The following is a 114,874-nucleotide window of genomic DNA, read 5'->3' on the forward strand; positions in this document are numbered from 1 at the left end:
ATCCCCTTGCTATAAATAGGTTCATAATCTCTACATATAGGCAAAAACGTATGGCCACTTACCTAGCCACGTTCCGGGTTTCTGGAAGCTGAAATGCACATTCAGGAATGTATATATGTACACGGGCTCACTTATTATAAAATTTCAATAGAGGACTTCTGGTGCACAATAAATCCAAGAACAACATCACAAAACACATCACTGAAGTATACTAAAATAAGATTATTTACTGAAAAATGATACATTGGACATAATCTGTATATAGAACAAAGCAATTAATGGTAAACTTAATAAGGCACCTTTTAAATCAGATTTTGTACAAAATACATTTAGTGTGTTACATATCAAAGATGAATCTATATTTTTGGTGTTTTACAATTGCATATTAAAAATGCCTCCATTTAACCAGTCAATGCCTTATGTACAGTTTCCCTAAGCTATAATATTTTCATTTTATACAATATATACTACATATTAGCTTTTAAGTGGGAAGAACAAAGGTCACTAAAGAGCTTAAATAATCCCACTGAAAGAATACAGAGCACAACCTAAAATTACAGTATTATGTCTAATTCTTTGCAAAAGCCATATTCATAAGCTTTCCTTATGGGATGGTCATTCCTGCAGATTCACACACTTCACCAGAGGAACAAGATCTGCTTGCCTAGTCTCCACCCCCTCACAGCCAGGAGGAGAGCAAACCGTCACTGCTTAATATCTGACTCAATTTGTGTTGTTACCACAAGGGCTACATAACCTTTCTTTCAACATGAATTAAACTTCTGTTGAAATTATCTTAGACATCTGGAGACATTTCAAAACAACGCATATCTGGAAAAGACAAGGTTTTCACTTAGAAAACCTGCCTTGGAAGAGACAATATCCAACAACTTGTATTGGGCCAAATCAGAGATGCATGGTTCTTGAAAAATTACTGTCTTTTTATTCTAAATAAGGAAAAACATCTAAAAAGAAAAAAGGATGGAATAACATTAGAACGAATGGCTGAAACCCAGCACATTCCAGGACAAGAGCTTTACAGGCTGAGAAACGCTTATGGACACGGGAAGGATAACATAACATGCTAAAATACCTTTTGTTACAATATTTCCAGAGAAATCAGTTCTCAGTGCCGCAGAAGCCTCAGACAGTCAAGCTGGGACAAATCTTTACCTGCTCAGTACCCCTGCAACACCTGACCATACAAACCACTCGTGATATCTTCCTGGATCATTTGATATGTATTTAGGTAGTTGGGTTTGGGCTTTTATAATATTATGATTTATAAGGATTGCTGATGTTAGCCATATTTTTAAACTCTAGATTCAAAGTGGGACCAAATGAGTTTGCAGATTTTTACAAGTTATTAATTACTAAAGTTATTAATTACTAACTACATAGTACTTTTTTAACCAGTTGTTTATACTTTTTGTTTTAAATTACACTTATGTGGAGTGCATTATGTGTGTGTGGGGGGGGTGCATGCGGGGGATGCATGCCAAAGAGTGTGTGGATGTCAGAAGACAATTATGGAATAGCTGGTTCTCTCCTTTCGCATGTGACCCAGAGACTACACTGCAGGTGGCAGCTTGGCAGAAGTGCCTTTACCCAAGGAGCCTTCTCACTGACCCCAAGGGCTGATATAGTCTTCAAATATTTCACTGAATTTCCCATATTTTTAAATGCTTTATTTATTATGTATACAGAGTTCTACCTGCATGTATGCTTGCATAGCAGAAGAGGGCACCAGATCTCATTACAGATGGTTGTGAGCCACTATGTGGTTGCTGGGAACTGAACTCAGGATCTCTGGAAGAGCAGCCAGTGCTCTTAACCTCAGAGCCATCTCTCCAGGCTTAAATTTCAAATTTAAGAGTAAGAGGAAGGAGAGGAAAAGAATAAGTTTAATGCAACTTTAGACATTAGGGTTCTACGTACGGCCTATAGCAGCATTTGGCCTTTAAAGAATGTTACTGTTTCTAACGAGTACTGAGAGGCAGTTTGGGAAGGCAGTGACTCCAGTACTCACTATCAGCCTTAGGATTAATTCCTGGTAGCCCCCTGTCCTCAGACCAAGCTAATCAGAAAAGAATCATTATACAGCGGCCTCCACACACCATTTAAGCATGTCTAAGAATGAAGTTTGCCATTCGTTAGGTATATCATCAAGATGTTAATGATTTTTTAAAATATTTATTTATTTATTATGTATACAATATTCTGAAGGCCAGAAGAGGGCGCCAGACCTCTTTACAGATGGTTGTGAGACACCATGTGGTTGCTGGGAATTGAACTCAGGACCTTTGGAAGAGGAGGCAATGCTCTTAACCACTGAGCCATCTCTCCAGCCCAATGTTAATGATTTTTAAGACTTAGTTTATTCAGGCAAAAATATATCCAGGTTAACTTGGCTTAAGTAGTTCAAATTTCCTATGTGTTTTCAGGATTTGGTTACACTAAATGAAACGCATTAAATAGTCAAAGCGAGTCTCAAATTTGTGGAATTTGTGTATTATATTTAGTTATAAATGAATAGATGGACAGCCTCCCATTTAAATTAAAATGGTTGACTATGTTATAATGCAATCATCTTTAATTTATGTTTCAAAGAGACAATGTCACTTGATCCTCTCCTGGCTTGTTTGCGCCGAATAAACATTTAAATAATATAATATCGGCATGTAAGATTTAACCAGAACTGTTCTTTGAGAGAACAAGCCCTCTATTTAAAAAAAAAAAAAAAAAGAAAGCATCATTTTATTTCAGCGGTTCAGTGTATATATGGGTAGTGACCAGATACTGGACACTTCTGCTTGATTCTTTTGTCTTCATAAGTTAGGGATCAGAAACTGTAAAAAGCAAATTTCTAAAGATTTAGATATATAAAATACATTTACCAGTTACTGACAAATTTATATTAGCTGACATCCTTCATAAAAGAATGAGGCAATATCTTAGTGAACTTTTTTGACTAAAGTTTTTAAATGCATGAATTCTGAAATTCACACATGGTTCTACTTTAAAACATTTCCCCATTATGGATAAGATCCATGTGAGCTGTTTGGAACAGAGTTCAGTATGCAAGGAAAATATGGCTAGAAAGACGATTATGTAGGTTTTGAAAATAAAAGCACATTACACACGGTAAACAACTTCCCTTTTTAAGAGATACTGAGAGCAAAGACTTCAGAATTTGACCACAGGCATGCACACTGTTATCAGAATCTGCAAGGCCTTCTCCAGCAAGAGGTGCTTTCTTCCAAAGAATGGTTTAAAGAGGTGAGTTTCAACTCTGGACAGGTGGTGTTTTATATATATATATATATATATATATAAAAATAATAATAATAATAATTACCAAAAAAGAAAACAAAATGGTGATAGAAGAGAAATAGTCCAAATTTATGGACACTTTAAACTCATTTGGCCTTTACAACTGTTATGTTGAAAACAAAGTTGGTGGAGAGGTTATACAGATACAAGGCAGATGACTTCCATGAGATTGGCGAATGTTGATCAGATATTGCATGTTTAACCTGCTAGCCACAATACCCTCCTGCACAATCATACATTCTTTTCTTCTAAGCCCCATGGCAGCAGAGGAATTCTGGTGTACATATCAAGGCATAGTGCACCATCATAAACCAGGTAGTATCCCAAAGAGACCATAATCTGTAGGCTGTTTACAAAGATAGAACGCAAATAGATGTTTTCTCTGAGAGAAGGCAAATATGTCTTTCTCCATCTCTGCTGAGTTCATTAATTTTCTCAAGGCTTTCACAGAAAGCATCACTTTATGGACAGAAGAATGAGTGCCCAGAGTTAGACCAGAGGCTTCTTATCAGGCTTGGAGTCTTGATGTAGTTCATAAAACCTGTAAAACAGTTGTCCTGTCCATGTATAAAGACTGACATGTTTGGAAGTTCAAATCTTGTATTCCGCAGAGTTCTGAAAGTTTATTGTTAGCAGCCTGTGAAGATGTGGCAAAGAGTCTGAAAATCAAGCCAACATCCTATTCCATGCTAACCCACCCATTCCTTGGGTGAAGTTCTTACAGTCTAGATTCTCCCTTACAACTGTATAACTGTCAAATCTTTACATCCTGGGATTCAACCATTTTTGCAAGTGTCTTCTTGATTCTCAAAGCTGTGAGTCTGGAGGCTGGATTATGGGCCCAGCATTCTGACATCAGCTTCAAAACTGCTCGAAGACACTAAAGAAAAAGGCAAAGAGACCGTGGTAAGCATGGGGTAACAGCATTCACTCACTCACCACTTTACAGGGGACTTGGTTCCAACTTACTTCATCACTGTTCCAGCGGTTAGACACGATTGGCCGCAATCGTTTGACACACACAACCTCACGCATATCTTCATAGGATGGGTCACTGGGCACCATGTTGTAATATGGTAATTGGTATTCCTCCACTATTCCTGTGGGGAGTGAGAAGACAGAGTGAGCAGAAACACAGAGGAGGAGTACATAGCAGCTCCCTCAACTACAGAACAAAGAATGAATTCGTACATAAAGAATTATAACCTGGATGGTTCTCTTTTTAAAAGTAAATACGTTTCTATTATTTATGACCCATCATTTTCCCTACCTCTAACAGGGCGAGTCTGTCAACAATGGTATATAGTGTTTCTTTTGGGGGTAGGGCACTTAAGATCTGAGACAAGAGGACTGTGACAAGCCAGTCTGTGCTACAAGCAATGAAACTCTCAAACAACAAACAAACACTAAAGAAAGAAGTAAGATTTTCTTGAAATTTTTGGTGTCAATATCTGTTTACTTGTTTGTCACTCCTAGGAATGTTTCTATTCCTCTCTACTGAAGAGAAAGACTAATCACAACGTGCACACAAGCTCACAAGACAGCCCACTATGGCTCTCATTAAAAAAGGATACAAGGTCAGTCCTTGCCTCTTGTCTGGGAACCTAACAATGAGTCATTCACCACTGAGGCTGTCACCTCCCAGGTGCTAGGAGTAGTTCACCTAACTACATGGAGGCCTCTGATGATAGCCAACAGATGTGAGCAATGACACCACTTTCCACAGTCACAGCTGGCTGGGGAGGGGCTGAGCTGTTGGAGCCTCTCTCGGCACTTCTCCCCTCGGATGACTTTAAGGTATTTTTTCACGGCAATGTATGTGAGGAATCAAGACTAATGAGAGTCTTAGAGTAAATCTAGTGAAACCACAGATTCTGAGAGTGGTCCTGGAAAAACCCCAACATAGGTGACGTATAGACTAGGTAATTATTTTTTTAAATGCGAGCTAAACAAACATAATCAAAAACATGGTTCAAACTCTTACCTCCTGTAATACAACGACGAGCCATTTCCCAAATGATTAAGCCAAAGCTATAGATGTCAGCCATGATGTAGGGCTGGAAATGGTTCTTATTCAGGCTTTCATCCAGCACTTCAGGAGCCATGTAGCGCTTGGTGCCCACCCTGGTGTTCAAGGGTATGTCAACTTCGTTTGTATCACTAGGACAGGAGGACAATGGCCATGTTGAGAGTCAATGATAGTTCATATCTGTACTTTTTTTTCTTTTTGTTTTTTTGAGACAGGGCTTCTCTCTCTATCTCTGGCTGCCCTAGAACTCACAGAGATCTGCTTGCCTCTGCCTCCCTGAGTGCTGGGATTAAAGGCATGCGCCATAATCACCCGGCTCATATCTGTACAGTTTTATAAACATTTTTCTTTCTAAATGTATAAATTCCTATATTCTTTACCATAAATTCTTGGAGCCACATTACAAAATTTAGCACCTTTATAGACTATATATTGCATATTACATAACACCCCCAGTACAGTCTGGAGAGGCTATTCTGGGCCTTAGTACCATGTCTGCCACAAATCACTAACTCTGACTTCTTTACAGTAAGCTGTATTAACACAAGCACTTTTATTTATTTATTTTTTCTCTTCCTCTTTCTCACAAGGATCATTCATGAGTTCGGCCAAGGATCTGTCTCCAAGGAAATTCTACACTTCTCAAAAAGTAACAGCGCTGGTTGAGGAGGTGCTACAGTTCATACAGTGCTTGTCTGTCTAGTATACATGAGACCCTGGTACCACACCATATAAACAGAGCATGGCCTATTATCCTAATATTAAGCACCAATGAGGCAAGGGCAGAATGATCTCAGAAATTCAAGGTCATCCTTGGCTAAATAGCTGGTTCCAGTCCAGCTTGAGCTACATGTGACCCTGTCTTAAGAAAAAGAAAAAGGAGCCGGGCAGTGGTGGCGCACAGCTTTAATCTCAGCACTTGGCAGGCAAAGGCAGACAGATCTCAGTGAGTTCGAGGCCAGTCTGGCCTATAAAGACAGCCAGGACTGTTACACAGAGAAACTCTGTCTCAAAAAACAAAACAAAACAAATACACTATTTCACATAAGGGCAAATAATTCTATCTGAGAAGTATGAAAATAGAAGAGGAATCATTTATTGTTACCATTCTTAGACAATGAGCTTAGCATTGTTTCTCCTCCTTTTTTTGAGACAGAGTTCCTGTGTAGCCCTGGCTGTCCTGGAACTCACTCTCTGGACCAGGCTGGTCTCAAACTCAGAGAGATCCACCTGCTTCTGCCTCCTGCATGCTAGGATTAAACATGTGCGCTACCACTGTCAGGCTGTAAGCTTAGCATTTAAAATACAGAATTATGTTATTTTTCAAGGATCCAATCTACTTAATTATAAGAAAAGTGGTATCCATAAAAAGTCAACCCAGTAAAAAAATGATTTATTAGTTTCCTGGGTTTTGGTTTTTTTTTTTATATGTATTTGTGATCTTTTTTTTTTTTTTTTAAGTTTCCTGGGTTTTGAACTGAATTTTAGACTTAAAGACCTAACTTGTGTCCCTAAAACAAACTTCTAGAACTGTTTTCCAGTAGAGTGGGATACAAAGTGCTATATTTTTTTATAAAACATCTGTGGTGGTTAATCTTTATTGTCATCTTGACTACATTTGTAAGCAACTGAGAAACTAAGAAAGACCTGGAGGTGGGTCTCTGAGCCTGCTTCCAGAGTTGTTTAATGGATGAAGGACAGAGCATCCAGAATGAGGTGGTACCAGTTCACAGGTTAAAATGGAAAAAGGACAAAGCAAGGGACCTCCCCCAATTAGTGCTCAACTCTCTGCTTTTTGATTATAGGTGCAATGTGAGCAGCAACCTCACATTCCCACCATGATGCTTTCCCTTTTATAATGAACACATGAACAAAAGAACCTTTTCTTTCCTTAAAAGCTGTTTCTGTTGGGCTGGCACCATAGCTCAGCCATTAAAGGCTAAAGACAAAAGTGGCTTTTGTCACTTTTTGTCCTAGCAACACAAAACATAAGGACAGGCTCAGTGAGTAAGAGCACTTGTGGCACAAACAAGAGGTCCTGAGTTCAAACCCCTAGCCCCAAGCTGGGTATGTCCATGTTCCCGCCAGTAATCCCACTACTATGGAGGGTGGAGAAGGAATGTTCATTGAGGCTTCCAGTCACCAGCCTAACTTCAGGTTTAATGAGAAACCCTTTCTCAAGGGAATAACAAAATGGTTAAGAAGGGCTATTGGAGATCCTCCTCTGGCTTCTGCATGCGCAGCAGTACATACCACACAAAGAAGGAGGGGTAGGGCTGTCACTGTGATAAACTTGACAGTGTGACTGATATGCCTTTAGTACTGGCCTATGGGAGGAATGTGGAGGAGTTTAGATGTGCATGCTAGAGGCCTGGGAACGATGAGCAGAGTATACCAGGATGTTCTGATAGGAAATAATGCAGAAAGTGGAGGCATGGTTCATGATGCTTTAGGGAACAAGAACTCTACGGAGACCGAGGCTAGAGGCTAGTTATGTTCCATCTTGGCAAGAATAGGGTTGAAATCTTCCTATGTCCTGAAAACTCACGTGAGGATGAATTAAAAGTAATGAATTAAGAACTAAACAGATAACTCAGCTGTTAAAAGCACTTCATGTTTTTCCAGAGGACCTGGGTTTAATTTCCAACATCCACATAGTGGCTCACTACCACCTGTAGCCAACCTTCAGGGATCTGATGCCCTCTTCTGGTCTCTGCAGGAATTGCATGCATGTGATACACAGATATCCATGCATGAAAAATATCTATACAATTAAAAATAAAAAATAAAGACAGTGTGGTGGCACACACTTTAAATCCCAGCATTTGGGAGGCAGAGGCAGGCAGATCTGAATTCAAGGTCAGCCTGGTCTACAGAGTCAATTCCAGGACACAGGAAAACCCTGATTTGAAAAAAAAATATCCACCCCCTTCACAACAATGGACTAAGACTTTTTTTTTTTTAAAGATCTATTTTAATGTGTTCAGGTGTGTGTGTGCTATGTGAGTGCAGGCATCTGCAGATGGCAGTGGATCTCCTGGAGCTGGAGTTTCATGTAACTGTGGGCCTCTCATGAGGGTGCTGGAAACAGCAGTAAATGTTCTTAACTAATGAGCCGTCTCTGACCCCAAGGACTGTGATGTTTGGTGGAGGAAACCTGAAGACAACTTGCAGGAATCAGTTCTTTTCTTCATCATTTGGTGGCAAGTGCCTTTATCCCACTCGGCCATCTCACTGGACCTTACTCACTTATTTTTTAAAGGAGTATAAAACCATTTTACACAATAAAGTTAACAATAAGAATAAGCTAGTAGTAAGAAATTAGATAACATTACAATAGCTCAAAAGTATTTTCCTGGCTTCTGCTAAATCAATACAAATACAAAAAAAGTAGAATCTATATAAAAAGAAAGTTTTGGGGAAGGAGCAAATAGGTCAACAATTTACACTATAATAAAGTTTGCTCACTCATTTATGGCAGGTAAGTCTTAAACTGCCTAACCATATGATTACATTTCCATGAACTGTCTTCACTATTCCACAGTCATAACTTTCTAGTTCACTGATCTGAACTCTGTGTAAAGGATCCTACTTAAGTCAATTAAAACCAGTCTAGTTTCCTGGACTCAGGAAGCTATTGACAGTGATAAAATTTTGTCTTTCAGAGATTGTACAAATAAGTCATTGCATATATGGTACTATATATTTATAAATGTAATACACAGACAGACAGACACACATTTGTGAATTTCCCAATCCAAACTTGCAATTAACTAATAACTACAAAATCATCTATTTAATTAGAAAAGTATGAAAAGCCGGGCGATGGTGGCGCACGCCTTTAATCCCAGCACTCGGGAGGCAGAGGCAGGCGGATCTCTGTGAGTTCGAGACCAGCCTGGTCTACAGAGCTAGTTCCAGGACAGGCTCCAAAGCCACAGAGAAACCCTGTCTCGAAAAACCAAAAAAAAAAAAAAAAAAAAAAGAAAAGAAAAGTATGGTTTTAGGAAAATTTTTTATTTAACCCTGCTTCAAAATGATTCTATAGACAAGATTTTCCCAGTTTGAGCTGCCAAGGCACAGACAGGCTAAGTTCAGCTGTGGCAGAAAAGGTCCAAGCAGACTAAGTGATAAAAAAGCAGAAGAATTCACTGGCATCACCGTGTGGTTCATCAGGAACACCTAATGTAAGTTAAATGGCCAGGGAAGCCTTATCAAGGTTCTTCAAAAAAACATTGCAGCAGTGCTGAATTCCCCAAAATAAGAGAGATCTAGGGAGTTGGAGATGCTAGGACTAGGAATGTCCATTGAAGAAAAGCTCCAAGTATGGAGTAGAGCCAGCCTAAGAGAGAGGCTACATTTATTGCAGGCAGTAAAACAGGATGAATGGAGCTATCCAAGTTCACTGGAGCCCAGATGATGCCATCACAAACACCAGGTACATTTGGTATGAGAGCCTGCTGAACAACAAAAAACCACTTATTGAACTCCTAAGTCATCTCTTCAGTCCCTCAAGTAGTACTTTTCTTTTGTGGTCGTAAATGTGAAACAACCATTCCATTCTTAAACTACATCATAATACACGATAACTGCCTCAAAAGGTACTTGATGTTTTTTGGAGGAGGGAGGAGCTTGAGAAAGGGTTTTCTGTGTAATTTTGGCTGTCCTGGAACTTTCTCTGTAGCCTGATTCTGCCTCCAAGTACTGGGATTAAAGACATGTGCCATACCATCTAGCTCCTGAAATTTTTATAATGCCAACTGTTTCTGGAAAATTGATAATCAAGAGAAACTATCTCCCCACATTTACAGGAGTATAAATTGGCACACGATATTGTTCTGAAGCAGTACTATATGATATGGCACAAGTTAACATGTGAAAACTCCTTCAATAGTCTCCCATCTCTAGAAATCCATTAGGAAAAAAATACTTATGGATGAGGGTACCCCTTCCTGGGAATGCAATCTTGTGCAACCACTTTGGAAATCGGTGTTTCGGTTTCTCAGGAAATTCGGGATCAACCTACCCCTGGACCCAGCAATACCACTCCTGGGAATATACCCAAGAGATGCCGTATCATATGACAAGAGCATTTGTTCAACTATGTTCATAGCAGTATTAATTTGTAATAGCCAGAACCTGGAAACAACCTAGATGCCCTTCAATGGAAGAATGGATGAAGAAAGTATGGAATATCTACACATTAGAGTACTACGCTGCGGTAAAAAACAATGACTTCTCAAATTTTGCATGCAAATGGATGGAAATAGAAAACACTATCCTGAGTGAGGTAACCCAGACCCAAAAAGATGAATATGGGATGTACTCACTCATAATTGGTTTCTAGCCATAAACAAGGGTCACGGAGTCTACAATTGGTGATCCCAAAGAAGCTAAGTAAGAAGGTGAACCAAAGGAAAAACATATAGTTGTCCTCTTGGCTATGGGAAGTAGACAAAATGGCCGGGGAGAAAATTGAGATCTTGGGGGTGGGGTGGGGTGGGGGTAAGGGGAGATGGGGAGAGAAAAGGGAGAAGGGGAGAAGGGGAGAATGGGGGGAACTTGGGGAAAAAGGAGGATTGGGATAAAGGAAGGTTAGATAGGGGAGCACGGAAGCACAATTCTTAGTTAAGGGAGCCATCTTAGAGTTGGCAAGAGACTTGAACCTAGAGTGGCTCCCAGATGCCCAAGCCGAGGTCCCCAGTTAGTTCCTTGGGCAGCTGAGGATAGGGAACCTGAAATGACCCTATCCTATAGCAATACTGACGAATATCTTGCATATCATCATAGAACCTTCATCTGGTGATGGATGGAGATAGAGACAGAGACCCACACTGGAGCACTGGACTGAGCTCCCAAGGTCCCAATGAGGAGCAGAAGGAGGGAGAACATGAGCAAAGAAGTCGGGACCACGAGGGGTGCACCCACCCACTGAGACAGTGGAGCTGATCTATTGGGAGCTCACCAAGGCAAGCTGGACTGTGACTGAAAAAGCATGGGACAAAACCGGACTCTCTGAGCATGGCGAACAATGAGGACTGATGAGAAGCCAAGGACAATGGCACGGGGTTTTGAACCTACGTAATGTGCTGGCTTTGTGGGAGCCTAGCCAGTTTGGATGTTCACCTTCCTAGGAATGGACGGAGAGGGGAGGACCTAGGACTTACCACAGGGCAGGGAACCCTGACTGCTCTTTGGACTGGAGAGGGAGGGGGAGAGGAGTGGGGGGAGGGGGAGAAGGGTGGGAGGAGGGGGAGAAGAGGGAGGGAAATGGGAGGCTGGGAGGAGGTGGAAACTTTTTTTTTTCTCCTTTTCTCAAAAAAAAAAAGAAAAGAAAAAAATACTTATGTAAGTGCTCAAAAGTAGAGTAATATCTATAAATGATTAAAATTCAATAATATTTAGGATAACCTTCCTTTCTTTTTTTGACAGAGTATCTCTGTGTATCCCTGGCTGTCCTAGAACTCACAATTCAGAGATCTGCCCACATTTCCCTCCCGAGTGTTGGGATTAAAGGTGTGCCCACCTTCCCATCCTGGTTTCATAACCCCCCCCCTTTTTTGGAGGGAGGTGTTTCAAGACAGTGTTTCTCTGTGTAACAGCCCAGGCTGTCCTGGAACTTACTTTGTAGACCAGGCTGATTCCGAGATTTGCCTGCCTCTGCCTCCTGAGTGCTGGCGTGCAACTACCACCACACGGTGTCATGATAACCTTGTTTTAATACAGATGAACTGAAGCAAACTTAATGCCCTTTGTTAATTACTTGGGTCACAAGCTACTTATATGTAACATGGACAACTATTTGAAAAAAGAGCAATTACAAGTAAACTGAAATAAAAGCATAAAAAATAGAAAATCAACAATTACATAGAGGCTAAAGATGTGATTTAGTAACAGAGTGTATGTTTAGTATATGTAGGATCCTGGGTTCAATCCCCAATAATCCCCCAGAAAAGTATAGTGAAATATAGCTTTGTTAAAAAACAAAACAAAACAAAAAACAAAGTAACCCTGTGCATAAATACCAGTTAGATATTGAATTAATTTCCAAACATCAAACAAAAAAATCATTTACCTATTGAATTTAACAGCCAGACCCAGGTCAGCAATGCAGCAACTTCCATTTTTCTTAATAAGGATGTTTTTGCTCTTCAGGTCTCGATGAGCAATTGCAGGCTTTCCTTGGGTACCGTAAATTTCTGTGTGGAGGTGGCAGAGACCACAGGCAGCAGAGTAAGCTAACTTGAGTAGGGCTCTGGTGTCTAGTGTGGCACATTTCAGGAAGTCATAGAGAGATCCATTTTCGTGGTAATCAGTAATCAAATACAGCTGAGTCCAGGAGCCAGTGCCTTTAATGTCTGCAGCTATAAAACCTGTTTAGTTAATGAGGGTAAAGGGTTAGCTGTCAGCAGAGGTGCTAGGCAGTTACAGATGCACATTCAGGATACTGGAAACGAACTACTTATTTTGTACAGATAGTACTTTCCTAATTTGACCCGCAAAATGTTTTGAATGTGTAACAAACAAACAAAAAACCCATTTCCTATGTCACTACATTTTTACAAATTTACAGTATTTTTTGCCGGGCGGTGGTGGCGCACACATTTAATCCCAGCACTCAGGAGGCAAAGGCAGGTGCATCTCTGAGTTCGAGACTAGCCTGGTCTACAGAGCGAGTTCCAAAACAGGTTCCACAGGGAAACCCTGCCTCGAAAACCCAAAAAAACAAATTTAGAGTATTCTTAAATTTATGTATGTATTATGTGTGTTCGTGGAGGACAAAGTCAGGGGTGTCATATTCTCTAGAGCTGAAGTGATGGGCAACTGTAAGCTTCCTAATGTGGGTGCAGGGAATCGAACTGAGGTCCTTTGCAAGAACAGTATGTGCTCTTAGCCACCGAGCCATCTCTCCAGTCCATATTTACAGTATTTTTAAAGACAGGGTTTTGCTATGCAGTCCAGGCTATATCTAAACTTGTGATCAAACTCAGTCTCTTGAGTGTTGAGATTATATGCCTGTGCCAGGACATACAGCTAGCTAATTATGATAATCCTAACATTAATCAAAACAGTGATAATAATGACTAAGAAAAAGAAGTCATGTATTACACAATAACTTAAATGATGTTCTTGTGAGATGGCTCTTTACCTGGGAGTGGCAGCACACACTTGTAATTCCAGTATTCAGGAGACAGAGGGAGAAGGACTGCACAAACTGAGTAAGACTGCAAAGACAACAAAAACAAAACCCCACCCCTGAACACCCAAAATAAAAGTTTCTATTTCAAGTTGAAAAACAGATACTTTAAGTTACATGGGAAACAGAATCTTTATAGGTGGAATTATATTTACATGAAGCCATGCAAGATATAGATGGCCCAAATTAGCTAATGAGTGTCCTGTATGATGGAAATGTGGTCACAGCACACATAGAAGATCGCATGAAATACAGAAAGGAAGGTTGTCTGTTGTGGAATATTAGTTGAAAATGTGTTACATATGTTTATGCTGTGGAACATTTGTTTAATGATACAAAGATGTGTAACATTCTTTCATGTTGCATAAGTAAATAAATAAATAAATAAATAAATAAATAAATAGCTGGTTAGGAATAAGCAAAGCTAAAGCTAAGGTTGGGCATTCATAAGAATAAGCTTCCATGTATTTATTTAGGAGCTGGGTGGTGGGACCCCAATGAGCCAAAGAGTGAAAAACAACCAAATAGTCAAAGAACACTAACGACTGGCAGTCAGGAAGAAACCCCAGATAGGCAAGGCCCTGCCATCAGCTTGATTTTTAAAATTCTGGATCCTAAAATTAAAGGGGATAATCTAATCAGCTGTTTTCTTTCTCTGTGTGTGTACACATGTGCATACATGTATACATGTGAGTATAGTGCCTTTAGGTCAGGGAACTGCCTTACATGTTGTTTCCTATTGGCCCAGAACTTAGACCCAAGCGCTGGGTCAGAGTGCTCCGGGGATCCACCTGTCTCCTCTACCTCCATCCTTCACCATCACTGATTACGAGCTTGGACTATAACACACTTAGCTCTTTAAGTGGCTTCTGAACTCAGGTTTCTGCTTATTAGGCAACCCCTTCTTCACAAGTGGGCTATCGCCTCACACTGCTTCTGGTGTTTTCTTTTTTGATTTTTTTTTTCTCTTCTTTTTTGAGGGGTAATTTTAGAGACAGGGTTTCTCGGTATAGTACTGGCTGTCCTGAAACTCTGTAAACCAGGCTAGCCTTGAACTCAAGAAATCTATCTGCCATTTAAACATGGGATTAAATGTTTGGGCCAACACACCTGGCCATACTTCTAATGTTTTAAGCCACTCAGTTTGTGATAACAGTTTACACGACTAATAGGAAAGGAACATAAATGTCAGCGCTTGGCAATGGGCAAAGCACTTTACAAAATAAGAGACAGTAAAATGGCAGCTGAAAAGAAAACACAGGAAAACAAGATCTGTTTATACACTTTACTGATCAGAGACCTACATTACTTCACTACTATATAAAATGAGGTAGTGAGAGGAACATATACTGGGCACAGAAAATACAGTGAAGCCACACACTGGGTTCTTGTGCTGACAAAAGCTAAAGGCAGATGCAGTTAAAGTTACCCTAGAAAAAGCATTCACTGATGCTCTCTACGAAAGACTTGCTTCCATTATTATGTACATTCAACAAACCAGTTTTAATTATCCTTTAGAAACTCAATGCTGTTTAGAGTAATGAAAAGCTTTTTTGGCATTCAAGATAGTGTTCTGATTCACTAAGAATTCTACTGGGTTTCTTTTAGTTATACAAACATTTGAATCCACATGCACATGGCAGATTCTCCCCTGTACCGAAACACCCCCGCCACAATGAGAAACTTACTAAAGCGAAGGAAACTCACCAAGTATATTTTCATGACGCATTAACACCGTCTGGTAGATTTCCGTTTCTCTAAACCAGCTAGCTTCTTCAGTGGTAAAAAACACTTTGACTGCCACTTTCTCGCCACGCCATTTACCCATCCACACTTCTCCATATCGGCCTTTACCAACCTGCCGAACCATCTGAATCTGTTTGGCAATAGTTCGCTGAACCTACACAGGAAAGAAAAAGGACAGTATTTTGAGCTCTTTATGCAAAGAATCTATTAAGACTGACCAATCTATTAACAATCTATTAAGCTGTGATATGTCATGCCATTAAAAAAAACTGGCATATCCAAATAACTCCAATGTAAACACACTAACCTCAATGTTTAAACTATAGTATTTAAAGGCAGCAATGAACAATGTATTCTGAAATCACACACAGTCCCCCCTGAGAAATCTCCTTCCCCACAGACTTTGGTTTTGGTTATGTGACTTCTTTTAGGCAACAGAATAGCAAGTATGTGACCAGCAGACTTCACAGAGGCTTGTGTATCACAGCTTGCCCTTTCCTTTCTGCTCCTGGGAACCCTGCCTCCCAAAGAGAGAACCATGTCAACTGTCAATCCTAGGCACAAGCTATACAGCTTATCAGTATCTGGGCAAGTCTCGAAATCAAACTTCCCAACAAATTCAGTCATGAGAAATAAATATTTTTGGTTTCCAGTCACTGAGTTCAGGGTGATCTACTATACAAAATCTAAAAATTAAACCCCTCACCTCAATCTCTAAGATCCTAGATGATCTGACCCAGCTCCAGCTTTCACTATTTACCTACACTTCCCTTATTCCAACTTTTCTTTTTTTAATTCAATTTTTTTTTCCAGTATAGAGTATTTTGCTCATTCTTTCCCCTCTTCAAATACCTCCCAGAGGCTAGAGGTGGGGCTATGTGTCTAATTCCCCTTCTCAACACTGGGATTTTGTCTTATTTGGAGCTGTGCATGTTACCACAGTTTCTGAGTTCATATGTGTATTGGTCCTGTGGTGTCTGGAAGACACTGTTTCCTTGGAGTCATGCACCATCTCTGGCTCTTACAATCTTTGAATGTGAGGGTGATCTGGCTATGACATCTATCACGCTGTTGACTGCTAGGGTTGATTCAGCTGGCCTGAACAGCCAGTCAGATATCCTCTTCCTCTTTCAACACTCCATGTGGATCCCACTCAAAACTTCCCAAAGATAGAGAAATTAATTGTTTTCAGTGAAGGGTATAGAAGTAGCTTTGCTCCCCCACTGGAACCTCCAAACAAATAAATTCTCAAGCTCCATTCTAACTTTTTATAATTCACTCATTTATTCCTTTCACAGGCTCTTGCTGAAGGTCCAATTTTCTGTATAGTGCTGTTTGTCTCTCTGTCTCTCTCATACTCATTTATTGGCTGTATCGATCAGAATTACAATTTTGTTTTTTTATATACCTTTGCTTGAATCCTATTCCTGACTCATAGTAATTGGGAATAATATGTGAAGTACATATGTACTTTATTTTTTCATTTTCAGATTACTAGTAATTTTAAATGAATAAGAACGTGCTCTTCTGGATGGAAGTGTGTCTGAGGCGGGATCTATGCAAAGCTGAACTAGTTTATATCGTAAATCACTTAGCATAGAATCTTTCTGAAATACTTTAAGGTCAGAATTATTCAAGTATAATTTATATATAAAATAAAATGTACATTTTAAAAATTGAGCGGCAGCTAGGTGGTAGCGGCACACGCCTTTAATCCCAGCACTTGGGATGCAGAGGCAGGTGAATCCCTGTGAGTTCGAGGCCAGCCTGGTCTATAGTAAGAGCTAGTTTCAGGACACCTAGGACTGTTACACAGGAAAACCCTGTCTCGAAAAACCACCAAAAACAAACAAAAAAAAGGGGGGGGGGGAATGAGCAGCAAATTCTGATAAATGCCTAGTCATCTAATTACCAAAACCTCATTTAAGACTTAAGAATATTTCCATTGCTTAAAACAATTCCTCTTTTCATAATTAATTCCTTCCTGCTTACTGGCATTGCTTACCTGTTTTGTTCCTGCCTTTAGTGAGTCATATAAGTAGACACATTATGTAGTTTTCTGTAGCTGGCTTTTTTTTTTTTCCTAAACACAAAATACCTTTGAAATCCATCTCTGTTGTTAGTGATTTGTTTCTCAACACTGATGAATGTGTCATAGTTTGTTTATCCATTTGCCAATTTGGTAAGCTTTTAGGTTATTTCTAATTTAATTATTTATTAAACTATATTTACTATGAACAGTCACCTTCAGGTCTTTTGTGTAAACAAATTTTTTGTATCTATAGGGCTAAAAGCAGAAGAACTGTTTTATTGTATACACACCCAGCACTCGGGAGACAGATGCAAGTGGATCTCTGAGTTTGAGGCTAACCTCATCTACAGATTTGAGTTCCATTCCAGGACTACATGAAAAACTGTCTCAAAAAAACAAAAATAAATATAAAAAGTAAAGTATATGCTTGTTAGTAAACTCCCATGATGTGGGAGTAATTTCTTATTAATAAAGAAACTGCCTAGACCCATTTGATAGGCCAACCCTTAGGTAGGCGGAGTAAACAGAAGGGAATGCTGGGAGAAAGAAGCTGAGTCAGGGAGTCGCCATGATTCTCCCACTCCAGACAGATGCAGGTTAAGATCATTCCTGGTAAGCCAGCTCGTGGGCTACACAGATTAATAGAAATGGGTTAGATCAATATGTAAAAGCTAGCCAATAAGAAACTGAAACTAATGGGTCAGGCAGTGTTTAAAAGAATACAGTTTCCGTGTAATTATTTTGGGTAAAGCTAGCCGGGTGGCGGGACACAGCCTGCCGCTCCGTACTTCAACACTCCCAACTATTTTCAAATGCCTTATTATTTTGCATTTAATCCGCTATCTGTGAAAATTCAAGTTAATCTCTAGCACAGCAGAGCCCTGATGAATGTGACCTGCACACCCTTCACGATGCAGGTGTGCTTGGTTTTTTTTGTTTTTTTTTTTTTTTTTTTTTTTCAAGACAGGGTTTCTCTGTGGCTTTGGAACCTGTCCTGGAACTAGCTCTGTAGACCAGGCTGGTCTCGAACTCACAGAGATCCGCCTGCCTCTGCCTCCCGAGTGCTGGGATTAAAGGCGTGCGCCACCACCGCCCGGCGCAGGTGTGCTTGTTTATCTGCCGTTTTCTTAACCTTAGGGAAGCATCTATTCAAATCTTTTGTCCATCTAAAAAATTTGGCTGTCTTATTATGGAGCTTTTACATTTCTTTGAATGTCCGTGTACTTATCAAATGTATTTTATTAGCACCTCACTCGTCTTTTAACTTTCATCCTTTTTTGTTGTTCCTGGCTTTGGTTTTTGGAAGAGGGTTTCCCTGCGCAGCCCTGGCAGTCCTTGAATTCACAGTGATTTTTAAAAAAATTCTTTTGGAGGTTTTTCTAGTTTAACTTTTACATTTAGATCTATCCTCCATTTCAACTTAATTTTGTACACCAACTGAGGTACTGGAACACATTCATTTTGCAACAAATGGATACCTGAGGTTTTATTCCCTGCAACATCTATTTAATAGACAACCAGTTCAACACTGAATTACTTCAGTACTTTAAACAAATAATGGCCTCATGTAACCTTTTATAATGAAATCTTTTTAAAAAAAAATCATTGAGCACCCCTGCTGGTTGTGCCAGAAGCCAGCCAGCACTTAGGAGACAGAGGCAGGTGGATCTTTGTGAGTTCAAAGTCAGTCTGGTCGGCAGCGTGAGTTCCAGGACAGACAGGACTACACAGAGAAACCCTATCTCAAAAAGCGCCCCCCACCAAAACCAAAACAACAAAAACAAAAAATCCCAACAAACAAATAATCAATCAATCAATCAATCAGGGTATGAAGGCACACACCTTCAATTCCAGCACTCCTAGGCATAGGCATGCAGATCTCTATGAATCCAAGGTGATCCAGGTCTTCATAGATAATCCCCCAAAACAACAAATAACAATAAAATCAACTGATTGGACTGGAGGGATGGCTCAGTGGTTAAGAGCACTGGCTGCTCTTCTCAAGTGTCCAGGTTCGATTCCCAGCACTTAAGAGTGACCCACAATAATCTTTAACTCTAGTTTCAGGGGATCGAACACCTTCTTCTGGCCTCTTTGAGTACACAGGTACACAAACAGATATGCAGGCAAAAAATCCCATGTACATAAATTCTTGTACAAGTGCATCCCTTTGTAGGCTGTGCTCTGTCCATTGAGTACACGGCACTAATTAGTGCAGCTTTCTAAGTAAGCTGAGAAGTCATGTAAGTTAGTCCTGCACTCTTTTCTAACAACTCAGCTCATCGAGTTCTTTGTATTTTTATAAATCTGTCTGTCCATTTCTGTAAAAATTTGCTCTGATTTCTGTTTGGATTGAAATGAACAACATGGGGCTGGAGAGATGGCTCAGAAGTTAAGAGCACTGGCTGCTCTTCCGACGGTACTGAGTTCAATCCCAGAAACGACATGGTGGCTCCGCACCATCTATAATGAGATCTGGTGCTCTCTTCTGGTGTGCAGGCATACATGTGGGCAGAACACTGTATTCATAATAAATAAATCTAAAAAAAATACACACACACACACATACACACACGAATATAGCCTCTGGGAGATGGTGGTACATGCCTTTAAAAAAAAAAAAGGAAGGAAGGAAACAAAGTTTCCATGTGAGGCAACCTGACATCCTAGTAGTGCTGCCTTCAATTCATAAACAGGTTATACAGGGGCTGGAGACATGGCTCAGAGGTTAAGAGCACTGGCTGCTCTTCCAGAGGACTCGGTGTTCAATTCCCAGCAAACACATGGTGGCATACAACCATTCATAATGAGATTTGATGCCCTCTTCTGGCCTGCAGGCATATATGCAGGCAGAACACTATATATAATAAATAAATTAATTAAAATAAAAACAAACAGGTTATACAACTCCATCTATTTAAGTCTTAAGAATATTTAAGAATATTTAATTTCAATGATACCCCGACTGGAATAAATGCTTCATCCTATCCCAAAGCATGGGTTGTAATGACTTCTACTTGGGAAGCTCTTACAATGTCTTTTTAAAAGTAGAAAACTTGCCAGGTAGTGATGGTGCACGCCTTTAATTCTACTTGGGAAGCAGAGACAGGTGGATTTCTGTGAGTTTGAGGCCAGCCTGGTTTACAGAGCGAATTCTAGGACAGAGTCTAAAGCTACACAGAGAAACCCTGTTTTGAAAAACCAAAAAAGAAACAATCTACTTCAAAGAATTTTAAGAATATCAATTAATTCAATACTTCAATAACTAATAACTTCTAGTATATAAAATTTGTGATGTACATATTTGCCTAAGATTATTTCAAACATGTTTCATGCTTTTTGATATTACTTCAAATGATACTACTTCTTAACTTTCAATTTCTAGACATGTTGCCATGATATATAAAATCAGTAAAACTGCAATCATGACTTTGAATTCTGCAAACTGACAAGTGTAGGTTGCAGTAAGTTTATTTGTACCAGTCTTGGGTTTTTCCCCATCATCATACTATCTGCATACAGCTATCTTTACTCTCACCTTTGTAATTCTACCACAGACTACTTTAGACATATTTTTAAATTGTCATTAAGTATTTCTTTCAACTAATGCTATTAAACAGTTAAAAAAAACCTACCCAAAAATGTAGTGTTGTGATTAGGAGGGTTGCAGAATGCTGTTCTCCATCCCTGAAGCTGATTATCTGCATCCATCCATCCATCCGTTTGTCCGTCAGTCCGTCCACCTGCCTGCCCACCCATTCATCAGAATTATCTGTAACCTTTTTTAGACCTAAACGTTATACTCCCCTCAGCCAATTAGCCTAAACTTAACTCTCATTTCTTTTAGTTGGTCACTAACTAAGATGTCCACTTACCCATGATGTCACATCTGTATCCATACACCATTTACATCTGTAAAATGCTTTTAGCTTACCAATAAAGGTAGTCCAGATCCACTACCAGAGCTTTGTGACTGGTCAATCAGGTCTTTCAAGGATTCTCCTACTGGAATAAATGCTTCATCCTGTTCCAGATCACGGTTGTAACGGCCTCTGCTTGAGATGCTCTTACAGTAATGTCTTTAAAAAAAAAAAAAGTTGGAAACAATCTACATTAAAATTGGAACACTCTGATACTCTGAGCCTTGAGACCTGCCATCATTCCTTCAGGCAGAATCATAGCCTAATAAATCTTTATCACAGGAAAAAAATTCTGTTATAATTTACTAGAAATGGGAGTTAGAGGTAGAATGCTGTGTGTCATGCTAACATGAAGAGATAGTCACAGTCTATTAGCACGAGAACACACACACAACAGAGTGTGAAGGCATACATCTCTAACCCTTCACTTGGGAGGCAGAAGGAATGGGAGTTTAAGGCAGCTTGGGCTACAGAGCCGAGCTTGGACTATGAAGTGAGGTCTTGTTTAAAAAATATCAACACATATACCTCCCCACACCCAAAAGGCCAAATGTGGTAGCACTAGGAAGAGTTAGGCAAGAGGATCCTGAATTCAAAGGCAACCTAAGCTACATGGTGAAACTCTATCCCCAAAACCAAAGATAAACAAAACCCCCAAATGACTGCCTTCCGCCAGCATGTAACATGGTATCATAGCTGTAAAAAAATATTTAAATTATAAATTTTAACAGTGTCTTTAAAAAATATGAAAGGATATTCAGCACAGAAAGTTACTAATTGTTTATATCTACAAACACACATACTCTTAAAACTATAACTGTATCTTTGTGCTAAAACTGTATGTGCCCTTAAACTAAGACTGGACTGATATGGGCAGGTTGAGCTCAATGAGTTCAATGCCAGCCAGGTCTACATAGCAAGCTCTAGGACAGTAAAAGCTATAATCTGCACTTTTCCAGCTGCACTGACATTTTCCTTTGGTGCTACTGTTAAGATCATGGGCTGTTCTTTCAGAGGACCTGAGTTCAAATCCCAGTAGTCACTTGGTAGCTAAAACCCCTTTTGGCCTCCGAGGACACTAAACACATGTGGGGTACTGATATACATGAAAGCAGAACACTCACACACATAAAACGAAAGTAAAAAAATTTTTTAAAAATTTTCTTTTTATAACCAGTTTTGAGCAATGTACTTTGTATTTCTCTTCATATTTTTGGTATCTTTATGAGCTTACTAAAATTTTTAGATTAATAATTTTCTGGTTTTCATTTAAATTTGAAAAATCCCAGCCAGGCAGTGGTGCTGCACACCTTTAATTCCAGCACTCAGGAGGAAGAGTGAGGCAAATCTATAAGAGTTCGAGGCCAGCCTGGTCTACAAATAAGAGTTCTAGGACAGTCAGGTTTACAGAGCAAGTTTCAGGACAGGCTCCAAAACAAAACAAAACAAAACAAAAACACACATACACACACGGAAGAGAGAGGAAAATCCCTGGTCATTATTTTTTAAACATTTTCTTCCTGTCCCGTCCCCTCCACCGAGGATTCTGATTATAACTGTAGTTGACCATGTCTCATACAAAATTCTTTCAGAGCTGAGGAAACAATGTGCAGAGTACTTGCCGTGCAAGTGTAAAGACACAAGTTCAAATCCTCAGAACACATACAAAGTTGGGTGATGCCATATCTGTATGTAATTCCAGGTCCACACATGGAGATGGGAAGCAGAGACAGAGGGATTCCAGGAATCTCATGGGCCAGCTAGCCTGTAGCTGCACAGCTGTGTGCAGCACTGTACAGGAGGCACGAAGTTTCCACGAGCATGTTGCAGCACATGCACATACACAAATTCTTTCAAACAGCTTCTACTCTCATGCTCCCATATCCACTTAGCTCTTAAGTGAAATCTAATTTGCCATTTTCTTACCCATTCACAATGATATTCAAGGTATTTGAATCTAATTCCCTCAAGTTTCATTTGGATCTTTTAAAAAAGTCCTCCCATGTTTCTACTTAAATTACTGTAACGCCACTTGATCTGCAAAGTGTGTTCCAGGACAGCCAGGGCTGTTACACTGTCTTGTCTTAAAAAAACAAAACAAAACTCAAAAACAATAACTACATGAAAAAAGTCAAATACTGTTTTTTGTTTGTTTGTGTAATCCAGGCTGGTGCTGAACCTGTGAGTTGAGGATAACCTTTAACTCCTAATCCTTCTGCTTCTATCACTTGAGTGTGGGAATAACAGATGTATTCTTTTTGGGGGGTGGGGTGGGGTCTGGGACAGGGTCTCTCTCTGTAACAGCTCTGAGTGTCCTATAACTCACAGAGATCCGCCTGCCTCTGTCTTCCAAGTGCTGGGATTAAAGGCCTGCACCACCACCGCCCAGCAATGGATGTATTCTTACAAATATTATTGTGTTATTTTTCCCAGAACTAAACTGAAAACAGCATGAATCTTCAGGGTTTTGTTTTGTTTTTGTTTTTAAAGACAGGCCCTCCGTATGTAGACCAGTTGGCCTCAAACTCAGAAGTCCATCTACTTCTGCCTCCTGAGTGCTGGAACTAAAGACTGTGTCCCACCATGTCCAGTTCGGTCTTGTTTTAAAGGTGGGACCAGAGCCACATTTACTCCAGAACTAATTAATTATTCTCTGTGCCTGAAGCAAGGCCTATGATTTTAAACAAGACCAATGGTTTCCTAGTCTCAAAAATGGTGGTTAACAGAGACCATTCCCAGCTTTCTGTGACACCATTTCCTCCAGCCATTTTGGATGTTCTTCCCAGCCTTGGGTAGTATTTTGTATGAATATGCTGAATACTGATTGGGGTTATCTGCAGAACTCAAGTCTTTCTGTGAAGCTTTCTGTTGTGGAATATTTGTTTAACCATGCAAAGATGTGTTGCTGTTTTATCTTGCCTGTCTAATGATGTGCGAGTCCTTCTGTATATGTGTTGCTTTTATAGGTTAATAAATAAGAAAATTGCTTTGGTCTGTGATAGGGCAGAGTAGAGCTGGGGGGGGGGGGACTAAACTGAATGCTGGGAGAAAGAAGGTGGAGTCAAGAGAAGCCATGTAGCTACCAGGTGCAGACACTTCCGCTGGAGTCCGCCAAAACTTTGCCAGTAGGCCATGACCTCATGGTGATGCACAGATTAATGGAGATGGGTTAGTTTAGGACATAAGAAATACGCTTAAGTGATTGGCCAAGTAGTGATTTAAATAATATATTTCTGTGTGAATATTTCAGGAGTCTGGGCAGCCAGGAAATAAATGAACAGCCTCCAACAACAGTGTAAGGCACCTGATCAGTCTAATAAAAAGCTGACCAGCCAATAGTGAGTAAGGAGGTATAGGTGAACTTCCAGGCAGGGAGAATTAAATGGGAGGAAGAATTTAGGTTCCAGAAATGAAAAAGAAAAGACCCCAGGGATCAGAAAGACAGACACAAAGGAAGCAGGAGAGTAGGACACACATAATGAAAAAAAAAGTAAAAAGCCACAAGGCAAAACATACATGAGTAGAAGCACAATAAATTAAAAGAACTAGTAGTAAGTCTAAGCTGAGGCTGAGCATTCATAATTAATACTAAGTCTGTGTCTTTATCTGGGAGCTGGTTGGTGGTCTAAAGAAAATTCCAACTACAGTTTTCTACTTCTCTGGTAACCTGCCTCATGAATATAGCTGATGGCATCGCCCCAGACGCTCACCTATATTTTCTCATCAGAGAATACCTACATTCTCTGTGTCATAAAGTCAAATACTCTTCAGGTAGAAACACAGGCAATCTTAATGCTTAATCCTTTGTTTCCTGTTTGTAGGGATCAGTGTTCACTCTGAGAGATCTGCAGGGCTCACTAGTATGCATTGAATCTGCCTGGGCCATTTCATTTCACTCTAATTAGTATCTTTAGGTCTTTTCTCCCAGGTTGCACAAATTTCCCTAAGCATCTTGTCTGGATTATAAGATTTTTAATCTTTAATCTGACAAGTCAAAGTCATTAAATTGGTATTCATATGTTCACCATATCTCTTATTTTCATTATCATGTCCCCCACGCGCGCATAGTCTTATTTCATTTCATCTACCCACATGGTAGATAAAAAATACCTCACATTTTATAATTTTCATCGTATATTTATTTCATACTTTTTTTTTTTTTGCTCCCACCACCACCAGGGTTTCTGTGTATAACAGACCCGGCTATACTGGAACTCACTTTGTAGACCAGGCTGGTCTGCAACTCAGGGATCCAACTGCCTCTGCCTCCCACATGCTGGGATTAAAGCTGAGTGTCACCATTACCGAGCTAGGAATATTCTTATTATTTTCTTTTTTAAAAGAGTCATACAGCTGAGAATGGAGGTGTACAGTTTTAATTCTGACGCTTGAGAGGCAGAGGATCTCCATGAGTTCTAAACCAACTTGGTCTACATAGCAAATTCAAAGCTAACCAGGGTAACATCATGAGACTGTCTTAAAACACAAAAAAACCTTCAGAAAACCATGCATAATTCTTTTTAAAACTGTATCTATTTTTATCTATTTCTTCACTGAATTATGCCTTTTAGTTTATATAAAAGCTCTTTTTATATGTGTAAAACAATCACCTGCAGTAAGTATTAGCTGTCAGTATTTTTCATTTGTTCCATTTTTTTTTTCTAAAAACCTCCACTTTTATGGAGCTGACACTACTTTTTATACTGTGTTTACTTCATTAGTTGCTTCTAAGCTCAGGTAGACTCAGAAAGGTTTTCCAAACTATGCATATGAAGATATAGCTCTAATTTAATCTGGTTCAAATTTATAGTGTAGGGAAAAAACCTAATTATATTTTTTTCTATATATCAACCCAGTACAAATCTAGTTACTAAATTTATCTTTTCTTTTTCTTTCTTTCTTTTTCTTTAAAAAAAACAAAAAACAAAAACTTATACCTCAGTGCTTCAGATAGAACCCAAGCCCTCCTGTATGTTAGGTATGTACTTTACCACTGAGTCACACCCCAGGCCCCTTTCTCCAGGTTCTTAAAATTGACAACTTCATCATATTGTTAAATTCCTTATATACAAATTTATTTATGGGATTACTAACCTGTTTCACAGATAATCCCCCAAATTTTTAAATGAGACAGGTTACATTATCTAGAAATCTGCTTTTAAAATTCAGACATAACAAAGCTCACTATTGTAACAAGAATGCCTGAGTATTCCTGAACATAAGTGGATGAAGTAACATCCAAAAAAAAATTAGTTGGAGTTAAATTCATCTTTCCTTCTAAGGAAGTTGTAACAGTTGAAAAGCTGTTATCAGAGAATACAAATTAATGATATCTGAATTGCACACAACAGTGTTTTTTAACTTGTTAGTTTAAACACAAAAAAGATTGCTAATATAGAATAATTAACCATTTTATGTTTTACATAAAAATAAGTATCTTCTTACTTGTAACAAAAGCAGCTGGAGAAGATGATCATTGCGACTATACAGACAGCCATGGAAATGAGCACAACCAGCCATCGAATGCTGCCATCAAAAAATGGACCTGAGGATGGAAGTCAACAATGAAGCAAGTATAGCATGTTTCTGCTGCATCTTACAAAAAAGGAGAGAATCACTGAGAGGACTGAGTTCTAAGTAGCTTAGTTATTGTTAAAGACAAAGAAAAGAAGTTACAGAGAATCATGCCTGAACTCTTCTGGGATGACCTACCTATAACCACAGGAGGCAGTGTAGGTTGCAAATATTGGTTGCATAAATTGGTCCGACAACATTCTATTGTCCTGCGTAGCTGGGCTTTTGGTGAATCCTTTAAGAAAAGTAATAGTAAAATTAAAGCACTTGACATATTAAATTGAACATAGACATCTTTAGTATTGGTAAATATAATTTATAATTCAGTCAGAGAAAAACTCACCAACCCTAAGTTAAAAAATATTAGCTTGGCTGGGCAGTGATGGTGCATGCCTTTAATCCCAGCACTCAGGAGGCAGAGACAGGCAGATATCTGAGTTCGAGGCCAGTCTGGTCTACAGAGTGAGTTCCAGGAAAGACTCCAAAAGCTACAAAAAAACCCTGTCTCAACCCCCCATCCCCCAAAATTAGCTGGGAATGACGGCTCACAGAACTTGAGGAAACTCAGAGGGTGGAAGGCAGGAGGCAGGCAGATCTCTGTGAGTTCTAGGACAGTTAGGGCTGTTATACAGAGAAACCCCGTCTCCAAAAACAACAAAAATATTACTGAAAATTTAATTTTTTTTGTGAAAGTAAGATTGTGAGATAATTTTCCTTAAGATTATATGGGTTGATAAAGACACTAGATTATAAATTATAGAGGAACAAAATAATTTTAATGATTTTTAATGTTAAATGTTGGTACGTTTAAATTATCATTCAGCTAGCTGCTTTTAGCTTTAAAAAGTAATTATCTGCTAGAAAACTGGTGTAGGATGTTCTTCTATGTGTTGCTTTCATTGGTTGAATAAAGAAACTGTCTTGGCCTTTTTATAGGGCAGAGCTTAGGTGGAGTAGACTGAACTGAATGCTGGGAAGGGCAGTGTGGCAGACACCATGGTTCTCCTGCCTAAGATGGACGCTGGTTAGAGTTTTGCTGGTAAGACACAGTCAAGTGGAGTGGCGATACACATTAATGGAGATGGGTTAAACTAATATGTGAGAGTTAGCCAATAAGAGGCTAGAGATAATGGGCCATGCAGTATTTAAATGAATACAGTTTCTGTGTGATTATTTCAGGTGTAAACTAGCTGGGAGGCCAGGACCAAAAGCAGGCCCGCTCCCTCCTGTTACAGAAAACACAGTATTTTATTAGAATCATAAACCTGTTGGAAAAATACAATCACAGTAGTATTAAGATTTGGATGAGATTAAGATCAGACTACGAAGTAGAGGTATTCTAATCAAGTTGGAGTGGGGGTACCTGTTAAAGGAGGTGATTATGGCTCACAAGTCAGAAAGAAAGTATACTGTAAAACTTAAGAAAGCAAGCACAAAGACTTTAGTCATGGAAGCAGATATTAGGGATTACATATTGATATTTAAGTGATACCTGGGTGTAATACCATTCTGAGCCAAAATATGAATTGATTACTAACATGTTTCACAGATAATCCCCCAAATCTTTAAACTAGACAGGTTACATTATCTAGGAATCTGCCTTTCAAATTCAGACATAAAAAGTTCACTATTCTAAAACAAGAAAACTATGAGTATTCCTGAATATAAAAGAATGAAGTACAATCCAAAAAATTTAATTGGAGTTAAGTTCATCTTTCCTGTTCATGATTATGAAAGTAGCAAGAATGTAAGCAGAAATATCAGCTGGCCAAAAAGGAAATGCCTCAGCATAATCAGGTGTTATTTAAAAAGGTGACCAAGGCTAGGTAGTAGCGGCACATGCCTTTAATCCCAGCACTCGGGAGGCAGAGGCAGAGGCAGATGGATCTCATTGAGTTCGAGGCCAACCTGGGCTACAAAAGCAAGTTCCAGGACAGTCTCCAAAGCTACACAGAGAGACCATGCCTCTACCTCCTCCCTCCCCCCCAAAAATGAGGTGACCAAGGGTCTATGGCTGGAAATCCCATCTGGGAAGACAGTCAGTAACATTTAGAAATTTCCAAATGAATAAATTCTACATTTTAACTGACTTTTTAAAGACAGTTTTTCATTTGAAATTATCCTTAAAGAGAAAAGAGGTATGATAGGGTTTATACTGCAAACACTGAAATAATCCCATGTCTAGAGAAAATGAGCATAAAGAAAGGAATGTACAACTGAAGATGAATAAATTAAGTGCCAAGCAGTCAGTCCCAGAAGGCTGTAAGGACAGCTAGCAGAAGGCAAACTGAAAGGAAGCAAAGAAAGGTCATCCTCAGCAATCATGGGTAAGAGGTCTCTAAGCCAGGGATTATTGCCCAGTAGTAGCACAGGACGGAAGCAGGAGCCCAATCTTCAATTCCTCCTTTGCCTCCGTCTTCCCACCAAGGGTGACTACAAGAATAAGAGCAGAGTGCACCAGGCAAGGGTGACTAATGCTCCAAAGCCACACTGACGGCCATGTGGTTCACACCTTCTAACCAGGGAGAAGGAGGAAGATGAAGATACTTCTAAGTATGACACTGCAGAGACAGGCAGAACTTGAAAGATTGGGGAAGAGAGAAGGCAGCATGGTATAATGAGAGACAGAGACAGAGACAGACAGACAAGAGACAGCTGCCTGACTGGAACCCACAATGTAGAACAGGCTGGCTTCAAACTCAGAGATCTTGTCTCCTAAGTCCTGGAATCAATGGCATGTGCCACCAAACTCTGCTTAAATAATTTTTTTTAAAATAATATACTATTTTAGAATGACAGCTAACAGCTTTTACCACAAATTTAAGCACAGCCAAGAAGGTATTAATATATTCTAAATCAGACCTATTACATTACTCTTTGGTCTATTAAGTAGAAAATAAACATAGCAACTTGATACTGATTATCTTCTTCATTTTCTTTCCTGAGACAGGGTCTCACTATGTAACCCTGAAAGGCCTCAGACTCAGAGATCTGCCTGTATCTGCCAAATTGCTGGAATTAAAGGTGGGTATCATTATCATACTTTTATTTTAAAAGATTTATTTCTTTATTATGCATATAGTGTTCTGTCTCCATGTATGCCCACACATGCCAGAAGAGGGTGCCAGATCTCATTACAGATGGTTGTGAGCTGTAACATGTGGACCTGCTTGTTGGGGATTCTGTCCTGCCCAGTTCCCACAGCAGGTAAGCCCCAAAGAAAATCACACAGAGGTCTCCATATGTTATAAACTGATTGGCCCATTAGCTCAGGCTTTGTATTAGCTTTTATAACTTATATTAGCCCATTATTCTTATCTATGTTAGCCGCATGGCTCAGTACCTTTTTCGGCAGGCAGGTCACATCCTGCTTCTGGGCTATCTGGACAGGACTGGGAAGGAATGGGCTTCCTTCCTCCTTCTCAGAATTCTCCTGTTCTCTTTTACCCACCTCTACTTCCTGTCTGGTTGTCCCGCCTTTATTTCCTGCCTGGCTACTGACCAATCAGTATTTAAAACATAATTGACAGAATAGATAATTGTCCCACACCACTTCCCCCTCTTTTTTTCCCACAGAAACTGTATTAATTAAAACATTGCTTGGCCGTTATCTCTAGCCTCCTATTGGCTAACCGTCACATTTTGATTTAACCCATTTCTATTAATCTGTGTTCACCATGAGGTCATGGCTTACAGGGAAAGATTTAGCATGTCTGACCTGGCGTCTCCATGGAGGCTCTCTCACTCTGACTCTGCTTTCTTCCTCCCAGAATTCAGTTCTGTCTCCCTGCTTACCTAAGTTCTGCCCTATCACCAGGCCCAAAGCAGTTTCTTTTTTAGTCAATAAAAGGAAGAAAGCAAAGTCAGAGTTTCTGTGTGATTATTTCAGGTGTAAGCTAGCCAGGCGGCTGGAACAAGGGGCCCCGCTCCCTGTAAGTGAGTCACCATGTGGGTGCTGGGAATTGAACTCAGGATCTCTGGAAGAGCAGCCTGTGCTCTTAACCACTGAGCCATCTCTCCAGCCCCTAATTATCATACTTTTAAACATAAAAATGAACAAATGCTTCCTTTTTTTGGTTGTTCTTTGTTGTTGTTCTTTTTCAAGACAGGGTTTCTCTGTGTAACAGCCCTGGCTACCCTAAAATTCACTCTGTTATAGATCTAGCTACAACTCTCAGAGATCCACCTGCCTCTGCCTCCTGAGTGCTGGGATTAAAGGCGTGCGCCACCACCACCTGGCTCAAATCTGAACAAATACAAATACAAGAAAAGCAACAAAACTATTCCATCCCCATCCACTTGTATCAAAGAATCAACATTACTAGGAAGAGTGGAGGAGGTGTGGCATGGAAGCAGAGTGAGTCAAAGACATAAGGGTTTAGTAGGCAAAAGTTCAATGCCTTGCAAATACAGCACAATTGCCAAAGCACATGTGGCTGCATTCAGAAAAAGAAAAAGGAGGGTTAGTGAATAACAGAACTAACTAAATAAGGGGCGGCTTATACTATGAGCTATTTTTTTAAAAGATGAGAAGATGTGTGGAGGAAGTAGTATGGAAACAATTCTGCCTGCATGCTAAAAGGTTGTGATTTTGAGAGGTCAGGTCTTTTTGTGCAACCAGAGATGGGGGATGAAACTCAGTCACTTGCCCAATGACTTCAAGTATAAACCTATCACTGAACTTTTCTATGAACCCAACCAGTTCTGAACAGAATTAATTTGTAGACAAAGCTGACATTATATTCTGTTCTATACAGAGCTGTTTTTGAGAAACACTGGCAGGATCTCTTAAAAAAGTTCACATATACAATTAGAAAAATCTGAAGGAATCCTCTCTGCTACTGCTCTTTCAAACAGCTGCATAGAAACCTTGTATTTATTCTCTTCTACTTCTGTAATCAAACCATGACCAAAAAACTCACAGAACACTGAGTTCATTTTGGTTAGCGGCTCTAGAGAGTTAAAGAGTATATGATGGTAGAGGAAAGGCATGGCAGCAGAAGCAGAAACTAAGCGCCCACATCTCAAATGGCAAGAAGAAAGCAGAGAGAACTAGCAGAATGTGAACTTTTATACTCTTGTTTTTTAAGACAGGGTTCTTCTGTGTAATCCAAGATGTCCTAGAAATTACTCTGTAGACCAGGTTGGCCTCAAACTCACAGATGAGGTTTTATACTTTTAAAGCCTGACTTCAGTGACACACTTCATCCAACAAAGTCACATACCCTATGTTCTCCCGAACAGTACAGACAACTGGGAATCAAGTATTCAAATGCCTGAGACTATGGAAGACATCTTATTCAAATCACCACATATTACAACGAGAATTCAATATTGTTGTCTTGGGGGGAAAAGGTTACTATTCATTATCTTAAAATCTTCTCAGTAAACCTTACACTCCAGAAATAAATGTGACTATCATTTTTTGCATTAAAACTTTCTTAAAGTAAAGCAATCCAGCACTTCAATTAGTAAAATCCTATTATTTAACAAGCCAGGCTTTCTTCAGCAAATCTGTTTTGTGAGCATGCAGTAGTATGACGAGCAGTCCACTCCTGCTAGAGGACTCCATGCTGTTCACCAAGTTGTACCCTTCTTTATTTCATGGTGACAATTAGATCTCACCTTGCACTGAAAATCAGAGCCTTCATACTTCATACACCCAGAAGCTAATGTGGTTTCTCCCTGATCATCTTCTTCTATAATGGCAAAGCAATGCCCATTAGTTCTACAATAGAGAAAAAAAAAAATACAATTCCATATTAGAAAGAACAGGGCATGGTTGATACACATCCAGAATACATTCAGGCTAAAGCAGGTGGATCTTGCATTTCAGGTCACCCTGAGCTAAATAGAGAGACTTTAATAAAGAATGCCAGAGAGACAGCTAAGTAGTTAAGGGCACTGTCACCAAGCCTGAAGACTTAGTTTGATCTCCAGCATCCACATGGTGGAGGAAATAACTAATTCTGGCAAGCTAGCATGTGCACATGTGTGTAATACACATACATACCAAATAAATATAAAAAATTTTAAAAGACTCACAAAAGAACTGAACATATGTGAATTGAATATGTCCTTCAGTACCTTGTTTTTTTTGCATTTAAACTGCATGTTATATGATTTATTAGCAAAATCAATTTAGAAATAAGCTAAATCAAGGGTAGTGTGCTTCAACTAAGGCTTAAAGGGGCAATGAGAACTCTATGTCAAGTAGGAAGGGAGTTCTACTAAGTAAATGCTCTGTGTGTATGCTGTTATAAACTGCTCTGCTAGTCACATATACATGGTGACAGATGAAAACAAACTCGTCTATGCAACATTCGGCAGCCCCCAGTAACACAGTGACACGTCTTAGGAAAAACAGACGACTAAGATTCTAAAAGGTACGTTGTAGTGAATGTGGCAGGAAAACAAACGGTCTCAATAACTTCATTTTAAAAAATTTTTTATATATATTTTAGTTTCATGACGTTCTACCAGTTTAATGTCAGTGTCCTTGAGTTTTTTCCTTAGCAAATGTAGAAAGGAAAATAATATAATTTCACAGACCAAGTTTAGGCATTGTCTAGTTTATACAAAGAGCACAGAATGTTAGTGAACTACAAAACTTGGCCTTCATTATTACTGCTACAACAAAAAGACAATTGACTGATGAAACTGAATTGCACTTTATTTTTTGTTTTCTCGCAGGGGAGGAGGTATGATTCAGAAACTCAATTCTTCAATGGGCCCCAAGATATAGACTATGGGCCAGAGGATGACTGACCAGGTAGAAGTGCCTGCTGTCTAAGACTGACAATCTGAGATCTTTTCTTGGAACCCACATAAAAAAAGAGAGAAGAGACTACTGCAAAGTGTTCTCTGATCTCTTTACGTACATCTACACATATTATGAATATATAATATATGTGTGTGTGTTTAAAAAATATGAACTCAGCCGGGCGGTGGTGGCGCACGCCTTTAATCCTAGCACTCGGGAGGCAGAGGCAGGCGGATCTCTGTGAGTTCGAGGCCAGCCCGGACTACAAGAGCTAGTTCCAGGACAGGAACCAAAAAGCTACAGAGAAACCCTGTCTCAAAAATTAAAAAAAAAAAAAAAAAAAAAAAAAGAACTCAAGTTACATGACCATCCATAAGTGGGTTGAATGGTTAACATTGAATGGTTGACATAAAACTAAGTAGGAAATGAAAAGTCATATAAAACAGATGTGGACTAAAAGTCCACAGAGAAATAACAAAACTGTCACAACACTGTTCCTGTACACCTATGCATTACTGCAACCGGCTAAGGAGACACTGGGTAAACTATTTTTTTTTTGGTAATCTACAAAACAGAAAACGTTTTGTTTTCTAGGATTAAAGGCGTGCACCACCACCGCCCGGCTGAGTTCATATTTTTTAAACACACACACATATATTATGTATTCATAATATGTGTAGATGTACGTAAAGAGATCAGAGAACAATTTGCAGTAGTCTCTTCTCTCTTTTTTTTTTTTATGTGGGTTCCAAGAAAAGATCTCAGATTGTCAGTCTTAGACAGCAGGCACTTCTACCTGCTCAGTCATTAAGTTCATGATTAAAATGGTCACGAAAGAAAAGAAAAATAAGGCAGACATGGTGCTACATGCCTTTAATATCAGCACAAGGTAGTAAGTAGATGCAGGTGGATCTCTGTGAGTTTAAGGCTAGCCTGGTCTACATAGTGAGTTCCAGGATAGCCAGATCTATGTAAAGAGACCCTGTTTCAAAAATCAAAACATATAAATTAGCTGTATCATGATACAACTAATGATCATCAATTGTTTAATGATGGATAACAATATTTCTATATTTAAATCAGGAATTTTCTTTTCTTTTCTTTTTTTTGGGGGGCGTTTTTCGAGACAGGGTTTCTCTGTGGCTTTGGAGCCTGTCCTGGAACTAGCTCTTGTAGACCAGGCTGGCCTCGAACTCACAGAGATCCGCCTGCCTCTGCCTCCCGAGGGCTGGGATTAAAGGCGTGCGCCGCCACCGCCCAGCAGGAATTTTCTTTTTCTTTATAAAGTTACCATATACAAATGGGGGGAAAAACTTGTTCGAGTATACTTTTCATCTAACTCTTAAGGACGGAACCAAATACTTACATGCACGTGTTATTAATGGCATCATCTGGGCAGTGTCCTGAGCAATAGCACTTTAAGAAAGGCAAGGTATCCTCTGGTGCTAACGTCACTCCATTGTCTGGCTTCTTCTGGTCCAAATCTGATTTCACACCAGTACCATGGAGCATACTGTCTAGATTCTGCCCTGTATTAAAAAATGAAATTTGTAAATAATCATTCTTGAAAAGTTGTTGAATTAGAGTCTTCAATAAAAAAGCTTCTGAGTTTTCTTATCATAACTGCAGTTAATACATCTTAAAGTAAGTTTGATAATACCAACTTATAAACTATTATATATACAGAACTACCAGATGCAGCAGGATGTAAGGAGACTGCCCAGTTACAAGTCGTATACCAATGAAAGACATACAAATAGAGCAGAGGAAACCCCACTGCAAAGGTACTTAGCTAAGAGCTAAGCACTGGTAAACACTTTTGAGAATTTTAATTCCAGGACAGGTCCCTACTATAAGGGCCCTTTAGTGTTTTAATTTTTCTTTAAATAAGCTAAACTATTTGAAACAGCCAACTGGCAATTTGATTAACAACTGTAGGCCTCTCCCTGGTTTCCTAACTAGCAGTGCTGTCACTATGACAGAGCAGCTGTTTTGAACACTCCAGGGATTCCTCTGAGGAAACTCCATAGCAGCTGCAGGTACCACTGGAAGGAACCACTGCTACTGCTGAAGTCACAACCCAGCTTCAGGAGCCCTCACTCCTCACAAGTGCTCCAGGCTCCTTTATCATGTAGGTATTCATAAAGGACTTAAAAAAAAAAAAAGCTTCCTAAGTTTTGAACCAGAATCAAAATTAAGAGTTAAGAGGTTGCTAAGAGTTCCACAGTGGCCAGAGACAGACCCCAGAGAGTCTGAAGGACTGCAGACACACTGAGGCAGGCTATAGAGGCAGACGCCAGAGACTCTCAAGTACTACAGACACACTGAGTTGGTGAGAAAGCATGAAAAGCTAAGTTAGGGATCCTAGGTAGCTGAAGAGTTCCTGAAAGTATCCAAGGATTAAGAGCCAGGGGATCAGATGTCTTAGGCTAGAGGTCTACAATACTAGCTGCTGAGGACTAGTTTTCAAGGCCAGAGTACGTTCTGATCTGAGTATCAAGAGCATTCAGAGTCTGGAATTCTCAAAGTCTGGAATCTGAAGTCTCCTCTGAAAACATGACCCATAAGCCTATGGAACTAAGGAGTACAGAGTTGCCAACACTCAGGAATCCGCCCCTGTCATATTTGTGACATTCATGCAATGGGACCTCCAGCCTTCTGTGACAGCTTCAATTTACTAGGTAGAAAACGGAGAGAGATTTCAGGAAAAGCTGAGAAAATTTCCAATGATTTCAGAAGGGGGGGGGGTTGCACAACTCCTCTAATTTTTTGGTTCAAATTTATAACTATATTTCAAAAATTCTTTTTGAATGTTTCTCTGAAAATGGAGCTACTAAGCACCTTTCAGAGAACTCGAACTGCCTAATTAAGGTAACTGTGAAAACATGAAACAAATCCTGTTTTCTTTCTTTCATCCCAGGGTAACTGGTTTGAATCCAGACCATGCTATAGAAAGTAAAAGTTGCCAAAAGCTTATATAATAAAATAGGGATCTTGCATTACAGAGTTTCTGGCATCAAATGACAGGTAACAACATACACAGCTCTGAATTTTTCAGGTGAAATCACCTGGCCCTTCCAAGAGAAAGAATGGTAGTCGGGCGGTGGTGGCGCACGCCTTTAATCCCAGCACTTGGGAGGCAGAGGCAGGCGGATCTCTGTGAGTTCGAGACCAGCCTGGTCTACAAGAGCTAGTTCCAGGACAGGCTCCAAAACCACAGAGAAACCCTGTCTCGAAAAACCAAAAAAAGAAAAAAGAAAAAGAAAAGAAAAGAAAAAAAGAAAAAATGGTAGAGCCAAAAGGATTAGATAAGCAAGAATTTCACTATAAAAATGAAGTGGTTCAGTACTAAACTCAATTTTAAACTTAACAATACTGATAAACTACAGAAATGAGGAAAATAGCACATACACACTGACAGCAAGAAAGCAGAGTGTAAGAGTTATAAATTCCATAATTTGGATTATTATTATTATTGCTTGTTTCTTTGCTTTCTGAGACAGGGTTTCTCTGTTTAGTCATGGCTGTCCTAGAAGTCACTCTAGATTAGGCTGGCCTCCAAGTCAGAGATCTGCCTGCCTCTGCCTCTGCCTCCCCAGTATTGGAATCAAAGTTGTTCACCATGACCATCTGACCATAACTTGAATTGCAATGACCTTAAGTTTCTCATACTTAATATTCAGGAAAGAAATTTACTTCTGAATAAGTATTTGTTAATAGAAACAAATACTGAAAAGGAATATCTGTAGGCCCATATTTCTATATGGTATGGCAGCTAGGCTCTAAAGCCATTGACGACACCTGAGATGGTCACGTAACCTTTCAGACAGGTTGTTGCTAACCTAACAAAAAGTCAAAATGTTGTTTTGCTCCTTTCTTTGTAATTTGGAGGATGCCTGATAGAGATGCTAATTCAAGCCTATGTGCCAGCTAGCATATACAGCAGACAGGTAGTTGTGGATGTGACTAAAAGCCATTCACCTGGTTACCTAGGAGACAAAATGCTATTTGGAGAATAAAGCAGGAGGAATTCTCTAGCATGTAAACTCAGGACTTCATGAGGGACCACTGAGAATCTCCCTCCCGATAAAGCCATGTGAGTTGTGTCTTTATTCTCGCACCTCCACGCAGGTCCAGGGAGAGATAGTTTATATTGGGGTCTGCTCAAGAGACTTAATGGCGCTGAACGTGGGGCTGATCTATGAACCTCCCAAAAAACAAAAAAGAAATGACCAGACGTGAGGAACCCATGAGAGAAAATCTGATCACAGCTGGATATGTGAGTACTGAGCGCTCAAAAATAGAGATCAGAATTTAAAGAAACGTAGAGAAGCAGGACAAAATTTAAATCGGGAGTAAAAATTTGTAAATCAGTATATATGGGATAAGGAAAAAGTATTCAGTTATATATGTAGGCAAAGGGAGTTAGAGTGGAGCAGAAACAAAGGCAGAGATATTTAAAATCTGTAAGCGTGATAGATACAACTTTTATTGCTTGCTAAATGGGTAGGAAAAGTAAAGAAAAAACGGCTTTTGGCCCAAGAATCGCCTTGGTTACTGCTGAGATTGAGGTGCCATGTGCTGGCAAGCAGGAGACAGAGTAAGTTTAGAGAACAAATTTAACCTCCCACAGTCAGTACCCCAAAGTCAGTTTATAAAACAGTGGAGACCGACAAATATCCTTCAAAGGTAAGATTTGTATACATATGTGTTCCTCAGCCCCTCACCATGACGTCCTTTCAGATGGAAGTACTGTTAACACTGTGGCAAAGCTTCTGATGATCATCCAAACGGCTAAAAAATGGAAAAAGCCTCATTTATTTTAACAACATCAACTGTAAAAGATGGAGAAGAATGGTAGGGTATGAGAAGGGAGAAATCCGCCATGCTACAAATGAGAGACATTCTGGTCTCTTGTGAGTTTTCCTAATTAGGTAGGTGAATAATGTTTATAAACTACATAAGTTCTCCAGTATTCACTTATTTAAGAAGGCAGTAGGGCTGGGAGGTGGTGGCATACACCTTTAATCCCAGCACTTGGAACACAGAAGCAGAGGCAGGTAGATCTCTGTGAGTTCGAGGCCAGCCTGGTCTACGAGAGCTAGTTCTTCAAGACAGGCTCCAAAGCTACAGAGAAACCCTGTCTCAAGAAACAAAACGAGAGAGAGAGAGAAAGAGAGAGAGAAGGCAATAGACTCAAGGTTTTAAAATCCTGATATAGTAACAATAACAAAACAAAACAAAAGGATCAATTTAACCATAGAGGACAAAAGTGTGTGGTGGAATCCAAACTTGGGTGATACACACCTGTAATTACAATCCTTGGGAGACTGAGACAGGAGTTTGAGGACAGCCTATGCTATAGTATAACAAACCCCTTGCCTCTTACACAACATCAATGACAACAAATATAGCAAAGAAGATGTTGCCCATAGCGATGTGGGGGCAAACACTTATAATCACAGCATTCATATAGCAGAAATTATCTGCAAAATTTTTTTCAAACGACACATAAAAAAGTTTTGATCTTTAGCACACATTAATTCTTTGTGTGGTTGGTTTTGTTTTTTGTTTTGTTTTTTAGATAGTCAGTCTTACGTGCAGCGCTGGTTGTTCTAGATCACACTATATAGACCAGGTTGGCACTGAACATAAGAGATCTGCCTGCCTCTGCCTACGAGTCCAGGGATTAAAGGTGTGTGCTACCACTCCTGACTAGAAGTGTAAATCATGCGAGAATATTCCACTCAATATAAGCTTACTATGGAACAACTTGAGCTCAAGGAACTAAACATCAACAAAGTAAATATTCCAACTAAAAAATGTGATATACAGATTTAAACAGAATTCTCAATAGTGGAATCTCAAATGGCCAAAAAACACTTAAAGAAACATTCAACATCCCTAGCCATCAAAGAAATACAAATCAAAATGACTTCAAGATTCCATCTTATACCTTTCAGAATGGTGAAGATCAAAGACAAGTGATAGTTCATGCTGAAAAAGATGCGGAGCAAGGGAATGCTTCTCCACTGCTGATGCGAGTGCAAACTAATACAACCACATTGGAAATCAATATGGTAGTTTCTCAGAAAATTGGGAATCCATCTACTTCAAGACCCAGCTATACCACTTCTGGGCATAGTATACCCAAAGGGCGCTCTACCCTACCACAAGGATACTTGTTCAACTATGTTCATAGCAGCTTTAATCTTAATAGCCAGAACCTGGAAACAACCTAGATGTTCCTCAACTGAAGAATGGATAAACAAAATACGGTACATTTACACAATGGAATATTACTCAGCTGTTAATAACAATGACATCATTAAATTTGCTGGCAAATGATGAAACTAGAAAAAAATCGTTCTGAGTGAGGTAACCCAGACCCAAAAGACAAACATGGCATGTGACCACTTACAAATGGATATTAACTATTAAGTAAAGGATTATCGCACTACAATCCATACACCCAGAGGGACTAAGTAACAAGGCGGGTTGGGGGGGGGGGGCGTTGTACATGGGAAGAGGAAATAGATTTTTCTGGGTAGACTGGAGTTGGTGGGGATGGGAACAGGAGAGAATGGGTAGCAGGGGCTAAGGGAGAGTACTGGGAGAGATGACTAGAACTGGGATCATTTCATGCATGAGGTAAAAACATAGTGCAGTGTAAACTCCTAGGCATCTACGAGGATGACCCTAGTAATGGAGGATATGGAGCCTGACCCAGCCATCTTCTGTAACCAGGCAAGGCTTCCAATGGAGAGAGTGGGACACCAAATCAGTCACAAATGCTTTGACCTACTATTTGCCCCTCCTGCAAAATGTGCTGGGGTAAGGGTGTCACATCTTGGGTGGGAGTAACCAACCAATGACTGATCCAACTTGAGATTCATGTCATAACAGATAGCCCAGACCTGCCACTGCCTGGAGAGTCAGGCCACGTAAACTGAGTAATTCAGAGACCTAGGATAGAACTGAATACAACTGACAAAAAAAAAAAAGTCAATTAAATGATTCCTAATGATACTCTGCTATACTTGTAGACCAGAACCTAGCATAATCGTCATTAGAGAGGCTTCATCCAGCAACTTATGGGAACAGATGCAGAGACCCACAGCCAAAATTAGGCAAGCTCAGGGAATCCTGCAAAAGACAGGGAGGGAAGGATTGTATAAGCCAGAGGGGTAAAGGATACCACAAGAAAACAGCCCACAGAATCAACTAAGCAGGGCTCATAGGGGCTCAAAGAGACCGAACTGGCAATCAGAGGGCTTGTATGTGTCTGACCTAGGTTCTCTGCATATGTTACGGCTGTGTAGTTTGATATTCTTGTAGGACTCCCAACAGACGGAGTGGGGGCTGTTTCAGACTCTTCCCTGCTTTTGGAAATGCTTTTCTGTTACTGAGTTGCCTCATTCAGTCTTAATGAAGGGATGTGCCTAGTCTTGTTGTAAGTTGTTATACTATGTTGGATTGATAGCCAAGGCGGCCTGCTCTTTTATGAAGGGAAAGGAGGAGGAGTAGATCTTGGGGAACAGGGAGGTGGCAAGGAGAATGAACTAGGAGGAAAGGAGAGAGAGGAAACAGTAGTCAGGGTGTAATATATGAGAAAATTAAAAAAGAGAGAGGTGTGTACCATACTAACTATCTATATATGACCCGAACAGCATAAAGCATTTTGTTTAGCAAAATGGAAATTATTAATCTATCTTCACAATCATGACAACTCTGGTTCATAGTGATCAGCAAAACCTAACAGAAAGGCATTATATTACGTATTCTCGTATTTCACAGATAAAGTGGCTTGAGATGAGGGGGCTCTGGGTTCTGAGCAAAGCAACAATAAGGCAAATACAAAGAAGGTAGAGATTTCATTTCATGCTCATGCAGTAACACAAAAATTTTAAAAAGCTTAATACTATAATCCAAATTTCCTCATGTGGGTAAAAAATAATCCTTATCATTCAGTACTATATAGAAAATTACAACTTATAAAAATGAAGATGGCAGGACAGGGACTGGGAAGATGGAAAGCAAATCTAGCCAATTAGAAAGCTCTAGGTTTAGTTGGACACCCTTTCTCAGATGACAATAGGTGGGGAAGACACCCAGTGCCAACACTGATCAACACAAGTAGGTACACACAATGTGCACAAACACTAACACACATATATACAAAAATTTAATTCTAAAACAGAAAAAAGATAGAGGTGAGATCTACCTCAAAACCTTCTATAAAGCAATGTTAACTTTTCAGTTAAATTACTGTCCTAAATAAACTACTTGTGGGGGGGGGGTTGTATGCAAATACAGTTCACATAATAGTAGTAGACATCACTATTAACCTCTATTTAATCTATGAACACACGGTACATAACAGAGGCCACAAATAAACTGCTTAGACTCTACGGAGAAATTTTAGAACTCAGCATAGACAAACAAGTGCATTTATTTTCCAAAGTCTTCTCATGAAAATAAAACAAATTTTGAATTATTATTTGTGCTTATTCTTTGTTGTGTTTTCAGAGAGACAGGAATTTTAAAGCTCAGTCTCAAGAACTACTGTTTTGTGCTTTAGGCACTAAACTGCAGACTATTTATACTTAATCTCATCTGATCCTCACTAGACAAACCTCATGCCTGTGTTACATATAAGAACAAAGGTTCAGAGAGGCTAAGGTTGTTAAAAAGGTGTCTATACAAAGTTCACACTTTCTTTTGGCGTGTTTTTTCTTTGCTTCTTCACTTAAGAGTTGTGTTGGTATGGATGACCTGTTTAAAAAGGAACAGGAACTAAAAGCAGATCAAGGCATTTAAGTGCTTTATATATACAGAAATGACTTATTAAATAAACATCAATTTACCTTGAACATGAGAAATGATGGAAAGACAGGCTCCCAATAATCTGATGTAAGTATAAAGCTGAGTCATTGTTCAATGTCCACGTATCCTGTACACTGCCACTTTGATTTACTGGTCCTACTATTTCACTAATTTAAATGCCTTTACTGAATGAGATTTCCTTACAGAAGAACAAATCGCTAGACGATGACTTTCACAAGCTGTTTTCTTCAGATTCCTGGAAAATAAACGAACAAACAAGGCAATGAATATAATGAAATTTTGCAGTTTTCGAGGGTGGCGAGGAAAACCAGCCTAACCAAGCTTTTAAATGCAGAAATATATTTTTAAAACTTTTGGTGTATACTGGGGGATCAACTCTAGTGCCTTACAATGAGCTACAGTCTCAGATCTGTTGAAAGACATTTTTAAAGATTAAAGCTCTACTTTTAAGGCACTGTAATTACAATGCTTAAATAATTTAGTACAAAGTTGTAATCTCTCCTAATCTCAAATCAGCCACAATGAACATACTAAATCTCAACCAACTAGTACAGTGTTGGATACACGTTAAGGTCCCTCTACTTGGGAAGCTGACAGGTCTAGGAGTTCTAAGACAAGCTGAATAACAGAAAGACAACTCCAACTCTAAAGAAAAGAAAAAGAGGGGGAAAAAAGAAGAAAAAATCCTCATTAATAGCTTTCTCTGGTTGCTCAAATGTAATAAAATTATTCAATTACTAAATTGACTGTTTCAGCTGGGTATGGTATGGTGGTATATGCCTCTAACTCTAGCACTTGAGGGGAGGGACAGCACAGAGACAGAAAGGTTATCAGTTCTAGGCAGTCTGGGCTATTCACTCGACCATCACTACCATCCACAAAGAAAGTTCCTTAGTACACTAAGAAGAAAACAGAAGACTGTGGCGGCAGCACATGCTTTTCTTGTTTGTTTTTTTTGAGACAGGGTTTCTCTGTATAGATTTGGAGCCTGTCCTGAAACTCCCTCTGTAGACCAGGCTGGCCTTGAACTCACTGAGAGACACCTGCCTCTGCCTCCTGAATGCTGGGTTTAGAGGTGTGTACCACCCCCGCTCCCGGCTTGATTTTGTTTTTGTTTTTCTTTTTTCAAGACAGGGCTCCTTTGTGTACCTTTGGATCCTGTCCTGGCACTCGTTCTGTAGACCAGGTTGGCCTCAAACTCACAGAGGTTTGCCTGCCTCTGCCTCCCAAGTGCTGGGATTAAAGGTGTGTGCCACCACTACCAGGCTGCTTGTTTTTTGAGACAGGGTCTTGCTATGTAACTTAGACTGGTCTACAACTCTGGAACTCAGTGGTTTTCTTGTCTCAGCCCTTCAAACACTAGGGTCATAGCCATATACCACCATGCCTTACTGGCTTAAAAAATCTCCACATACAACTGCTTACCGCTTGTTCTTTCCTTGGACAGGATCTTATCTACCTGAGGCTGACAATTAATTAACAAGTTCCCATAACTGCTTCACAAGAAAAGTATAACTGAAGTGGGATGAAGAGATTAAAGATCACACACAGTGATAGAGTTATAATTCAGACTCCATTATTAATTGCTACTCTATACACTATATTAATTATACTATATAAAATGAAATATACATATATGTTGTAAAGTATTTAGGATTACAGTGGCACAGAGCAGGTACTCAATAAAGTTTCTTCTTCTCAAACATGTCTATGATATGGTCTGGTATATATACGAGGAAAGTACTGACTGTGAGAAATTCTTATAGTTTAAGAACTTGTGGTAACTATAAAATCAATACATTATTTGTACTAAGAACACTGCTAAACTATGAACATAATTTTATTAGGTATTAGTAGAAACAGAAGATAACTACAGGAATGTAAAAGACATAAAAATTACTCCATTTACATACAAATGGGATCAAGGGTCACATAATATAAGAGGAACCAGCAGAAAGGGAGAGAAAACTAATTCATTAGATCCCCTCAAATTCTCAAGTCTTATGTAAACAGTGTTCTTGCCATTTGATATTATTCCCCAATTATTCATTAAGAGCTTCTTTTATGCATCAGCCTACATATCAAACACCAAGAATATAGTCATAACGGAAAAAAAAAACACCTCTTATGGAGTTCACAGACACTAAATGAGACAGCTAAAATACTCTGACAAGGGTCAATCACAGCACGGGGGCAAAGTTGTTTATGGGAGGCTTGCATCTTGGGGAAGAAAATAAAAGATGGAAATACTTTTGACATAGAGTAAGGCAATAAAAAATGAAATGTAAGCATATTTTCACTAAGTACAAGATAGGAAAAATGTGAAATCCTGGAGGGTCCAGATCTATTCTAGATGGAAAGGCCCTTGTAAGCAATACTGAGGATTAACACTTAAGCTTCTATGTGAAAATCAAGCTAAAAGTCTATGCAAAAATTTCTGAGAATCAGACAAATAGGGAGCAATGCTTCTGAACTGTGAAGAATATGACAGTGTAATACAACAAAAAAAGTTAAAAGACAAAAAGGACAAGGATTCTATGAAAGATTTACATTTTCTTTTCTCTTTTTCCTTTTTCGGTTTTAGAGACAGGGTTTCTCTGTAGCTTTGGAGCCTGTCCTGGAACTAGCTCTTGTAGACCAGGCTGGCCTCAAACTCACAGAGACTCACCTGCCTCTGCCTCCCGAGTGCTGGGATTAAAGGCGTGCATCACCACTGCCTGGCCAAGATTTAGGTTTTCAATGTAAGAGATGAGTATCAGTTATCTGGTTTTTACATAATGAACTAGAAAAGGCAAGAGCAGAAGCAAAGCAGGGGTGAGAAGACATGAAAATCTAGGAGAATGATATTTTGTGCAATTTAGGATAGCGGTTAAAATCAGGGTGACAGTAGTTCAGTGAGTAGATACAATTAAAAAACAAGACTATATAGTACTCGATAATGGCTGGATGCAGGGGTCAAGGAGCATGAGTCAAAGATGACCCCCACACTGCTGATCTCAGCAATTACTAAAATGTGAATAAGCAGATTTTTAGTCAAAGTGAAGAAAAAAGGGCTCAAGGGTTCAGATTTAGACATCTGAGATTACTCAAAAGGAATGTGTCCTGGGCATCTGGCTCTCAAGCTTAAAGGAAACATCTGGGGCTAAAGATACAATCTTCCATTATGTCAACAGCACAGAGATATTAAAAGCTAAGACTCTTTGGATGAAAGAGTCCCAGAGCACTGTCTAGTTAGAAATTGCACTAATGGCCAGGCACAGTGGTGCATACCTATAATTTCAACACGGAAGGCCAGGACAGAGTCAGAGATCAGCATTGGCTACACTATTAAAACCCTTATCTAAGCTCCCTCCCCATAAGTCAAAGATCACTGTTAAGATTGGACATATGTCCACAAATGCTTTGATACATTCTCTCGAGAGTGAAGTCTAATTCCCCTCCTTAGAGTATGGACTAGACTCAGTGACTCATTTCTAATAAGTAAGGTGTAAACATGAGTGACTTGCTAGGTCAGCTTCTGCCTTCATGTCCTCTAACTGAAGCCAGCAGCCCTGTCCTAAGCATATTCGAGCAGTCCGACAAGGCTTATGTGGCAAGAAACAGGTGTGCCAATAACCACTTGAGTAAGCCTTTAGAACTGTGTTATTTGGACATTTTGCTCACAATTTTATTAAACCATAATTGAGAAACACTCTGATTGTAGTGGGTTCTTTTCATTTGCTTGATCAATTATTGAGACAGGTCTTGAACTGAATCCAGGGTAGCCTAAAAATCTGTGATGATTCTCCTGCCTCAGTCTCTCACATGCTGTGAATTACTGTCAGGTGCCACCATATCCTGAAGCTGATGCCTTTGGTAGATTCTTTTTTTGTTTGTTTGTTTGTTTTTGGTTTGGGTTTTGAGACAGGGTTTCTCTGTGGTTTTGGAGCCTGTCCTGGAACTAGCTCTTGTAGACCAGGCTGGTCTAGAACTCACAGAGATCTGCCTGCCTCTGCCTCCCAAGTGCTGGGATTAACTTTGGTAGATTCTTGATAATGTATGTGATAATAAATGTCAGCTGTTACAATCTGGAGATCAACAGATAAACTAAGACCATTCTGAGAAATATACTGAAATATAAAAACCTAATCACCATGAAAAAAGTCTGAAAAAGTAGTCAGGTAAGAGAAAAGACAGAACGCCCAGAAACTTATAACATTGTGGACAATATGCTTCTTCAAAGAAAAAGCCAAAGAAAGCATACTCTGTTTTAAAATTATTTTCATAAGACTCACTTTGGAGGGGTAGAAAGCAGACACATTTTGGGGGGGGAGATGGGAGTTGAGACAGGGTTTCTCCATGTAACAGCCCTAACTGTCCTGGAACTAGCTCTGTAGACCTTTGGGGATGTTAGTTCATCTATTAAGGGCTTGTGTTCCTTCATTACTAACCTAGAGGAGTTGTACCTTGTACCCCAGTATTATATATTCAGTAAATAGGTGTTACTGATATAATCATTAGTAGCAATAAAAATGTGAATTTTCCCTTGTCTTACAGTAATTGTTTCTACAACCATAATACAACAGCAAAACTGTCAACCGATTTTATTTGGGGGGGGGGCGTTTTTCAAGACAGAGCTTCTCTGTGTAATAGCCCTGGCTATCCTGGAACTCACTGTAAGACCAGGATGGTCTCAAACTCAAAGATCCACTCTGCCTCCCAAGTACTGGGATTACTTGTGCGCTCTGCCATGTCCAGTATAACCTGACTTTATAACCATACTGAGATATCATTTCATTCTAACAGTTAAAAATAAAGTATATGTGTTTTAAATTGCTAAGAAGTTCACCAGAATCTTAATTTTTTAAATTATTGTGTGGTATTTGAGTGGAGAATTTAGAAGACAACCTTTGGGAAATTAATAATGTCCTTCCACTGAATCTGGGGATGAACTTGGGTTTGTCAGGTTGGAGAAGCAAGGGTTTTTATCAGCTGAATCATCTCACTTGTCTTCATTAGAATCTTTACCATAAATTAAAAATATCTGTTTTGGAAATGTCACTAACAGAGGCTAAGGAGATGATCCAGAGTTTTGATTCCCTGTAGGCACATAAAAATCACTTGCAGAGCTGGGCGGTGGTGGTGCAAATCTTTAATCCCAGCACTCGGAAGGCAGAGGCAGGCCGATCTCTGAGTTCGAGGCCAGTTTGGTCTACAAGAGATAGTTCCAGGACAGGCTCCAAAGCTCCAGAGAAACCCAGTTTCGAAAAACAAAAACAAACAAACAAATCTAAACAAACAAAACCACTTGCAGTTCTATGCATCTAGAAAACCCAGTGCTGGGGAGGTAGAGAGAAGAATATCATGGGGAACATGCTGAATGCCCTAGCTGGGAGCTCCTCCAGGTTCAGTGAAAGAGCAGGTCTCAAATCAGTGAGTGAGAGAGAACAAACACACATGCAGACATTTAAAATGCCGCATTATCAAAATTATAAAATGATGCATGGATTAAAAAGCTATCAAATTGACATTAACAATTGTACCTACATTAATACCGTTTCCTCGGGAAAGTAACATGAGCAAAATTAGGAGTTTTTTTTAAAGAAAGATTTATTATTATTATCATCATTATTATTATTGGTTCTTCAAGACAGGGTTTCTTTGTGGGTAGTCCTGGTTGTCCTGGAACTCACTCTGTAGACCAAGCTGGCACTAAACTCACCGAGATGATCTGCCTCTGCCTCTCTGACTGCTGGAATTAAAGACACATGTGCCACCACCACCTGGCTAAAGAAAGATTTATTTATTATATGTGCTATGATTGTTTTGCCTGGATGTATGTCTGTGCCCTGGGGTTGGGGTTGCAGATTATTGTTAATTGCTGTATGGGCTTTGGAAATTGAACCCAAGTCCTCTGGAGGAAGAACAAGTACTTCCAACTGCAGCAGCAACCCTCCAGCCCCAAGAATTTCTCAAGTTAAAAAAAAAGTAAAATTTCACACACAAGAATGTTGAACTAACAGTTTAATCAGAATTGAAGAACAAATAGAAAAAAAAATAGGGAAAGTCAGAAGTCAGCTGAAAAAACAAGCCTGAAGTCATTCTTTCCTTTTCCTGTCAAGCTTCCCCTATAGCCTTCATTTTTTCTAAATACTAGAAAGGTGTGGGAATTTCCAGCAAGCTGGCCAGCTTCCAGTTCCATAAGTCGGCAAGGAAACCCTTTCCAGGGGTCCCCCCTCAGGCAGCTCCAGGCGCCTGGTCTGACAAGCCTTCTGAGAAGAACTATTCTGGTTGCAGACTTTCTGGCTCCACAGCCATTGTTGGCATGGCAGCTCTGCTCCTTATCCAGAGCCTGGATTAGCATAAGAATATCGCCTTTTCCCTTAACAAGCAATTCATCCATTTTCTTCCCCCAATTTCTAACCTCTTTCCCAGCAAGCTTAACCCCAATATACACATGTGCAACTGCAGCAACGCTGGCCAGGGCTATTCTAGTCAGGATTATTTTTGTAACAGTGAAAACACAATCTCATCCAAATCTGAAGAGAACATTTGCTTCAAGAGCTCTGGGAGTGTATCTGTGACAACAAAAGCCTGCTTTTTAGCATCTAAGAGGAAGAAAATCTTTCAGTTTGAATAAGAATAGGAAATAACAGTCTCTGAAGCGGCTGGTAGCTTCTCTGGGACCAGAAGACAAATGAGATTCTTGGAAACACTGAATGCTCAGTCAGTCTTGTCTGAAGCCTCAACTACTCAGTCAGGAGTCAGTAGATTGTCGGTTGTGGTGGTGCACACCAGTAGGATTTGCTGTGGAGGAGGCAGGCAGATCTCTGAGTTCAGGGCCAGCCTGGTCCAGAGAGTGAGTTCCAGGACAGTCAGGGCTACACAGAGAAACCCAGTCTTGAAAAAACAAGGATGGACGGAAGGAAGGGGGAGGGGGAGAAGAAAGAAAAAGAAGGGATGGGAGAAGGGGGGGGAAAGAACGAGGAGGAAGAGCCCACAAAAGTCCAGTAATTCCAGTGAAGTTTTTGAGGTCACTGTAAATTTTCTTTGACAATCAAAAACAATCCCTCTGTGATGAGGATTAAGAAAGGCACAAAATCAAATAAAAAAAATTAAGAAGAAAGGAGGGAGGAGAAAGGGAGGGAGGGAGGGAGGGAGGGAGGGAGGGAGGGAGACAGACAGACTTGAGTACTCTAAATTAGTTTAACACGAGTGGTTAAAAGAGCTTGCTGTTCCTTCCAGAAGACTCAAGTTCAAGTTCTAACACACAATGTGGTCTACAACTATCTCTACCTCCACCTCCAGGGGACCTAACACTCTCTTATGGTATTCACAGCACATGTGCATATATGGAAAGTGAGTGTGCATGCATGTATGGATGGATATACATGTACACACAGAGACATAACACAAAGTTATGCCATTTACAGGAAAATGAGTGTAGCTGGAGATGATTTAAAGAATAAGCCAGTCTCAAAGACAATTGTTTTTCTCAGAGTTCTTATATTTTATATAGATACACAAAATCATGTATGTATTTATGATATGTGTGGTGCTTTGAATGAAAATGCCCCTCATAAGCCCATAGTGAGTGACACTGTAAGGAGGTGTGGCCTTGTTGGAGGAAGTGTGTCACTGTGGGGAGATTCTGAAGTCTCAGATGTTCAAGTCATGCCCAGTGTGGCATCCACTTGCTGCTGCCTGCCAAACCAGATGTAAAACCCAGCTTCTTTTCCAGCACTGTGTCTGCCTGCATACTGCCATGCTTCCCACAATGATGATAATGGACTAAATTTTCAAAACTGTAAGCCAGTTCAAGTTAATGTTTTCCTTTGTAAGAGTTGCCATGGCCATGGTGTCTCTTCACAGCAATAGAAACCCTAACTAACACAATGCGAAAGCAGAAGCAAAACAATCTAGTATAAGAAACGGAACTAACTGGAGTGAGGGAGCATGGTCAGTGTATAATAAATGAAAATGTTCTTACATTTAAGATGACACAAACAGTATACAAAGTGATTTAGTATTTTATCAGCAGCTATGTAATTTATTTTTCCTGATATTTGCCCTCTCGTATTTACTAGGTCTGTGGTCGTCTACATCTTAGCTAACAGGGCTTGAGTTATTCCACTTAAAGCCTCAGCCATTCATATGTGCTCCACTACATCATCATATCATCAACCATTTCCACCTTCAGATTATACCCTGACCCCCACCCCCACCCAAACACACTTCTCACGACCTCTTTTATTCTCTAATTTCCTCTATTTGGACTATTCAGACAATCACCTAGACAAATACACCACAAGTACCTTTTCACAACACAGGTAGAACAATCCTAATTCTGATCATGATTAACCATACCTCTGTTTAAAGCCCTCCAATGGTAGTCTAAAAATGTTCAGCAGACTCCAGTTCCACTATTCTATCTGCATTGACCTATGGCTCTTCATTAAACAAACTACAACAAAGGACTGACACAAGGACAGGGCTGCCACCTACATCATTTCCCCAGGATATCTGAAAATACGTACGGCCATATGGCCTCTGAGCTAATTCAAAATCCTCGTCTTACTCAGTAACCCTACCCAACCCTATCTAAACTTCAACAGCGGTGTCAATGAAGGCCTTATTATTCTCCTCTCTCCTCCAGCCAGGTTTTTCTCATTAGCACATGGCATACTTTGATATTTCATCTTCCCTATTTTATTTTATTTGAGAAATGATGACACCCTATAGTCCAAGTTGATGTAAAAACTCACTTAAGAATGCCAGGTGTGGTAGCACTCAACTTTAATCCCAGCACTCAGGAGGCAGAAACCAGGAGATCTGTGAGTTTGAGGCCAGCTGGTCTACAGAGCAAGTTCCAGAACAGCCATGGCTACACAGAGAAACTCTTGTCTTGAAAAAATACCAAAACCAAAACAAAACTCACTTAAGAAGGCCAGGCTGGTTTCAAACTCATAGAGATCCTTCTGCCTCATTCTCCCAAGTGCTAAGGTACAGTGATAAACCACTGTACCCAGTTTCATTTACTGTTTTCGTTTAATTTTTCTAGACAGGGTCTTACTATGTATTTTAGACGGTCCTTCAACTTGTGATCCTCCTGCCTCAACTCCTATTTTGCTATGAAACACGTGTGTGTGTAGGCCATCAGGCCTGAGTCTTTGTTCTTTGTGTTGTTGACTGCTGCAGAGGGTAGACATGTTTGCTGTAGTCACACCACACGTGTGACAGACACCTAAAACCTTGTTTGGCACACAGTCGATAACAAGTAAGTATTTACTAAGTTAAGAAATAACTGATTAGGGCAGACAAAACTTAAATGCTATGCCAATCTCTTTATTTTATATACAAACCAGACTTTTCTCCAAAGAAGGCATGAAAAACAATAACTGGGCGGTGGTGGCGCACGCCTTTAATCCCGGCACTAGGGAGGCAGAGGCAGGCGGATCTCCATGAGTTTGAGGCCAACCTGGTTTTCAAAGTTAAGTTCCAGGATAGTCTCAAAAAGTGACTGAGAAACCCTGTCTCAAAAAACAAAAACAAAGACAAAACAAACAACAACAACAAAAAGATAAAAAAATCTGCTCACTTCCAGCTCTGATCTAGTGGGAATTAATTTCTACTGTTTTCACGGCTATCTACTCAGTTTTCAGATAAAAATAAAAGATCTTAAGTAATCTTAAGTACATGTAAATATAACTTTCCCAAACTAACAATACTGCTTATAGCAAGTATTGCCTGGATTTTATATTAACAGTGCCACAGTCATCTACCAAGTTAATAACTGTGAATACATAAACACATAAATACCACACACACACACACTCCTTTGGTACAAACCATGTTACTGACTGACCAGCCTGCATCCACTTTAGGCTTAAAAATCATCTTATAGTAAAAACAAATTAGGTTCATCGGTTAATGTTAAACCTGTTTCTCAAGGATTAGGCTATGCTCTACCTGTAACCTTACCTACAAATGGTTCTGTATTGCATGCTTTAGGGAACAGCAACCATGCCTTTATTTCAAAAGGCTGTTATAACTATTTTGCAGTTTTATGTCTTTGTTTCAGGAGGTCATTATTACTAACTTGTTATGCATATGTTCTGTTTCTTTAGCCCCACCCATTTTGCCCACCAAATCCCCTATTTGGAAACCCCCACCCCTGAGCTTGTCTTTCTCATATCCCATGCTGACCTCTTGAATCCTTCCTTAAAGGAGGCAGCCTGTGTTTACAAATAAAAAAGTTGCTTTAATTAATTTGATCATGATGATTTAAGCCCATGGTCTTTCTTCTCAAATCTTTGGAGTTAACATAATATAATGGGAGGAATGCCGAGGAACTATCTAAACTTAACAATCTTCCAGTAAAAAGATACAGCAACAGGTTCAAAGATGGTGTGTATATAAAAACTGTATGTTCACTTTTAACTGGCTACATAATTGAGGCTGGCCTTGAACTCCTAAACCTCCCAACTGCTGGCATGACAAGTATGTACTGCTGTACCCTGCTAAACTCCTAAAAAAAAAAAAACAATGAAAGAGCCAGGTGTTGATGGTCACACTTAGAGGCCGGCAAATCACTGGAACAGATAGTGAGTAGCACTGTGAGTAACCGAAAGCTCTAAATTAGGCCGAGGGATGATCAATGTGTACACTTATAACTTCAAAATCCTAGAAATAACAGAAGTTATAGTTTTGTGTGTTTTTTTTTTTTTTTTTTTTTTTGAGACAGGGTTTCTCTGTGGTTTTGGAGCCTGTCCTGGAACTAGCTGTGTAGACCAGGCTGGTCTCGAACTCACAGAGATCCGCCTGCCTCTGCCTCCCGAGTGCTGGGATTAAAGGCGTGCGCCACCACTGCCTGGCCACAAGTTATAGTTTGAACATGAGATGTGCACCACTGGTTCATGTATCACAGGCACATGTGGGTACTGCTGTTGGGAGGCTCTGGAAGCAGAAGGGTGGGGTGAAAATTATATTTAACCCCCAGACCCTGCCTCACTCTGCTTTCTATCCACCATGAAGAGCCTCCCACTACCACTACCACAAGGTTTTGCCTCACCATGACCAAGGACTATGTATGTGTATATACATATACACACACATACATACACATTGAATGAAAAGACAGGAATGGTTATCAAAAGAAGTCAGCATGCTAAATTTTATTAAACATAACAAAAAAGTAGAGTTCATCTATAAAACCAAATGCTAATTCTTTGAAGACATATGAAACACACAAAACACACATATATGTTACACCTTGTAAAAATAAAGTCACAAGTAAATAATATTAAGAATGAATAATAATAATTAGCAACATTCAATAATATTAAAAATAATATTAAAGTCAACATTTAAGAAGTCTAACTGCTGAGAATGTAGCTCAGTAGAGTAATTGCTTAGCATGTCCAAGGCCCTGTACTCAATGCCTAGCACTGCTCCCTGTACCCAAAGAAAGCCCTTTTAAAAGGAGCTCTATTGGGTCAGTGACACTGGGTGGTAAACAAAGGCACTTGACAAGCATGAGGACCTGAGTCCATACCTGGAACGAACATGGTATAAGAAGATAAACTGATTGGCCCAAGATGTCCTCTGACCTCCATACACAATATAGCAAGTATCAACCCTCCACCACACAATTAAATAAATCAGTTTAATGAAAGAATTATTCTTTATATTTCACTTAATCCTAATGCTTTGTAAGCAGGTACTCTCATTATGCATACCTTTTTGAAAATAAATTTGAAAATCAAGAAGTAGACTGCAGTGATGGCTTAGTGATTAAGAGTGCTTGCTTCTCTTCCAAAGGACCTAAGGTCAGTTCCCAGCACACACACCAAGTGACTCACAATCAGTTCCTGAGTATCTAACACCAACTTCTGCCCTCTGTGGGCACTCACACACAGGTTTAAACATACTTCCATAAAGACATACATACAAATAAAAATATCACAAATAAAATCTTTTTTTTTCCTTTTAAGGAAAAAAGAAAAAGAAAAATCAAGAATATTGCCTGGGGCTGGAGAGATGGCTCAGTGGTTAAGAGAATTGTCTGCTCTTCCAAAGGTCGTGAGTTCAATTCCCAGCCACCACATGGTGGCTCAACCATCTGTAATGAGGTCTGGTGCCCTCTTCTGACCTTCAGGCATACACACAGACAGAACATAGAATACATAATAAATAAATACATATTTTTTAAAAAAGAATATTGCCTGGTTTCTTTATCTCTCTTTATTCCTCACCTCTTTAGCTTTGGTAACAGAGACTGAATCCACGGCCATTCACATGCTAGAAAATGTTTTTCCACCTAGCTACCCCCATTATTTTTAGTTGTTCAGGCTTGCCATAATAATCACTATCCTCCAGCTTCAGACCTAAAGTGGTCAAGATTACAGGTGTGTGCCTCCATGCCTAGCCACTGCATGATTTCATAGAAAGATATCAGAAAGCTATTAAGTCAAGATGGCAGACAATACATAAAAAGACCAATAAATTAACTATGAAATATAGGTCACTAAGATGGAAGGTAGAAAGAAGAACAGTTGAATTGAGGATAGTGAAAGACTTTGGTATATGTTTAAAATTTTGTGTCGACTCATGTAATCTCTTCAAAATAAAAGAAATGGTTTTTGTGTCACCTATATCAAAAATTACCTTACCAGCAGTTGCAACTATAAAGTGCTGCACAAAGAAGTCATTAAATAAAGTTAGGAGCTGAAATGTCACTGGAAACTGCGTGTGGTTGAGGATCCCCTGCAGGTACAGGAGTGAAGGCCTCAGTCACAGGATGGCACAACTGTGAGATGGTGACTCTCCTAGGAAGCCAGTCACTGAAGAGGACACTGGAATCCCTTTGGTATCTCAGGATTAGGAGGGCAGCAGTCTACTCTGTCACATGGTCCAAGGCAACAGGGTACCTTGATATTGAACTAGAATCCAGAACAAAGCCAAAATAAATCTTTCCTTTTTGTAAATTGTACTGATATTTTGTTTGTGATCTAACAAAGAAAGCTTGTCTGAAGATCAGTGTACAGAGCTAAGGCACTAGTTAGCCACAGAAGCCAGGCAGTGATAGGACACACCTTTAATCCCAGCACTCTGTGAGTTCAAGGCCAGCTTGGGCTACACTAGATTGACAGAGCCTTGAGGTGTTAGCTCACATCTTTAATTCCAGTACAGAGGGGTCACATGTCCCTAATCCAAGCAGTAAGGAGGTAGAGACAGGAAAAGATGTAGCTGGGCGGAGAGAGGAATATAAAGCAGGAGGGGACAAGAGCTCAACGGCACTCTGAGTCTCAGGATGCAGTCTGAAGATTCACGATAGCCCCTTCAGTCTGAAGATTCGGTAGAGGTAAAAGGTCTCTTTCTCTAGTGACTAGCTACACTGTTTCTCTGATCTCTCAGCTCTCACCCCCTAATATCTGACTCCGAGTTTTTATTATTAAAATTCGTGCTACAGTAAGTTAATTACCTCAGATATCTCAGGCACTGAGGGAAACGAACTAATGCAAATGTCAGTGGATCTCAGGGCATTCTTGAAGGAGCGAACATTTCTTTCTTTCTTTTAAAGATTTATTTATTTATTATGTATACAACATTCCTTCCATGTATGCTTGCCAGAAGAGGGCACCAGATCTCATTATAGATGACTGTGAGCCACCGTGTGGTTGCTGGGAATTGAACTCAGGAAGAGCAGTCAGTGCTCTTAACCTCTGAGCCATCTCTCCAGCCCCGCGAACATTTATTTCTAAGATGAAAATACATTAAAATTATTAATTCATAAGAAAGGCGATTCAAGAAAGTGAGCAGCTAACACAAAGTTCTGGTGTGACGCTCAATGAAGCTGCAGCAGTGACACAGAAAGATTATTTTCAATAATAAAGAAAGCATTTTCTATGACTTGATTTTATTTTCCTTACCTCAGGGATATGGTTAGATAAAACCGTAGTTCCAATTTTCTCCAAACAGCTTTGACCTATGCTTCCATCTCATGAATTCCAAGACAGTATCAAACCGAGGCATATTTTCATAAATCTGCTTTAAAAAAAAAAAAACCTTATTTAAGAAAAAACTTGCTAAAATAAATGTGTGAAATCAGCACAAAGTATTTCATAGGTAAAGTTATTTACCTTCAAAGTAAAGTCAACGGTTACTGACCAAAGAACATGTAGTTCAATGGAAAATAAAGAAATTAGTTTAAAATGTCCACATTTAACTTAAAGTTTTAATGAACAGTATTAAAATAAAAAAAAAAACTCCAAGAACTGGTGAAAACAACACTGAGATGTACAATTTTTCTTCCAGTTTCACTTTCTCCTCTCTTACTGCATTTTTATTTATACACTATGGAGGGAACCTCACCCCCACACACACACCCTTTCAGCACCACCATGCAAGTGGAGGGTGGTGACTGGAGGGCAACCTGCAGCCACTGGTCCTCTCCTTCTACCACATGGTTCCTGGGCACTGAACTCAGGTTACCAGGTTTGGCAGCAAACTCCTCTACCTGCTGAGCTAACCTTTTTTTTTTTTTTGCTCCCCTCCCCCCTTCAATCCTCCCCAAGGTCCCCAGGCTCCCAATTTACTCAGAAGATCTCGTCTTTTTCTACTTTCTACTTCTCATGTAGCTAATATCTATATAAATCTCTCTTAGTGTCCTCATTGTTGTCTAAGTTCTCTGGGATTGTGGTTTGTAGACTGGCTTTCTTTGCTTTATGCTTAAAAACCACCTATGAGTGAGTATATGTGATAATTTTCTTTCTGTGTCTGGGTTACCTCACTCAAAATAATGTTTTCTAGCTCCATCCATTTTCCTGCAAAATTCAAGCTGTCATTATTTTTTTCTGCTGTGTAGTACTCCATTGTGTAAATATACCACATTTTCCTTATTCCTGCTGAGCTATCTTGCTGGTCCTCTTACTACAAAATCTCTGAATTTTTGAGGCAGGGTCTCACTATGCAGTTCTGGCTGACTTGGTGCTCCTAATGTAGGCTAGGCTAGTCTTGAATTCAGAGCTCGTGTGTCTCTGCTTTCCCAGCACTGAGATTAAAGGTGTGCGTTACCATTCCAAGGTGCAAAACCTTAACAACCAGTTTCAATTTCACTCCAACTCCTATTTATAACACTAGGATTTGTAAGGGTATTGTATCTGATTGTACTGGTCTGAGAGGCAGATTTCAACCACACTAATACAGTCCTCTTAAGGACCCTATTGCTTCAAGGGACATATATAAAAATGAAAGGTGGGGGAAAAATGAAAGTTGAAGACTAACATTTTTTAACCTATTTTAAAATATGCATATTTATTTAGAGCTTGTTTTCCTGTTTGTTGGGACAGGTTTTACTGTGGACTCTAGAGGACTGGCCTGAAACTCATGGGTCTGAAATTTTAAAAACAATTCCACTGAGGGTTCTGTTTTATTTTTTTAAACTAAAACTTCAAATAGGAAACTACTATTTCAGTAGGAAATTTTCAAAAGCAGTATGAATGGAACCTATGTCCCATTCAAGATCTTCGGAACATTTAGTATAATAGCATGCTGAAGTTTAATAGTCTTGGCAATGACAAGTAAACTCACACCAACTGGGACAACTCAAAATGGTCTAGTCTATCAGTCTTCCTTACAGACTCCACTCAGCAGACAGGCTGCCACAGCTAAATCTTTCGTTGTCCAAGAAATGAGCATGACCCTGCCAGCAACTGGCAACACTGTCTGCACTTAGGAGCTTTTCCGGGTCTCCTCATGTGTTTTCCACAATATAACCAGGGCCTAGAATATTTCAGACCTACTCTTAGACTGTCACTAAGAGGAATGAGGGAGGGTAGACATCTATTTGAAGGACTGGTGTTTTCATTTTTCCAATCCAAAAATCTTTATAATCTTAGAAGAATTTCCCCTAAATTAATAAGAAAAAAACACAAATAAATACATTATGCTTTCACTTTATAAAGGCATATTTTACCTCAAAGTCATTTGGGGGAAATTATATGTCCACCCTGAAAATGTGTATAGAAAGGAGATAACCACTTTGTTAAACTAATTTCCATAAAAGCAAAAATAGCCCATTGATGTAATTCTACCAAATATTTGCAATGCATCGAATGATGAGTAACAAGCAAAAAACACTATTTATTACAACACAAATTATTATAACATTGTTTCCACAGCTAATTTGTGCTTTAGTCTAAATCCAATTTTTAAAAGGAGAAACACCCACAATATTCAAATACACCATAATTCCAAAATCCAGATTATCTAATCTCGTGTTGTACTTTTTTTGTTTGTTTGTTTTGTTTCTCGAGACAGGGTTTCTCTGTAGCTTTGGTGCCTGTACTGGAACTACTCTTGCAGACCAGGCTGGCCTTGAACTCACAGAGATCCACCTACCTCTGCCTCCCAAATGCTGGGATTAAAGACATGCACCACCACTGCCCAGTCCTGTTGTACTCTTATATGAGAGTAATAGTAAAATAAATTTTAGAAAGAATTTTTTAAAAGTTAATCTTAGGGGCCGGAGAGATGCTCATCATTAAGAGCACATACTGCTCTTCCAGAGGACCTGGGTTCAAGTTCCTAGTACCCTATGGTAACTCCAGTTCCAGAGGTTTTGACCCCGTTTCTAACCTCCTCAGGTACCAAGAATTCATGTGGTGCCCAGTCATACAAGCAGGCAAAACACTCACATAAAATAAATAAATCTCAAATAACAAACAAACAACCCTCATCTTTCTGGGCGGTGGTGGTGCACACCTGTAATCCCAGCACTCAGGAGGCAAAAGCAGGCAGATCTGTGAGTTCGAGGCATGGTCTACAGAGCAAGTTCCAGGACAGGCTCCAAAGCTACACAGAGAAACCCTGCCTCTAAAATAAAATTTAAAAAAAAAAAAGTAATTAAAAAAAAACTAATCTTAAGCCCTGCTGAGGAAAATTAAGTATGATTTTATTTCTGTAACTCAGAAGTGGAACCACAAATCTATAATACATACATACACAGGTACAGAATTTACATAGGCAGAGTGGTCAAATCTCTTCATTTACTAGGACACTTAGCACAGCCTGTTAGCACTATGAATGTGTGTTCAAGGGATCCTATAAAAACCAAACACTGGGGTTAGTAAGATGTCTCAATAAGTAAAGGTGCCTGTTGTCAAGCCTAGTAAGTAACCTGAGTTCAACCCTGGGGCCCCATATAATGGAAGGTGAGAACTGACTCCTGCAAATTTTCCTCTGACCTCAACATTCATATCACAGCACATGTGCATGCACACAAACAAAAAAATACAAAATGAACTGAAATGTAACAACAACAAAAAAGACAAACATCAAATAAGTGTCATTTTTTTTCCACCAAAGATTTTGTCCTAAAATTTTCCAGCATGTTAAGATAGAAAAGTTCAAAAGTAATTTTCAGTTTCCTTAGATCAATTTATGCTGTACTGTGTAAAATCAGCCCTAATACAAGAATTATTAAGTAATACTTAAGACACTTAGGGTCAACAACTGTACTATCCATAACGGTGTTTGTTATTGATGGGTTCTGAATGGTTAATGGATTTCCTGTGGCTTATTTTTGTGGATTGGGAATTGAATCCAGGGCCTGGCACGTGTTTGGCAAACACTCTTATTTACTAATACACACACAAGCACTAGTGACAGTTAAAATACCTTTGTAACTTTAGATTTAAACACTTAAAGGGGAAGAACAAGATATAGATTTGGAAAATATATTTACAAAGTACACATGTAACAAATGACTCATCAAGAACGTAAGAAGCCACTGGGCAGTGGGAGCGCACACCTTTAATCCCAGCACTCAGAAGGCAGAGGCAGGAGGATCTCTGTGAGTTCGAGGCCAGCCTGGTCTACAAAAGCTAGTTCCAGGACAGGCACCAAATATATAGCTCAATAATAGGGATAGGAGTATAGTTGAGTAATAGAGTGCTTGAGAGAACCAATATGGCTCTAGGTTCAATATCCAGCAATGTTGGGGGACGGTGTTCAAATTCAACAATACAAAGAAAAAATTTCAACAAAAAAAGTGTTTTGTTTTTTTTTAAGGGTGACAAGCATCTCATTTAAGAGATCATATGAACAGCAAATTAACACATAGAAGACCACTAGTTGATGTGGGAGTCCCCTCTGTGTGTTGTTATTACCATTAACGAATAAAGAAACTGCCTTGGCCTGTTGATAGGGCAGAACTTAGGTGGGCGGGAAAAACTGGACTGAATGCTGGGAGAAGAAAGGTGAAGATGAGACACCATGGATCTGCTACAAGAGAGAGACGGGCTGAAACTTTGCTGGTAGGCCACGACCTCATGGTGACATACAGATTAATGGAGGTGGGTTAAATTAATATGTAAGAGTCAGCCAAAAAGAAGTTAGAGCATAAGCCAAGCAGTGATTTAATTAATACAGTTTCTGTGTAGTTACTTTGGTTCTCGGCAACCGGGAGGAACGAATGGCACCCCTCACCAACAGATTGGCGCCCCCATGGCTAACTAAATCCACCTGAGGGCTTGAAAAGGAATTCTAGACCAAAAAAGGGGGAAAAAAACATAGTATAAGACAGTTTCTTGCTGTTTGCTGGAAGGTTTCCACAGCTCCTTTAAGAGAGATTTTCCTGATTCAGCTGTAGCAGGAAAAAAAGCTGAGTTGTTTTGAAACGCAGGCGTTCCGGGCTATGCTGCCAGTGCGACCTCTGGCTCTTTCAGGAGACAGATCATTAGAGTGGAGTTTGTGAGCAGACTGCTGTAGCTTGCTTAATGGTGGCATGGACCAGCTGTGTGCCTAGAGATGGGATACTGCACAAGTCTCTCAGAGGCAGCCTAGCAGCTCTGCCAAGCTGAGTGAGCAGGAAGTACCGTATATACCATAATAATGGTGCGGCTTAAGTTTTAGATGGGCAGGCAAGCAGAAACTGCTGTATTTCCTCTAATAAAGGCAAAACTAAGTTTTAAGAAGTGCTTAGCATTTTAAAAAGCACTCCTAGACAGTAAAGAATTACAGATATGCAATAAAGACAAATCCAGATGAGTCATGGTGTTGGATAAATGTATGGAGGCTTGGAAGAGAGAAGAAAGAGTATATAGAGTCATAAAGTTAATGCTTTAAAAAGGGGGGGGGGGGTAAAGTCTTTAAAAAGACAGAGTACAGATAGTCAAAGATCAAAAGGAGTGAAGAAAATAAGCCACATAAAGATGGAAATTTCACAAAGAGTCTGGATTATGTATATTGTTATGTTTTCTTTGAATTTTTTGACTGCGAAATAGATAAGAGAGACATTTCATTGTATGGGCTGCTAAGCTAAACCAGCATGTACATTATAAAGGTATCTTGACTTCAGATTTTGGGTCTAATGATAAGTTGCTTTGGAAAAGAGGTTCTTCTTTTGTTTCCACAGAGGATGAGAACCTGAAGATTGCTTCCAGACTGGTGTGGTTTGATAGACCACGCCTCCCTGAAAGGTTGCCATAAACACCTTCAAAAAATTATTTCACCCAACTGTTGATTGAGATGAACCTAGCACATAGGATACACCATGAAAAACCTGATTAACAGTGTCCCCAAACAGCAGGAAGAAGTTTGGATAAAACTATGCCCATATTCCCAAATATTGTCTACAAATGTTTGTTTACATTTTGGTATGGATCTTAGTCTATTGGTACAAATTTAGGTCAATTTTGTTATATGTATATTCCTGCTCTTAATTAAGGTATTGAGTTTGTATAGTTCATTTAAAAATGTAATGCATAATTAAGGAATATAGGTTAATAGATAATCATCTATAATAGTTAAGCTTGTAGTCATGTTAATTAGGTTTTCTAGATATATATTCTAGATAAATATTCTTCAAATCTTTCAGAGACCTTCAGAATATGGCATTTAAAATGTTTTAATAACTTAGGACTTTTCATGACAATGAGACACATCTACCCCTGGCAGCACAAGTTACTTCAAGAGGAAGATAGGCATCAAAGAGGCTCTTGATTGCGTTTGCTAGCCATTTGGGCAAGAATTTGTTCTTGCCTGAACTGTTTGACTGGATATGCAGGATCCCCAGAGAAATAACTGTTGAACTTGCCTCAAGGTGAGATGATCCTTCAGGGTTCCTGCTTCATGAAAGAGTCTGTGAGACATTCTGCAGGATACAGAAGAAAGTGACTGAACTGTCTTTGAAATTTTCTGCTTCATGGAAAAATCTGCTAAATACTATGGGCCTGTAGGCTGAAGATGGATGCCCCAACAGTACAGAAGAACTTTGGGTGACTGTCCAGGTAGCGAGATGTCTCTGTCAATTCTAGAGTTTTGGAAGTTGCTTACAATGTACTTCCTGTTTACTTAGGTAATATTATATCCTTCTGGAGTCTTTGATGGAGTTGAAGAATTTATAGTTATAGTTTTCCTTAGTTATGATAAAAGATAGAGATATAAATATTGTAACTGTAATTCTTGCTTGGTAACTGTTTTGTTATATATAATTTTACTATGTTGAAGTTAAAACCTTCCTTTTTATTTAAACAGAAAAGGGGAGGTGATGTGTGTGGTTATTACCATTAATGAATAAAGAAACTGCTTTGGCCTACTGATAGGTCAGAACTTAGGTAAGCGGAGAAAACTGGACTGAATGCTGGGAGAAGAAAGGTAGAGAAGAGATGCCGCTGGAGACAGACGTGCTGAAACTGCTGGTAAGCCACGACCTCGTGGTGATTCATAGATTAATGGAGATGGATTAAATTAACATGTAAGAGTTAGCCAATTTAGCAGGACCCAATATCTGATCAAGTCCCTCCTCTCCTCCCAAGTGATGCGTTATTACCTTAATCTGGCCTGATTTAGAACAACTCCTGTTATGTAGATTTAACAAAAATATCTGCTTAGCCCATGGATTTCTTCATCACTTTCCACTCACAACCCCCCACTCCCTGCCCTCTGGCTCTAGATACCCACTAGCCCATGTTGTATCTGGAGTCAAACTCAGTTCTCACTATGGTAAAAACAAGATTCTGATGCAGTGATGTTAAAGCAATGGTCCTCAATTGCCTTTTTGGGAGGACTAGAGACATGATTCTACAGTTAAGAGTGCTTGTTGCTATTTTTCCAGAGGATCAGAGTTTAGATCACAACATCTGTCTACATCAGGTGGATCATAACCATCTTTAACTCCAGTTCCAGCATATCCCACACCTTCTTCTGCCCTCCATGGGCACCTACACACACATGCCAGATACTCACATGGACATATTGTTTGGGTGGAAGCCACACCCCAGCCCCAGGCATCCATATATTCAAAGAGTCTGGAATATTCTGGAAGTTTAATTCTAAGCCCCCTTCCCTGGTTGTTTCCTCAATCCAGACTCCACCCCTGAGAAAGCCCACCAAAGGATGACGGCTCCCACGGGTTATTTAAACTGCCTCCCAGAGAACAAACATGTGGTTTTTTTTTTTTTTATTTTTGAGACATGGTCTCATTATGTAGCTCTTATCTTGGAACTCACTATATAGACTAAGCTGGCCTCAAATTTAGACATCCTGTCTGCCTCTGTCTCCTGAGTGTTACAATCAAAGGTGCATGCCACCCAAGTCCAGCAGAAAAATCTACAAAAACACAGAAAAAAGGTCTTCCTTCCTTCACTATATTGTAAGTCACAGGCAAACTCTGTGGCAGTGCACTTTGCCTAGCACATTCAAGACCAGGATTCAATACCTACCACATCAAAAAACAAAAATAAAAACAAGCAAATAAAAAACATGAAATAAGTGTACTAGTGCCTAGTCCAAATAAGTTACCTCTCATAACTAACTACATAAAACTCTAAACCTTGGTAGAATGCTTAACAGGCTTGAGGCCCTGGGTTTAATCCTCAACACAGAAAGGAGTGGAAGGGAAGAGGAGGACAGGGGAGGAGATTAAGCAAAAATAACTAGGAATTCAGAACTACATAGTCACACAGTCAAGGATACATTAAGACTCACACTATTGCTTAAAAGAAAAAAGGGGTGGGGGCAAACTACAAAATCTTGAAATCCAAATGCTCAGATCAGCTGAGAAACAAATTATTGTGCTTTGATAAACCAAGGTCTGTCATAATCATGAAATCATACTCAGTCACTAAAAGGGATGAAAGGTTGATTGACATAACTTGAGTGGATTATCTCACGTGATTAGGTTGAATCACTTGATAGAAAGCCTATTTTAAACAGTTATATATAATATCATTTTAAAAATATTTTTAAATAGGATTTGATGGAATCATAGAAATTGAAAACAGATTGGTGACTGCTTGCAACATCTTTGTATGGTGTTTGGTGCCAATAATTACATGAACATACCATTGGTGTTGGGGGTGTACAGACATGTATTTATGTGCAGGGGCCAGTAACTGACTTTGCATAGCTTCCTTTATGGCTCTCCACCTTACTTTCTGAAATAGGGTCTCTCACTGATGACCAGTTTGCTAGACTAACTGGCCAACAATCCCCAAGAATCTTCATCTCCACCTAGCAGCACTGAGGTTACATCAATATGATGCTTTATACAATGTGGTAGAAATCCATACTGAAGTCCTTATGCTTATGCAACAAGCGTTTTATTCACCTTTACCCACTCAGCCATCTCCTCAGCCCTATACTCACGCTGAAATGGAAAAGAACTATTCTTTCTTTCCTTCTTTGTTTTGCAAGACAAGAGTTTCTCTGTGCAGCTCTGGCTGTTCTGAAACTCGATCTGTAGACCAGGTTGATCTCAAACTCAGAGATCCACCTGCCTCTGCCTCCTGAGTGCTGGGATTAAAGACGTGCATCACCAACTCAGAGCAAAAAGAACTAGTCTTACAAAAAAGTGCAAGTCAACTTCAGCTTTGATACTATGCTGTAGTCAGCAAGAATTAGAAGAAAGATAAATGACAACATGGGACTTCTCCTTACTGAAAAGTTTCTGCAGCCCAGAAGCCTCTCTGCCATTGCAGCAATCCAAATTAGATCAAATCAAACTGAATTAGAAAAAGCCCAGATTTAGCCAGGCAGTGGTGGTGCATGCCTTTAATCCCAGCACTCGGGAGGCAGAGGCAGGCGGATCTCTGTGAATTCGAGGCCAGCCTGGTCTACAAGAGCTAGTTTCCAGGACTGACTCAAAAGCTACAGAGAAACCTTGTCTTGAAAAACCAAAAAAGAAAAAAGAAAAAGAAAAGGCCCAGATTTAATGGATAAAACACTCCTGGATGACTTTTCAGCCTCCCAGAGAGAAGACATGAAAGAGAGACCAGAAAACCACATGTCTGTTTTCTGGGAGGCAGTTTAAATACCCTGTGTCTTGAACATCTCTGGGGGAAGGGTCATCATTTGGTGGGCTTTCTGAGATGTGGCAGGGTTTGGAGAGAGATGTGGGAGGGTGGAACTTCTACCAGAACATTTCATACTCTTTGAGTATATGGTTGCCAGGGGGTGAGGTAAAGCTTCCACCAGAATACTTACTATAATTATTTCAAAATTATCATTTAAAAATTTTCTAAAATGTTTTCATCTCTGCTCTTCACTACTAGATTTTGAATAGCAAAAGAACTGCTATTTAATATACACTATTTTGTCAGGCAAGGAGGCACATGTCTGTAGTATTAGCACTTCAATGACAAATGCAGACAGATTGACAAATTTAAGACTGAATGAAAGAAATAAAAAGGAAAGGAAAGGAAAGGAAAGGAAAGGAAAGGAAAGGAAAGGAAAGGAAAGGAAAGGACATAACTGCTCCTAGGTGTGGTGGTGGAGAAAGTTTCCTGGGGATATGGGGGAGAGTGTATACAGACAAGAACATCTGGGACAGTTCAGAGTGGACACGATCCTGACTGAACTGGGTCAGTGGGAGAGGGGAAAAAGGAGAATGAGGTACAGCAGCCAAGTGGGCAAAGGTACAAAAGAGAGGGTAACCAGAATGACTGATTACATAGGGAAAGGCAGCGTTGTACCACAGGACTAAAGAAAGCACTAATTCCAAGGCAACTCTTGATTCTTCACTCTTAGGGAAGCTTTAAGTCTTGCCCTTCTTCCTGCCCCTCCTCTAGCTACTCCTAATGAATAGTACTGCTCTAGTACTTGCTGCAGCAAAGCCAATCCCACATAAGCACTTCTGTTTCTTTTCAACTTCTTCTTCCCAATAATGACACAGTAACAAATTCTAAAGCCTTAACTTTTCTATATATTAACATAATATTTATTATTAGTCAACAAGCCAAAGCACCATCAAACAAGCTCCTCTAAATAAGATCCTACTGAAGAAAGTAAAATTTCTACTATCAAGAATTGCTAGAAAGTGGAAAAACAAAACAAACAAACAAAGGCAGGTGGTGGTGGCACACGCCTTTAATCCCAGCACTTGGGAGTCAGAGAAGGGCTGATCTCAGTGAATTCGAAGCTAGTCTAGTCTGGTCTACGGAGCGAGTTCAGAACAGTCAGGACTGTTACACAGAGAAACTCTGTTTCTCAAAAAAAAAAAAAAGAATTGCTAGAAAGTAATTCTAGAATTGTGTTTACTGGTCCCAAAACATTCTCTGTTGCCACTTTCTGATCATATAAAGAAACTTGCAACTAAAATTATAATTAAATTTGTAAAAAAAATTAATACTGAGAATACCAACAGAGTTCTGCTACAATAAAATAAAATCAACAGGACTGAGTAACACACAGTCTGAGCTAGTTCTAAAGGCCCCATTTCTTCCTTGCTTCTGTATTTGTTTCAGCTTACATCTTTATTTTTTCTCCCTTTTGCTAACAACTTCTCTTTTTATTTATACCATTCATGGTGGCTAGAAAACTACTTATTTTTATAGAACACTAATAACTGATAGATTAAAGACTGCATATGTTACTTGAGAGTTATGCTATAAGAACAGAATTTTCTATTATTATAAAGCAATTTGTAACCTTTCACAGTATGATGGTGGTAATAACAAAAATAAAGACCACTTCAAGAAAGAAGACATATCAAAATGAGTCAGTCCAAGAAAAAAACAAAGACAGGTGAAGCTAAAAACCAAACACAGCTTAAATGCCTGTTCAACACTACAAAGTAGATGGCTAAAACCCAAAACCTCACAGACCAGAACTCATCTCAGTTTTCCATCCTTCACAGGCCCATTCCTCTTGAATTCTAGTGCATTGGGGTCCATTCCCCAATAGAAGCTGTACCATTCCTCAGTAGAGTTAACAGTAAATACAATCAGCAACACCAAAGTCTAGCTCTATAACCTTCAAACACAATTATATTCACAGCAGTATTTCTTAGTAGCAAACCTAGAAAAAACTCTATGTATACCAACAATAAAATAGTTACTAGTATATTCATAAAAACGGAACCATCACGTAGTAGTGAAAATAAAGGCACATTACACCAACATGAAAACCTCAAAACTGTAATTGTAACTTCAAAAAAAAAAAAGCCTTCCATTTTAAGAAGCTAACAAAAACTCTGGGAAAATACATACTTATTAGCTATAAGATAATTACATATACAGAGATTTACTAAACAGTGCTATTATGACAGAAGTTATTAAAATTAAATTGACAGATCTACAAGGAAATCCCCAAAAGCTTTCTTTAACCAGCAAATTTCAAATTTTAGAGACTTTTTTTTTTTTAAAAGAAAAATATTGCGGGCATGAGTGTGGTGCCTGCATGTTCATGCTTGTGTATCTGCAGAGGTCAGAAGAGGGCACTGGATCCACCGGATCTGCAGTTATGTATGGTTGTGAACAATCGTGTGGGTGCTGGAAATCAAGCCTGGGTCATCTGGAAGAGCAGATCCGTATCTCCAACACCAAATTGTTACTTATAAATTGGGTGAAAAACTAAATTGCTCTTAAAAGACCATAGATTATGCCTATGCTTCTGCCGTATAGCTATTTCTTCTTAATTAGAATACTGACCCTGCAGGGAGAAGGGAAATCCATAAGACTCGGGAAGCTTATAAAACTTACAAAGCCCCTCCCCAAGAGTTTCATAACAGGCAGTAAGAAATTGTTGGCAGAGAATTCCAGTGATACAGCTTTTCTGATGAGTCTTGGCCATATTCTTGTGAGCAAGCCCTTAATCTCACAAGTTCACCATACTAGATTTCTTTGACAAGACGCATGTACTCTCTGGAAGGAAAAGACATTCTGTTCACCTTTCCAAGGGAAAAAAAACATAATCACAAACTATGTGTAGTAACAATTTAGAGGCAAGTACACTGGAGAGGGGGGATTGTTTATTCTATATATAACTTACAAAGATTTGACATTGGGGAATCAGATGCAACTATACCAACCCATTAAAACCCTCCCTCCCTTTGTTCTCTCCTTTGGGTTTTTTCAAATAGGTCCTCACCCTGACCCAGAACTTAAGTTCTTCAGTTGCGAAGGTTAAATTTAAAGTCATTATCCCCTGACCCATACTCTAGAGTGCCAGGACTGCAGATGCATGCCACTAAGCTAAGAGCAGCTATTTCTAAATGTCCTATTTAGAGAACAGAAAAACACTTTAAAACTTCCTTCTCATAGACTTATTTTCTAACGATGTATAACTGGGACTAATTTTTATGATTGCCAAAACAATGTAATTAAAGTATAATGAATGAGTAACTTTACACAGACAATTTCTTAAAAGAATTATACTTCATAAAAATGTTATCACCTTAAGAATATACTATTTATAATAAACTTTAATCCAACTAATCTGCCATATATTTGACTTATTTACTAAAAACTTAATTACTTTCATTTAAAGCCCAAACCCTTTAAGATCTATAAATGAATAAAAACCAGTTAATGACATTCTTTTTTTTATTTTTTTGGTTTTTCGAGACAGGGTTTCTCTGTGGCTTTGGAGCCTGTCCTGGAACTCGCTCTGTAGACCAGGCTTGTCTAGAACTCACAGAGATCCACCTGCCTCTGCCTCCCGAGTGCTGGGATTAAAGGCGTGTGCCACCATCGCCCATCTAGTTAATGACATTCTTAAAACTGCAGAAAACAAAACTATTTTCTGCTAACTGTACCTCTCTATAAAACCATCCCTTGTATAGGAATATGCAAACTAATAATTTCTAACAAGAGGAAAAGCCAGTCTACAGGCTTGTCTCAGAAGGTGAGGTAGAAGAGAGCGCTGCTACATGTCAACAGGAGTAAACACTTGGGAAAGAAAGTGTTAGACAGGAAGCCTACATTTAAATTCTCATCTCTACGTAATGAGAGGCGGGCAGTTAATTACTACTATACTGCCCCAGCTTTCAAACAGTGAGTCACATGCCTACGGGAGGGGCTTGTATACAGGATGAGCAGCAACTAGAGCAATCAAGATTTCATAAGGAAGCAACAACAGGTCTGGGAGTTTCAGACAGATAATTATAACCAACTATACCAACATAATGCACATAATCCAACTGCCTGCCAGGGAACTACTGACCTTTTTTGCAAAAAACACCATGTTCTCTGGGGCCAAGTTTATAAGGATTGCTATGGCTGAATTTCATAAAAATCATCAACCAGAAAAGGAGACATTAAGAGAAAAAAATATGCCAGCTGTTAATACTGAAGGTACTATGTAGAATTTTAAAATATTTTAGACAATTTCCTGCCAGCAAGCAACATCAAATGAACACGTGTCATCAAGCCATAAGAGAAAGTGAAGTGTGTTCAAGTGAACACCAAGAAGACAAGGCTAGTTCCATCCAGGGTTCAGATTCTAGACTAGTGGAGAACAACAACCATCAATGTGTAGCTAACACAGATTAAACACACACACACACAAACACACACACACACACACACCAGCAGGGCTAGAAAGATGGCTCCTTGTACTCCAGGACCAGAATATTGTTCTCAGCACCCACATCAGCTGCTCACAACTGCCTGTAAATCTAACCACTGGGAATAAGACATCCTCTTCTGGCCTCTACACTCAAGAGACTCATGCCCACAAGACATCACTATCCAAAGCAAAAAGAACCCTTCACACTGAGCATTAAAGACCTCATCCACTGACTATCTAGATACATAACCACCAAACATCCAAGGTTCCAGGATATCTTAGGTACACAATTGAAAGGAAAGATGAAAGTCAGAATAGGATCAGATCTTAAAATACTAGCAGGCAAAAAAGCAAACGCTTTCTAAGTGTAATCAACTACTAGCATCCTCAGAACACACCAAAAGACAATGACAGAAACACCATGCAGCAATTAATAACAGTGCCCACTAGTACCAAACACTTTCTGGTTAGCTTAAGAACAAAAGCATGGCAGCCCAGCACTGGTGGCACAAACCTTTAATCCCAGAACCTGGGAAGCAGGGGCAGGAGTACCTCTGTGAGTTCAAGGCCAGCCTGACCTATAGATAGTTCCAAGACAGCCAAGGCTACAAAGAGAAATCCTGTCTCAAACAAACAGAATAAAACTATAGCAACAGTAACAGATTATATATTGAATTTCATTTTACAGAACACTGTGTCAGTTGTGTGTTAAATTCTACACAGTTATCGTCTTGTTCAATTCTTTAAATAATCTATTAAAGAAGCAGCGCTAATGATTCCATACTACAGACAAAAGAGTATTTAAGTAACCTGTCAAGTTTCAAATCCTAGATTCAATTACTCCCTATGTATGTGAGTTGGGACAAATTACTAGTCTCATTTCATTATTTCTCGTTGCTTCTTTTACTATTATTCAGAATGTTATGACTATATAGATAAACTGCAATACACATTGTAGGGTATTTTTTTAATTTATTTATTATGTATACAATATTCTGTCTGTGTATATGCCTGCAGGCCAGAAGAGGGCACCAGACCCCTTTACAGATGGTTGTGAGCCACCATGTGGTTGCTGGGAATTGAACTCAGGACCTTTGGAAGAGCAGGCAATACTCTTAACCTCTGAGCCATCTCTCCAGCCCCTAGGGTATTTTTTTGAAATTAAAATTGTTAAGTTTGAGACAGCATCTCACTATGTAGCCCTGACTGGCCTAGAACTCAGCTATGTTGCTCAGAATAGTCTCAGCTATCTGCCTGCCTTGCCTCCTAAGTACTGGAACTAAAAGTATGCCAAATGCCCAACTATTTTTAATACTGTGAGTGCATGTGTGTATGTGTGTGCACGCACCCACACAGGCATGTGGTGGTCAGGAGTCCTTTCTCACAAAGATCCCAGAGACTCAACTCAGGTCGCCAGGCTTGACAGCAAGTGACTTTACCTTCTGAGTCACCTTGCTGGCACCATAATGGCTTTTTAAGTATAGGTTTTTATTGGTTAAAATTACTGTGATACATATTGCAAACTTCCCTCTAGAGAGGTTATGAGCACTTAGAGCCGTAACAGGTCACTATCTTCATTCTATTTTCCAAGAAATGTTTACACTTTGCCTACCTTTTGCAGTGCATTCCTTGTTAAAAATGAACAATATGATGAACATGTCCCATTATTATAAAAGCTAGCATTTATTAACTGCCAATAATTTATTTTTGTATATTTTGTATATTTACCTCATTTAACAGATAAAGTAACAGTGCATGTAAGGTAAGGCCATTATCTTCGTTTTCGAAATGGGGAAATAAAAGCCCAGAGTAGTTAACTTGTCCCAGATCACACAGATAGGGAGTTAATTGAAACCAAGGTTTCAAATTGGATAGTTTCAACACTGTCAATTTGTATTGCATGACTCCTACATTTAGACTACAGAAGAACAAGTACTGTGGGAAGTATTTGTCCTTTGTTAAAATGGGGGGAGAGGGGAAAGTAAAATAAGCGTGTAGAACTTTAAAGAATTAGAACAAATAAGTAAAGAATATAGTCCCATGCTGAAGTAGTGCCATACCTGAGTGTAAGTTATACTGCAGATCTACAGTGACAGCAAAACAAAACAAAACAAAAGCATAATGTGGGAATGTGGTACCGGAACAGCAGCCAAGATGAAGACATATGCAGCGAATACGGGCTCCAGATAAAGGCCCATAAGGCTACTCCTCCAATTTTTGGCAAAGGTGTAAAAGATATAATTGAAAAGAGGCAAACTCTTCAACAAATGATTCTAGAGAAAATGGCATATCCTTCTGCAGAAGAATGAAATAAGTTCTTTATTCTATGCAAATCAACTCCAAATTAATCATTGGAAGAACTGAACATGTAACTCTGGAACTATCAGAACAGAACAAAGAAAAAAAGAATTCAAAATACAAAGAGTAAGAAGGGGCTTTTTGAACAAGATGCCAGTTTCTCAGGATAAAATGCCAAAAATTAACAATAGGGTTTTTTTTTTTTTAATGATTCATTTGTTGGGCTGAAAACATGAGTCATCAGTTAGAAGCACGGGTTGTTCTTCCAAATGACCAAAGATGAACAACGCAGCTCATAATCATCTGTAAAGCTAATGTCACACGATCTGTCTACCTTTGCTGGCCTATCTGGGTATTGCATGCCCAGGGTGTGCAGACATACTAGCAGGCTAAACACCCATACATATAAAATAAAATTACAGTGTTTAAATATTTATTATTATCAATTTGTAATTATAAATTTAAAGCACATTTTTATTCTGTTTAACTATGTTTAATTCATCTTATCTTGAAATCCATCCTGTAAACACATTGAAGACTGTTATCATGCCATACATCAATTTTTGTTATCATAATTAGGAAACTATCCAATAAGTTACTTTAATCTGAATTTAACTCACCCTGTTTTTAACAACCATTCTTGCTTTAATTGATGTTTGAAATATGTATTTATTTTCATCCTTTGCTTCCATACATATATCCATAATGTGATTTTTTTTCACAGATCTTAATAGAAATATGTCTTTGGTACTTAAATTATTCATATTAAATATACGGTTCAAAAAAAAAAGAATATAGTCCCAAATTTAACAATGGCCAACTATAGGTATCACAGTTGACAATTTCTTCATTACTTTTCTGTATTTTCTATTGTAAAAGCAAATTCTTATTTATTTATTTATTTATTTACTTATTTATTTATTCTCTCCAGGACAGGGTTTCTCTGTGTAAAAGCTCTGGTTGTCCTGGAACTCACTTTGTAGATCAGACAAGTCTAGAACTCACAAAGATCTGTCTGCCTCTGCCTCCTGGAAGTGCTGGGATTAAGGTGTACACCACCACACACAGACAATTCTTTAAAGTAAGGTTCTTTTCAAAAGCAAGTAAGTAAAAAGGTGGTCATCTGAAACACAGCAAAAAATGAGAAGTAACCAAACAAACAAACAATCAGGTAGGTTAGCAAGATGACTCAGTGGGTAAAGGTGTTTGCCATCGGTCTAGTAACCTGAGTTCAGGCCTGGGACCCATACAGAAAAGAGAACAGATGCCCACAAACTGTCCTATTACCGCCACATACCACCACATACAAACAAAAGAAATAAATTGGAAGGGGATAAACAACACAAGTTGGGTATGGTAGCTCACATCTAAATCCTAGTACTCCCAAGTCAGAGAGAAGAGAATCTACTGCAGGATAGAGGCAAGCTTGGTCTACACAGCAAGTTCCAGGATGAGCTACTTAGCAAAACCCTACTATCAAACCCCCCCCACACACACACACAAAGAAAAAACCATGGAGAACTGGGACACCAACAGATCTAAGACATAGCAGCAAACCTGGCATTGGTAAGTAAGTATATATCATGACAGACAGCTGCTATTAAAGATGTAGACAAAACCTTCTTAAACACTTTTCACTTAAAAACCCTTTATGCTCAAGAAAGTTTTATATTACCCTGAGTGTGTGGAATCTAAAATAAGTATGCAAATCATTTACTGATAATAAGTTATAAATAAAATTATTTTAAAACAATTCACTGTTACATGTATAAGATGAAAGCAAACCTGCAATCTAATAAAATGGATGTGCTTGTTTACTTTTCCACGAGAATTTAAATTTGGCTGAATACTGACATCACATGATGTAGAGCATTTTCAGTCATCATTATTATGATTCTGTAATTGTCCATGCTTAGAAAACCGCTTCATATAAAATATGTGGTACAAAATGGCAGGAATACATCTAGGACTACTTCAGAACTGCTGGAAATTCTATCCTAATCCCAAGTCAAAATTCAGTGAATGAGTTTTAATGAAATGCAAGCCATCAATACAATTTTATTTTTGTTATTTTTAAGACTTTATTTTTAATTATGTTTATGTATATATACACATGCAGTGCATGCTGGGGCCTGCAAGGGTCAGGGAAATCAGATCCCCTGGAGCTGGAGCTAAGGGTTAGCAGTCAGCTATGGGTGCTGGGAACTGAATTCCAGTCCTCCACAATAGCGGCAAGTGCTCTAAACTGCTGTGCCATCTCTTCCAGGCCCTGAGGAGCAAACTTTAAAACCAAACATTCTAACAACAGTCCAAATATATATTAATCTCATACTCACTAAGGAATATTAAAAAGCTGTTGTTTTGTTTCTGCAATCAAACCATTATGCTTCTCTAATAACAGAGAAAGCTCCCTGAAATTCCTAATGTATAGTAATCTTGAGTGTGGGTCCCGCTGTGTCAGGGGCACTACATGGTGTGATGTAATGGCACACAGTGCAAACTCATTCAATGCAACATGAAAAACACTGCCAGAGATTCACCTAAGATTCATGACACCTTTGATCATGCATTAGTTTGGGGTCATTTTTTTGTTCAGAAACCAAATTTTTTTAAATCAGTCTCAGTTACACAATTGTAGGGTTGCTGCCTAATTTAATAATTTAAATAGAATCAGGCAGTGGTGAAAGCCTTTAATCCCAGCACTCAGGAGACAGAGACAGGCGGATCTCTTTGAGTCTGAGGTCAGCCTGATCTACATAATGAGTTCTAAAACAACCATGGCTGCAGAGAAATCCTTGGGTATGGAGGTGGCTCAGCAGTTAAGAGTTCTTGCTTACCTTGCAGAGGATTGAAGTTTAGTTTCCAAACATCCTTGTCAAGATCACTCAAGTCTGAGACCAGAGGACATGGATGGGGGAAAATATATACACACAGACAGAATAACTACCACACCATTCCTAGATATTTTTTTTATTTTATTTATTTATAGGGGAAGGAGCGTAAGTGACATGGCACATATGTGGATGTGAGAGAACACCTCTTAGGAGCAGGTTCTCTCCTCCTATTTTGTGGGTCCCAGAGATGGAACTCAAATCAGGCCTAGCAGCAAGTGCACTAACCCAATGGGCAATCTTGTTAGCCATTCCTAAATTCTTTACCTACTGAAATGAAATCTTATGTAAAAGGAAAAATCGATACATGAATATAAACAGCAATCAACTACCATTCATGTCTTCTGAGAAGCAGAGTTAATTAAACTAACACGTGGATTTAATGGAACACTAATTCTCAACATAAAAAAAACAGAACTATTGACATATCCAACACTCAATCTCAAAATGAGTTCCAAAAGTCTACATAGCTAGACCCAGGAGGGAGCGAGGGAAGAATGGGAGGCAGGCTAGCTGGCTGAAGAGAGAAAAGAAACCAGGCAGGAATGCAGTGACAGGAGTAGAAGGAACTATTGTGAAAAGTTTGTGTTAGGAGAGAGGGAGGGAGGGAGGGAGGGAGGGAGGGAGGGAGGGAGGGAGGTTGGTTCTTCCAGGCAAGCATGGTGGAGCACACCTTTAATCCCAGCACACTGGAGGTGGATCTGTGTGAGTTTGAGGCCAGCCTGGTCTACAGATCGAGTTCCAGAACAGACTCTTCCTAGCAGGACATGCTGGCACACATATAGGAGCTAAAGCAGAAGGATCATGAGTTTGAGGCCAGATAGAGCTATACAAACATTCCTCCATTTCACAGGCACTGGGTGTACACAAGTAGCAGAGCTTGATCTTGGGTGTAATGTCCATCATGAGGCCTTGGTATATTATGTACCAATTCCCCATATGTCTACCAAAGACCACAGCCTGCTCCAAGTTTGAGGCAACTGTGTTTAGAGATGCTAGTCACACCCACACTCAGGTGTTGGGACAAATTTAAGTTGTCATTTCCTTAGTACAAACATCTACAAATGTGAATGTAATTTTATTATTTACTTGTATGTTTGTTTGTTTCATTTTCTGAGACAGGGTTTTGGTGTGGTACAAATGTCTATATTCTGTCAATTATATTTTAAATAAATGCTGATTGGCTAGTAACCAGGCAGAAAGTATAGGTAGGACAACCAGACAGGAAGTAGAGGTGGGTCAAGGAGAACAGGAGAATTCTGGGAAAGAGGAAGTCCATTCCTCTGCAGTCTGACCCGACCACTGAAGAAGCAAGATGTGACTTGACCCCCACTGGCTAACACAGATAAGAATAATGGAATAATAATGGGCTATATAAGTTATAAGAGTTAATAAGAAGCCTGAGCTAATGGGCCAATCAGTTTATAACTAATGTAGACCTCTGTGTGATTTCTTTGGGACTTAACGACTGCAGAAACTGGGCAGGACAGAAACCCCAACAACAGGGTTTCTCTGTATAACAGTACTAGTTGTCTTGGAACTCTGTAAATCAAGCTGGCCTAGAACTCAAGAGATTCACCCGCCTCTGCCTCCCAAATGCTGGGATTAAAGTCTTGCACCACTACCACCCACCAAGTAAGCATATTTTATAGCGGGTATTCTCTACTTTTTCAACATTTCAACATTATCTATTTATTTATTTTACCCAAGTGCTGGGATTAAATGTTTGTGCCACTACCATATGGTTATTGCTTTTTAAGGGAAAAAAAACTGCCAGAAATAAATGTATATTTTACTTCATTTAATCATCTTAAAAAGTCTTCCCTAAAAATGTAAATAAACATTTACCTCTAAACTCTAATTAATGATATATATGTGAAGTGTGTGATATCAGCAACTGAATGTACAGTACACAATGACTTGAGCTGAAGCCAGACTGGGTAGTATGCACCTAGAGTCCCAGCTGAGGTGGAAGACCTAGGCAGGAAGATCATTTGCACCTAGGACTTCAGGAGTAGCCTAGATATGAACACGACTCCACCTCCTGAAGACAGTAACCCAGATAAAGTGTCAGAACAGCAGATGGACAGTATGTGATAGATGTGCAGGTGTTAATGACACAACTGAACTGACCTGGGTGTGTCTGAAGGTCACTATGAGAATGTCATGGAAGAAGTATAGTTTTGGATGGTAACATTCAGCCACAGATACCACTAAAGGTACAAAAAATCCTGATGCAGTCAATAAATACTTCTGAATGTAATTCCTGTCTTCTAAACCAGGAACCACCTTAATAAAAGGCATATGTTGAAGAGAAAGCCCTAAAATTTCTATTATAAAATCTGAGTACTACAAATTACAGAATCATTACCTAATTTAAAAACATCTTTTGTACTTAAATTTACAGTCCAAAAAGAAAATACCAACTTTGAGTTTCTAGTCCAGCATGTAATTTGGTTGGAAATCACCGCTCAGACTTAACAATTAAAAAGCTGACCAAACTCAAAGTCAACAACTCTCTTAAGATCTATCAGAATAGTGACGTTGTAGAGCAAACCACTGTCCCCAAAATTAGAGACAGAAAACTTACATGTAGAGGATCACAATTTACTGGAGCAGAAACTCATGAATAAAACTGCTCAGCAACCAGTGTTGGGGTCGAGAAACAAACCTGAACTGCAGCCAACAAAAGCACCCTAAAGGGGTAGAGAAGGGCTCAGCCATTCAAGGCTAGCCTCACAACCAGACAACCAGTACCCTTATGCTTCTTGAAAGGAGGGGATGGGTGGCCCTGAATGCATGGTAATCTTTCTGTCTCAGGACAGTTTCAGACAACACACAACAGGAGCATTATTTTCTTCTTAATAAAGCCTATTTTCAAGAGGAACTTTTTATTACAGGCAAACCCACTGGGATTTATCAGAGTCCAAATGACCTGGAAAGGGGTAAATAGCTAACTCCAAACAACTCTATCCTTGCAGAGAGAAACTAGCAGAAGGAAACCAGCAAAATCCAGCCCCTTTTAGGAAAAAAATAGAGTCCCCAACAAACAGCCCACACCAAGACATATATGATTTAAATTGTAGAAAACACTAAAAATTCTTTAAAAGATCGATGAGGAAAACAAGGAATTACATTCAATACCTTAAAAAAAAGATTTGTTGGGGGGGCTGGAGAGATGGCTCAGAGGTTAAGAGCATTGCCTACTCTACCAAAGGTCTTGAGTTCAATTCCCAGCAACCATATGGTGGCTCACAACCATCTGTAATGGGGTCTGGTGCCCTCTTCTGGCCAGCAGGCATACACACAGACAGAATATTGTATACATAATAAATAAATAAATATTAAAAAAAAGATTTGTTTTTTTTATGTGCACTGTTGTCTTGCGTGTATGTATATCTGTACAAGGGTGCTAGATCCCCTGGAACTGGAAACTGAGTCGCCACTCAGATCCTCTGGAAGAGCAGTCAGTGCTCCTAACCACTGGACCATCTCTCCAGTCCACATTCTTCTGAAAATCAAAAAAAAAAAAAAAAAACAAGAATAATAGAAGTATGGGGAGCAGGGAAGAACAACACAACTAGAATTCTATATCCTGAGAAACTATCCTTCATATGGATGGGAGTCAGTGAAATAAATCAGTAGGTGAAGGGACTTGCTTCCAAACCGGATGACCTGAGTTTAATCCCCAGGCCCCACAGAGTAGAAAGTAATCACTCCAATGAGCGTGTGCACACACACACACACAGACACACACACACACACTGTATGAAGTTTAATTTTTTTCAGTGAGAAAGAAAACCTTTCTTAAACATTTGAGGATAAATGCTGCATGAAGCACTGCCTCCATGCTTATCAACTTGGTTTAGCAGATCTGGAAGGCTATAAAATAATACAGAATCAACCAAACAGATTTGATAGGCTAGTTTTCTACTCACGACATCCCTCTGTAACTTTTAATCTTCCGACACCTCTTTTGTCACCTCATTTATCTAGGCCTTCAAAATCTTACCAACAGACTACAGTCAGACATAAAATAAAATTTAATGGTTTCTGGTAAGATCCTTACTCTAGAAACCCTTTCTAATCAAACATATACTTTCTTTTTGAAGATCAACCAACCAACTCCTCCCATTCCTAGTCCACGCATTTTTTTTTTTAAAAAAAAGAGGCAGACAACCCAGGCGATAGTGGCGCACGCCTTTAATCCCAGCACTCGGGAGGCAGAGGCTCCTAACTCTTTGTGAGTTCGAGGCCTGTCTGGTCCTCAAGAGCTAGTTCCAGGACAAGCTACAAAGCTACAAAGGAAACCACCCCCTCCACTTTTTAAAAATTTATTCTTCTTAGCACCCACACGTGTGTGCTCGCACAAGGGGGCTGATAACAACTTTCAGGAGTTCTCTTTCCCCGTGAAATTTGGAGATCAAATTTAGGTCAGATTTGCAAGCAAACACTTTTAATAGGTAAAACATACCTCTGGCTCCATTGCTTCTACTAACTCTACCTTTTCTCTTTTAGAGAAAAGTATTCTAAGGCAATACAATATTCTGTTAAGAAAATACAGCACTCGGGCAGGGCAAGTGGCTTAGGTTAGAGCACCAGCTAGCATGAAAAGAAATAACAGCGGGGAGGGGGTATATAAGACCTACTATCAAATACTAAACAGATATAAATATGACATCTGATATAACTGTTATTAATTTCTGTGACTTTTTTCATATGATTCATTCATTAAGCAAACTGACAAATTAAAATGACCTAAGGAAAAATTATTTTCTTAATGGATGGTAGTGTTTAGCTAGAGATGTAATCATTTTATAGGTAATAAAATCTCTTTTTTTTTGGTAATGAATCTCTTATACCCTCAGAAATAAAACCAGTTGCATACAGATTTATAAAGTGCATTCAAGTTTTAATAACAAAATTATTTAAATGATTAAAGATTTTGAAAACTTGATTTTCTACCTAAAACTGAGCTGGGAAAAACATCAAAAAGTCAAGTTACAGCTCAAAGTCACGCAGAAAACTTTTACTAAAGATCTATGTGAAAGCACTTTAAAGTTTTCGTTTATCTGCGACAACAAGGAACTGAACAAAAGCAGTGGAACTGCCGTGGGTTCTTTTTACTGGGTCTAAAACACAAATGATCCAGTTCATTCAAGTTTATTTTATGCCGAGTCACATTTTCTTCAAAATATAACTCTAAATTTATTCCATTTCAACTACAGATAAGTTTACATTTAATTACATAGCTAAAATTTTTTAGGCTTCTCGAGAACTGTATCATTTTTTAAAACAACTCTGCCTGTACAAAAAAATCTTCTTGCTTATCTGTTAAATTATATAAAAGGGCTTTAGATAGAAAAGTAGCAACTTTACAGATACTGAGGTTAAGACAGTCTGTGTGGAGGCTGTCAGGAACGAATTCTCTTGCTCCCCGAGTGGGAGCAGGGTGGAGACTGAAGCAAGCGCTCCCCTAGGCTGGCTGCACACCAGCAGTGAACAAAGAATGTGTAACTTGATCACTTTTCCTTCACAGCGACCAAGGAGTAATCTCTGCGCAGTTAATAGGTGGAAAGGATTTACTCACTATTACCACCTAAGGGGGAAAAAAATCCAATCATTTTTTAAAAAGTGGTTTTTGTCTAATATGTAGTAATATTTGGGGGGGGGGTCAAACATTAGGTACCTAGACAGCCAATTACAAATGAAGACTCTGCCGAGTAAGATTCAATTATACAAGATTAAAAATGCAACTAGAGTTGACAATTAGTCTTACGTATCAACGTAGCTTTAGTATTGATTTTACTTCTACAATGAACAGCAGTAATTAGCTCCTAAGAAGTCTTCAGAAAAGGAAATAATTAAGGTTTTTGAATTTAGATACATTTGAATTTAAGTTTAGTCACTAAAAGAATCATGCAAGTTTTCGGGTTTTTTTTGGTTTGGGGGCTTTCAAAAAATGGTTTCTCTGTGTAGCCCTGGCTGTCCTAGAACTCACTCTGTCGACCAGGCTGGTCTCAAACTCACAGAGATCTGCCTGCCTCTGCCTCCAGAGTGCTGGATCAACGGCATGCACCACCACCACCACCCAGCAGAATCAAGCAAGTTGTATACTTTTAATTTTTAATCAACTTTTTGTGTGACTTGGTCTTTCTGTGGGGTCTCTGGCGGTAGGACCATGGTTTATCACTGGGGTATTAACAGGCTTTTTGAATCCCATTCCCTATGGTGGGATACCTTGCTCGGCCTTAGTACAGGGGAGAGGGGCTTGGTCCTGCCTTAACTTGATATACCAGGCTTTGCTGACTCTCCATGGGAGGTGTTACCCTCTCTGAGGAGTGAATGAGGGGTGCAGGGAGGGGAAGGAGGAGAGGGGAGGAAAACTGAGGTTGGTTTGTAAAATGAATTAAAATTTTTTTAATCAACTTTCATTTGCCCCTAATAAAGGAGGTAAGTGAATCTGAAAATGTGATAAAGGGCAAGGAAATTCTTGCTAGCCAAAGACGTAACAAATTTTCTCAACAGTGACAAAAACATCTTAATGCTTTCTGACAAAATAAAATGTCAAAGTACTTCTTACGCATGACCTAATCCATCCTCTCATTCTGTGAGTTACGTAAGTCAATACTTTTATTTTAAACAAACACAAGAACTTGGTAGGGCATCTCTGAACTTTAGTCTATAGTGGACACATGCTGGAAAGAAGTGCCACCTAATTTTCCAACACTAAGACACCAGTGACCTAACTGCACTAGGCTAGCTGGCATACAGAACAAGTTAATCCACATTTGACCATTGAGCTTTATTAAAATAAAGAGATTAAAGTTATGTGGGAAACTAAAAATGAACTATGGTAGCTAACGGTGGTTCCTGAAAAGATGTTCCATACCTAGTCATTGGAACTTGTGAATATATTACATAAATTGGTAAAACAGATGGCGGGCATATTTATAAAGTGCATTCAAATTTTAATAACCAAAAATTATTTAAATGATTACAGAGTTTGAAAAGTTGATACTCTAAAATTGAGCTGGGAAAAATATCAAAAAGTCAAATTACAAATCAGAATTGTGCAAAAGATTTTTAATAACTGTTTATATGACCACAAAATTTGAGGTGGGGAGATTACCCATCTAACTGCTTGAGTTCCCAAAAGTGGGAATACCTTTTTACACTCTGGGAAAAGAATGAGAAGGCAAAGGTCTGAGAGATGAGAGCATGCTGACTGTGGAGATAAGTCAAGTGGGAGCTCACAGGGCAAGCAATGTGGCCTGACTCTAACGGCTGGAAAAGGTACAGTAATAGACAGTCTCTTACAGCTTCCAAAAAGGGACACAGCCCTGAAGACACGTTCATCTAGACTAGTGAGACATATGTTTGACTTGTGCCTTAAGCTCTAACCCAGTCTGTGCTAAATTGTTACTGTAATAGAAAACAAATCAATTATACTACATAATTGGCTGTTTTGTATTTTCAACTACTGTCTTACAATATTTTTAGAAATCTGTCAATTGAGAGCATACATTACTCAGAAAAATCAAAAGTCTTGCCTCTGTCAAGATAAAATAAAAATACAAATACTGTTCATTATATAACTATGTATTATTTTATTAGCCAAAAGGTCAAGAACTTATTCATTATACGACAGAATTTAATTTTGTTGTTTTGGAGACAGAGGGAGGGAGGGAGGGAGGGAGGGAGGGAGGGAGGGAGGGAGACTGTATCAGGGAATGTAACTGGCTCAAGCAGCCAATAGGTTCAGTTATCCACCTAACATACCAATTAAAGAGGTAATAGTGAAAAGCAGAAATCTAGTCAATGTGTTGGGAAGAGAAGCAAAAGGGTTCAATGATCCCAATTTTGCCTCAGGGAACTGACATGAGTTTTAGGTTTGAACTGAGGGAGCACTGGAGCAAAGAGGCGGGGGTATGAATAATTAGCAGACCTGTCCCAGTGATCATTGTTTCAGCTCTGGTACTGCAAAGGGGACCATTATTATTGCTTGAGGACAAGTTGTTTCTCAGGAAAAAATCCAAGACACAGCATCACTAATATGGGTAAATGTCCTGCAAGGTATGGAGCTACTGGAATCCTAGGTGACTGAAGCCTTAAGACAATGACTTATAGCTGTGGTTTCATCCTTCAAGTAGGATGAGATAGGATGGGTTGATACTACATCCTTGGTTAGCACCAGGCTTGTGCAGTCAGGCATGAGGGTGACCTGAAATAGAGGAAACTGAAAATAAAGGCAGACAAAATAAACAGCCTATCCTATGGACCCAAATGGGGAGTGTCAAGACTTCTTTTGTAAAAAGCCTTTTAAGTGCCTAAGAGCACAGCTGGAGAAAAGATGGTGAAGTGACAGTCAAAAAGGATGGGGTCAGAAAACTGAGATGGAGAATATTTGCAAACCAGTGAGGGAATGGATTAACAAACAAAACGTGCAATATTGGAAGTAGTTCATGGAATTTGCCAAGAAACAGTGATAGATACAACAAAATGAATAAACTGGGCCTTAGCTTCCACACTGTTGTTATTCCATTTACACAGGGAGAAACTGAGCACAAAACAATTGCATAATTTTGCAAGGTCACACAACTAAGAAGTGACAAGAATGGGATTCAAATCAGATATACTAAATGCAATCCTTAGCACTAGAGAGAGAAGGGAAGCCAGGCGTTGTGGTGCACACCTTTAATCCCAGCACTCAAGAGGTAAAAGCAGGTAGATTTCTAAATTCAAGACCAGCGCGGACTACACAGAGAAATCCTGTCTCAAACAAAGCAAGGCAAAGCAAAACAAAAAGAAAAAAGAGAAAAAAAGGAAGAAAGGAAGAAGGGAGGGAAAGCACAGCACTTACCAAAGAACCCGATATGTATAACTCACTTGATAAACACTGAAGAACACTAAAGGACAGGTGTTGCACTAAACATTTATATGACTGCATTTAATAATCATGAGAGGTCAGTGACCTGGACCACTGCTCTTACAGATGGAAAAATGGAGATTAAGGTTACATAACCATTGACCAACAGCATTCCAAACCTTGGACCATCACTGGCCTTAACTTTTTCATTTGTATATTTAACTGCAAAAACCTACACAAGCCCTTTCACATTGTGTGTGTTCTATGTGGTATTTGCTGGTGTGTGTATGTGTAAAATGTGGGTGCAAGTACACGTGTGTGCCCATGAGTGTGAAGCCAGATAGTGAGGTCAGAGGTCTTTCCTGGATTGCTCTCTTCTTTTATTTTTATTTGGACATTTTTAAAATCTTTTATTACAATTTTTTTATTCATTATGACTGTATGTACAAGTATGTGTGTTTGAGGAAGTCAGAGGACACTTGTTGGAGTCTGAGCCTCTCCTTCCACCATGTAGGTCCTACAGACTGAACTCAGGTCATCAGCCTTGATGGTAAGCAATTTTACCCATTACACTCTACTGTTCGCACTAGTCTGCTATTCTTTTGCAAAGTAGCAAGGAAACTTCAAAGCAGAGTGACAGTGACATCAGGCTACCTGAGTGAGGAATTGTTCTGAAAGTGTCTCTCAGCTGACCTGCACCTCCGATTTCAGCTACACGATGAGCTCCAGGCGTCATCTACCTGCCTCTGTGCAGCCATGCACACCCCACCAAGTACTGAGAATACATGAGCCACTGTTCCAGACATTTTATGGGGTTCTTTTCCTTAGGTCCTCCGCATACTTGTGCAGCAGGCAGTTCACAGAAAGAACTATCTCCTAGCCCCTTACACATTTTATGGTGACCTTAAAATTCTCTATAAGTTGGATAAATATTAAAAAATGACTCATAGCATCTTTTAAATAATGACAGTTTAATAAATCCATAGCACTCTTAAAGTTGTTCACCAGAATCAAAGCACCATGACCTGATACCCACTAATCCATTTAAAAATGAAAATTTCACCGGGAGAGCCATCATTGCGGTGAGTGAGTGTGGCGGCAGCGGGATCAGGGAACTCACGTTCTTCATCCCCCCTCCACTTCCTGGTCATCCTGCAGGGGCTATACTGCCCTATACCTCCTCTCTCTTCCTATCCCACCCAGCTTACATCCAGAATGCCCTACCCACTGTCTTTCTCCCTCCCTCCCTCCCTCCCTCCCTCCCTCCCCTCTTTGGCGGCATAGCACCTCCCAGCTCAGCCTGCTAGGGCGCTGGGACCGAACCCGAATCAGGAGGGCAAAAGGGAGGGCAGTAGTTCCTTTGTCTCCATAGCCTGCCTGCAGCAAGCAGGGTGGGCCCTTTGTGTGCGAGCTACCCAAGCAGCACGGAGATCCGATCTGGACACCAGGAGAACCATCACTGGGGAGTGACATCACTGGGAAGGTACATCAGTGTGCAAGAAGACCTGATCCTGTAAAAGAAGATCCATAGGGGAGTATTGGGAGGAAGAGATGGGCAGACGCCAATGCAAGAATTCACCCAACAATCTGAAAAACAACATGAAACCACCAGAAGCCAGCGACCTCGCAACAGGAGGACATGAACACCTTAATCAAGAAGAAGTAGAAAAAAATGACTTCATGAAAGTGATTGACACCCTTAAACAGCATGTAAAAAAATGCCCTTATAGAAATGGATGAGAAGAATAACAGAAAGTTCGAGGAATTGAGTAAATCAGTGAATGATACCCTAGGAAACCAAGGAAAAACAATCAAGCAGATAATGGAAACAGTTCAAGACTTGAAAACTGAAATGGAGGCAAAGAAGAAAACACAAACAGAGGGCCGGCTGGACATGGAAAATCTAGGTAAACGAATAGAGACTACAGAAACAAGCATAACCAGCAGAATACAAGAGATAGAAGAAAGAATCTCAGATTCTGAAGATAACATAGAGAAAATAAACGCACTGATGAAAGAAAACAGCAAGTCCAACAAACTCTCATCACAAAACATTCAGGAAATATGGGACACAATAAAAAGACAAAACCTAAGAATAATTGGAGTAGAAGAAGGAGAAGAAGTGCAGCTCAATGGTCCAGAAAATATACTTAATAAAATTAAAGAAGAAAACTTTCCCAACCTGAAGAAAGATGTACCTATGAAGGTTCAAGAAGCATACAGAACACCGAATAGGCTGGATCAAAAAGAAACATCCCCTCGCCATATAATAATCAAAACACAAAGCATACAGAATAAAGAAATAATATTAAGAGCCGCAAAGGAAAAAGGCCAAGTTACTTATAAAGGTAAACCTATCAGACTTACACCTGACTTCTCTATGGAAACCATGAAAGCCAGAAGGTCCTGGATAGATGTACTGCAAAAACTAAGAGACCATGGATGCAAGCCCAGACTACTATACCCAGCCAAGCTTTCGTTCACTATAAATGGAAAAACCAAAATTTTCCAGGATAAAAACAAATTTAACCAATATGTAGCCATAAATCCAGCCTTACAGAAAATAATAGAAGGAAAATCACTAACCAAGGAGTCCAACAATGACCACAATAACTTAGACATCTAGAGACCCTTCACCAGCGCAACTCAAAGAAGGGAAACACACAAACCCTACTACTAAAAAAGTGACCGGAGTTAACAACCACTGGTCATTAATATCATTTAATGTCAATGGGCTCAACTCACCTATAAAAAGGCACAGGCTAAGAGATTGGATAAGAAAACAGAATCCAACATTCTGCTGTTTACAAGAAACACACCTCAACCACAAAGACAGGCACCTACTCAGAGTAAAGGGCTGGGAAAAGGCTTATCAAGCAAATGGACCTAAGAAACAAGCAGGTGTGGCCATACTAATTTCTAACAAAGTTGACTTCAAACTTAAATCAATCAGAAGAGATGGAGAGGGACATTTTATACTCATAACAGGAACAATTCATCAGGATGAAGTCTCAATCCTGAATATCTATGCCCCTAATATAAAAGCACCCACGTACGTAAAAGAAACATTACTAAAACTAAAGGCAGTCATCAAACCGCACACACTAATAGTAGGAGACTTCAATACTCCTCTCTCACCAATAGACAGGTCAATCAGACAGAAACCTAACAGAGAAATTAGAGAATTAACGGAGGTAATGAAGCAAATGGACTTAACAGACATCTATAGATTATTCCACCCAAAGAGGAAAGAATATACCTTCTTCTGTGCAGCTCATGGAACCTTCTCGAAAATTGACCACATACTCGGTAACAAAGCTAACTTACAGTTACAAAAAAATATTAGTAACCACCTGTGTCTTATCAGATCACCATGGATTAAAGTTAGAATTCAACAACAATGCTACCCCCAGAAAGCCTACAAACTCATGGAAACTGAACAGTCAACTACTGAACCATAACTGGATTAAGGAAGAAATTAAGAAAGAAATTAAAGTCTTCCTTGAATTCAATGAAAATAAAGAAACAACATACTCGAACTTATGGGACACTATGAAAGCAGTCCTAAGAGGAAAGTTCATAGCACTAAGTGCCCACTTAAAGAAAACAGAGAAAGCACATATTGGAGACTTAACAGCCAACCTGAAAGCTCTTGAAAAAAAAAAAGCAGACTCACCTAGGAGGAGTAGAAGACTGGAAATAATCAAACTGAGGGCTGAAATCAACAAAATAGAAACACAGAGAACAATCCAAAGAATCAATGAAACAAAAAGCTGGTTCCTGGAGAAAATCAACAAGATTGATAAACCCCTATCAAAACTAATCAAACGGCAGAGAGAGAATACGCAAATTAGTAAGATCAGAAATGAAAAGGGGGACATAACCACAGACAGAGAGGAAATTCAGAGAGTCATTAGATCTTACTACAAAAGCCTGTATGCCACAAAACTGGAAAATGGAAAAGAAATGGACACTTTTTTAGAAAAATACCATATACCAAAAATAAACCAGGACCAGGTTAAAAATCTAAACAGACCGGTCAGTAGCGAAGAATTAGAAGCTGTTATCAAAAACCTCCCTACCAAAAAAAGCCCAGGACCAGATGGTTTCAATGCGGAATGCTACCAGAACTTCCAAGAAGAGCTAATACCTATACTCCTTAATGTATTCCACAATATAGAAACAGAAGAGTCATTGCCAAATTCCTTTTATGAAGCTACAGTTACTCTGATACCAAAACCACACAAAGACTCAACCAGGAAAGAGAATTACAGGCCAATCTCACTCATGAACATCGACGCAAAAATCCTCAACAAAATACTGGCAAACCGAATCCAAGAACACATCCGAAAAATTATCCATTATGATCAAGTAGGCTTCATCCCAGAGATGCAGGGCTGGTTCAACATACGTAAATCTGTCAATGTAATCCATCATATAAATAAACTGAAAGAAAAAAACCATATGATCATTTCATTAGATGCTGAAAAAGCATTTGACAACATTCAACATCCCTTTATGAAAAAAGTATTGGAGCGATTAGGGATACAAGGGTCATACCTAAATATAATAAAAGCTATATACAGCAAGCCGACAGCTAACATCAAATTAAATGGAGAGAAACTCAAAGCCATCCCGCTAAACTCAGGAACACGACAAGGCTGTCCACTCTCGCCATACCTCTTCAATATAGTGCTTGAAGTTCTAGCAATAGCAATAAGACAACATAATGGGATCAAGGGGATTCGAATTGGAAAGGAAGAAGTTAAACGTTCGTTATTTGCAGATGATATGATAGTGTACATAAGCGACCCCCAAAACTCCACCAAAGAACTCCTACAGCTGATAAACACCTTTAGTAATGTGGCAGGATACAAGATCAACTCCAAAAAATCAGTCGCCCTCTTATACACAAAGGATATGGAAGCAGAGAGGGAAATCAGAGAAGCTTCACCTTTCATGATAGCCACAAACAGCATAAAATATCTTGGGGTAAATCTAACCAAGGAAGTGAAAGATCTATTTGACAAGAACTCTAAGGCATTGAAGAAAGAAATTGAAGAGGATACCAGAAAATGGAAGGATCTCCCCTGCTCTTGGTTTGGGAGGATCAACATAGTAAAAATGGCAATTCTACCAAAGGCAGTTTATAGATTCAATGCAATCCCCATCAAGATCCCATCAAAATTCTTCACAGATCTGGAGAGGACAATAATCAACTTTATATGGAAAAATAAAAAACCCAGGATAGCCAAAACAATCCTATACAATAAAGGATCTTCGGGAGGCATTACCATCCCTGACTTCAAACTCTACTACAGAGCTACAATAATGAAAACAGTGTGGTACTGGCATAAAAACAGAGAAGTCGACCAATGGAATCGAATAGAAGACCCGGATTTTAACCCACAAACCTATGAACACCTTATTTTCGATAAAGGAGCTAAAAGTATACAATGGAAGAAAGAAAGCATCTTCAACAAATGGTACTAGCACAACTGGATGTCAACCTGTAGAAGAATGAAAATAGACCCATATCTATCACCATGCACAAAGCTCAAGTCCAAATGGATTAAAGACCTCAATAACAGCCCGAACACACTGAACCTGATAGAAGAGAAAGTGGGAAGTACCCTACAACATATGGGCACAGGCGATCGCTTCCTAGGTATAACCCCAGCAGCACAGACATTAAGGGCAACATTGAATAAATGGGACCTACTAAAACTGAGAAGCTTCTGTAAAGCAAAGGACACGGTCACTAAGACAAAAAGGCAACCTACTGACTGGGAGAAAATCTTCACCAACCCCGCAACAGACAAAGGTCTGATCTCCAAAATATATAGAGAACTCAAGAAACTAGACTTTAAAATGCTAATTAACCCAATTAAAAAATGGGGCACTGCAGTGATTCTTCACACAGTGTAAAGGAATATTCCACAACAGTCTTGTCTGGTTTTATTACTGTTGTTGTTTTGAGACAGTCTGTTTACATAGCCCTGGCTGTCCTGGAATTCATTATATAGTAGCCTGGAACTTGTTTTTTCTGCTTGCCTCTGCCTCCCAACTGCTGGAATTAAAGGCATGCACCACCACAAAAAAAAAAAAAAAAAAAAAAAAAAAAAAAAAAATGGGGCACTGAACTGAACAGAGAATTCTCAACAGAAGAAGTTCAAATGGCCAAAAGACACTTAAGGTCATGCTCAACTTCCTTAGCAATCAGGGAAATGCAAATCAAAACAACTTTGAGATATCATCTTACACCTGTCAGAATGGCTAAAGTCAAAAACACCAAGGATAACCTTTGCTGGAGAGGCTGTGGAGGAACGGGTACCCTCATCCATTGCTGGTGGGAATGCAATCTTGTGCAACCACTTTGGAAAGCAGTGTTTCGGTTTCTCAGGAAATTCGGGATCAACCTACCCCTGGACCCAGCAATACCACTCTTGGGAATATACCCAAGAGATGCCCGATCATATGACAAAAGCATTTGTTCAACTATGTTCATAGCAGTATTATTGGTAACAGCCAGAACCTGGAAACAACCTAGATGCCCTTCAATGGAAGAATGGATGAAGAAAGTATGGAATATATACACATTAGAGTACTACGCTGCGGTAAAAAACAGTGACTTCTCGAATTTTGCATGCAAATGGATGGAAATAGAAAACACTATCCTGAGTAAGGTATCCCAGACCCAAAAAGATGAACATGGGATGTACTCACTCATAATTGGTTTCAAGCCATAAATAAGGGTCACGGAGACTACAATTGGTGAACCTAAAGAAGCTAAATAAGAAGGTGAACCCAAGGAAAAACATATAGTTATCCTCTTGGCTATGGGAAGTAGACAAAATAGCCGGGGAGAAAATTGGGATCTTGGGGGTGGGGTGGGATGAGGGTAAGGGGAGATGGGGAGAGAAAAGTGAGAAGGGAAGGAGGGGGATAACTTGGGGAAACAGGAGGATTGGGATAAAGGAAGGTTGGACAGGGGAGCACGGAAACACAATTCTTAGTTAAGGAATCCACCTTAGGGTTGGCAAGAGACTTGACCCTAGAGTGGCTCCCAGGAGCCCAGGGTGATGTCCCCAGATAGTCCCTTGGGCAGCTGAGGATAGGGAACCTGAAATGACCCTATCCTATAGCAATACTGACGAATATCTTGCATATCACCATAGAACCTTCATCTGGTGATGGATGGAGATAGAGACAGAGACCCACACTGGAGCACTGGACTGAGCTCCCAAGGTCCCAATGAGGAGCGGAAGGAGGGAGAAGATGAGCAAGGAAGTCAGGACCACGAGGGGTGCACCCACCCACTGAGACAATGGGGCTGATCTAATGGGAGCTCACCAAGGCCAGCTGGACTGTGACTGAAAAAGCATGGGATAAAACCGGACTCTCTTAACATGGCGAACAATGAGGGCTGATGAGAAGCCAAGGACAATGGCATGGGGTTTTGATCCTACTTCATGTACTGGCTTTGTGGAAGCCTAGCCAGTTTGGATGTTCACCTTCCTAGACATGGACGGAGGGGGGCGGACCTTGGACTTTCCACAGGCAGGGAACCCTGACTGCTCTTCAGACTGGAGAGGGAGGGGGAGAGGAGTTTGAGGGGAAGAGGAGAAGGGTGGGAGGAGGGGGAGGGAAATGGGAGGCTGGGAGGAGGCGGATACTTTTTTTTTCCTTTTCTCAATAATAAAAAAAAAATGAAAATTTCAGGGGCTGGAGAGATGGCTCAGTGGTTAAGAGCATTCCTGCTCTTCCAAAGGTCCTGAGTTCAATTCCCCGCAACCACATGGTGGCTCACAACCATCTGTAATGAGGTCTGGTGCCCTCTTCTGGCCTGCAGACATACACACAGACAGAATATTGTATACATAAATAAATAAATATTTTTTAAAAAATGAAAATTTCACTTCACTTTCTTCTACCTTGAACTCATCTTTCCATGACATTTATCCCACAAATTTGCCCTATTGCTAGAAGCTCTTACTAACCAAAGTGAATATTTTTCAAGTTTCAGTGAAAATTTTTTCTTCCATTGATTTATAAATGGAATTTTTAAGAATTTCCCATCATAAACAAACCATTAAGTAAAAATAATTGGAAAATTTATTGGGGATTCAATTATTATGATTATTAGCAGCATAGTAATTTAAGGGACAAATGTTACATAATTTAGTAAATAACTGTTAAAATTATTCACTAAAAATGTATTCCTATATTATGAGCATCTTCCTAAATTATTTTATGCTATCTTTTAAAACAATGTTGCTAAAGTAAGAGACTGTTTAGCCATTTTACAGAACAAGTTCCAGGGCAGGAAGGGCTACACAGAGAAACCCATCTCAAAATAAAGTCACAACTTCAAGAGTCACTCTGAGCTTTGTATTCAGAGTTTTAGCATCATTCACCATTAAATATTTTTTGTTACAGATTCAACGCAATGCCCATCAAAATCCCAGCAAAATTCTTCAAAGACCTCAAAAGAACGGTACTCAACTTCATATGGAAAAGCAAAAAACCCAGGATAGCCAAAACAATCCTGTACAATAAAAGAACTTCTGGAGGCATCACAATCCCTGACTTCAAATTCTCTACTACAGAGCTACAGTACTGAAAACAGCCTGGTATTGGCATAAGGAACAGACAGGAGGACCAATGGAACCAAATAGAAGACCCGGATATCAATCCACACATCTTCAAACACCTAATTTTTGATAAAGAAGCAAAAAATATCAAATGGAAAAAAGAAAGCATATTTAACAAGTGGTGCTGGCATAACTGGATATCAACATATAGAAGAATGAAAATAGACCCCTATATATCACCATGCACAAAACTCAAGTCCAAATGGATCAAAGACCTCCTCATAAAGTCAGCTACACTGAACCTTATAGAAGAGAAAGTGGGGAGTACACTTGAACACATTGGCACAGGGAACCACTTCCTAAATAAAACCCAAGCAGCACAGACACTGAAACAATTAATAAATGGGACCTCCTGAAACTGAAAAGCTTCTGTAAAGCAAAGGACACGGTCAACAAGACAAAACGGCAGTCTACAGAATGGAAAAAGATCTTCACTAACCCCACATCAGATAGAGGTCTCGTCTCCAAAATATGCAAAGAACTCAAGAAATTGGATACCAAAAGAACACATAATCCAATAAAAAAAAATGGAGTACAGACCTAAACAGAGAACTCTCAACAGAGGAATCTAAAATGGCTGAAAGACACTTAAGGAAATGTTTGACATCCTTAGTCATCAGAGAAATGCAAATCAAAACAACTCTTGAGATTCCATCTTACATCTGAAAGAATGGCCAAGATCAAAAACACTGATTGTCATGCTGGAGAGGTTCTGGGGAAAAGGGAACACTTCTGCATTGCTGGTGGGAGTACAAGCTGGTACAACCCATTTGGATGTCAGTGGGGAGCCGTTCCCACATACTCCAGGGCAAGATGACACTGACCATCAGCACCACCACTGTAATCAAGCCAGTGCGCATGTGCATGGTAAATGACAGTTTACCTTGTCAAGCCAGTGCGCATGCACATAGAAACTTTCCATCCCTTGCTCTCTGCCTCTCCCATGGCGTCATAGGGTTTGACAGGTTGCAGCCAGTCAGAGTTTGACACGTCCGAGGCGAGGACTGTTAAGCTATATAAGGGCCGGGTTTTCGATCCTTGAGGTCTTCGCTCTGTAAGCTTATGCTCTCCCTCTCAAGACGCATAAAGCTTTTCTGCAGAAGGATCCTGAATGTGCCGCGTCGTTCTTGCTGGCGAGACGGTAGCGCGGGACATGTCAGTGTGGTGACTCTCAGAAAATTAGGAAACAACCTTCCTCAAGACCCAGTAATACCACTTTTGGGTATATATCCAAAGGATGCTCAATCGTGACACAAGGACATGTGCTCAACTATGTTCATAGCAACATTGTTTGTCATAGCCAGAACCTGGAAACAACCTAAATGTCCCTCGATCAAAAGAACAGATGAGGAAAATGTGGTACATTTACACAATAGAGTACTACACAGCAGAAAAAAATAATGACAGCTTGAATTTTGCAGGAAAATGGATGGAGCTAGAAAACATTATTTTGAGTGAGGTAACCCAGACACAAAAAGACAATTATCACATGTACTCACTCATAGGTGATTTTTAAACATAAAGCAAAGAAAGCCAGTCTACAAATCACAATCCCAGAGAACTTAGACAACAATGAGGACACTAAGAGAGACTTACATAGATACAATCTACATGGGAAGTAGAAAGTAGAAAAAGACAAGATCTCCTAAGTAAATTGGGAGCATGGGGACCTTGGGGGAGGAGGGGAGAGGCAGGGAGGGGAGCAGAGAAAAATATAGAGCTCAATAAATATCAATTAAAAAAATTTAAAAAAAGAGAAACCAAAAAAAAATTTTTGTTGTTGCCAAGGATTGAACCCTTCACATGCATCACTGAACTTACCCCAGACCTAAAATATTTTTAATATTTTAGCAGCTAGGGCTGGTGAGATGGCTCAGTGGTTAAGAGCACTGACTGCTCCTCCAGAGGACCCGGGTTCAATTCCCAGCACCCACATGGCAGCTCGCAGCTGTCTGTAGCTCCAGTTCAAGAGAATCTGACATCATTACACCAATGTGTATGGAATGAAGTTGTTGGTTTTTTTAAAGAAAAAATATTTTAGCAGCTAACAATTTATTTCTGAATAATGAACTTGAAAATAATTTCAGTCCTGTTAGAAGCAAAAAAAAAAAATTTTTCTCTTCATTAAAAGCAAACCAAAGACTGGGACCATGTAACTTCTTAATATTAACATCAACATTTGAAACTGCCATTTTGAGGATTTTTTTAAAATGTACATTGGTGTTTTTGCCTGCGTGTATTTATGTGTGAGGGTGCCAAGTCCACTGGAACTGGAGTTACAAACAGTTGTGAGCTGCCATGGCTGTTGGGAATCAAACTCAGGTCTTCTGGAAGAGCAGCTAGTGCTCTTAACTGCTGAGCCATCTCTCCAGCTCCAATCATTTTAAGGATTGTTGAAGGTTTGATTCATTTTTGGAAATATGAAATTCACATAGCATAAAATTCCCCCATTTGATAACTTTATGTATATACACAAAAGATCACTACTAATTAAATTCCAAAACATTCTCTCTCTCTCTCTCTCTCTCTCTCTCTCTCTCTCTCTCTCTCACACACACACACACACACACACACACACACCGCGCATCAAAACAAAAATCTTTACTACTCCCACTATCAGCACCCCGGTAGGCTATTTTTTCTTCTAATGATCTGCCTTTTCCTAACATTTCTTATAAATGAATTCATACAATATGTGGTCTTTTGTGAATGACTTATTCACTCTGCTTTTCTTTCTTGCAGGGCGGAGGGTTAGGTAGTCTAGGCTAGCTCTGAACTTCCTTTGAAACCAATGAGGACTTTGAACTGGTCGTCCTGCCTTCACCTCAAGTACTGGGATGACCTGCATGCACTTCCAGACTGGTTTTAGTGGGGCTGGAGATGGAATGCACGGTGCATTCTGGGCAAGCCCTCTGCCAACTGAACTACATTCCTAGCCCCCACAAATGATTTCAAAGCCAACACTTACTTCTTACCTGCTCACACAGGTGCATATAATAAACATGTACCCACACATGCAGGGCCCCCAAAACATATCATTCTATCTAAAAAAAAAAAGTCATTACTCTAAGAGCTATGTTATTAAACAACTCTTAAAGTAATATGGCTGATTGTCTTTATAATATTATATATTTTATCTTAACCATATGGAAATAGTAGTCTGGGAAGTGGAGTGGAGGAGCTTCAAACAGTGCAAGGCTTCCTAGAACACTGAGTTGGAATGGTGGAAACAATGGAGCTGTCAAAGGGAATCTATGAGCTGTAAGGGAATAACACTCAGAGTGGGGTTAAACAAACAAGGGAGGTGGGCATGGTGACACAGGCCTATGATGGTAATCTCAGCACTATAGATCACAGCATGCTCAAGCCAGAAGAGACTACATAGCAAAACTATCAAAAGAGAAAAAGAAAGAGAATGAGATAGACTGTCAAACAGAAGAAAAAAAAAACATCCCAAGCAACAACACAAAATACACAATACCATTCATATAAAATGCCAAAAAATAGATATGTATTTGCATTAGTGGGGAGAAAAATTTAGGATTCTTAGTTAGGGTTTCTATTGCTAAGATAAAACACCATGATCAAAAAACTTGGGGAGAAAGGGGCTTATTTCACTTATTCTTTCATATGACAGTTCATTATCAAAGGAAATAAGGGCAGGAACTAATCAAACAGAGCAGGAACCTGGATGCAGGAGCTGATGCAGAGGCCATGGAGGAGTCCTGCTTACTAGCTTGTTCCTCATGGATTATTCAGACTGCTTTCTTATGAACCCAGGTCTACCAGCCCAGGGGTATCCCCAACCACAATGGGCAACCCCTTCACCCTCCATCTCCCCACCCTCCTCACCTCTGTCAATCACTAATTAAGAAAATACTCTACAGGCTTGCCTACAGCCCAATTTTATGAAGGCATTTTCTCAACTGGAGTTCTCTCCTCTCAGATGACTCTAGTTTATGTCAAGTTGACATAAGACTAGCCAGCACAAATACCTATAATAGTAACAGTAATTACCAATGAGAAGTAAACTGAGAAAAAGGGAAAGTAATGAGCCTAGGAGAAAGTTCACTTTTTATATACTGACAGAATTCGGTGTTAACTATTAAGTATATGCTACATTTTAAGAAATTTGTTTTTATGATTTATTTTTGTTTTTTGTATTTTCAAACTAAGGTTTCTCTGTGCAGCCCTGGCAGTCCTGGAGTAGGTTGGTAGGTAGACCAGAGTAGTCTTGAACTCAGAGATTGGCCTGCCTCTGCCTCCTAAGCGCTAAGATTAAAAGCAAACGCCACCATGGCCAGGATTACTTTTTTTTGTAATTGATATGTAAGTAATGTGTGCATCATGTGTGCAGGCAGATAGCACTGGAGGCAAGAAAGTGGCATCGGATCCCCTGCGGCGAGAGTAAAAGCAGTTTTAAACCACCTGATCTGGGTGCTGGGGAAATTTTCAGTTTTCTCAAAGAGCAGCACTTAACTCTCTAGCCCTATGGTTACAATGTTTGAAAAAGTTAGTTTTAGAGGAACCCCTTCCATTTCTCTCAGTGTATTTTTCGGTATTCTTCTAGCAAGACAGCAGGATCTACAGCCTCCAGATCCCAGACAACTCAGGGATACACGCCCTCTGACTATAAACTTCTTTAAAGTTTATTTTTATAACAGAGTACACCAGATGGTAGTTTGGGCTCTCTAGGTGCACTCAGAAAGCAGCCAGACTTCTGCCTGCTACCAACTCTTCAAAACAAAGGACTTTCTCTGTAGAAGTAAGCAGGACACTGGAACTTTTATCTTTCAGAGCTCTCTCACCATTCAAAACATGTCTGTGATGGAAAACTGCCCAGTAGGCCAAAGATCAGCAGACACACATAGCAAATATAGCAACTGTTTAACGTCTCAAATTGGCGATTGCTGGTCTATAAGAAACCTCTTATTCACCAGATTCATAGACTACTCATCTAATTAGTTTCTCAGCTGACCATCTTGACTTTTACATAGACTGTATGTCTGGCAAAGCACACTGATAAATTCTATCTATATACCCTTGACAGTCTCCTCAAATGAAAACAGACATACACATTTTAAAAACAGAGATTTATTTTTAAATTATGTGTATGCATCCCTGTCAGTACCCACGGAGGCCAGAGGCATCAGATCCCTCTGCAGCAAAGGGTTCCAGGTCTCCTGTGAACTCCTGACATGCTGTGTGTCTGACATGCAGGGAATAAATCATTAAGTGCTACTAAGCAATCTCCCCAATCTTATGCTTTTTGTCTTAGGTTCTAATATTGCAATAGCTAAAGCCTCTATTAGTAACAATGGCATTAAAGATGCACTCAGTAGGAGCTAATACTCATAACTATTTTTGTCCTTAAAATAAATTGGTCTTCCTTATTTTATAGTGTAAATGATATCACAGATTTCTGAGTGTAAAATTACCTTGCAATCCTTGAGCTACTTTTATTCTACAATTTAACACACCTGTTTTTTTTAAAGATTTATTTATTTATTATGTATACTTTTTGATTGCTTGATCACGAGTTCTCTCAGCTGTCTTCATCTGATTTTGTTAGTCTAATTATGACTAGCTTCTCCTTTACTTTTTAATTTTTCCTAAAACTTATGTAATATAAAAGTCATTCATTATTTTTGAAGTCTTATTTAAAAAAAAAAACTGCCCTTGAAAAGTGTGTGCCCGACAACCTTGTCTACCTCTTCCCAGCTACTAGTTATCTAAAGTTTTTCCATGCCGTCCCATAACCTAGTCTTGGCCCAAGGTCCAATATCATCCTGGAATCCTAAAGAAGGGGGAAAACAGTATACAAGAGCATCACATGTCAGTACCACTGAAGAGCTCCTGATGTATAATTTCATAAAATATTGATTTGGGCACTGATGATATAAGCAGGAAATCTAAATTTAATCCCCTAAAAGTATTGTTATTTTTAGAAAAAAATCTGCATGACTCCTAAGAAATGAAAGCAAACTTAAAGATGAATTAAATGTACATTTAAAAGAATTAAATTATAGTTACTGATATGAAATATTATATTTCAGACATATTTTTCTTTTAAAAACATGAGCCTTGCTCTTTATGTAGCAGAACCCATGAATAAAGAATGCACAGCTGTCCAGTACCTGTTGGGAGTCTGTTCAAGCTAGAGGGTCTGGATGTTCACCAACACCTAGTTTTTAACTCCCTTAGTTTAGGTTCTACCTCCCCACATTTCATTCTACTTTAATCCATCATTGCAAAAAAATAAAATAATAAGTCAGATTTGAAACACTTTAACATGTTTTAAAAAGTTAAAAGCTACAAAACTGACAAATAACAAGAATGTAGAAAGGCCGGGTCAGTAGTGTTGAAGGATGAAAGGCAGGAGGATTGTGAGATCGCGGAAGACCTGGGCTACACATTTTGCTGGGGGTGGTGGCTCACGCCTTTAATCCCATCACTGAAAGGCAGAGGCCGACCTGGTACACTCCGAATTCCAGGACAGCCAGGCAGTTACACAGAGAAACCTTCTCTTGAAGGGAAAAAAAAAATGTAGGGAAGGACGTAACTGAATATATAACTCGCAGTCATATCTTCAAAACTTTGTATTTAGATACTATTCTTTACTTTGAAGTTTCTTACATTTTAGTTTCAAGCACCAAGAGAAGCTTACTCAAAATCTTAAATTAGGGTAGCAACATTAGGCAATAATTTCAATTTAAAGTTTCAATACTGGTATTTATAGATGTTATTTTTTAGTAATATTACTTAAGAAATTTTAACTTTTCAATTTTTTCAGTTCTGTAGACCAGGCTAGCCTCAAACTCACGATCCTCCCGCCTTCTCTTTCAGCAAGTGAAGATAGCCTGCCTCCCAAGTGCTGGGATTAAAGACATGGGCCACCACTGCTTGGCTTAATCACTTGCTTTTTAAATTTAACTTTTTCATGGAAACCTGTAGGGGCTTCCTCAAATACATATATACAGCTATATAAATTGTATTTAAATGGAGTTTCTTATCATATAATGGGAGAGTTAATACCCCAACTAGACATCATATGCTACCAAATAGAACTCCCAGGATCAAGAGGAATGGGTTACATCTTTTTGAGCTGTTGGCTAACAGGGTGCCATGAATCTCCTCACACACACTTTATAGGCTCTTGCCAATGCTATTAGTTACTCTCCACAACTTGGCAGGAAGACCCTGTTGCTGACAGCACCACACACTCATGTCATCAAACATGGAGAAACAGCTAGTGCTCAAGTGGAAGTTTCACTCTCCCTGACTAGTGTTCACAGTGCTCACCCACATGCTACTACAGGAGAAAAGTACTCATCAGTCTCACCAGATGCAAATCCCACAATATCAATCTGCCTCCAAACACACAGACTAGTGCAATAGCAACACAAACATTACAGGAGTAGCCAACTACTTTGGGAGGGAGGGGTCATAAACAGAGTTTCTCTGTGTAACCACCCTGGCTGTCCTGAAACTAACTCACTTTGTAGAACAGGCTGACCTCAAGCTCACAAGAGATTTGCCGGCCTCTGCCTCTCAAATGCTGCGATTAAATGGCTCTGTACTACATCCCTCCTCTCAAGGCTCAGGAATCTATGCAGAAGAGGATGCAGAATGATTTACGAATCAGAGGAAGTGGACAACTCCAAGGAAGCTAGTTCCACGACAGACTCCAAAGCCATAGAGAAACCCTGTCTCGAAAAACAAAACAAAACAAAAACAAAAAAATAAGGTTTTAACTCAGCCAGGTGGTGGTGGTGTACGCTTAATCCCAGCACTCGGTTTTAATCCCAGCACTTGGGAGGCAGAGGCAGGCAGATCTCTGTGAGTTTAAGGCCAGCCTGGTCTATGGAGTGAGTTCCAGGACAGCCAGGACTGCGCAGAGAATCGCTGTCTCAGAAACCAAAAGAGTTTTTGTTTTTTTGGTTTTTTTTTTTTTGGTTTTTCGAGACAGGGTTTCTCCGTAGCTTTTTGGTTCCTGTCCTGTCACTAGCTCTTGTAGACCAGGCTGGCCTAGAACTCACAGAGATCCGCCTGCATCTGCCTCCCGAGTGCTGGGATTAAAGGCGTGCGCCACCACCGCCCGGCCCAAAAGAGTTTTAACTTTTGGGCTGAAAGCATTAAATATGGTAAACAGAGTATACAGTACACAGCACAATAAACATAAATGACTTAACATAGGGGGGTGAGACATTACACTGGCTGCTTTTCCAAAGGACCTGGGTTCAATCCTCAACATCCATAAAGCATGTCACAATTGTCGGTAACTCCAGTTCCAGGAGATCTGACATTTTTTTTCTGGACTCTATGGTCACCAGGCATACACATGGTACACAGACATATAAGCATGCAAAACACCAATGCCCATAAAATAATAACTAAACATATAAATAAACCAAGTCTTTTTTAAATTTTAGTGTCTGGGTATCCAGATTAAAGAAAAGTCTCTGTAACCATTATCAAAATTGGTTGATTTCTATTTTTATTTTGTTTTTGGTATTTTTTTGTTTTGTTTTGGTAGTTTTGAGGCAGGTTTTCTCTATATTACCTTGGCTGTCTTGGAACTCACTTTGTAGACCAGGCTGGTCACTTTGTAGTCTACCTGCCTCTGCCTCCCAAGTGCTGGGATTAAAAGTGTGAACTATCACACATGGCAGATTTTTATTTACTTATTTATTTTTTGGAGACAGAGTTTCTTTGTTTAGCCATTTCTGACTGTACTGGAACTCTGATCTGTAGACCAGTCTGGCCTTGAACTCAGAGATCCACCTGCCTCTGCCTCCCAAGTACTAGTATTAAAGAAATCAGCCAGGATAGGGTATGGTGGTACAATCCTTTAATTCCAGCACTCAGGAGGCAGAGGCAAACAGATCTCTGTGAATTTCAGGCCAGCCAAAGCTACACAATTTATTTATTGTCAATAAATAAATAAGCAAGGGTAGTAATACGTGCTTGTAATACTAGCACTCAGGAGGCTGAGGACTGACTGAGACTATACTGGGCTAAATTTTCATTTTGAGGACAGCTTGAAGTACATAGCAAGACCCTAATTCCAAAAGAAAAGAAATTAGTAACTTCTTTGTGTAAAAATTAAACTTAGAAGTCAGCAAGACAGTTCATGAGTAAAGGCACGAACTGTGAAGGCCTGGCAACTGGAGTACTGTCCCTGGGACCCACATGGTACAAGAAGTGTGGTAACTTTAATGCCAGTACTCAGGGGGCAGAGGCATGCAGATCTCTGAGTTCAAGACCAGCCTGGTCCACATACCAAATTCCAGGCTTAAAAAAGGGTAGGTGATGGTGGCTAGAGATGCTTCAGTAGTTAAGAGCATTAACTGTTCTTCAGGGGATTAGAAGTCAATTCCCAGCACCCACATGGCAAGCAGGCCACAAAGGTCAGTAACTCCAGTCCCAAGGCATGATGATGCCCTCTTCTGACCTCTGTGAGTAGTACACACACACGACACAGACATACATTCAGACAAACACACCAAAAGAAAATCTCAAAGAAATTTAACCTAAATCAATGACTCTGTCATTCCTTCTCAATGTTACAACCAAAGAACCTGGACAAACCATTTACTCTTTTATGCAAACTGATAAAGATGCTATGAAAATAATTTTAAGAACAAAGACTCAGAGTCAAGTCATGATGCCACTCCATTTTTAAAACTAGCATTACATGAGGGCTGGAAAGACGATTCAGCAATTAAGAGCACTGCCGCTCTTTCAGAGAACTTGGGCCCAATTCCCAGCACCCACACAACAGCTCATAACTATCTGTAAACCTAATTCCAGGGGAGCTGGCACATTCACACACAAATACATGTGGGCATAACACTAAAGCACATAAAAATGTAAATTAAAAATTTAAGAATAGCATTACAGCTGCAGGAATATACAAAGGGGTAGAAGTATGTAGAGAAGTACATCTAATAGTACATTCAACCTTACTCAGTAAATCTTTAGTTTTGGAGAACAACAGATTTTAGAAAATTCAGTTTAAAGCAACTTTACACAAGCTTAAAGTATTTTTACATATTTTTTCTTTTTTTAGCTGAAAACTATGAACAAATTTTACATATTTTTAAATAATACTATTTTAAAGTATTTTTTAGAGACACTTCACTTTGTTTATCTTTATCTGGATGCTGGGGTAGGGGTGAATCTAGCCATTACTGAACAGGAAAAAAATTTCCTTTACTTTCTTTAGGTTCAACAACTAAACCTAAGAATTAAACTCATTCTCTCTCTCTCTCTCTCTCTCTCTCTTTCTCTCTCTCTCTCTCTCTCTCTCTCTCTCTCTCTCTCTCTCACACACACACACACACACACACCATCCTAAGAATTTGGAACACTGTATCTTACCAAGAAAGCCCAAGTGACAGAGCATAAAAACAAGTAACTTTTAGGAACCGTAAGTGGTGATTCTGAGACAGAGTTAATAGTTTTGTAGCAGAGTCTATTATGTGTGGTGACAAACTCTCTCTACTAAGACTCAATCTTCCCTGGTTTCAAAATCCCAAAAGGAAGAACTTTGTGAAAACTCGAGTCCCCATAGGAGCTTTAAGACCTTATGACAAGTGAGTTCTTTTGGAAAGCTCTATTTTAGGCAAGTAAGGAATTTGGGACAAAATTCTATCTGCAAATGCCTTTAGGTCAAAATAATTTTATGACACAGAAACATACTTTGGACCCTGTTGCCATTAATAGATACAAATATGTGAACTTTCATTGTACAAGGTATTTCATTTGCACTCTCAGCAATACAAAATACTGTAGGACAAAAATCATACACCAAAAGCTTATGACAAATTCAGAGCATAAGCTAATTATCAGAGCAACGAAGAAACTTTGTAGCAGGAGTAACTTCTTTAGCAGATGAGCAAAGTGAAAATAGACAGATAATTGTAATGGGGAAGAAGACACACAAACACTGTTAGTGGGGATTGAAGCTGTGAAGATCTGCCACAGCAAACAGTTACTCTCCGTGAAGTTTGTGCACCTTCTCTTCGAGTAGACACATTCTTTAAGAATTTAATCTACAAAATAGTTTCACAGAATGAGATAGAACTATTTATAACACAAGAGAATAAAACTGGAAAAACAATCTTAGCATTAATCAATAGGGGACTGGTAATAGTGAACACATGCATGCAATCATATCACCCAGGACACTGAGACTGGACGACCCCACTTGTTCAAGGTCAGTAAAGGCCAGCCACTGTTATATAGTAAGGCCCTATCTCAAAAGCAAATAAAATGCAACTGTATCCATAAAATGGAATACCAATTATTTTAAAAGAATGAAAATCAAAACACACTGACATAAAATTCTGCCCATATATAGCCAATGAAAACAAAGTTGTTGTTGTTTTTAAATGGCCTATTTTTGGATAGGGGAGGAAAAGAATGGAAGAAACAAAGACAATGGAAAAGAAAGTACACTAATTCCTATGCATTCATCAATGGTGATGGGAGGTGAAGATTATAGAATAATCTCATATCACCCTACCTAATTTTAGACACAGATGTGTATCTTCTACTAACAGGAAAAAAAAGGAGGGGTTAAAGAAAAAAGTCAGGTGCAATAAGCATACACCTGTTATCCCGGAATTCAGAAAGCTGAGACAACTGTGAGTTCAGAGTTCAAGGCTACTGTGAGCAACAAAGGGAGACTGCCAAAAATAAAACAAGAAAAATCCACAAAATAATAATCTCTTTAACCCAATGTATTCAAAGTAGCATTTCAATATGCAATCAACAGTTTGAAAGCACAAGGTATTTCACATTTTTGCACTATTACAATGGCTGGTGTGTAACTTAATTTACAAACCACGACATAATTCAGACTAGCCACATTTTAAAGGCCTAACAGCCACATGCAATAGGAGTACTGCAGTGATCAATACAGATCCGAAGACTTAGAATGCAAATCCAAGAAGGTGTATTGTAGGCAGCGTAGACTACCAAGGTAGTAAGCAGGAAGTGAACACCACAGGAAATGCAGACTGGGCCAGAGAAAGGTAGTCTCAGATGATTCAGATTTTATATTGTAAGCTAATAAGAAATACACACATCCCCCCCGCAAAAAAAATTTTTTTTTTTAGCAAACACAAATGGTGAGTAGTAGAAGTACTCTTTCTTTTCTCTTTTTCTGTGTAGCCCTGGCTGCTGGGAGCTTGTTCTGTAGACCACTATGGCCTCAAACTCAGATATCCGCCTGCTTCGGCCGCCCCAGTACTAGGACTAAAGGTGTGCACTGACGACTCAGCCACTGAGGACGCAGCCATCACTACCTGGCACCATTCCATTCCCCTGTCTTGCAAACACTGCCAAGGCTAAAAGGAGCTTTTCTGGCAGAAGTCAGGAATCCAGCCATCAGGACCCAAAGCACAATATGACCTGTGATATCAGCAGCTAACTGCTCTGCGCTGAAGTCATGGATTTTTCTTCCTTTAATTTTTTTTTTAACTACCTTTATTTATTTGAGAGGACAATGCACACCTGTGGAGGTAAGGGAACAACTTGTAGGAGGTTCTCTCCCTCCAGGCCATGGATACCTGGCACAGAACAGAGGTTCCCCTCAAGATGAGTCCTCTTTTCTTTCTCTGCAGTAGGAAAAAGACCTGAAAGGTCACATGTTCTCTTTCACTTTCGAGACCAGGAAGCCACAGATCCCAGTAGTTCTGTGTGATATCCAAGACTGCACAGCTGCTCTGCAGTAGACAGCACTAGACATTCACCATCAACCTTGAAGCCCAGTCATCACTCTTTCTGCGTTTTGGACCGTTTTTCATAGTTACTAAATTATCCATACTGGATATACTGCTCTCATAATTTAAAAAAAAAGCCAACAAAAACATTTGCTTTTAAAACAAACATCTTCCCTCTTCTCTACGTGCCTTGTTCTAAACAGCAAGGTTCCTTGTCACACTCTGTTGTAAGATCTCTAAACCTCCCGAGTAATATCTTAACCTAACTACAGTTAAACGACTGCTTAATGTCAGTCTTCTCTCTCTACTTAGGCCTTAAGTTGTTACTACTTAGAATCTTTGATGAATATACCAGGAGACGTTGGGAAGAAGCCCATAGAATAGCCATAAAATTGCTCCAAAATTATTTTTTCTTCAGATTCTAAAAAAAAAAAAAAAATGACCTTTAGAAGGCTAAGAATAAGAACCAAAGTGGATGTAGTCTTATCTATCTAGCGTCATCTTTTATTTGGTAAAAACTATCACTTGCCCACCCAACATGGTTCTAGAAAAGCCACTATGGTGGTGTTTAAAAGCTCAGTGCTCAAGCAGGTATGTAAGGAAGGCCCAGACACCAAGGACACTCCATCCTTCACATACATGCATAAGCATCTCTGCAAGAGACAGATTTATACAACTAGAAAAGGTTTCCTTCCACTGCTCTGAATCCACAACAGTCAGGTCTAGGTTGGCCTGGATTAGTTACCAGAGGCCCTCCTCTGCCAGATAAATGCCTTGGCCAAAAAGTGAACCCCAAAATGTGAGGAGCAGAGATATCACTCTAATACCACCACTAGATCCAGTCACTTTTTTCTAGCTGTTCATTTGTCTTAATATGGTAGGGTCTTTCTTCTCTTAAAGTTAATATATATTGGGCTTGTCAAACTATAAGCAAGTTACTTTTGAGAACCACCCAATCAATCCTTCTGTTAAAACATACAATCTAGCTGGGCAGTGGTGGCGCACGCCTTTAATCCCAGCACTCGGGAGGCAGAGGCAGGCGGATCTCTGTGAGTTTTAGGCCAGCCTGGTCTACAAGAGCTAGTGACAGGACAGGCTCCAAAGCTACAGAGAAACCCTGTCTTGAAAAACTAAAATAAAAAAATTAAAAAAAAAAAAAAAACATACAATCTAAGCCGAGCGGTGGTGGCTCACGCCTTTAATCCCAGAACATGAGAGGCAGGGCAAGTGAAACTCTGTAACTTCGGGGACAGCCTGGTCTACAGTGCGAGTTCCAGGACAGACTCCAAAGCTACACAGAGAAACCCTCCCTTGAAAAACAAAAGCACAAACACAAACACACACACACAATCTACATGATAATCACTCCAGATTGTCTTCCTCCAACCCAAACCTTTGTAAAATTCCAGGACCATATATACAGTTGTCAAAAACATCTTTAAAAAGAATTTGATGCTAGAGATTGAACACAAGACTTAATACCTACACAAATAAGCACTCTACCACTCAGCTGCAGCCTGGGCCCCAGAAACCTATTTGATTGTTTTTAAACTCCTTAGATAAAAATAAAAAATACACCTCTTGGGGCCAGAGAGGTGGCCCAGTGGGTAAATACACTTGCCACTAAGTCTGCCCAATGGAGTTCAATGCCCAGAACCCACATGGTAGAGAACTGGGGTGATGGCACATGTATGCCCACAGAGGCACACAATCAATCAATGCAAAAATTACACTATTTTTCACCACAGACCCGCCCTTCCTCCACATTTTTTTCATCTCAGTCATCAATTCAAATCACTCTGCTTCCCCAGCTAGAACTTGGGAGTCAGTCTGAAGCAAATCCTGCCCTTTCTCATCTGTACCTAGTTAACCAAGTCTTGCCATAATTTCCTTCCACTGTCCTCCTCTCCTCTACAGCCCAGCTCATTAAAACAAACTTGCAAGTTCCAGGGTCTTCAGGTCTTTCTTCAAACTGATTCTTCAGTGAATAATTATTCTCCCAAAGGGCAAAGCTGATGTCTTCTCCCTACTCCTGGCAAACCTCAGCCCTCTGGAATCATATTACAGCCAGATGAGTCAAGCACCACTACTTAGACTAGCACTGTGAATCTATACGGTACGAAAACAAGGTTCATGAACAGTATAAAAAGAAGAGCAATGAAGTCCATAACAAGAGGAAAAGTGAAACACTCAAAAAGAATTTCAATGTGTATTCAATTTCTATTCATTAGTTCTATATTTAACTGTCCAGATGAACCTGATTTAGGGATTCACTAAGCCCAAACTGAGATGAATTCCACTGCCTATCAATTTCCTTAAACCCCTTAACTAATGCTCTTAAAAAAAAAAAAAAAAAAATCTCGCCGGGCGGTGGTGGCGCACGCCTTTAATCCCAGCACTTGGGAGGCAGAGGCAGGCGGATCTCTGTGAGTTAGAGACCAGCCTGGTCTACAAGAGCTAGTTCCAGGACAGGTTCCAAAACCAGAGGAACCCTGTCTCAAAAAACCAAAAAAACAAAACAACAACAACAAAAAAAAATCTCTAAGATCTCTTGGCACATTGTTGGGGGGGGGGGGGGGGGAGTTGACCTCGAATTCTTAATTCTTCTACCTGATCCTCCAGAGTGCTGTGATTTCAAAGACAGACTCAACTTTATTTGTTCATTTACCTTAACATTTCCAAGACAGGGTTTCAATGTGTAGCCCTAGCTGTCCTGGAACTCACAGCAATCTTTCTGCCTCTGCCTTCCAAGTGCTGGGATTAAAGGAGTACACCACCACGGCCTGGCTCCCAACTTTATTTTTTTAAGAACCTTGGAACTCTGGTGGCATGTGTCTTTAATTCCAGCACTCCACAGGCAGAAGCAGGCATATCTCTGTGAGTTCAAGGCCAGCCTGAGGTATAAAAAGAACCCTGCCGTGAAAAAAATAAAAATAAAATACTGGGTGAAAAGATTGGCACACATTAAAATAATAATTTAATTTAAAAATTCAAAGACATTTTTATGTTTACTTGTTTTATGTTTGTTTTTCAAGAGAGGGTTTCTCTGTGTATCTTTGGCTGTTCCGGAACTTACTCTGTAAACCAGGTTGGCCTCAAATTTTTGAAACCTGCCTGCCTCTCAAGACCTGGGATTAAAGGTGTGCGCCACCGTGTCTAGCCTGTTTTTGGTTTAACAGGCTGGTCCTGAGCTTCAGATTCCCCTGTCTCCATCTCGAAAATGCTGGGCTCAAGGATGCACCACCACACCTGTCTTATAATTTACTTTAAAAAACTAAATATAAACTGGGTATGATGACAGGCAGCTGAATTCCCAGCTACTTGCAAGAAGATTTATCCCAGGAATTTGGGTCCAGCCTGAACAATACAAGACTCTGTCCCTTAACAAAAACAAATAAATAAAATACAGTGGACAGTCTTCTTTTCCATGGGATTCCACCAACCCTGAACTAAACAGGAGACAAATATAGTAGAAATTAAAGAGGAAGGGGGAACACCATGAAAACCAAATAAACTCCAAATAAACATTCTATTCCGTCGTGACATGGAATCCATGCCTACCACTGTTAACAGGGCCAAGAAACTGAGGACCCTAGTGGAGAACTTACTATCAATATTTTGCTAAATAGACCTAGTGTTAAAATATCTACTAATGACTTATTGCTCTACCCACAGATCCGTCCCTCTCTCAGTCCTCATCAGAGAAGCTTCTTACAATAGATGGGAATTAACACAGAGCCCCACAATTGGTGAATGTGCAGAGGAGAGTAAAAGACTGGAGCTGAATCATTGGAGGCCAGGGAGTGGTGGCACAGACCTTTAATCCCAGGCCTAAGAAGAATGAGGCAGAGGGATCTCTATTCAAGGCCACCCTGGGCTACACAAGATTGAATCTGTTTAAAAGAGAACGCTCACACAAAGGTGCTCACAGCACTTGGGAGGTGGAGACAGGAGTGATATGGCGGGTGGAAACAGAAGCTCAGTGCAGTCTGAGATTTGGTGGAGATAGATGGAGTCTGGAGATGTAGTCTGAGGGACAGGACTGCCCCTTTGGTCTGAGCACTGGTAGAGGTAAAAGAACTCTCTAGTGGCTGGTTGCTCTGCTTCTCTGATCTTCAGCATTAACCCATATATCTGACTCTGGGTTTTTATTATTAAGACCAACTAGAATTTGTGCTACCCGGAGTGCTCAACATTAAATGGAACCAACATATCACACCCCTCCAAGAAAGGTTCAAGAATCTTGTAAAAGGGGATGACCGGGAAGACTGAGGTGGTGAACAACTTCAAGGAAATGGTGTTTTTTCTGAACACAACAGGGCACTTGCAAAAAGAAACTCACAGAGGCTATGACAGCATGCATAAGACCTGTACAAACTCAAACAAACCAGACAAAATCCCAACATGGGGGTGAGGGGTGGACATGAAATCCCAATCCCAATTACTACATTGGATAGCTGTTAAGAGGGGGAGTCAATTTTATTCAATGGCATGGTCCCTGGTAGGCTGACCATACTTCAAGGCAGGCCTGACTCAAGAGTAGCTGAGCAACACAAATTGAACGATGAGTTTATTTTAAAAAAAAAAAAAAATTTTAGGCAGTGGTGGCACACATCCTAACATTTGGTAGACAGAGTCAGGTAGATCTGAGTTCAAGAACAGCCTGGTCTACAGATCGAGTTCTAAGACTGCTAGAGCTATACAAAAGAAACTCTGTCTCGAAAAACAACAACAAAGAAATTATTTTAAAAAAGAAAAGGCAAAGTTGGGTGCATAGGGAGATGAAGGTGAAGGATGAATCTGGGAGTCTAGAGGATGAATGTATTCAAAACAAACTGTTTATAGAAAACTCAAGAAATAAATTCCTGGAAAAATAAAATACAAAACCCAGGGCTAAAGTGATGGCTCAGAAAGTAAGAGCTCTTGCTGTTCTTTCAAAGGGCCAAAGTTTTGCTTCCCAGGATCGACTCTGAGTTGCTCACAATTGCCTGAAACTCCAGCAGATCCAAGGAACCCAACACCCTCTCTTCTGACCTTCCTGTACACCCACATTCACAAGCACATACAAGCCCATCCAGAGACATGCATGCATATGACTAATTAAAAATAAAAACAAATCTTAAAAAATATGAAACTCTAAAATTCACACAAGAAATAGAAATTTTACACAAACTAATAGTTATTAAGTAAATTGAAAAGTCTTCTCCAGAAAAAAATATCTTGGTCTAAATAAATGATTTTATATATATGCTAGTCGTTCAAGGGCAATAATCCCAATTCAAACTGCTCTTTCCTGAAAAGAGAACAAGAAGGAAAGTTATCCAGTCATTCTAAACATTATAATCCCAACAGCAGGACAAACTAAGACTTGTATTAGAGTTGGCAGGAATAAAAAGAAGAGTCACGGTATCAGGAAAGAAAGAAAGGAGCTACAGATGTTGGCTACAGACTAGACTCAGGAAGGACATGATGCATTAACAAGGATAGGTAGCACCATAATCCAACCACTAAGGAAGAGCTCATCTGAACTAGACTACCAGGTATAGTTTCTTACATAAAGCAACCAGAAGGCGTCAAGCTCAGAAGGCAAATCAGAATTTTTGAAATAATCAGAAAAATCTGAACAATAATTCATGGGAGAACTAGTCAGAAGGCTCATCAGGTAAAGGTGCTTGCCACCATCCAAGCTGGAGGACCTGAACTCCCAGGACACATGTGGTGAAATCAAAGACTCACTCCCACAAGGTGCCCTCTGGCCTCCACTGGTGTGCCAAGGCAGCATACACAGAATAAACGTAATAATTCCTAGGAACCATTTTTTTAAAGTGATGTTAAAAGTGAAACCTGGAAACCATTTAGAATAATTAGGAAAAAAGAGAAGAATAGAGGTAGAAAGAAGGCAAAAAGAGAATAAAACCACCACGTCAGAGGCCCCCTTTTCACCTAATTCTTTCTCCCTTCATAATTGTGTCAGGATGCAAAATAATATTTTTAGAGAGGTCTTCCTAGATTCTCTCAGCAACTCCAGCACCAGGTCAGGTCTCCACTTTAAGCTTTTATAATACCCTACACTTGAATTATCATCACAATTACACTTAATTACATAGAACTTTTCCTTCCACACGTCTCCCCCACTAGACTTTAAGCTCCACGAGTATAGGAAGCCCGTGTGGTTGCCCCCCAGCCTCAGTACATACTCCTCTGAGGAAACACACAGAGGAGGGAACTACAAGGACACTTCTGTGGGATGTCAGCCCAGCTGGGGATGTAGCTTGGTCTGAGTTCCTCCCTAGCAGACACTTCGGGTCCCAGAACAGTTTCCATCTCATTTGGCTATACAGTTCCTTCTTGAATATGAAATCCTGTCAATAAGGAGTTAAGTCGATGGATGGTCACCAATGTCCAGGGAGGAAAACTAAGTCTACTCCTGGCAGTCTCTCCAGAAAGGATTATGGGTAACTGTACTTTAATTTTACTTCAACTTTGCTCTATTTTGCAATTTTTCCTTAACAACCAGGTATTACTTTTATAAGAAAAAAAAACGTCAAAATGTTAACAATTTGGGAAAAAAACACAACACGGCGTGAGAGAATAGCGAAACTATAGAAAAGTTTTTGTAAACTGAAGGATCCTAAGTACACGTGTACTTTTAAAAACCCCAAAATTCCAGCCTTGTCTACACTGCCAGTTCGAGGCCAACCTGAACGACGTAGTGAAACTCTGATTACAAAACCAACAATAACAACAACAAGATTACAGAGCTCACGCTCCAATAGGTGGTGTTCATTAGTGAAGTGGTTTGGGATCCTCTAGAAGGCATCCAAAGCAAAGCGCACCCACCGGATGCTGCCCTCTTAACGGGTAGCGAGACCTGAGGGCAGTTAAAAAAGGCCCGAAAGGGCACCACTGAGACTGTTAGAAGGGGCACATAAAGCAAAAGTATCGCTTCAATGAAAAATGCATTCCACGTTTTAATCTGCCTTCCATAAGAATTCCTACAGAACTGTTAATATTTTAGTTTTGACCGTAAAAAGCTAATTTTGGTTCGACATCCCTTTTGTTCAACTGAGAATAATAAACATTAAATTACATTTTACTTTATCCCCAACTTTAATTCCCCCTCACGAGCAAACACACAAGTCATTTACGACTCAGGCAACACAGAATTTCATGCAGAACTGGAAGACGCTCCTGAGTTTACACAATTTGCTTTTGTAAGGGGGTCATACTCTTGAATACGACGTCCCTGCGTGCAATTCCAGCTCACTTTTCTAAGTTATTTAACCTCTGCGTCTCGGTTTCCTCCTCTAAAGCAACATAGAATACAATAACCAGGGTTATCTCAAGAAGTAAATGACGTGACACGAGCGCGTATCGTGTCCTCAGAACAGTTTGTAAACCGTTTAAAAGAGAAAACTGGCAGCCCTTTAACCAGATGAAAAAGATCGACGACACCACGACGGACTCTTACACGTAACAAACCGGCAGGCACTAACACACAGAATATTATTCTTCTCCCCTGACGCGTTTCTCTTTTTCTTCCTTTTTTCTTTTCTTTTTTTTTTTTCCAAATCTTTCCGCTAGGAGTCTGGAAGGGGTGGGGGATGTCCACGCAATCCGGCACAAAGTTTTCCGAAATCCAAGTGCAGAATCACAACAGACATGGCAGCGGAGGCCGCGCAGAACAACAGGTGAACCAACTCGCAAGGACAGAGGGAGAAACCCGGCGCCCTCCCGCAGCCAAGTTGGAGGGCGGGCCGAGCACTTAGTCCGGCCTCCATCCCCGCACCGAACACGCTTCCTTCTCTCTCTTCCCTCCCCCCCCCCCCCCCACCCCAGGCAAGAATCCCGAGACCCAGCCCCAGACTCAGGCGCGCAGCTCCGGAGCGGGAGCAGAGCTCCGTTCCCATTTAAGGACTCCAGAAGCGTCTTCCGAGGGGTGGGAATGCGAACAAAAGGCGAGCGCGGGCGGGCAGGGCCGCGGGGCCGGGGTCTCCCGCAGGCCCCGCCGAGGCGCGTCGCGGCTTCCCCCGCGCGGCCACCGTCGCCCCAAACTTCGCCAGTCTCCCGCGGCGCACCCGCACTCCGCGACCCGCCAACTCACCGGGATCCAGAGAAACTCATCCTCCAGCGCTCGGCGCAGGCGGGCACGGACAGGCGCGGGGCGCCGGGGCCCGGCTCGGCCTCCGCCCTCGGCGCGCAGCGGCCCGGGCCCTGTCGCCCCTCGCGCGGCCGTGCGGTCCTCGTCTCGCGCGGGAGCTCGAACCGCCCTCCCTCCCTCCGCCCTCCTCCTCCTCCTCCTCCGCACGGCCGGCAAGCAGATTCCAATCTCTGCCGCCTCAGCCGCGGAGGACGCGAGCTCGCGGAGCGGGGGGAGGGGCGGCGCGTGGGGGGAGGGGCGGCCCGGGTGAGCAGCGCCGGCGCGCGCGCGCACTGGGAAGGACCCGCCAGCTCTGCGCGCACCCGTCCCGGGGCGCCGGCCCCGCCCCGGACACGAACGGGGCCGAGAGTTCGGCGGAAGTGCCCGAAGGGCCCGTGGAGCACGGCGCCCCTCTGCCGGGAAGGAGGGCCGGCGGCCGGCACGGGGGCGCCAGGTTGCCGCGAGAAGGGGGGCCAGCCTTCCGCGCACGTCGCCGCCACCACCCGCGTGACGGAGGGGCCGCTGGCACAGGACTGCGTGGAGTAGACCATGCGGGCACACCCCTTCTCGAGCCGAAGCTCGGGCTGCACGTGAGGAGCGGCGGGGTTGCTCCGAAGGCACCGAGTTCCCGTGGTGCGGGATCGGTTGCCCGTTCGGATTGTGATCGAAAAGAAAAATGTAGCCGCACCGCCTTTCTTACTCACCCACCCACCCCATACCCCGCTCCCGGGTCCTGGATCTAGCCCGCGGGGTGGGACACGGAGGTGCACGCGTTCTTGGGGGGCACTAGCGAAAGCCACGTTTCGGCCCCCGGGCGCTGGGGTGGCTGTGATCTGCGGGCAAGTGAATTCCTCGGCCCTAAGATAAGGAGCGGCGGGAGCCAGCAGAACTGAAGTCAGCGGACTATAAATAAGATTCTCAATCCACCTTTGGCTCAGCGGGGTGACCTCGTTTACCCTCCCGAGTCCCATTCCCTCCTTTTAGAAAATGCAAATCGCTGTCACTACCTCTTTTTTTTCCTTTGCCTCCCATTCTTCGTACAAAATGCCATTGAAAGTACAAGAGCTAGTTCCAGGACAGCT

General features: G+C 39.9%; 1 protein-coding gene across 6 annotated transcripts; it reads right to left on the bottom strand.

Annotated features, from left to right (window-relative positions):
• Positions 1-340: 340 nt before the first annotated feature.
• On the bottom strand, positions 341-113,929 carry Bmpr1a (bone morphogenetic protein receptor type 1A). 6 transcript variants are annotated; one of them, XM_041662474.1, is made up of 13 exons: positions 113,757-113,929; positions 56,352-56,466; positions 42,462-42,676; positions 34,961-35,123; positions 32,457-32,559; positions 26,970-27,066; positions 26,703-26,802; positions 21,272-21,416; positions 15,267-15,459; positions 12,438-12,735; positions 5,318-5,493; positions 4,303-4,433; positions 341-4,213 (listed from the first exon to the last, which is right to left on the bottom strand). In XM_041662474.1, exons 3-13 carry the CDS (start codon positions 42,526-42,528, stop codon positions 4,088-4,090), a joined length of 1,599 nt encoding a protein of 532 aa, XP_041518408.1. In that variant the 5' UTR covers positions 42,529-42,676; positions 56,352-56,466; positions 113,757-113,929; the 3' UTR covers positions 341-4,087. The 6 variants fall into 6 exon arrangements, with proteins under 6 accessions (XP_041518408.1, XP_041518409.1, XP_041518406.1 ...); XM_041662475.1 differs by having other exon boundaries at positions 56,352-56,469; XM_041662472.1 differs by lacking the exon at positions 113,757-113,929 and adding an exon at positions 113,124-113,446.
• Positions 113,930-114,874: the final 945 nt, after the last annotated feature.

Source organism: Microtus oregoni, unplaced genomic scaffold, assembly GCF_018167655.1.
Source record: "Microtus oregoni isolate MIOR12 unplaced genomic scaffold, Mior012 000013F_ref0000133, whole genome shotgun sequence".
NCBI lineage: Eukaryota > Metazoa > Chordata > Mammalia > Rodentia > Cricetidae > Microtus > Microtus oregoni.

What these genes read in the sequence shown, in the direction of transcription:
- Bmpr1a (XM_041662474.1), bottom strand. Translation starts at nt 42,528, where the DNA reads ATGACTCAGCTTTATACTTACATCAGATTATTGGGAGCCTGTCTTTCC. An exon ending in TCCAGCTGCTTTTGTTACAA is followed by an intron (nt 21,417 to 26,702) that starts GTAAGAAGATAC and finishes TTTTTTTTAAAG; the next exon opens with ACATTACTGTAAGAGCATCT. An exon ending in CTGGCTGTTAAATTCAATAG is followed by an intron (nt 5,494 to 12,437) that starts GTAAATGATTTT and finishes CTCCTGTCCTAG; the next exon opens with TGATACAAACGAAGTTGACA.